This window comes from Muntiacus reevesi, chromosome 7, assembly GCF_963930625.1.
Source record: "Muntiacus reevesi chromosome 7, mMunRee1.1, whole genome shotgun sequence".
Lineage (NCBI taxonomy): Eukaryota > Metazoa > Chordata > Mammalia > Artiodactyla > Cervidae > Muntiacus > Muntiacus reevesi.
Window position 1 is genome coordinate 49,171,256 of NC_089255.1, and position 144,179 is coordinate 49,315,434.

The window sequence follows — 144,179 nt, forward strand, 5'->3', positions numbered from 1 at the left end:
TTCTTCCATCACAAAGATTTTCATGGCACTGGAGGAGAAGCATACCTGAATTCAAGCCAGACCATGTGTAAACCAGAATGAATTCCCCATACCTCACTGGGTGAATATTTCTCCCATTGCAAAGATCCTCATGGCACTGCAGAAGCACATCCAAATTCAAGTCAAACCATGTATAAGCCAGAATGAATTCCCCATATCTTCAATGGGTTAACACTTCTTCCTTCACAAAGATCTTCATGGCACTGGAGGAGAAACACACGTATGATGGGGCAGAGCATGTAATGATCCCAGGTGCAATCTACTCCTTACACATTATGTCAGCGTGGCACCATTTGGAAAGACAGAAGCCTGCCTAGGATGTATATTTCATGCACAGAATTTACTACAGAGAATTGGTCATCCATGGTATGGAAACTGAGAGGCCAAAATAGGGAACAATGAGGCAATCAGAGATGATAAAAGTATGAAAAATTAAAAAGCTACTATTTAGCCAGAAGGCCAACTCATTAGTAGCTAGATGGGTATGGAATGCCCGAATTGTATAAAAATAAGAAGATATAGGTGAATTCTTCCCCTGGGTAGCTGCCTGGCTTCCCGCTTATTTCCATCAGGCCTTTGCATCTGAGCAAGGCCTTCCCTGGCCATCCTCTTTTAACTGGCACCTCCCTTCCTGGAACTCCCTATTCCCATCCCCTGCTTTATTTCCCTCCAAAGTGCTTACCATCAACCGACCAGCTTGGCATTCACTTGCCTGTTGTTTTTTTTCTCCCCAGCCTCACCACACACTAGGCTTGAAACTTTATAAATGCAGAATTTTTGGCCTTTCGCATTCACTGCCCCATCCCAGCCAGTGCAGAGTTGGCGCTGAGTCACCATTACGGTTACAGCTTGTCTACAGTAGTCACGTGTCCTCACCTGCAGAGCCTACTTCCAATTTCTCTGGTTTCCTGTTCTAGAAAATGAGCGCTGAGCTCAAGGATCTCCAAGGGCTCTTCCACAGAGGCATTCCTTGGTTCTGGGTTCTTCTGATTGGAACACATTCCCTACATGTGGAATCTAAAAAATAAAACAAACATGACTATAACAAAGCAGAAACAGACTTACAGATATAGAGAACAAAATAAGCAGCTACCAGTGGTGAGAGAGACCAGGGAATTCCCTGGTGGTCCAGCAGTTATGGCTCCATGTTTTCACTACTGAAGGCCCAGGTTCAATCCCTGGTCAAGGAACTAAGATGGGCTTCCCTGATAGCTCAATTGGTAAAGAATCCGCCTATAATGCAGGAGACTCTGGTTCAATTCCTGGGTTGGGAAGATCTGCTAGACAAGGGATAGGCTACCCACTTCAGTATTCTTAGGCTTCCCTTGTGGTTCAGCTGGTAAAGAATCTGCCTGCAATGCAGGAGACCTGGGTTCAATCCCTGGCTTGGGAAGATTCCCTGGAAAAGGGAAAGGCTGCCCACTCCAGTATTCTGGCCTGGAGAATTCCATGGACTGTATAGTCCATGGGGTTGCAAAGAGTCAGACATGACTGAGCAAGTTTCACTTTCATTTTCAGTGGGCAAAGGGGAAGGGCAAGATAGGGGTAGGGAATTAAGAGGTACAAACTACTATGTACAAAATAAATAAGCTACACGGATATATTGGACAGCAAGGGAATACAGCCAATGTTTTATAATAAACAAATGGAGTATAATCTTGAAACATTTTGAAACACTACGTGTACACTTGAAACTAATATTGTAAATAAACTATAGTGAAAGTGAAGTCGCTCAGTCGTGTCCGACTCCTTGCGATGGACTGTAGCTTACCAGGCTCCTCCGTCCATGGGATTTTCCAGGCAAGAGTACTGGAGTGGGTTGCCATATACTGCAATTTAAAAACAAAGTTTTCCAAAAGTTATTCTATTAGAAAAGACCATGACGCTAGGAAAGACTGAAGGCTAAAGAAGAAGGCAGCTGAGGATGAGATGGCTGGATAGCATTACTGACTCCATGGGCATGAGTTTGGGCAAACTCCAGGAGATAATGGAGGATGGAGGAGCCTGGCGTGTTGTAGTCCACAAGGTGGCAGAGTCAGACACAATTTATCAACTTATCAGCAACAAGAAGTTTCTATTCCTTCCACATGGAGGCAGCAAAGGACAGTGAAGGGCTGGCCAGGTGGTGAGCTCTCTCTTGGATGCCAGCAAGTAATGAGACAGAGCAAACATTTTCACCTCCTTCCATCCCGCTCCCCTAGGGCCTCCGGAGTCTCAGAAAGGAGTCAGAGCTTAGCTTTCTTTGTGTCCCCATCCTATCACCAAGGAAAGTGGGTCACAAGTTTAAAAATTAGACCAAGCATGACAATTAGGGATAAAAACAGACCAGAGCCCCCTAAAGCAATCAGACGAGCCTGAGATAAACTACTAACAATCATTGAGAAGTGAATTTAGCTACAAATTTCTAGACATCTGGGCAGGGCTGGGCTTAGGATGAGGTGAGTGAGGCCTCATCTCACTCACCAAATGTAAGGAGAAGAGCAGCCCAAAGATAATGTACTTTTGTGCAATATTTCTAAAAATAAAAATTAACCAAAAAAGAACAAAAACACCATGATGCACAAATGTAAAATATTTAAATAAAACTACATAAAACATGTATATGGGGCACATAATTTTCTTTCTGCCTTGGTTCCAAAATAGCTTCAGACAGCATGGCTTGAGGGGGCTTGATATTTTGTTCATTGTGCATTTTTTTGGCATTATTTTTGACTTTTAAAAAATATTGCGTTAACATACTATTTATCTTAATTACAGAGATTTTGGTTTCCCTTTATATTTTCCATTTTGGCTCACCCTAATTCCAGGCCTGCCAGGGGCTTCCCAGATAGTGCTAGTGGTAAGAACTAGCCTGCCATGCAGGAGATGTAAAGAGATGCAGGTTCCATCACTGGGTCAGGAAGATCCCCTGGAGAAGGAAATGGCAACCCACCCCAGTATTCTTGCCTGGGAAATCTCACGGACAGAGGAGCCTGGAGGGCTACAGTCCACGGGGTCACAAAGAGTTGCAAACGACTGGAGCGACTTAGCATGCATGCAGGTAAGCGAGGCCTGCCAGGGCTGTCTCCCTAGGGGGCATCAGAGTCACTCAAGCCTCCTGGCTGGCAACTCTTGCAGCGCATCCTCCATGCCTGGGATGTCCTGGTGAGGACCTGTCAGAGGCGCAGCACCCAGATGGCAGCCCTGTCCGTTGGCTCACTTGCCTTGGCTCTTCCCCTAGAGTCCAGCATCAGCCTCTGGATCCTTCTTGACTCAGTCCAGGCAGCAGTATCTACTGATCAGAATGGCCAGATGAGACAAAACCTTATAAGGACCCGGGAAATCATCTCTATCAGGGACAACTGACATAACGTTGTAAAGATGAGGCTGGAGGAAAGTTCCAGATCCAAAGCTCATTTCAGGATGACCAATGAAGGTACAGAGTTGTGGACAGAGATGTCAGTTGAAAAGATGAGGAAATTATTGCTGTAGATCAGGGCTGTCTGATAAAACTTTCTGTGACATTATAAATATTCTATATCTGCACAGGACAATACTATAGCCACTAACCAGAGGCGATTACTGAGCATGTAAAATAGGGCAAGGGGAACTGAACAATTGAGTTTTTAAATTTATTTAATTTGGACTAATTTATACTTAAATTTGGGCTTCCCTGGTGGCTCAGCAGTAAACAATCCACCTGCCAATGCAGGACACTTGGGTTCAATTCCTGGGTCAGGAAGATCCCCTGGGAGAAGAAAATGGCAACTCACTCCAGTATTCTTGTCTGGAGAATCCCATGGACAGTGGAGCCTGGTGGGCTACAGTTCATGGGGTCACAAAAGAGGTGCACACAACTTAGCAACTAAACAACAACATATTTAAATTTAAATGGTTGACGTGACTAATGGCTATTGTATTACAGTGCAGTTCTAGAGCAGCGATCCTCAAACTTCACTTGCTTGGGATCTTCTGCAGGACTTCAGTTAAAGTAGACTGCTGAGTCCATCTCAGAGTTTCTGATGCAGTAGGAGGTCTGGGGTGGGGCGCCAGAGGTTACATTTCTAACAACTTTCCAGGTGATGCCAGGTGATGCTGCTAGTCTGGAGACACATTGAGCCCACAGATCCAGAGAGAATTATGATTCCAATAAGCTATGGGATTATTAAACCAATCACATTATGTTGTGGGTGTTGGCTTGCACATGTGCATGCTAACTCGCTTCAGTTCAGTCGCTCAGTCATGTCCGACTCTTTGCGACCCCATGGACTGCAGCACACCAGGCCTCCCTGTTCATCATCAATTCCCAGAGTTTACCCAAACTCATGTCCAATAATGGAGAAGGCAATGGCAACCCACTCTAGTACTCTTGCCTGGAAAATCCCATGGATGGAGGAGCCTGGTAGGCTGCAGTCCATGGGGTCGCTAAGAGTTGGATATGACTGAGCAACTTCACTTTCACTTTTCACTTTCATGCATTGGGGAAGGAAATGGCAACCCACTCCAGTGTTCTTGCCTGGAGAATCCCAGAGATGGGAGAGCCTGGTGGGCTGCCTTCTATGGGGTCGCACAGAGTCAGACACGACTGAAGCGACTTAGCAGCAGCAGCAGCAGCATGTCCAATAAGTCGGTCATGCCATCCAACCATATCATCTCCTGCTGTCCCCTTCTCCTCCTGCCTTCAATCTTTCCCAGCATCAGGGTCTTTTCCAATGAGTCAGTTCTTCGCATCAGGTGGCCTAAGTATTGGAGTTTCAGCTTCAGCATCAGTCCTTCCAATGAATATTCAGGACTGATTTTCTTTAGGATGGACTGGTTGGATCTCTTTGCAGTCCAAGGGACTCTCAAGAGTCGCTTCAGTCATGTCCAATTCTTTTCAACGTATGGACTGTAGCCCACCCGGCTCCTCTGTCCATGGGATTCTCCAGGCAAGAATACTACAGTGGGTTGCCATTTCCTCCTCCAGGGGATCTTCCTGATCCAGGAATCAAACCTGTGTCTCTTATGTCTCCTGCACTGGCAAGCGGGTTATTTACCACTAGGGCCATCTTGGAAGCCTTGGAGCAAAATGGCAGCCTGGACTTTGGCGAAAGATAAGACTCAAATCCCTGCTCCTGCTCTAATTAGCTGTATGACCTTCCATAATCGCTCCATCACAAATAGAAATAACAGTACATACCTAATAGGGTAATTACAAAGATTAAACACGATAAGGTATATATGTCATTTGAAGTTTTCAAGGTCATTCCCTGCTCTGAGAGATACTAACAAGATTATATATGTGGACAATGTAATTTGTAACATAATTTGTGCCATTTCCACAAAATAATTCTGTCAAGATTTCCGAGTGTTGTTAATTATTGTGTAAAACAAATTACCCTAAAATGCAGTGACTTCAAAAAGCACATATTTATTACCTGGTAGTTTCTGTAGGTCAAAAACTCGGATGTGGTTTAGTTGGGTATTTCTGACTCACTGTCCCCCTTGAGACTGTAATAAAACTGCTAGGGTTGAACTCTTACCTGAAGTCTTTATTCAGTGGTTGAGGAATCCATTTTTTAAAAAAATATTCTTGTGGTAACTATACATAAAATTTACTGTTTTAATCAGCTTTAAGGGTACTGTTCTGTGTCATTAAATACATTCACATTGCTGTGTGACCATCACCACCATCCAACTCCAGAACTTTTTCATCTTCCCTACCTGAGGCTCTGTACAGATTAGATATTAACTCTGTTTTCTCCACCGCACCCCTCCGCCCCTGGCAACTATGATGCTACTCTCTGTCCCTTTGACTTTGACTTCTCTAGGTGGCTCAGTGGTAAAGAATCCGCCTGCCAACGCAAGAGATACAGGAGACACAGTTTCAATCCCTGGGTCGGGAAGATCCCCTGGAGAAGGAAATGGCAACCCACTCCAGTATTCTTGCTTGGAGAATCCCCATGGACAAAGGAGCCTGGTGGGCTACAGTCCATGGGGTCACAAAGAGTCAGACATGGCTGAGCATGTACACAGGTACCTCACAAGTGGGATCATAGGATATTAGCCCTTTTGTGACTGGCTTATTGCAGTTAGCATAATGTCCATGTGGTAGCATGTATCAGAACTGTCTCCCTTCTTATGGCTGAATAGTATTTCATTGTCTGCAAACACCAGGTTTTACTTATCCATTCAACGGTCAGTGGACACTTGGGCTGATACAATCTATATACAAACAAGTCTCAAATGCCAACCAGCCATCTGGGCGCAGCCTCGCCTGTTCTGCTTCTCAATTCCCAACTAGAACTCTGGGCTCTGCACCCTCAGCCTCCCTATCTACCTTCACCCTTCCTCACCTGGAGTGTGTCGTTCCCAAGCTCTGATCCATGGGTAAGACCAACTAACTTAAGGATCTGCCCAGCCCTTCCCTACATTTAGAGATTGTCCCTATGCTGATCCTGGGTACTTAACATCTTCACCCTGGTTGTACTGTTCTTTCCTGCCTCAGGCTAGGATATCACTTTCTTTGGAGATTAATCACTGCCCATACAGTCCCCACAGATAATAGGACACTTTGGACCAAACAGGGACCCCCATATATTTCCTGTCTCACCACCAATATTAATCCCCCAGGCCCATTCTTCACCACTTGATACCCAATGTTGCATAAATTATTTCAGTATTTTCAAAGTGATAAACCAGCTCCTTCTTTTAAATTATTATAATGCCCACTCTACAGATAAGAAAAATGAGGCTCAGTGAGGTTAAGAGACCTGCCCAAGGTCACACAGCAGTAATAGAAAAACTCCACACAGTTACTACTGAGTTTCCAGGATGTTCTGAGTGGTATGTGATCTTTTTTTTTTTTTTCCAGGCTGAAAGCCTACTGGGATGACCACAATTTACAGGGATCTGTCTTTCTTACTCTGCTCTGTACTCACCCAATACAACCCATCCCCAAAGGCACAAAGCCACTACCTAGGACAGCTAAAGACAGGAGATGAAATGCCTGTGATACTATAGTCCTGTGGCATCAACTACCCCACCTTCACTGAAACAACCAGAGGAAGATATCTGACCAAGCAAAGGTAGTAAGACTGCCTCTCTTGTGGGCTCTGCTCTCTGAATCTGTGACCCCATGGACTGGGGCCCACCAGGCTACTCTGTCCATAGAAATTTTCTAGGTAAGAATATTGGAACAGGTTGCCATTTCCTGCTCTACAGGACCTTCCCAACCCAGGGATCAAACCTGCATCTCTTCCATCTCCTGCATTGGCAGGTGGATTCTTTATCACTGCGCCACCTGGGAAGCCCTTGGAATTGGAGCATTAAAATGCAAAAGGACTCAGATGGCAGAACTGTAAGGTTACGCAGAGATGGGGTTGGTGTTAGCGATTTGGCAAGTCCAAGTTATGTGGGAAGCAAGGTCGTATCTTGATAGAGGTAGGGGAGTACACTAGTTAGGTAACCAGACTGGAAGTAAGCTGCCTGGTTTGGATCATGGCTCCCACTTACCAGCTGCAGGATTTAGGAGAGGTAGCTTCGCCTTTACATGACTCAGTTTTCTCATCTGTAAAATGGGGAAACAAACAGTATTCAAATCCATGCACTGTTGTTATAATGAAATGAACGAATACCCACCAAGGTCGCAACGTGGGCACACCACACACGCTGGGAATGGCCCACTGCCATTAGTCCAGAGCTGAGATGGCACCCAGAACTCCGGAGACCCAAGGATGGAGCAGCTCCCTGCAACTTTCCAGGTCCCAGCAGGTCTGCCAGGACTCAGAGCACTTTATTTCAACCACCAAAATGCTTCCCCAGAAAGCAAGAGATTTCCTACCGTATTTTACCTAATTTACCTCCCACAAAAGGGCTTTTAAGAATCATACACCACATTGATTTGGAAGTTTTATTCTTTTTATTGCAAATTTCTGGTAAAGGAAAGTACAGGGAAGCTGATTCTCATTTAAACTTTGGTGAAGAGAGGACATGGAGCTTGGGGACTCAACACATGAGTCACCTGGGGGCCTCTGACACGTGAGGCTGCCTGCATCCCCTTCCAGAGGTTCTGACTTAGTTGGTCTGGGGGAGCAGCCCAGGCACTGGTCGCTTTTTGAAGTGCCCAGGTGATTTCAGTCAGCCAGAGGGGAGACTCCCTGCCGAACTCCCGACATAGGGGGACAGAAGCATCACCCAGTCACGTCACCCCTTGACCTTAGTCCTGCCAGTTCCCCTCCTCCCAGATGTGACATGTGCCCCCAGAGGAGAGAGATGCTTGAGGAGCCGTGGCTGTCTGTGCTGTGGTCTGTGCTTAAACCAGGAGAACCATATAAACACGGCTACTCGATCACAAAGAGAAATTCGCTTTCTGATTGCAAGAGAGCATTAACCTTTTTGTTTTCTCATTGTTAAGTGGAAGCAGTCTTCCTGAATAGAGATGGGGAGATTTGTGACAAAATAAGGAAATATATGTTGGATGACATATTCTTTGTATGACTTCTCAGGTACAAATTAAAAAAAAATTTTGTCAAGCCAATGAGGGTAAACTATTATGTACTTTAGCAGCATAATTTATATGGGTAAACAGTAATAGCCAGTTACAGATTTCATTTACAATTTATTCTAAAATAGAAAATGCTTTAATTTTCCTGAGTCCTTGGCAGACAAAAAAAAGTTTTTAAAATTTTCAAAGTATTCCTGTTTCCTTCTTCTTGGGCACCCTCACAGTTTGGAACGGCATGTGTCTCACTGTTAGTTTTTACATATATAGGTGAACAGATACCACTGGTGCCAATTTCCAATGACTAATCAAATGTGGCGATTGAAAATAAAACACCCATCATCTACGAAATTGCTCAAAATGAACATTTCTTGACATCATTATAAATGCAGTATCAATTTGATTTTCTGGACATACAAAAGTATGAATTTCTATTCCATTAATGATACTGAATGATTAACATCTTAACAGTGATAAAATTTTTAAAACATTTAAAAAATACATAGGATCCCGTTTTTACATCATAATTCTGATGTACTATTGTGCCTTCTATTTTGTCTGCAAAATTTCTATAGGGTACAGTGCACTGATATAATAAAACCAAGGCACAAGAATACAGTTACAATAATTATATATAAACCTTTAGCACTCTGTGCCAATTTTGGAAAAATTTAGAGAGGAGATCAAAAAGCTTGAAAAATTTTCATATCCCATGTGATTAATGAACAATCAATTACATAATAAACAAGCTATTACCACCATTCCATTATTGAATATATGGCTATCACTATATAGGCTGTGGATAATTGAAAAAAGCTTTCAGTATTAAAACCTGGTATAACTAGGTGGTTGATACAGATAATTGTGCCTTGCATTATCTAGATAACTGTCTTAAGTTTCCATTTTAATTTGTAATCTATATGGCAGTTATCAATTTTTAAACTATTTTCACTGCATAAGTGGTAGATTCTTTTCCCAAATGTTAAATCCCCTCCCTCTACAAAAGACAAAAGATTTACAAGAAGAGAACCAATATAAGAAATGCACAGACAACAATAATAAAATCCAAATATGGACTCAAAGGTTGAATTCTAATCCATCAAAACATTCTCTTAATTTAGAGTGAGGAGCAACACATTCCCAAGATGATTCATTAGTTTCTTAATTTAAAAAAATCACCATGACATTTTCAAGAGTAAAGTCTTGGCTAGAGAGCATCACGAATCAAAGGGAAACTGTTAAGTCTCTTCATTCATAAAATGAAGGGGATAAAAGCCTTTTAAAATCCAGGGAGGGGAGGCTATTTGCTTGAATTTAGGTAAGTGGAATAAAGTGGTAAAACTGTATGTAACACTTTTAAAGAAGAGTGTTTTCAAGACTCAAGGTAAACATTTAGACCCATGAAAACACATTTCTTGGCACATGCACTCCATGAACGGAACAATCCTGAATGTAGTGACAGCCTGGCTACAGAGGTATCCAGCTTCTGGCCCCACTGGCAAAACCACCTTTGAAGTCCATGTCCCGAGTCCCTTCACATGGGAGCTTCTGGCTTCTGCATCTGTTGGATTTGCTTCTGTAGCTGGTCCTTGTCCAGCTTCATCTTGGCTTCGAGAACTTGCCTGAGGGATCCTATGCTTTCATAGATGGCGGTAAACCCTTTAAGAAAGGGTAAATTTCACAAGAGTTAATATTAAAGAAAAAACAAAAAACGCTGTATCACATCCTATAGCAGATAGCACTGCTTGATTTGGGCAAAAATTATCAATAGATTCTCAAAGTACTGGAATAAAGGTTAATAGGAAACAGGATAGTTACATAGTTTCACAGTGTCTCTTTACAGATACAAAGGGAAACATGAAATATTACCATAAAGAAATATGACAGACACCACTTTAACCAAGGGTCAAAGCTATCTTCACCAACACTGGGAGGATCCAACATTATGTACCCCCGATGAGAAAACCCCAGGAAGAAGCCTGGGCTCTGCACGCTAAGACAGATCACTTCAGCACTGTCTGCACATAAGTGCTCTCTGACCCAAGAAGCTAAATTCTGTGACTCCATTAGTAGGATGTTCATGGTTTTCTTTCTTCACACTGATTTTGGAGGAGGGATTTCAGTACTACCTCATGACATCATTACTGGAAGTAGTCCTTCAGTTTCAATCTGCTAAAAGATCAAGTCCTGAGCCTCTGGAGTGGGAGCACTGACTCTAAGACCCTAGACTATCAGAGAACTCCTAACCCTAGGGAGTATCAAATAGTGAGAACGCCCACAAAGGAAACCACTTGAACACAAGACCTGACATCGCCCAACCACCAGTAGCACCCTGTGCAGGACGCCTCATCCAAACAACACACAAGACAAAAATACAAACCCAATCATCAGTAGACAAGATTACCACCTCACTCAGCCCTGCCCATCACAGAGGGAAAAAAAAAAAAAACTCAGCACAAATCTCACCCTATGTGAAGCTTATACAAAACACTGGACCAAACTTAGGAGGGGAGAAACAAAAAGGAAGAAAGAATTCAACCTTAAAACCTAGGAAAAAGAGACCTCAAACAATAAGTTTTAAAAAAAAAATAATGAAAAGCAGAGAAATACCACACAATTGAAGGAACAAACATGAAACATAGAAGTCCAAATAAATGAAGAGGAAATAAGCAAACTCCCTGAAAAAGAATTCAGAATAACGATAGTAAAGATGATCAGAAACCTTGAAAACAGAAAGGAGAAAATGCAAGAATCAGTTAACAAAGACCTAGAAGAATTAAAGAACAAGCATACAGAGACAAACAACACAATTACTGAAATTAAAAATTCTCTAGAAGGAATCACTAGCAGAATATCTGAAGCAGAAGGATGGATCAGTGAGCTGGAAGATAAAATGGTGGAAATAACTGCTGAAGAGCAGAATAAAGTAAAAAGAATGAAAAGAGCTAAGGATAGTCTCAGAGACCTCTGGTAAGATATTAAAGGCACCAATATTCAAATTATAGGGGTCTCAGAAGAAGAAGAGAATAAGAAATTGTATCAGAAAATTTTTGAAGAGATTATAGTTGAAAATTTTCTCAGCATGGAAAAGGAAATAGTCAATCAAGTCCAAAAAGCGAAAGAGTCCCATACAGGATAAACCCAAGGAGAAACACGCCAAAACACATACTAGTCAAACTAACAAAGGTCAAACACAAAGAAAGAATATTAAAAGCATCAAGGGAAAAGCAACAAGTAACATACAAGGGAAACCCCATACACTTAACAGCTGATCTTTCAGCAGAAACCCTGCAGGCCAGAAGGGAGAGGCAGGATATAATTAAAGTACTGAAAGAAAAAACCCTGGGAAGGACACATCACTTCTGCAGCATGTCTGTCCAAAACACACAACCTGAATCGAATTAAAAAGAAGCAAAAAGACCCAAACGGTGGGACGTTTCACAAAACACTGGCCTGTGTTCTTTAATGATGACAACCTTACTGTGAAACTGGTCCAGGTTAAAAGAGACTAAATAAGAAACATGGTAACTAAATATGATGCAAGTGATTCTGGATGAGAACCTGGACTGGGGATGGCTTGCTATAAAGGAAACATGGTGAAATTTGAAAATTGAATATTGAAAAAGGTTTCATAAATAGTACATTGTACTATACTTGTTTAGGGCTTCCCCTAGTGGCTCAGTGGTAAAGAATCTGCCTGGCAATGCAGGAGATGAAAGTTCCATCCCAGTGTTGGGAAGATCCACTGAAGAAGGAAATGGAAACCCACTCCCGTATTCTTGCCTGAGAAATCCCATGGACAGAGAAAACTGGCAGACTACAGTCCATGGAGTCAGAAAAGAGTCGGATACAACTTAGTGACTGAACAACAACATAGTTGTTTAAGAGAATGTCCTTGGCTGATTTATGTTGATGTATGGCAAAAACCACCACAATACTGCAGAGTAATTATCCCCCAATTAAAATAAATAAATAAACTTTTTTAAAAAGAGAATGTCCTTGTTCTGAGGGTATATACTTTGAAATAGCAAAGGGGTAAAAAGGTATTCTGGCTTCTGCAACTTACTCACAAATGATTCAGGGAAAATTATATGCATTCACATTCACACATACATATACATTAAGCAAATTTCAAAATGTTAACAATTGCTGAATCTCCCACTCCAGTGGGAGTGCAACCCACTCCAGTATTCTTGCCTGGAAAATCCCATGGACTGAGGAGCCTGGTAGGCTACAGTCCATGGGGTCGCAAAGAGCTGAGCTACTTCACTTCACTTTACTACGGTTTTTATAAATTTGAAATTACTTCAAAATTAAAAGCAAAATAGAAAAAAAATTCTCAATAAAATTTATATTATTCTGTATTTCTATTGGTTTTTAACATCTTATTTACCAGAGAGGTATTAATATGTCTTTTGTTACCTAAATATTACAGACTGAAGACATATTAATATTCACTTACATAACAAATCACCAGCCACAAATCACTAAAATTCACATTGTTAGTTTCTGCAAAACACTCCTGGTCAATAATATGTTAAAATAAATGTCAAAATTATCTTGTCTTCCTTAGCAAATTTAGAATTTTCTCTCAGAAAATTTTCTTTATGCAACAATTCAAGAAAAAGAAATATAAAAATTACTTATTAAATATTCCCTAGCAGACCCGTAGTTAGGACTGGACACTTTCACTGCAGAGGGTCCCAGATTAATCCCTGGTAGGAGAATTAAGGTACCCCAAGTCATGTGGCACAGCCAAAGTTATATATGTATCCTATATGTATAGAAAGATAACATACATAAAAAAGACTTCTGGATAATAGAAGGGATTTTTAAAATACATTTTGTGTTTTAAGATTTTCCACTAAGAAATCTGTTTTCATAACAAGAAAATGTTTTTAATTTTTAAAAGGCTCATATGAATTTCTTATCACCATCTCATTAACCACCAATGAAATAGTCAAATATCATATCCTACTAGCCCAAAATACCAAGAAAGAAAATTCACTTTTATCTCCACAAAGTTCTAAAATTCATAAATTTAATGGCAGCTTCTCCTTAAATAAAATAATTAACTTGCAATGGTTAAATAAGTATTAGCCGTTTAGTTGTGCCCAACTCTTTGAGACCCCGTGGTGGTTACAACAAAATTATTCTTGGGATGGGGCTACTTTTCTTCTTATGGGGCCAAAATAGAACAACTCCATGAAGAAAATTCACAGAACCAGAAGGACAGGAAGGAATCAGGAGATAATTTAGCTCCCCTTCCCACACTACCCGACTGTCTTCTCTTTCCTGACCATGGTCAAATGGCCTTCACTTAAATACTTTCAGTAAAGAACTCCCAGGCTCACAAAGCACCCGTGTCTTTCTAAGACTTCTAACGGTAGATACTTCTGCTTCATAATATGTCTTCAGGTAACTTCCGATTATTGGTCCCAGTTCTGTATTCTAGAGTTCAGAGTATAAATCTAATCCCTCTTGGGACCTCCCTGATGGTGCAGTGGCTAAGACTCCGAACTCCCAATGCAGGTGGCCTGGGTTCAATTCCTTGTCAGGGAACTGTATGCCACAACTAAAAGACACTGCAAGCTGCCACCAAGACTTAGGGCAGCCAAATAAATAAATATTTAAAATGTAAATCTAATCCCTCCTTTATCTGGCAGCACTTTAGAACTTGAAATCAGCTCTGACACTGTCTTCCAAACAAGTGTGAAGAATGAGCCCTGTGGGCTTCTAAGCAGAGGAACACCATTCACTGCCATGGTGGGATACTGCCAGCAGTATAAAATAAGCCTTCAAAGGCCTCTCAAAGATATATGCTTGTTTCTGAGGCATAATGACCTTGGTTATGATCAGAAAAGAATCTGCGGATGGTACTAAAGCTATGTATGCAAGCTAAGTGATTTTAGGTTTGTTCGCCTGTCTCTCGAGGTCTATCTGTCTTCATGTCCTTGAAGTTGAAGCAACATTTTAGTTCTACTTGGAAAATTACCTAAGGACATTCCATTATCCAGGTCTGTAGGTAATTATAGGAGGAATACTAATTAGTTGACTTTTAGATCATACAGAAAATGAAGCACGAGAGCTGTTTTCTTATTGACCTACCCGCATCAACTTCGGCTTTCATTTCCTTCAGGTCTTCGGTCATCTGTAACTCAAGCTTGCTGATTCGCCCATGCACCTTCTCCTCCTCTTGTTTTGTCCTCTGTACCTCCATATTTTTCTTCTGACTCTCTTCTATTTTGTCCAGTCTGGCTGACATCTGGCTGAGCTTTTTCTCCATGTCCCTTTCACTGGCTCCCTGAGATCCATGATAAGAATGGCACGTGATTACTCCAAAGAGTCTGTATTGCATTCACATCAGTCATAATATCATTTAAGAGCAATCTGCAGAGAACAGAATCAAAAAGGTTGCTTGATGCTCACCCCAATATCCACTCTCCCCTTTTTCCATAACAGATCTCCAGTTTTCTGCTGGGTATAAGGTTACTCAGAATAAAGATTACCTTTTCTATTGTCTCTTGAGTTTGGTGTAGCCATATGATTAAGCTATGGGTAATGAGATATAAGTATAAACATATGTGGCAACTTCTAGGAAAAGTTAAAAAAAACAAAAATAGCTGAGACATAAATAAAAAACCTCTTTCTTTCTTCTGTTCCTGGAATTCAGATGTAATGGCTGGAGCTCTAGCAGCCATCTTGAACTATGTATGCAAGGGTCACTCTCTAGGACTGGTAGAGACTTAAGCCAGAAAGATCATGGGTCACTGAGGATTGATGAGCTACCATAACAGCCCTGAAATCCCTGTATCCAGATTTCTTCTATGTGAAAGATAAATAAGTTTCTATCATATTAAAGTCACCATTATCCTGGAGTTTGTTAGTTATTAAGCCAACTCAGAAGTAAAAATAGTGAACCAAAGACACAGAAGACTACAAATCAATCAGTAGATCTGATAAAAATATGGAGACATGTAAAGAAATAGTTGAAATGGAACATTTTCTTTCCTTTTCTCTCCATCATGCTTGGCTCTTATGAGAATCTGGGTCTGCAGGCAAGCTTTAGAGGCCAGGACTACAAACACCAAGCTGTAAGTGGGCTAAAGCATAACAAAACTCTCATGATGCGCCCAGTGAAGTCTGCAATTCAACAGCTCGGCATCAAGAGACAGCAGAGCCAGAGATACAATCTACACCAGTCACTTATGCTCCATCCAAGTCCAAGGGAGAGGAAGCAGTGCAAGAAAAGAGAAGGAGAGTGAGGTCAGGCTAGATAACCAAAACAAAAAAATTTGCTTTCCAAGTACTGATACTGAATACTATAAATGCAAGGCTTTCTTGGTATGGTTTTTGAGTACTTCTGCAAATCTTAGGCCTACAGGAGAGTGGGGTGAAATGAGAAGGAACACAGAAAAGAAAACTGGATTCTGCTTAGATATTGCCCTGTGACACCTCATGCTGGGTTTATTGTGTGATGGAGGGGCCTGGAGGGAGAAATCTAGTCAAAGTGACTTTTACCAGACCATGAAATTAAAACTAAGATGAAGTATGTAATTGATATTTTTATTTAGAAATGCAGCTGGACAATTTGGTTCTTTAACATCTTGATTTGGATTTGTCTTAGTTGAAAGTACTGAAATTTTCTATTATTTTTCTTTGTTAACCAAACCAAGTCAAAGTGCTCTGTCTCTTTATAACAAAGAATCAGTATGAACCATGGAAAGAGATTATAAGGCAAGAAACAACCATTAACAGCTTAATGTAATGCTAAATAAATCAAATATAAGTTACAGGGTATTATTCAAACATTGCAGGTCTCACCGAATAACTTAACTATGTTATGGTTGAACATCAACACCTACACTGTTTTCCTTAACAACCAAGGAAAGCTGATCGATTTTCTGCAAAAGTTCTTTTTCTATCCGTTCTTGTTCCTGTTGCAACCAATTCCGTGCAGATAAAATCTGGTTACTGAGTTCCTCGACTGTACCTTTAAATCTAAAATAAGAAAAATTAGCTGTTAGATATAAAACAACTTTAAAATGACATCAAACAACCTCAGTCTCTATCAAATCTCTTGAAAATATGTAAGCATTAAATTCAGTTCACTCAGAATTACATATTTACCTTTTTCATAGAATTGCACTTGGCACTAAATTGAGAAGGAAGGAGAAGAGGAGGATATAACAGAAAAGCACCTGGTAATATCCCCACCTATATGGACCTGGTAGCGTGAGTGCCAAGGGATCACATACAGAGCCACTCCGAATGCTGACGTTTGCAGTTTGAAAGGTCCAGGCTACTCCTGGCTCAAAGGAAACAGTAGCCTGGCTCTCTTCTAGGCTCCTCCTTGCCCAGGACTCTTCCTCCTTCTCCGTCTTTTCTCCCAGGACTGGAGTCTGGATCCCTTTCTCTCTTATGTTCTGCAAATTGCTCTTGTCCCATACAGATATTTCTTAGTTTAAATCAAACAGAAAAATTTTTTAAAACTCAAATTTCCATTTCTATAGTCCTCTCCCTTTCCAAATACCTTAAAATAACATCCCACACTTGCTGCCTCCCCATTTGAATCATTTTTATTATGAAAACAATAAAAGTACACAAGAATATATGTGACTTAACAATAAAAATAATAAAATGTACCCCCCCCCCATGGTTCAGTTCAGTTCAGTTCAGTCACTCAGTCATGTCCGACTCTTTGCGACCCCATGAATCGCAGCACGCCAGGCCTCCCTGTCCATCACAAACTCCTGGAGTTTACTCAAACTCATGCCCATCAAGTCGGTGATGCCATCCAGCCATCTCATCCTCTGTCATCCCCTTCTCCTCCTGCCCCCAATCCCTCACAGCATCAGGGTCTTTTCCAATGAGTCAGCTCTTCGCATGAGGTGGTCAAAGTACTGGAGTTTCAGCTTCAGCATCAGTCCTTCCAATGAACACCCAGGACTGATCTCCTTTAGGATGGACTGGCTGAATCTCCCTGCAGTCTAAGGGACTCTCAAGAGTCTTCTCCAACATCACAGTTCAAAAGCATCAATTTTTCGGCGCTCAGTTTTCTTCACAGTCCAACTCTCACATCCATACATGATCACTGGAAAAACCATAGCCTTGACCAGACGGACCTTTGTTGGCAAAGTAATGTCTCTGCTTCTTTTTTTTATGTCTCTGCTTTTTAATATGCTATCTAGGTTGGTCATAACTTTCCTTCCAAGGAGTAAGCGTCTTTTAATTTCATGGCTGTAGTCACCATCTGCAGTGACTATGGTATTAGTCCCCAATTCTCTGCAATATCTGTTCTCCTCTTCTTCCCTACTAAGAAACCCTCAAATGTGATCTGAGTCTGCAACTACCTAGTTAAGACTACACTTAGTCCTCCTGGCAGCTGTGTGTGGCCAAATGACTAAGTCAGGCAATGGAACATGCATTGGAGTGATAAGTACACTTCCTAGTCATATCATCAAAAACAAAGCTTCTCAGTCTTACATGGGCAGGAAGTCAGCCAGCAGCCCTGCCCACCTGACCTGGGGGCCCGACCATGGAGCACAGCAGCTTTTATGAATTCATTTATTCTAACAGTTCTTTGAGGGAGTCTTTAGAGTTTTCTCTATAATCTCTGCAAGCAGGTATTCGCTTCTTTTTTTGTTTTGAATGTCTTTCATTTCTTTTTCTTGCTTAGTTGCTCTGGCCAGGACTTCCAGCTCTATGTTGAACAGAAGTGCTGACAATGGGTATCCTTGTCTTCTGATATTAGAGGAATAACTTTCAGAATATCATCACTGAGTATTATATTAGTTGTGGGCTTGTCATATGTGCCTTCATTACGTTGAGATACATTCTTTCTATTAATATACTCAAATTGTTGAGAGTCTTTATTATGGTGTTGAATTTTGTCAAATGCTTCTTTTGCATCTGAGATGATATCATTTTTATCCTTCATTCTGTTAATGTGATGTCACACTGATTGACTTGTATACATTGAAACATCCTTGCATCTCAGGAATAAATTCCACTTGATCACGGTGTATGATTCTTTTAAAATGCTGTTGAATTGGTTTGTTAGCATTTGCATCTATGTTCATCAGAGATATTGGTCAGTAATTTTCTTTTCTTGTAGTATCTATCTGGTTTTGTTATCAGAATAATGCTCCTCATAAAATGAGTTTGGAAGTGTTTTCTTCAACTTTTTGGAAGAGTTTGAGAATGATTGGTATTAATTCTTCTTTAAATGTTTGACAGAATTCACTCATGAAGCTATCCAGTCCTCGACTTTTTCTTTGTTGAGAGGTTTTAGATTGTTGATTTAATCTCCTTACTCATCATTGGTCTGTTCAGATTTTCTATTTCTTCATGATTCAGTCTTAGAAGGTTGTTTCAGAAGTTTATTCATTTCTTCTAAGTTATTCAGTTTGTTGACATACAATTGTTCATAGCAGTCTCTTATGATCCTCTGTATTTCTGTGTTGTCTGTTGTAGTAGTTCCTTTTTCATTTATAATTGTATTTATTTGAACCCTCTTTTTGTTTTGGTTAGTCTAGAGAAAGTTTTGTCTGTTTGGCTTGATAGTTACTTTTTTTTATTTTCCCCCAATTTTTTTTCTGTTGTTTACTATTCTCTCATTTATTTCTGGTCTATCTTAACCATTTCCTTCTTTCAGCTATCTTGGGTTTAATTTGTTCTTCTTTTTCTAAAATTCCTTGAGGTATAAAGTCAGGTTGTTTATTCAAAGTCTTTCTTTTTTCTTAATGTAAGGATTTAACACTTGCAGATTTCCTCACAGAACTGACTCTGTGGCATCCCATAAGTTTTGGTGGACTTCCCTGGTAGCTCAGATGTCTGCAACACAGGAGACCTGGATTCAATCCTGGAGTTGGGAAGATCCCCTGGAGGAGGGAATGGCAACCCACTCCAGTATTCTTGCCTGGAGAATTCCACAGACAGAGAAGCCTGGTGGGCTACAGTCTATATATGCTGTGTTTCCATTTTCATTTGTCTCAAGATTTTTTAAAATCTCCCTTTTGATCTTCTTTGACTCACTAGTTGTTCAGGAATGTGTTGTTTAATTCCACATACTTGTGAGTTTTTCAAATTTACTCCTGTCATTAATTTTGAGTTTCATACCACTTTAGTTTGAAAAGCTACTTGACATGATTTCAATCTAATTTCTTAAGACTTGTTTTGTTGCCTAATATATGATCTATCCTGGGAATGTTCTATGTGTACTCCAGAAGAATATGTATTCTGCTGCTGTTGGATGAGATGTTGTATACCTGTCTGTTAGGTCTCTAGCTGGGCAGGGCTACTGCCCATGCTCTGAAGTACAGGTGGAAGGAGACTGTTGGCTGGGCTCAATGGTCAAGTGCTTCTACTGGCTGGACTCCGAGGGTAGGCAGGGCTGCTGGCTGGGTTGCACAGTCAAATGGAGCCACTAACTGGACTCTGCCATTCCCTCTGGTCAGGTGGGGTCACTGTGTTCCCTGGTAGGGTGGTTGGACCCCCATGATAGGGCTTCAGGCTCCACAATTAGGCAGCCTGCTAGCTGTGCACCACTGGTAAGGAAGGTCACTGGCCAGAATCCCTGGTCAGGCAGGGCCACCAGCTGTCCTGTCAAGTCAAGTGAATCTGGAGGCTGTGCTTGTGGTCGAGTGGGATTGCTATCTGGGCTCCCTAGTCAGGCAGGGTCAGAGGGTATGTTCTGCTTTTAGGACGTGTTGTTTGTTGGGTTCCTTGCTAGGGCAAGGCCAAAGGCTCTGCTAAGCAATAAAGTGGGGTAATAGGCTAGGTTCCACTTCTAGGTAGAGTTGTAGGCTGGACTCCAAGGCACCTGGGTCACTGTTAGGCTCCCTGGTCAGGGAAGTTACATTTTATTTTCAATGACTATATTTTCTAGAAGCCCAATTTGGCTGTTTGTCAATTCTGACTTTTTATTTTTTGAACACACCATGTGGCTTGTGGGATTTTAGTTCCCCAACTAGAGATTGAACCCAGGCCCTCAGCAACAAGAGCACAGAGCCCTAAACACTGGGCTACCAAGAAATTCCCCTGACTGTTCATTTTTGGTAAGCTCTTATTCCTTAGCCATATTTTCAAAAAGTGTGTGTGTGAATACTCACACATACACATACATACATATATACACACACATCCATTTCATCCTATAATTCCTATATATGCAGTATTTAGGAGTCTGATTCTGCTTATTGTTGCTTCTTCTCACTCTATTACTTATGTGATTTTTTTTCCTTCTGTTGGTCTATAATTTCTGATTTACATTTATATTTCTTAGAACTTAATCTGCCTGTGGGGAGCCTTGAAGACTGCATATTTGTATTTGCTTCTGCCAGGCATCTTAGGATACTACCAAATAGAGATCATTCTAAGATAAAATATCTATTCTGGTTTCTTCAAGGTGGTTGGGTAATGTGAATTCCAAGTCTAAATCCACATAAAGGTTGTACTGTAGTTTAGAATTTTTTAGAAATATCTTTTACACTTCTACTCAGAATCAAGACTAAGACAGGTAAACTTCTTTATGAATTCTCTGCATAATGTTTTTTTCCCCTAGTTCATCTAACTAGGGTTCTATCTTTGGGTCTCTAATCTGTCTTTCTCCCCCACAAAGGCCCCAGGCTTAGTAACCTTTCCTCTGTGAACAGCCTTTGTGTCTAGACTTCTGGACTTTAAATTGTAAGAAAAAAAATTAAGATGTTCATGTCTGCTGACTAGTAATATCTGCTAAGGAGAAAATTCACAGAAAAAAAAAACACTAATATGTTTATTTTCTTCCTGTACGAAGGAAGGAAGGGGACGGGAGATCTTTCTGCACTTGGGAAGCTTGTAGGATCTATGAGAAAGAGTGACATAACTCAGGAGTGATATAAATACAGATAATTAGAGGAAAGGAAACATGGTTTCTGTAAGGGAATTCCTATTAAATCATCAATGGCCTTGAAGTAGTATTAAGCATGGAGATAATGAGATAGAAGAACCAGAAGAATGATTAATTTAAAATTTCCAGAGACTTTCCCTGGCAGTGCAGTGGTTAAGACTCTGAGCTTCCACTGCAGACGTAATAGGTTCGACCCCTGGTCAGGGAACTAAGGTACCACATATGCTGCATGGTGTGGCCATAAAAATAATAATGATAATTAAAAATGGTCACAAATCTCTAACAAAGTCATCTTCTAAAAACTGTAATAGTCAAATACAATCACACACAAATAAACATATATGGTCACTAGGGGCTCTGCTTTGGCAGGAAATTTGCCAAGCTTATGAAGAATCGTGACAGGGAAAAGTTTATGGTTCTATGATTGAGCAGAAGAGCAGCACATGAGTTTCGCTGGGGGCAAATCCAGTTTAAAGTGTCACTGAAACACAATGCAAAGTATAACACCATACAGTGTCCTAACTAGACAGCTCAGCTTCCCCCAGCACAGACCTCTCTCATCTAAATGCCTACAGTGCCCCCAATCCACAACTCGGCTTCAGCCCTTGTGATCCATCTTCCAACTACAATCAAGACCATTTTAAAAAATAACATAAATTTGACTATATCACCCTACCTGCTTAAAATCCTTCAATGGCTTCTTGTTGCTCTAGAGAAAGAAACAGGAAGTCCTGACTGTGTGAAGTCCTGTATGCTGACCTGCCTCCCCTCTGGCCGCATTCCCCACCCTCAGGCTCTGTCCCAGCCCCCTCTGCACTGTGCATATCCCACACGTCACACTTCTCCCACCACAGGCTCTTCCGTCTCCTGGGTCCTCACTGCACTGTTCACTTTGTTGTTCAGTCACTAAGTCAAACCCAACTCTTAGCGAAGCTATGGACTGCAGCATGCCAGGCTCCTCTGTCCTCCACCGTCTCCTGGAGTTTGCTTAAACTCTGTCCATTGAACTGGTGATGCTATCTAACCATCTCCTCCTCTGCCGCCCCCTTCTCCTTTTGCCTTCAATCCTTCCCAGCATCAGGGTCTTTTCCAGTGAACTGGCTCTTCACTTCAGGTGGCCAACTACTGGAGCTTCAGCTTCAGCATCAGTCCTTACAATGAATATTCAGGATTGACTTCCTTTAGGATTGACAGGCTTGATCTTGCAGTCCAAGGGCTAGTGAATGCCATTCATTCTTCAGCTCTCACTCAGAACACCACCTCCTCAGGAAGGCCCTACAACCAGGCCTCTGTCACTCACCCCAGCAGCACTACTGTATTCGTTTCCCCCAGCTGCTGTGACAAATCACCACACACTTGGTGACTTAAAACAACACATTTATTCCCTTTTGGTTCTGAAGGCCAGAAGTCTAAATTCAGTCTCACTGGACTAACGTTGGGGTGTGAGCAGAGGAGGTCCCTTCTGAAGGCTCTGAGAGAAGAATCATTCCCTTGCTTTTTTTAGCTGCTAGTGACTGCCTGTCTTCCATGGCTTGTGGCCCCCTCCCCCATCTTCAAAGTACATCACACTACAATCTCCGCTTTCATTGTCACATGGCCTTCTCTCCTGATTCTGACCCTCCTGCCTCCCTCTTATAGGGATTCTAGAGTTACATCAATAATGATGATATAGATAACATTGTATCATCTACTCATTTTAAGACCCTTAATCACATTTGCAAAGTTCCCATTTGCCATTTAATGTGCCATAATTCAGCAGTGGCCACAGGACTGGAAAAGGTCAGTTTTCATTCCATTCCCAAAGAAGGGCAATGGCAAAGAATGTACACAATTGCACTCATTTCACATACCAGCAAAATAATGCTCCAAGCTAGGCTTGGGAAAAATTCTCCAAGCTAGGCTTCATCAGTATGTGAACTGAGAATTTCCAGATGTTCAAGCTGGACGTAGAAAAGGCAGAAGAACCAGAGATCAAATTGCCAACATCTGCTGGATCATAGAAAAAGCAAGAGAATTCCAGAAAAACATCTACTTCTGCTTCATTGGTAATGCTAAAGTCTTTGACTGTGTGATTCACAACAAACTGTGGAAAATTCTTAAAGAGATGGGAATACGAGACCACCTGACCTGCCTCTTGAGAAATCTGTATGCAGGTCAGGAAGCAACAATTAGAACTGGACATGTAACAAAAGACAAGTTCCAAATCGGGAAAGGAGTACATCAAGGCTATACATTGTCACCCTGACTATTGAACTTATATGCAGAGTATATCATGAAAAATGCTGGACTGGATGAAGCACAAGCTGGAATCAAGATCGTGGGAGAAATATCAATAACCTCAGCTATGCAGATGGTACCACCCTTATGGCAGACAGTGAAGAAGAACTAAAGAGCCTCTTGATGAAAGTGAAAGAGGAGCGTGAAAAAGCTGGCTTAAAACTCAACATTTAAAAAATAAAGATCATGGCACCTAATCCATCACTTCACAGCAAATAGATGGGAAACAAAGGAAACAGTGACAGACCTGATTTTCTTAGGCTCCAAAATCACTGCAGACGGTGACTGCAGCCATGAAATTAAAAGAAACTTGCTCCTTGGAAGAAAAGCTACAACAAAACCAGACAGCATATTAAAAAGCAGAGACATTACTTGCTGACAAAGGTCTGTATAGACAAAGCTATGATTTTTCCAGTAGTTATGTATGGATGTGAGAGCTGGACCATAAAGAAGCTGATGGCAAAGAATTGATGCTTTCAAACTGTGGTGTTGGAGAAGACTCTTGAGAGTCCCTACAACTGCAAGGAGATCAAATCAGTCAATCCTAAAGGAAACCAATCTTGAATATTCACTGGAAGGACTGATGCTAAAACTGAAGTTTCAATACTTTGGCACCTGATGTGAAGAACTGACTCATTGGAAAAGACCCTGATGCAGGGAAAGATTGAAGGCAGGAGAAGGGGACAACAAAGGATGAGATGGTTGAATGACATCACCGACTCAATAGACATGAGTTTGAGCAAGCTCTTGGAGATGGTAAAGAACAGGGAAGCCTGGCGTGCTGCAGTCCATGGGGTCACAAAGAGTTCGAACAGTTGAGTGATGGAACAACAACAATGCCATAACATATTCACAGGAATTAGAACACGGTGATATTTACAGGAACCATTAACCAGCCTGCCGCAACCATGTACCTTTCCTTTAAAGCATGTATCACTGTTTAGTAATAACATAGCATGCACTCATTTAAGTGATTACTCCATAGCTGCTGCTACTGCTAAGTCGCTTCAGTTGTGTCCAATTCTGTGCGACCCCATAGACGGCAGCCTACCCGGCTCCCCCATCCCTGGGATTCTCCAGGCAAGAACACTGGAGTGGGTTGCCATTTCCTTCTCCTGATTATTCCATTAACAATCATCAACTCCCTAGACTATCAGCTCCACAAGGGTAAGAACAAAGCCTGTTCTTCAGATTCTCAGCACCCAGGCCATGTTCATCTAGGCCCAGAAATATTTATTGGATTAATAGATGGATTATTATCCAGTCACTAAAAACAATAGTTAGGAAAGTAAAGTGGTAACAGGCTACAGAAATTTTCCTTGTGAACTTCCATTATGGTTTTCACTTTGTACAATAAATAAAAACCAAAAGGGAGAAACTATAGTAAAAAGAACATCAACCAAAACAGGTTTTTCTGGGTTGATTACTCACTTAGTATCCAAAAGCTGAAGTTGGTGGTTACTATCTCTGTGGGACATCTTCAGTTTGGTGCTTTGCTCTGATATTGACAAGTCCACTCTGTTTAAAAGCTGAGAGATCTGGAAAAGAAACTTCGCTTGTAAATACCACATCCAGCCTTTTCAGAGGTAATTTCAGAAAACATTAGTGACGTGTATTCTCATCCATGGCATTAAATTCAATCTAATGTGATAAATTCATTTAGGAGTCCACCTAATCTCACCACTTCCATTTCTTTATACAAACCCATCAAAAATCAAAACCAGGGGAGTTCCCTGGTGGCCTAGTGGTTAAGATTCTGGGCTTTCACTGCTGTGGTCCAGGTTCACTCTTTGGTCAGGCAACTGAGATCCAAACAAGCTGTAGGGCACAGCCAAAAAAAAAAAAAAAAAAAAAATCAAGACCAGAAGCACTGCCAAACTATTCATCATGCAGTGAGCACTCAACTACAGGTCTCTGTCGAGCAAGCCCAGCTCCTGCCCAGGACCAATACTTCCACCTGCTGGCACAAAATAGAAGTCATTTTTACCTTGGAATTTCTATCATTAGTGTGGTTACTAGTCATAGAGGATGGAATTCTTATCACTTACAAAACCCATTAGGTCTCAGATTTACCTCCAGATGCAGGCTAAGTTATCAGGAAACATAATTTTTCAGCTTCCCAGGTGGGGCTAGTGGTAAAGAACCCACCTGCCAATGTTGCTGGCATTGGCATGTAAGAGATGCAGGTTCAATCCCTGAGTCGGAAAGATCCCCCGGAGGAGGGCATGGCAAACCACTCCAACATTCTTGCCTGCAGAATCCCCATGGACAGAGAAGCCTGGTGGGCTACAGTCCATGGGGTTGCAAAAAGTCAGACATGATTGAGTGACTTTTTCTTTTTCTTCATTCTAATAAAAGGGGGTACCTAGTCAATTTATTGGATTAGACATATTTGTGTCCTAGCTGCCTCCAATAAGGATCCAAAGCTGTTTCTGTAAAAAAATTAATTATTATAAAACTATGAAGTGGAATTCTCCAGGCAAGAATACTGGAGTGGTCTTTCTTTAAATGAAGAGCAGCAAGTAAAACAGACATTGTAGAGAAAGTCCTAGAAGACAGGCCTCATTATGGCGAAGGAAAACTTCTAAGTAGCCAAAAAGCAAACTGTGAAATGCCAAGAGTTTTGCTTTAAGAAATTAACCTGTGAATTGCAAGGTGGAATACTCTGAAATTTATTAGCTAGCCAATCCTCTAGCTTTGTTCTAATCTTTTCCCGTATACAAACTATGTGATGAGGCAGCCCATAAATCCTATGAATAAACTATTTCCTGAATCCAAAATTGGGATTAGTGGCCTGTAAAAGCCTGTAAAACAACACTTCTATCACTTACCTGTCTAAGACATGGTTTTGGAGATATAAGTTAGAATTTCTGGAACATATTGTTTGAAGAATAAGGGAAAAGAATACTTAAAATTAGGAGTGTACTGACAAATCTTGGCATTTTGGTTGCATTCTTACAAAAGGCCACTCCAGTGAAATAGGAGGAGGAAGAAGAAGAGGGATGCTTATGCTGAGTGCCCTGACTAGTTTCTCCTGCAGGAAATAATTAAACCCATGTTATTCTTAGATAAGAACAAATACCCACTTTCAAAAAGCTACCTAAAAAAAAAGCTACCTGAAACAGGTCATACCTGTCCCTCTGCGTCTTTGATTTTTGTTTCCAAGATAAGTTTGGCAGCTTGCTGCTCTTTGTTCAAGTGCTGGAGGCCCTCATAGGTCGTTTTGTGCTCGGCAGAGAGTCTGGCTATGCTGGCGTCACATCTATCCAGATAAACAACAAAGGAAATTCTTATCAAAGTTTTAAAACATGTGTTGAAGCTTCCTTGCATACTATAAAGTGTATGACCCCACTGAGAGAAACTACACTATGAATCATCCCTTTTAACAGAGATTTGGATGAATTCAGAGAGCTGCTCACATTATGGTTTTTAAGTTAAACCACAGGGATGTTGCTCAATAAGACCGGAGATGTAACCACTAACACAACAAAGGCTTTACGATGCTCATCAGTACAAAATTGAATATGCAGTGAAAGCCCAGTAACAAAAAGCTTACAGAGTGAGCCAGATGTGGTCTGTCACTCTATAAAGCCACCTCCACCTCTCAAGTTCGGGGTCTCTGGATTTTGGAGGCAACTTCTACCACATCTGAAAGTACTATTCCCATTTTACCAAACCACCTAAAAGGCTGTGTGCTTTGAGTGTGCTCCAGAGCATGGGAAAGTTCTGCAGCTGGTCCCAGGTGCTCTGCCCTTGAGCCTATGACTTGGCAGTTCTAAAGGTATGCAAGGTATCTGTGGAAGATAATCTAGGCTATGAAGCCTCCGTCAAGCCCTAATAGGGGAGTCACAGAATGACCTCCTAGGAATTGAGAGCAAAGTCATGTCCTGTTCCAACACAATCATTCCTGCTTTGAGAAAGACCTGCCAGCTTGCTACTGGGCTCCAGTAGATACGACACGCCTAAGTAGGGGTCACTGGGGGACCAGGCAATCTGGGCAGCCCATTACGAACACCAAGCCACAGACGTGGGCACATGGGCAGGACGCTATCTTGGAGGGGAAGGGATATGTAGACATCAAGCCTAATGGTCCTAAAGGCAGAAGTAAATTACATGAGCCTGGACTCCTGTGGCTTCTATTCTTACTACTGCCAGTTTTCCTTCAACTCACATGTATGGCCTCGGACCAAATGACCTTAAAATATATACATGTTAGGTACTCAAAAATGAAAAATAGATTAACATCCATCAAGAGAACTCTATTTTTTTTAAGTAGAGATAAAAAAAGAACAAGGGGTTAAGAGAAAAAAATTAGAAATCCTAAAAATAAGTTAAAATTTTCTTAGTAGACCTGACAAACTCTAGACTAAACATGATTGAAGATAAAATCAGCGAATTATAAGAAAGTAGCAAGGAGCCTGCTCAGAATGCACCAAAGCCAGACAGAGATGCAAAACATGAAAAAATAGTGAAGAAAGATAGAGGAAAAGCAAAGAGATGCTAACATAAGTCAAAGGGAGGTTGAAGAATTTCAAAAGAAAAAATGGAGAGAATGGCAAAGAAGCAATATTTCAGGTGTGAGCGCTGTAGATTTTCTAAGACTGAAGAAAGACATGAGTTTTAAAGTATTCAATGAATACCAAGGAGAATAAGTAAAACCAAACAGACTATGGTGAAATTCATATAACCCAAGATAAAGATAAAATCTTAAAAGCTACCAGGTACCAAAGACAAAATGATTTTTTTGACTGACTATAAGATTGACAGCACACAATAGACAGCAGAAGACAATAAATATCAGAAGATATCGGAGAAACAGGTTCTAAGGATTGAGGGGAACAAATCTATCATCCAAGAATAAGTGCAAAATAAAGACACTTCAAACATACAAAGATTAAGAAATGTATCACCCACACATTCATATTGAAAAAGTCATTAAGTAATATACTTCAGTAAGAAGAAAAGAACACCCAGAGAGAAGGAGTAGGACGCAAGAAACAACAAACTGAGAAAATTTCTGGAAAATTTAATTTTTTGTAGACTCTGAAAAAAGTAAGCTACCAACTCAATTACTTCAAACTTGTTGAGATTTTACTTGGTACTGACTCACATTTTCTCCAAGGTGAACAGCCTGTTCAGTAATCATTTGACTAAAATGCTATAATCCTCTTTGGAAATAACAGAAAATGTATTAGGATAAAAAATTTTTAATATTGATGAAAATATTTCTAATATTTTGAAACACAATCTGAAAAACTGCAAATATACATGTGTAAATTTCAATATTCATAATAACACACACACAAAGCAGCAATCATGTCACTATCCTTCTATACTGGAAATATTTTTCACATTTACTGCCCAACATCGGAGTTTGTAGAATCAAGCTACATCACAGATTGCAGCTGGAATAGTGAATTTTACAAGCTTTCTTGAGGGCAACTTGGCAGCATATACTCCAAATCTTGAAACATGAATATATTTCAATCTACCTTGTAATCTAGGTATTAACCCCAAAGAAACAAAAGCGTGAGCAAAGAAAAATCAAACTAAATTCTGTATAAACTCCGTGTACAATTTCCTGCTATTCTAGGATAAAACCAAAATCCTTTAAAATGCCTAGAAAGAGTCGGTCCCAAGCCACCTACCTCTCTGCATCATCTTACATATTCTGTCCCTTTTTCCCTCTGTACTCAGCCACACCACTACACTGCAGACCTTTGAACTTACTTCACTCCTTCCCCACTTTAAGGCCTTGACCCAGGCTGTTCTCTCTGGATGACATCTTCTTCCTTGACCTTGTCACCTGACTAGGCACTATACATCCCTCAAGCTAAGCACAGTAGTCACTTCCTTACGGAACCCTTCCTGGCATCAGGTATAGCACTTAAACACTTTCCAGATACCCCACATTTTTCTTTTGCTGAACTGCTTATAACTAAAATGTATTACTATTACTACCACTGTTATTATCATTTTCTACTTGCTGTTGTTGTCCAGTCATTCAGTTGTGTCTGTCTCTTTGCAACCCCATGAACTGCACCACGCCAGGCTTCCCTGTCCTCCACCAACTCCCATAGCTTGCTCAAACTCATGTCCATTGAGTCCGTGATGCCATCCAACCATCTTATCCTCTGTCATCCCCTTCTCCTCCTACCTTCAATCTTTTCCAGCATCAGAGTCTTTTCTAACAAGTCGGCTGTTCACATCAGATGGCCAAAGTATTGGAGTTTCAGCTTAAGCATCAGCCCTGCCAATGAATATTCAGGACTGGCTTCCTTTAGGATTGACTGGTTTGATCTCCTTACAGTTCAACGGACTCTCAACAGTCTTCTCCAACACCACAGTTCAAAAACATCAATTCTTCAGTGCTCAGATTTCTTTATGGTCCAACTCTCACATCCATACATGACTACTGGAAAAAACATAGCTTTGACAAGATAGACTTTTGTCAGCAAAGTAATGTCTCTGCTTTTTAATATGCTGTCTAGGTTGGTCATAGCTTTTCTTCCAAGAAGCAAGTGTCTTTTAATTTCATGGCTGCAGTCACCATTCGTGGTGATTTTGGAGCCCAAGAAAATCAAGTCTATCACTGTTTCCTTTGTTTCCCCATCTATTTGCCATGAAGTGATGGGATCAGATGCCATGATCTTTGTTTTTTAAATGTTGAGTTTTAAGCCAGCTTGTTCACTCTCCTCTTTCACCTTCATCAAGAGGATCTTTAGTTCCTATTCACTTTCTACCATGAGGGTGGTGTCATCTGCATATCTAAGGTTATAGATATTTCTCCCAGCAATCTTGATTCCAGCTTGTGCTTCATCCAGCCCAGCATTTCCCAAGATGTACTCTGCGTATAAGTTAAAGAAGCAGGGTGACAATATACAGCCTTGATGTACTCCTTTCCCAACTTGGAACCAGTCCATTGTTCCACGTCTGGTTCTAACTGTTGCTTCTTGACCTGCATACGGGTTTCACAGGAGGAAGGTAAGGTCGTCTGGTATTCCCATCTCTTAAAGAATTACTATATTATCATTTATTTCTAATTCCTGTTTCATGACATGCACTTATCATTGGCCCATGTATGGCTCACTTTCAGTTCAGTTCAGTTGCTCAGCCGTGTCCAACTCTGCAACCCCATGGACTGCAACATATCAGACCTCCCTGTTCATCAGCAACTCCCGGAGTTTACTCAAATTCATGTCCATTGAGTTGGTGATGCCATCCAACCATCTCATCTTCTGTCGTCCCCTTCTCATCCTGCCCTCAATGTTTCCCAGCATCAGGGTGTTTTCAAAAGAGTCAGTTTTTTGCATGAGGTGGCCAAAGTATTGTAGTTTCAGCTTTAGCATCAGTCCTTCCAATGAATACTCAGGACTGATTTCCTTTAGGATGGACTGGCTGGATCTCCTTGCAGTTCAAGGGACTCTCAAGAGTCTTCTCCAACACCACAGTACAAAAGCATCAGTTCTTCAGCACTCAGTTTTCTTTATAGTTCAACTCTCACATCCATACATGACTACTAGAAAAATCAAAGCTTTGACTAGACAGATCTTTGTTGGCAAAGTAATGTCTCTGATTTTTAAGATGCTGTCTAGGTTGGTCATAACTTTTCTTCCAAGGAGCAAGCATCTTTTAATTTCAAGGCCACAATCACCATCTGCAGCTCACTTTATTCATGGCTCACTTTATTCAGTTAATTATTTTTAAATAACTACTCCTATTTTAAATCCTGTATCATCATTCCCTTGTTCTCCTTTTAAGACTGTATTGCACACACATATACATGTCTATGTATCAATATATATACACATATATATTTCTTAAAAGTATGTGTATGTATGTATTAGTTGAATTCAACTGTTACAAAAGCCTTTATGTCATATGTAATATTTTGATACTTATTGTTTTCACTTATTGCTGAGCTTCAACTATATTGTTAAACACTACAGTAGTTACTCATTTTAACTACAAAATAACATTCTATTGTTTGTTACAATTTATTTTCCAAACTTCCACTAATGGGCACTTTGGGTTATTGCAAGACTGCTATTTTTTGAACAATGCTGCTATGAACATACCCTCCTGGGGTACAAGTTCAACAATTTATCTTGGGCATAAACTGATGGGTCTCAAAGTATGTGGATGTTCAGCACTGAGAGGTATTATCAGACCTCACTAGTTTATACTCCCACTAACAACAGGTAAGAGATCTTGGGCACCTACACCCTCTCTAATGCTCGGCATTTTCAGATATTTTAGACGCCAATCTACTGGGAGTGAGAAAGCATATATTGCTGCTTTTTAAAATTTTTATTTCAATATCAACCAATGACACTGAATCTCCTCACATGTTTATTGGCCATATCTGTTTCTTCTTTGATGTCAATTCAAATCTCTTACCCATTGTTACATTGGATTGTTTACATTATTCTTAACTTGAACATATATTCTTGATACAACTTTTTACGATACAATGTCTTCCTCCATTTGTAACTTCTCATTTTCTTACTTCAGAATGATGAGCAACACTTTAAATTTTAACATAATCAAACTTCTGAATGCCTTTTATATAAAGAACAAATCCTCCCCTACCAAAAGGTCTAAAAGATATTTCTCTATATGTTTCTATTAAAAGCTTTAAGTCTTATGTCTAGCATTTAAGTCCTTTAATCATCTGGAGGTGATTTTATATCTGGTATGAGATAGGGAAAAAAATGAATCTTTTTTGAAATGGTTAATAAATTTTCTAGCTCCATTTACTTAACAGTCTCTCCTTTCTCCACGGATCTGCTACGCCATCTATGACATGTATCAAAGTCCCATACATGTTTGGTTCAATTCCTGGACTTTCTATCCTATTCCATTGTTCAATTTCTCTATCCCTAAGCCACCACCATAATATCTTAATAACTACAGTTTCATAACAAGTCTTGGTATCTAGCAGGGCAATTCTCCCCTCTTTAGTCAGCTTCATAAGTATCTTGAATGTTTCTGACTCTTAACTCTGATCACAAACATTAGGATCATCTTATCAAGTTTCTCCATAACACTCTGGAATCTAATTGGAATTTCATTGATTCTAAAGATTAATTTGTGAAAACTGATATTTTTAAATATATTAAAGACTTTCTAACCTTGAATATAATACCTATTTCTATTTACTTATGTTTTCTTCTTATTTCTTAACCAATTTTTTTTTAATTTTCAAGAAGTCTTCAAAAATTTTTGTTAGATAAATGCCTAGTTATTATACATTCTCTGATTTTATTTTAAATAATATCTTCATCTTAAGTATGTTTTCTAGTTGTTTCCTATTGGTTTATAGTAAGGAAACTGATCTTTGTACTTTAATATAAGTAACCACCTTACTAAATTTACATTAACAGATTAAGAGAGAAAAATAATCTGTGATTTGAACAGATGCAAAAACATTTGAGAAAACTCAATACAAATTATAAAGATTCTTAGTAAATCTGCAGTGCAAGAAAACTTCCTGAATCTGATGAATCCATGATTAATCATCATCCAAAAAATGGAAAAACTCTGGGAGTATTCTCATTAAAGTTGAAAACAAGAGAAAGATGCCTATTGTTACAATTTCTAATTAACTGTACGGAAGATTTTACCTAGTACAAGATGACAAAAAAAAGAGACTAAGGATATGAGGATCAGAAAAGAAGAAATTAAACTGCCAATATATGCAGATGATATGATTATTTCTATAGAAACACCCCCAAAATCTACAAACCAGAATCATAAGTGAAATAAATAATTATTTTGCAACAATTTGCTTAATGTCTATCTCTCCTATTAGAAGGAATATAAACTACATTTAAAGAAGAAGGGCAACGGCCTTTTCTATCATTAAAACCCTAGTGCCAAGCACATTGCCTTGCTTGTAGTAGGGGCTCAATAAATACTTGCCAATGAATGACTATAAGGAATATTTACTATGTACCATGCACTGTCCAAGATGCATAATATTATGCATGAATTAAACATGAATTTATGCATGAACTAAATATTAGTTCATTTAGTCCTCAAAATCATCCCCACTCACAAATGATGCTTAAAAATAATATCAAATACAGACACCTCTTTTTAATTTTGAGCTCAAAATTTTTAAGCAAAACATTATCTAAATTATATTTGGGGAAATCTGAAGTTTTAAATTATCATGAAATAAAAAAATGTTATTTTCCAATTCAAATAGCAGCTTATTGGATGGAAATTCATCAGATTGGAAATCTGTCACATGGAAATTTACATACCAGTTCATCATCTTCACAAAGCAGTTCAAGGGACAGACTCTGTTTAAAGAAGTTACTTGAAAAGGTCTCAAAATGATCCTAAAGCCTACGGCTCACAGATTTGCACTAGCTTTAGCTTGGCTTCCATATTTTGTCTCACTTGAAAACACAAACACTACAACATTGTTGTTGTTCAGTCACTCCGTCATGTCCGACTCTTTGCAACCCCACGGACTACAGCACACCAGGCTTCCCTGTCCATCATATCCTGGGGCTTGCTCAAACTCATGTCCATTGAGTCGATGATGCCATCTAACCATCTCATCCTCTGTCTCTCCTTCTCCTGCCCTCAATCTTTCCCAGCATCAGGATCTTTTCCAATGAGTCAGCTCTTCACATCAGGTGGTCAAAGTATCGGAGCTACAACATACATTTCCATTAATACAGGAGTGGCTAAATATATTAAATTATGATACATACATGGAACAGAATACCCCATATCTAATTAAAAAGTAAGTCAGATCCATGTGCATACTGGAAAGAGGCCCATAATATACTGTCATGAAGAAACAAGTGACAGAATAGTATGTAAAAGTGCAGGCGCAGTAGTTGTGGCACATGAGCTTAGTTGCATGTGGGATCTTCCTGAACCAGGGATCAAACCTGTGTCCCCTGCATTGGCAGGCAGACTCTTAACCAATGGACCACCAGGGAAGCCCCCTTCCTTTCTTTTCAAAAAACACACATCATTAAAGGCAGCCTTGGGGCTCGCATGTAGCTATTGGCACGACTCAATAGACTTAGTTAAACAACAACCTGCACTCAATTCCAACCAGTTGTCCTGTTTTATCTTGATGTAATAATATAGATGAACTGCTAATGTATTCATTCCAAAATTTTCCTTTTCGGGTCTTTGAGCAGCTGTCTTCCAGGTACAGTTCTTGGTTGTGGCAGTTAGGTGGCAGAATGACTCTATCTCTTGGCTGTCTGATCAATGATGGCAAGGAGGTGGTTAAAAGTCCAGAACAGGGTCCCAAATGTCTAACCACAGACATGACTTGAGTTTCATGCTTAGGCAGATCTTCTCTTACAGCTTGTGACATGGCAGCATATGGCATTTAAGAAGCGGTGACACAGAATTCCTATGTCATTTTACTTCATCTCTTCGCATAGGCATTTTATAATCTCACAACCTTGCAAAGGTTAATACACTACAATAAGATATTCTGAGAGAGAGACCACATTCACATAATCTTTTTTACATTAAACTCTTATTATTAGAATTATTATTATTCTATTATTAATTATTGTAAATCTCTTATTTTGCCTAAGTTATAAATTAAACTTTCTCACAGGGATAAGTATATAAGAAAAAACATGGTATATATATATAGGGAGGCTTCAGTGCTATCCCCAGTTTCAGGAATGCACTGGGAGTCTTGAGGTGTATTCCCCTGGGACTACTGTATCATAATCTAAGCTTCTAATATGGGTGTTATGGCCTAACAAAATATTGGCATTCTCAAGAGGTCTTATGATATATATGTATGGCTGAGTCCCTTCACTGCTCACCTGAATCTATCACAACATTAACAGGCTGTGTGCATGCTCAGTCACTTCAGTCATGTCCAGCTCTGTGACCCTGTGGACTGCAGCCAGGCTCCCCCATCCATGGGATTCTCCAGGCAAGAATACTGGAGTGGGTTACCACGCCCTCCTCCAGAGGACCTTCCTGACCCAGGGATTGAACCGCATCTCTTGCACTGCAGGCAGGTTCTCTAATGCTGAGCCACTGAGGAAGCCCTTTACTCAGCTATATGCCAATACAAAATAAAAAGTTTAAAAAAAGAAAAAGGAGGTGAGAGACAGGAGTAGAAAAAGAGAGAAGCACCCTATATCATCCTAAGACCTTATTATTGCTCTACAACTTCTTTGTCCCCTTTGTGTAAACTTTGGTCTGTTCCCATGTTTTCACTGCATTTTGTAAGAGAGCCTTGGGACATATCTATATTAGAAAATAACTCAATATTAATAAAAAGCGGTTCATGATATAGGAGCACCTCAATACATAAGACAAATACTAATAGTCATAAAAAGAGAAATTAACAGTAACATAATAATAGTAGGAGACTTTAACACCCTACTTACACCAATGGACAGATCATCAAAACAGAAAATTAATAAGGAAACACAAGTCTTAAATGACACATTAGATGAGATGGATCTCATTGATATCTTCATGACATTCTATCCAAATGCAGAAAAATACACCTTCTTCTCAAGTGCACATGGAACATTCTCCAGATAGACCACATCTTAGGTCACAAATCAAACCTCAGTAAATTTAAGAAAATTGAAATCATGTCAAGCATCTTCACTGACCACAATGCTATGAGACTAGGTACCAATTACAAGAAAAAAACTGTAAGAAACACAAATACATGAAGATTAAACAATATGTTGCTAAATAACCAACAGGTTGCTGAAGAAATGAAAAGGGAAATCAAAAAATTTCTAGAAACAAATGACAATGAAAACACGACAATTCAAAACCTATGGGATGCAGCAAAAGCAGTTCTAAGAAGGATTTTTATAGCAATATAATCCTACCTCAAGAAACAAGAAAAATGACTAGACAACCTAACTTTACACCTAAAACAACGGGAAAAAAAGAACAAAAAAAACCCACCAAAATTAGTAGAAGGAAAGAAATCATAAAGAGCAGAGCAGAAATAAATGAAAAATAAATGAAAGAAACAATAGTAAACATTAACAAAACCAAAAGCTGGTTCTTTGGGAAGATAAAAAAAATTGACAAACCTTTATCCAGACTCATCAAGAAAAAAGAGAGAAGAATCAAATAAACAAAATTAGAAATGAAACAGGAGAGGTTACAACAGACAATGCAGAAATACAAAGGATTATAAGAGACTAGTATGAGAAACTATATGGCAATAAAATGGATAACCTGGAAGAAATGGACAGATTCTTAGAAAAGTTCAATCTTTCAAGACTGAATCAGGAAGAAACAGAAATTATGAACAATCCAATTATAAGCACTAATTGAAACTGTGATAAAAAATCTCCCCAAAAACAGAAGTCCAGGACCAGATGGCTTCTCAAGAGAAATCTATCAAGCATTTAGAGAAGAGCTAATGCCTATCCTTCTAAAACTCTTTCAAAAAACTGCAGAGAAAGGAACACTTCCAAACTCATTCTAAGAGGCCACCATCACCTGATATGAAAACCAAAGACAACACAAAAAAAGAAAACTACAGACCAATATCATTGATGAAAATAGATGCAAAAATCCTCAACAAAACTTTAGCTAACAGAATTCAGCAACACATCAAAAAGCTCACCATGAACAAGCTGGGTTTATTCCAGGGATGATTGGATTCTTCAATATACACAAATCAATCACTATGATACATCATATTAACAAATTGAAAGATAAAAACCATATGATCATCTCAATAAATGCAGAAAAAGCCTTTGACAAAATTCAGTACCCATTTATGATTAAAACTCTTCAAAAAAAGGACATAGAAGGAACCTACCTCAACACAGTAAAGGGCATATATTATAAACCTACAGCAAACATTATTCTCAATGGTGAAAAACTGAAAGCATTCCCCCTAAGATCAGGAACAAGACAAGGGTGTCCACTTTCACCACTATTATTCAACATAGTTCCAGAAGTCCTAGATACAGCAATCAGAGAAATAAAAGGAATCAAAGAAATAAAAGGAATCCAGATCAGAAAAGAAGTAAAGCTCTCACTGTTAGCAGATGACATGATACTGTACATAGAAAACCCTAAAGATAGTATCAGAAAATTACTAGAGCTAATTAATGAACTTAAAAAAGTTGCAGGATATAAAATCAATATACAGAAATCACTTGTATTTCTATATACTATTTTTCTATATGAAAAATCAGAAAGAGAAATTAAGGAATCAATCCCATTCACCACTGCAACAAAAAGAATTAAATATCTAGGAATAAACTTACCTAAGGAGACAAAAGAATTGTACACAGAAAATTATGACACTAATGAAACCTTTCCAGTGGTCACATATGGATGTGAGAGTTGGACTGTGAAGAAAGCTGAGAGCCGAAAAATTGATGCTTTTGAACTGTGGTGTTGGAGAAGGCTCTTGAGAGTCCCTTGAACTGCAAGGAGATCCAACCAGTCCATCCTAAAGGAGATCAGTCCTGGGTGTTCATTGGAAGGACTGACACTGAAGCTGAAACTGCAATACTTTGGCCACTTCATGCGAAGAGTTGACTCCTTGGAAAAGACCCTGATGCTGGAAGGGATTGGGGGCAGGAGAAGAAGGGGACGACAGAGGATGAGATGGCTGGATGGCCTCACCGACTCGATGGGCATGAGTTTGAGTAAACTCTGGGAGTTGGTGATGGACAGGGAGGCCTGGTGTGCTGAGATTCATGGGGTCTCAAAGAGTCGGACATGACTGAGCAACTAAACTGAACTGAACTGAATGAAAGAAATCAAAGATGACATAAATGGATGGAGAGATATTCTATGTTCCTGGGTAGGAAGAATCAATACTGTGAAAATGACTATACTACCAACAACAATCTACAGATTCAATGCGATCCCTATCAAATTACCAATGACATTTTTCACAGAACTTAGAACAAAAACATTCACTATTCATATGGAAACACCAAAGACCCCGAATAACCAAAGCAGTCCTGAGAAAGAAGAATGGAGCTGGAGGAATCAAGCTTCCTGACTTCAGATAATACTACAAAGCTACAGTCATCAAGACAGTATGGTACTAAAACAAAAACAGAAATACAGACCAATAGAACAAGATAGAAAGCCCAGAAACAAACCCACACACCTATGGGTCCTTTATTTTTGACAAAGGAGGCAAGAATATACAGTGGGGCAAAGACAGCCTCTTCAATAAATGGTGCTGGGAAAACTGGACAGCTACATGTAAAAGAATGAAATTAGAACACTTCCTAACACCACATACAAAGATAAACTCAAAATGGATTAAAGAGCTAAATATATAAGACCAGAAACTAAAAAACTCTTAGAGGAAAACATAGGCAGAACACTTGATGACATAAATCAAAAAAAGATCCTCTATGACCCACCTCCTAGAGTAACGGAAATAAAAACAAAAGTAAACAAGTGGGACCTGATTAAACTTAAAAGCTTTTGCACAGCAAAGGAAACACCAAGCAAGGTGAAAAGACAACCCTCAGAATGGGAGAAAATAATAGCACATGAAACAACTGACAAAGGATTAATTCCCAAAATATACAAGCAGTTCATACAACTCAATACCAGAAAAACAAACAACCCAATCAAAAAGTGGGAAAAAGACCTAAACAGACATTTCTCCAAAGAAGACATACAGATGGCTAAACACATGAAACAATGTTCAACATCACTCATTATTAGAGAAATGCAAATCAAAACTACAATGAGAAATCACCTCACACCGGTCAGAATGGCCATTATCAAAAATAAATGCTACAAACAATAAATGCTGGAGAGGATGTGGAGAAAAGGGAACACTCTTGCACTGTTGGAGGGAATGTAAACTGATACAGCCACTATGGAAGACAGTATGGCGATTCCTTAAAAAATTAGGAATAAAACCACCATATGAGCCAGCAATCTCACCCCTAGGCAGATACCTTGAGGAAACCAAAACTGAAAAAGACACATGTATCCCATTGTTCACTGCAGCACTATTTACAATAGCTAGATGTCCATGGAAGCACGCTAGATGTCCATCAACATGTGAATGGATAAAGAAGTTGTAGTACATATACACAATGGAATATTACTCAGCCATAAAAATGGATGCATTTGAGTCAGTTCTAATGAGGTGGATGAACCTAAAACCTAATATACAGAATGAAGTAAGTCAGAAAGAAAAAGATAAATACTGTATTCTAATGCATATATATGGAATCTAGAGAAATGGTACTGAAGAATTTATTTACAGGGCAGCAGTAGAGAAACAGACATAGAGAATAGACTTATGGACATGGGGAGAGGAGAGGAGAGGGTGAGATGTATGGAAAGAGTAACATGGAAACTTACATTACCACATGTAAAACAGATAGCCAATGGGAATTTGCTGTGTGTCTCAGGAAACTCAAACAGGGGCTCTGTATCAACCTAGAGGGGTGGGATGGGGAGGGAGATGGAGGGAGGTTCAAAGAGGAGGGGACATAGGTATACCTAAGGCTGATTCATGTTGAGATTTGAGAGAAAACAACAAAATTCTGTAAAGCAATTATCCTTCAATTAAAAAAACAAATAAATTTTTTTAAAGTAAAAATAAAAGGGGTTTCATGATATAAAAACACATCATATGACTATTATCAACTTAAATTCCCAGGTGCCCGTGAATGCATACATACTGATAGAGTGCTTTCGGTTTTGAGGTTTGGTTTTGCTTTCTGCTAGTTATTAAATTGCAGTGAAAGGCATTTGCATGAGCTCTAGTTCCAGTTTGATCTCTTTCAATCAACAGCAATAAAGCTAATGTCAAGTTGAAAAAAACAAAGGCAATGAAACTTAAAACATTGATTTCCCATCATGCATGTTATGGTAATTATTATATATAATTATTATATGTATACATCATTAGCCATTAAATACTGCTGATGATTTAACTGAATCAGACTATACAGCAATTTACATCTTAGGACATATTCAAAAACAGTACAGCATAATGGATACATACTACTATATATAAATAGGGCTCCCCTGGGGACTCAGGTGGTAAAGAAACTGCCTGCCTATGCAGGAGACTCAAGAGATGCAGGTTCGATCCCTGGGTAGGGAAGATCCCCTGGAGAAGGAAATGGCAACTTATTCCAATATTCTTGCCTGGGAAATTCTATGGACAGAGGAGCCTGGCAGGCTATATATAGTCCATGGGGGTCACAAAGAATCCCACATGACTGAGCACACATGCACCAAGATATATAAAATAGATAACCAACAAGACCTACTGTATAGCACAGGGAACTATACTCAATATTTTGTAATAATCTATAAGGGAAAATAATCTGAAAAATATACATATATATATACACATATATGTATAACTGAATCACTGTGCTATACATTTGAAACTAGCATAATATTATAAATCAATTACACTACAACTTAAAAAAGAAATATATTGGGGATACTAGGTTGTATAATAACACAATAAAAGCAATTTTTAAAATGATTAAATTGCAAAGAAGAAAAAAGTAAGCAAACAGGAGAGAAAAAAACAGAGCAATCTGCAAGGAATCAGTGGAGCCTAAGATTTGGGTGTGTCACCAACAGAGGCAGGCAGCTTAAATAAAATGTGAAGGAAAGAGACAGTCACAGAGAGTCTTGCGAAAACTGCTATCATCACAGGCTGACTGCAGCCTCTGAGGATCGGCATCAATCCTGACGTGAGAGGCTTCATGTTGTGGGAGAAACAGACATCACTAACATAGTGCAGCTAAGTCACTTAACCAAACAAACAAAAACAAGCCCAAGGGCATCACCTTCCAGGACTGCTACAATATACTACCTAAACACCCAGTTTTTAATAAAAGTTATAATATATACAAAGCATATTACTCAACAGCTATACTCCTAGGTATACACATCCAAGAGAAATGAAAACATACAACCACACAACCTCATATGTGAATGTGCATAACAGCATTATTTATAACAGCCAAGAAATTTTAACTTGATAATGTCCAATCTGTTTTTTTTTTCTTTGCACCTGAACTTAATCTGAGGGAACCTGCATGCCTGCCTCCGTACACAGGTGTTTTTCCTCTAAAACTCTGATACCATGCAAACAGATCTCAGAGAAGAAAGTGGAGGGAGTCACTGAATCTTGGATAAATAAAGATGGCAAGCCAAAAAATGGACCAAATGTCCCAGTAGGAACAGAAAAACTAGACTCCAGGCTTTGGGTTAGGGAAGAATGGGAAACTCTGAGAGAGTCCTGTTCAGGTGTGTTCTGCTTAGTGAAGTAAGGGTGTCTATCATTTCTGTAGAGAATTATCTTTGCTCTTTCCTGTTGGCTTCCAGGGAGGTATCAGGGCCTGTTTCATATCAATTACTTCACCAGTGGATCCATGAATACTATAGACTAAAACCTGAAATAATACTGCAGCCTGGTAATCCAAGACTATCACTTAAAAGAGTTCATATCCTTTCAACACCATGACACAATTAATGCAAGAAAGTTAAAACTTTCCCAAGGAATTATTTCACACAAGTTTGTTTCAACAATCAAAGTCTCATTAGCATTCCAGAAGAAAGATGAATAGAGCCACAAAATAAAGCAAAAATATGTGGTGCTCACAACACATTATTTTGACTGTTTCAGAGTAAAAGCATTTGTTACAGAGAAGGAACAAGCTGGGTAGAGACGTTAATAAGAAACTGCAGAGGAAAAATGTAAAATTCCTGAAAGTATTTCAAAACAATTTCTCCATTTTGTAATTAGAACCAGTGTTGCAAGGAAAATTTCATGGCCGCTGCCCCTGAGACAATAACAGGTCCTATCTGCTCTATATTCACTCCATCTCACGTACACACTAAGCCTCTTCCATATATCACCTCACTCAATCCTCACCCGCAACTCAAGTGACTAGGAAAATTTCTAGAGTTCTGAAGTTCCTACTCAGCCTTGCAGCTCTGAAGCTCTTTAGATCCTCCCAATTCTGAGAGGTGTAACTGAGCTGGGGTTTCCTTTCAGCTGATCTCCACAAAAAAAAGCTTCAAGTCCAGTTAACAGTGATTTTCTAAATCTTTAATTCATCCAAATAAACATTTATTGAGTATTTACTGTCTTCCAGAGACTGTTCTATGCACTGAGGTTACAAAAAGATGAAGTACTCCACCCCAAGGCAACAGAGAGACTCAACAGCACAGAGAGTGGTAGGTAAGTTCAGGAGAAAGGGATCTGGGAAAACTTCCTGGAGGAGGTAAAACTTAAGCTGAACTTTACAGGCTGACTCGAAATTAGAAAAGAAGGGGAGAGGGCAGGTATAAGAACAGCAAGCACAAAGGCACAGATGTAGGAGAGCCTGATCCAATCAGGGAATAACAAGCAGTTGATTACTGCTGAAAAATACAGTGCAAGGGGGGAGAGATATAAGGCGGTCAAGGGGGTGTCTGTCACCAAGGGCCTTACAGAGACTGGAGTTCACCCAGATGAGGAGAGAGATCACACAGAAGTGGCAACCAGGAGCCCTCTGCTATGAGACTGACGTTCATCCAGCAAACCTGAATTCACAGGCCCAATATTCAGAGTCCTTTAAGTTTTGTTGGCACAAATACCCCTAAAACCCTGTCTGGTCCAAAGAGACCTTGGATCCTTTCCTCCCCACTCTGCAAACCACCCTCACTTTCATGGCAAACTGATTCAAATTGCCTGTTAACTCCACGGTTCCCGTGTACACTCATGCTTGACTCTTAATATCAGCAGAGGGCAGAAGAGGCCCGAGAATGCTTCAGAGATTGTGCATTTCTGACAAGCTCCGGTGACAGGGACGCTGCTGGTCAGTCCATGGGGCACTTTTTCAGTAGTGAGTCCCTGGAACAGCACTCTTCCTACTACCCTAGAGGAAACGTCTCTTTTTCAAGTGTACGATCTACCATGGACCAACACTTTCAGAAAAGGTAGTAAAAAAGAATAATGAAAAGATTAAAAAATTTTATTTATTTTTTATTGAAGGATAATTGCTTTACAATATTGTGTTGATTTCTGCCATACCTCAGAGAAAGTGAAATTTTAAAAAGACACACCAACTACTGTAAAGCAACTACAGTCCAATAAAAATTAATTTAAAATAAGAAAAAATAGATGCTAGATTTACTTTATTAATAAAAATTTTAAAATCAGCTAGTCCTGATCGTCTTAGCTAATAAATGAGATATGTAAAATGCCCCCCTCCAAAAATAGACACACAAACTATAAGCTCCAACACTGTATTATTGGGCTCAATAAATATAACATTAATCTAGCAAATAACACAGGTCAACTGAGCCCTCCGCTCATCACCTCCCATACACACAGCTCCAACTACAGAAGTATAGTTGAATCAGGGCTACTCAAAACAAGGTCTAACTTCCACCAGTAGATTTTAAGGGCAAAGGAGACAATGTATTAGAAGACAAAGACTGCTTTGGCACTTCATAAATATATTCCCCATTAAAATGAAGTTGATGAAAAATCACTCTTGACACACAGAGATACAAATACCTGACTACCCACCTGGCCACTCTTCCCCGGAGATCTCCCAGGCCAGAGAGCTGCCTCATCTCCAGGGTCTTTAAGGCAGAATTAGTTCCGTAGCTAATGTTGTCCCGGGCACGGATCTGCTCCTGGAGTACCTGGGCAACACACAAAAACACCAACGAGGTCAGCCGGGAACTCACAAGGTACCACAGACGCATTGGACACTCCTGGCAAAAATAAGAATGTTTAACTCCTTTCAGAAGAGGCTCCTGGTAAGCATCACCTGATGTACACATCCACAGAGAACCAGGGGCTTAGAAAGAGACCTCAGAGATGTCACTCAGACCAAGGTCCTGCAATTACCAGTAAAAACACTGAGACTCAGATGTCAGGTGACTGGATGGATCTCCCACCATAGGCAGAAGCAAAGCTGAGACTAGGAGCCTGGACTAGTGGAAGGTGGTACAGAGGTCTTACCCCACTCCAGTGTGCTTTTTGATTGTCGTTGTTTTAGGCAAACAATCGTAAATCTGAGAAGTAATAAATCAAGAAAAAGGGGCAAACAGTAACAGCAGACAAAGACGTTCAAATGTCAGTCCCTCTAGCTGTGTAATCCTGAGCAAGTGTCTAGAGCTTTCTGAGCTTCCTTTTCCTCATCTGTTGATAGTAACGGTGACTATACTCTTAAGGCCACTTTATGGGAAATTACATAAGATAATGCATATAAAGCACTTAGCACAATGCTTACTACATGGTAAATACAACAAAAGCTAATGATTCTTTCTAGTACCTATTCGGTAACAATATTTATACTGGAATGGTAGAATGCATCTCAGAGAAAAGACATTAAATGAAAGCAGAACTGCTGAAAGATGGAGTGCCCCAGCACAAAAGCATGACTTCAAGGAGCATGCATCCCGGGAAATCTGCAAAGGAATGATGGCGATGAAGAGGACACCCCTGAAGTTTATTGAGCACGTCCTGGGAGGAGCCTGGGGCTGCACTACATGCTGATATGCACAAATCCACACAGAATTATGAGGGAGGTACCCTCAGGATCCCCGTGCTACCCACCAGGAAGTGAGGCACCAACGGGTGAACTGATACATCTGGAGAGCAAGTGGCTAGCTGGGACTGGCCCAGGCCTCCTGGCTCCAGAATCCATGCTCCCAACCATGCTGCGATGCTGTCTGCCAAACCAGCAAAGAATCTGAGACTGAAGCACTAAAGAGAGACAGGCAAGAAAACTTGGATCCGAGGGAACAGGAGATCCCTCAAAAGCAAAAGTCTCTATCAGATGTTTCTCTGAACATTTCGTTATCCTTTTGCTCATCCTTTTCTTTCCCTTCCCTCCTCCACTCTCCACATTCTGTCCTCCACACTCCCTGCCCCACTAACCACTCTCTTTCTGTCTTTCCAGAGAAAGCTTTTGACTTCTCAGAGTATCCTTCCCCTTTCAGTCATTTTTTTAAAAATTTCCGATTTGTCTGATGTCAGCCTAAGTATTTATGAATTCTCTTTAGCTTTCTTTTTTAACTTTTGGTTTCAAATTTTAAAAGATGAGCACCACGTTCCTTTAACTATTTCTTCCCTAATAACGAAGATATTTTCCCTTTAGCATAGCATTTGCTGTGTGCATAGTTTGGGTGTAAAGTGTTTTTACTCTTTTAATTTCAGTTTTGAATTCCTCTTTGGTCTAAGGATATCTAAGTACCTTTAGAATTACTTAGAATTTCTTCATTTTCAAGTTTTCTTTTCGTCACTTTTATCATTTGCTTCTAATTGTATTAGTTTATGATCAAAATTATGGTCTGTAATATAACTAATTTTTTAATGTATTAAAATTTTCTTTGTCACATATAACTGATTTTTCAAAAGTTCTAGGCAAAAAAAACTACTCGAAGAACAAAAGTTTCAATATTGCATATTAGACTGAGTTTCCTGATTCCATTACTCATTTTCTTTTCTTGTTTTAAAGTTTTTATTTATGTGGCTGCACCTGGTCTTTGCTGCAGCATGTGAACTTTTGGTTGCATGTGGGATCTGATTCCTTGATCAGGGATGGAACCCAGGCCCCCTGCACTGGGAGCATGGAGTAGTCTTAGCCAGTGGACCACCAAGAAAGTACTCATTATTCATTTTCTCTAAATCTTACCTATTTTTGCCTACTAGATCTTGAATTCTCTCACTGTAAAATGTCTTCCTCAAGTTCTCCTTTCATTTGTAATGCCGTTTACTTTATTTAGCTGCCATTTTATTTGGCACATACAGATTTAAGATCAAAGTGGCCATGGCCATTATATAATAACCTTCCTAATCTGACTTAGGTATGTAATATTGCTTCATCTTACCTAATATTAAAATTGCTACTCTACTTGATAAATAATAAAGCAAATACTTGCTTGGTCTAATTACACTAGGCACTGTTCTAAGTGCTGTAGGTATGTTAACTCGTTTAATCTTCACAACACCCTAGGAAGGAGGAACTGTTATTATTCTCATTTCACAGATGATGAAATCTCTAAGTGGTCAAGTAACTTGCCCAAAGCCACAGTCAATACATGAGAGAGCTGGGATTGGCACCAGGAGTCTGGCTCCACTGACTGTGCTCTCAATCATGACGTTACGCTGCTTTCAGTTTTTGTTTGTCCCTCCATCTCACTTAAAAAAAAAAATTGTAGTTGATTTACAATGTTACATTAATTTCTGTTGCACAGCAAAGTGACTCAGTTATACAAACACACATATATACATATTTATACATACTAATACATACACACACATATATATAACGTGTTCATACTCTTTTCCATTATGGCTTATCATAGGATATTGAATATAGTTCCCTGTGCTATACAGCAGGACCTTATCGTTACATCTCACTTTATATTTACAATTTACGTTGCTTTTTGTTGTTCTTTCCTTTCTCCTTTCCCCTGTTTGGCCTGGTTTAATCAAGTTACCACGCATTACCTTTTCTCCCCTTGTTATCTGGGGAGTGTCCCTGGCCATCGATGGTCATGAATGGCTCAGCTCGCCTTTCCCAACCTTTGTAACCATATCTGTACCTACTCCTGGCTCCTTCCCTGCACAACACTGCTCTCCTCCACATAAGGCACACCCACCCTCCTTCACCCTTTACCCAGGATGACTTACGTGGAAGGATTCTTACTTTTGTCCCCTCTTGTTCTTCCCCACACCAACCATTCTTTGCTAAAATAATTCAGTACTTCTAGTTGCGATACAATTAGAATTTTGCTTGAATGGCCCTTCTTTATTATCTTTTTTTTTCTTCTTCTTTCTCCTTTTAAGGTTTCTGTTAAATTTATCGATATCCACTTACATGAAATGATATGGGTTTGGGGTTTTTTTGAGTATAGTTGCTTTACAATGTTAGTTTCGGCTATATAGCAAGATGAATCGGCCACACCACACAGCATTGAGTAGAGTTCCCTGTGCTATACATTTAGTTCTCATTAGAAATGATAAGTCTTTTTCTAAAGATCACCAATTATCTTTTGTGTTTCTCCTTTTCTTTTCCCCCATCTTAGGATCTCTGGGCACCATCACTGTGTTTTGGTTAGAGTCCTTCCTCCAGCATTTTCCTCAGACCAGACACTTGGATGAAAGACCCTCTGGATCCCTGCTGTGTCTGTTCTCTTCCTCCCTCATGGGGAAGGATGGGTGATAAACTGAAAGGGTATGAAATTCTTGACATAAATGCCTTTTCTCCTGGTGAACTGTGAAGCTGACAGGAAGTCTAATGCTTCTTTCCCTAAAAGTACCTTGGCTCCTTATGCCTAGATGCTCATTTTTCATCTTCGGAGTTGAGGATTTTTATCAGGAAAAAAACTGTGGATTTTTTTAAAAATTCATTTCTACCTAGAACTCATTGAACATTTCAGTCTGTAGTCTCAGATTTACCTTCAACTCAGGTAAACATTCTTCTATTATTGTTTTTTCTCCCTCTGCTTTTTGTCTCATTCTGCAATTCCTATTATTCACATGCTGGCTGTCCTGGATCCATCCTCCAAGTCTTATATCTTCCCCCTCATGATTTCTCTCTCTTTGTGTCTGGCGCTGATTTTTCAGCACTTCATCTACTTTTCCTCGTAGGCAACTAATTCAATTCATAAAAGCAATATCTGTGTCTCTACTTTAAGTTCAAGGAAGAAATTTTATGTTGTATTCAGATCTCCTTAATCTCTGTCTTCTTACTCAATTGGGGCTGTTATAACAAAATACCTTATAAATAATAAACAGACTGAGTAACTTATAAATAAACAATAAATATTTATTTTTTTGCAATTCTGAAGACTAGGAAGTCTGAGATCTGGGTGCCAGCATGTACTATGAGGGCTCTCTTCCTGGCTTCCTGACAGTTACCTTCTCACTGGGTCCTCACATGCCAGAAAAACGGAGCTCTACTTCTCCTTATAAGAGCACTAATCCCATAAGGGCCCCACACTCATGATCTCATCTTAAACCCAGTTACTGCTCAAAGGCCCCACCTCTAAATACCATCACACTGAGGATTAGAGCTTCAAACATGAATTTGGTGGGGGCGGGGGTGGGGGCCACAAACATTCAGTCCACAACATGCCCTAATTATTTTTCACTCAAGATCCACCTGTTTCCTACTTCATTTAGGTCTGTTCTAATGACTATGTTTATTCTTCCTCCCTCTGGGTGCTGGGCCCCCTTAAGTGTGACATCTCTTTTTGCTCTCCACTCACTGGAGTAAGGTTAGTGCAAGGGTATGGTGGAAGAAGCTGAAGAGCTAGAGGTGCAGCCAGGGCCCTCACAGAGCCAGCATCCAGGTGAGGAGACAGGAGGAAGCATCTCTGCACCCTCCTCTCCAAAGCCTGCCTAGCCTGTGAGGGCAGAAGACCAGCTCAATCACAGGGTGCACAAGCCCAGGGAGACTGGCCTTCTCTCTGACTCCTAAACCGCTGTGTCCAGGACCTCACTCTCACGCTCTCTCAGGCCAGGTCTCTGCTGGCTCCCCCAGGCCTTCCTGCCTGCCCATCCCAGCTGTTCAGGAAGGTGGCCCTAAAATTGGGGATAGGAAAGAAGGCACACCAAGTCACTGACCTTCCTATTACCTCCTGCACCAATCTAGATATTTAAAGATACATTCATGTGTAACTACTTGGTTGCTACCATTTCTGGAAATTTGATGATTTCTGGTATCCTGACAATTTGCAGTTCAATTTGCAAATAAACAGGCAAGCTTCATTAGAAAGTATGTTTATGCCTTGCATAAACTGCTTCTGTGCTCCCTTCTATCAACTATTTTTTAAATTTAATTTATTTATTTATTGGCCACACCATGAGGTATGGGAGATCTTAGTTCCCCAACCAGGGATCAAACCTGTGCTCCCTGCAGTGGAAGCACAGAGTTTAGCCACTGGACTACCAGGGAAGTCCCACTATCAACTATTTTTCAAGTATAACATATATGCAGAAAAGTATACTTACATACATGTTTTTAAGGATTTTCAAACTTCCTTGTAAAAAACAGAAATAAGGAATATAAGGATTCTGCATTTTCTTTATTGGAAATCTGGCTGAAGTCACTATAGACTGAGTAACACCGATAGTGACAGTAAAAAAATTTTCACTGAAAGGAATTTGGAACTGCTAGACCTATCTTATTTCCTGTAGTTTCCAGCTTTTTCTGAATGAACCTGCTCAACAGAATAGAAGAATGCAAACCCAGTTACAATCACCTGTGAATAATAAAATGTTAGTCATCAGAACACAGTCTTGCAAGAAAACTTGAGATCTGACTAATCTGGATCTGACACTCTCCCACTGATGAGAATGTGCTGGTGAGCTCTTTCTCGTTTAATAGGAAATAATGCTTATTGTTACAGTTAATAGAAAGTTAATACTTATTTTTTGGTACATAATGCTTCAAATCTTTGCTTCTAATAAGGCTTATGACTATGGATTCTCAGCCATCTTTGGGGTGTGTAAGGATGCCCACGTGGCCTGTTAAACACACAGGTTTCTGAACCCCCACTCCCAGGAAACCAAAGCAAGGGCCCAGAAATGTAGAAGGTCATGGTTCAGAGGCCGCTCCTGGAGAAACACTGCTTTAGACACTGTACAAATGACAAAGGTTCCAACCAATAATTTTATTTATTTCTCAATCAAAAAAGTTACCAAGCAGGGCTTCCCTGGTGGTCCAGTGGTTAAGAATCTGCCTTGCAATGCAAGAGACACAGGTTCAGTCCCTTGTCTGGGAAGATCCCACATGTCACAGAGCAACTAAGCCGCTGTGCCACAACTACTGAAGCCTGTGCTCCACAACAAGAGAAGCCACCGCAAGGAGAAACCTCCACCCCACAATGAAGAGTAGCCCCCGCTAGCCAAAATTAAAGAAAGCCTGCATGCAGCAAGGAAGACCCAGCACAGCCAAAAAATAAAACACACAAATAAATCTTTTTTAAAAAATCACTAAGCAAAGAACATGAGTGCAGTTCACAAAACAGGTGCTAAAAATAAATGACTTTTTTTTTAAACGTCCAGTCTTTCCATAAGCAAAGAAACAGGAAATAAAACCATACCATTATCATGCACCACTATGCTGCAGATAAGGACAGTGCAGGAGGCTGTGCTTATGTGGGGACGGGGGTATGTAAGTCAGAACTCTGCACTTTCTGCTCAAGTTTGCTGTGAACCTAAAGTGGCTCTAAAAAGTGATACCTATTTAAAAGTAAAAAAAATTTAAATCATACCATTTCCATCTATTAAAGAGGTAAATACTTTAGTAAATTTATAATTTTCAAATGTATATCAAAAATTGAAAATGCACAGTTGGCCCTCATGCTACAACTTTTCCAGAGCACAGTCCTTCAAAAATATATTCATAATGTTCATAATCTTTGACCAGTTCTTGAAATAAATCTTAAAACAAACAATAAGTATTATGACAAAAATGAATGCACAAAGATGTCTTTATAGTGTGATGCATAGATCAAGTATTTTACAAGGTATCTACACGGTATATTATTATGTAACCAGTAAGAGGTTCATGGAGTGCTCTTAGAAACCAGAGAAAATGTGTACAATTTACTATTAAGCAAAAAGAAAGAGTATAAATAAATACACGGCATGATTCCTGCTGTGTATAAGGTGCATAAAAAATAATACTAGAATATTAACAGCTCGCTTATCTCTAGGGTTAGATTATGGTTGATTTCTTTTTTTGTATTTTCCACAATGTGCTTACATTATGTTTATAATCAGAAAAAAAGTGAGTGTATGTGTGTGGGTGTTAATGCTTAGAGTATATGTGTGTGTGCTTTAATGCTTAGAAAAGCCCATTTAACTTTCAGAATTCTTATGCAGATGAATGAGATATCACATTAGAAGTGTTTTCTTTGAATTTTACAGAGAAGAATTATGTCTGAAATTAACACAATATTCACATTACTGAAAAGTTAAGTGAAAACAGAAGACATTCGAGAGCTTATTACTTAAAAAAATTCTATGATGAAGTCTAAGAGTCAGACATGACTGAGCAACTGAGCACCCACACATGATGAAGCCTTAGAAAAACAATCCTTCTGTAAAGCCATAAACGTTCCCTAATTTGTCATTTGGGGACAATATATCATCATGATATGTTTACTTTAAAAAGCATATCATCAACTCTCCATTATTGCCAATTCAATTCAAGAAACTCTTTTCTGCAGGCCTACTATGTGCTGAGCACCAAGCCTGTCTTCAGGAAGCTCAGTTGTGGCAAGCAAGACTACAGGTGGGAAATGCATGGCCTAAATCCGCATGAGTAGAGAGAAGAGGCCAGTCACCTGGAAAAAGTGATGTCCTGAGTCTTCATGTATTTTTTCTAATATGTGGCCTATCTTTAAGGATGATCCCTTGCCAGAGGCAGTAGGAAAGGGCCCGCCCTCACAGCATTCTATCATGCCTTTTATGCAAAGGAGATACAGACCCCTGGCCAGGGATCTCACCACAGACGGGCTAGGGGTGCCTAGGAATGACCAAGAAGAACAGCCCTCCATGTTTTTCTTTCTTCAACTCTCCTCAGATTTGTGACGACCTGGAAATGAAAATATAACTCCAAAATCCCATGAAGAAGGACCCAATTACAGTAGTACAGAGCCTTATCAGACAGCATCTCCTGACAATGGCTCTTTAATTTTCACACTAGGACTTAAATATCCCCAGAGTTCCAGCCTCCTATATCAACTGCCTTCTTGGCACGTCCACCCAGATATCTGATGCGTGTGTGCTCAGTTGCTCAGTCATGTCTGATTCTTTGTGACCCCCATGGACTGCAGCCCTCTAGGCCTCTCTGTCCATTCTCCAGGCAAGAATACTGGAGTAGGTGCCATTTCCTCCTCCAGGGGATCTTCCCGACCCAGGACTGAACCTTCATCTCCTGTGACTCCTGCATTGCAGGCGGCTTCTTTACCACTGAGCCACAGGGGAAGCCCTGACGGACCCCTAAAACTTGCCAAGTCCTAAGCAGAAGTCTTTCGAACTCTAAAGTACAGGAAGTCCTATCAGCGCCACTTCCAAGACAGATACAGCACCCATCCACTTCTCTCCATCTCTACCCTGACTCCCTAATCCAAGCCACTCTGGATGCCTCCTGCCCCCATTCTAGCTTCCCTACATTCCCTTCTCCAGGCAGCAGTCAGAGTGATCTTTCTGAAACACAAATCAGTCTATAAGCAACACGAGGGCAAGGGTTTTTCATCTGTTTTATTCACTAGTGTGTCCTCAGTACCAAACATATGAATGATTTCTCTAAATTCTTTTGTTTAAAATTAAATAACGGTTTCCCATCGCCCACTTCCTCCCACCCCCCGCCCATGACACTCCAGTCCCATTGGTCCTCTTTCTTTGCTCCTCTAACATGCCAAGCTTCTTACACCTTATGCCTTGGAACCTGCAGCGCCTCCTCTCTGGAATGTCCTCCTCTGTGTGTGTCTCCTCCCCCCACCCCACCACCTTGGCTGGGCTGGCCCTCCTGTCAGTCCAGCCTCAGTTCACATGTCACCTCATACCCCCACCTAAAACAGCCCCACCATCACTCTCCCTCAAGTTACCTTTTCAGAGCCCCAGACTCAGGCTGAAATTCCCTTGGCGACTTAGGATTTACACCTGTAAACCCCACTAGAATGTGCAGCAGGCCTAAAAGCAGGGGTCTAGTATGCCTGGGTCACAGCTTTAGCCCTTGTGCCTCACATAAGGCCTGGCTTCCAGTAGATGGCTGAGTAATTTATTATTTTACCTCCATGTTCCAGGATTTGATCATCTACACTGAAGGCTCAAAGACTCTATCTAGCTTGTGCCTGGAGCTGATCAGGCCCTCAAAGATGGAGACAGACAAGCTAAAATGTATTACAGACAGGGCAGACACCAAAACACCAATTTGATAATTTACATGGAAAATCCCTATCATATATTCAGAACTAAACAAATATTCAAACTCCATTCACTATCTTCTCCCCCTAGAGTCAAGCCACATGACAAGCCAAGTCTAGTGGGTAGAGTTAAAAAAAAAAAAAAAAAGAATTTGGATAATGTGATAGTTAATTATGTCAGCTTAACTAGGCCAAGGGATGCCCAGATAGCTGGATAAACATTATTTCTGGGTGTGTCTGTGAGTGTGTTTCCAGAAGAGATTAGGATTTGGATTGGTGAAGTCAGTAAAACAGAAGGTCTTCCCCAACTTGGGGAGGCATTATCCAATCCACTGAGTGTCATAATACAAAAAAAAGGAGAAGGAAGGTGGAATTTGCTTTCTGCCTAACTGAGCTGGGATACTGACCTGCCTTCAGCACTGCTGTCAGGTCTTCAGACCGGGACTGAAGTGAATCCACACTACTGTCTCTCTGGCTCCCGAGCCTTGGAATTACACCACCATCTTTCCCGCACCCCAGCTTACAGATGGCAGATTGGTGGAGCCTCTCAGTCTCCATAATCATGACAGCCAATACCTCATTGTAAATATATGCTACTGGTTCTGTTTCTTTGGAGGTCACAGACTAATACACATGACAATCATCAATGTTATTCTACTAATATGTCTGTTCCAATGGGACAAGAAGATAGAGCTACAAACTGAAATTCCCTTTTTAGGCAACTATATGAGGTTCAATGGCCAAGGTTCTCTCCTAGTGAGGAGGTACACTAGTGAGGAGACGGCACACTAGATTCACGATGAACCAAGTTCCTGTCTGTTCATCCAACTATACGTTAACATCATTTGTCCACACCTCTGCTGTGACATGCTAATAAGGGCCCCTATGCACTCATCACTTGACTTTAGCAAACTCTTCAACAGCCCATTTGCAAATTATTAAGACAGAAAATTATGTATCATCTAGTGAATTAAATGAGGGTTTGATACACTTTCCCATTTCCCAACTCAGTCAAAGAGAAACACTCCAAGTCAGCAGGACATTATGAAACCTGAGCACATGGTAACCAGGAGAAGTTCTTCAGATTCTAACCAGCTGGGTAGCAGACCCCACTGCTTGGCTCCCCAAAGACCAAAGACATGATGAAAGCCCCAAGGGGACACAGGGATCCCAAATACTTCCCTAAGCCATCAAATCAGCAGGAAAGGGAAAGCTCACCCTCCCCTCCCAAAAAAAGGCCCACGGACTGCTTACCAGAACCTGGCTCCCAGGGACTGATATGAGCTTAAATCAAAAACAGTATAGATAATCCAGACATGTATAATTCATAGTTGACTACATTACCTCTTCTGAATTTATGATGATGATAATTTGTGGAAAGTTTCTGAGGAATACATAATTGATAACATACTCCATATAGCAATGCAAACTGCCAATGGAGACAATGAGTCAGGATGTATTAAAACAATAGATCCTTTTAGTCAATATTTATCAGGCACCCACTAGATACTAGCCCACAGGAGTCATCTGTTTTGATATTGGTATCTGCTGAAAGAAAATGGGCAATAACTATAGGGTTCTCAAAGAACCAAGGACCCCAGAGCCTTTGATTATGAAAGATTTCTTGAGCTCCTACAATGTGCTAGACACTATAGAGGTGCTAAAAATAAATGAAGATTTATTTCTAGTTTTTGAGGATCACATAGGCCAGTGGTTTAACAATATATTTTACTTTTCTTCTTGTATATAACTGTGTACAGAGCCACATGATAATCATAAAGACTTATTGAGCCAAACTTACCAAGATAGAGTATTTTCTTAATATTTATTTATTTCTTGGGTTGTACTGGGTCTTGGCTGCAAAACACAGAATCTCAGATCTGCATTGCAGCATGTAGGATCTTTAGTTGTGACATGTGGGATCTAATTTCCTGACCAGGGCCTCCTGCATTGGGAGCACACAGTTATAGCCACTGACCACCAGGGAAGTCCCAGAAGGCAGTATTAACATATCTCAATTCAACTAGTTCCATCAGGAGCCTGAAGTGAGCTGTACACGTTGAGAATGGTTTCAGCTTTAGTTTTCTAATACAAAATCACTCTGTGGGACATATTTTTACAAAAGAAATACCCAGTAGATTTTACTGAGTGAACTGGGAAACCAGTGTGAACCAGTGATGAAAATAACCTAAAAAGCAGGCAAGGACTTCCCTGGTAGTCCAGTGGCTAAGAATCTGCCTTCCAATACAGTGGTGGTTGTTGTTAGTCACTAAGTCATGTCCGACTCTTTTGTGACCCCATGGATTGTAGCCCACCAGGCTCTTCTGTCCAAAGGATTTCCCAGGCAAGAACACCGGAGTGGGTTGCCAAGCCCTCCTCCAGGGGATCTTCCTGACCCAGGGATCAAACCTGTGCCTCCTGCTTGGCAGGCAGATTCTTCAACACTGCGCCACAGGGGACATGGGTTCAATCCTTGGCCCAGGAAGATCCCACATGCTGGGGGTCAACTAAGCCCATGTGCCACAACTACTGAGTCCATGCTCTAGAGCCTAAGCTCTGTAAACAAGAGAAGCAACCACAGTGAGAAGCCCGTGCAACACAACTCGAGATCTTATAGCCCCTGTCTGCCACAACTAGAGAAAACCCACACACAGCAACGAAGACCCAGGGAAGCCAAAAGAGTATTTTTTAAAAAGGCAATTTACAGAACAAATTCATTAAGGATCTACAGACAAAAAATATACCTTTCATATCATTTAAATACAATTTGAGTATCTTCACATCTCTGTGCTTTAAACGTGCATATCGCCTTTACATAGCCTCCATGCTTCCAATTTTATGTTGCTTATAAATAAAGACTTACTTTTAGTACTTTAAAAATTTTAATCTACACTATGATTTCATTTTAACAGAGTTTGGCTACAATGTGGCAATTCTGATGTCTCATTAAGCATCTTAATTTTAGTTATGTTTGGGTAAACATGCTTAGGCTCACAATATATAAAAACTATGTAATTAGTGTTTCATATAAAAGTCTATTAAATTTCCAAACTATCTTCTGTTACTTCATAATGATATACAGTTATTACTAGTTATAAAAAAGTAAGTGCTCATATATGCAAAGTAAAATTTTTTTCCAGAAATAGATTTTCTTCAGACTTCCCTCTCTAAAATGGAAATCATCTATTCATTTGCAAACTACACACTCCAAAAATATATGTAAATGGAAGAGTGCTGTCTGGTTAAGGAAAGAATAATCATTACTCAAAATGTGTTTCAGATGGAAAAAACAGAAGAACTGAAATTACCATAAACCCCCATTGTAAATTATTTAAAAAATCATCTTAAATACACATTAAAGAAAAATCGTGTTAAAAACATATCTTAAAGAAAAATAATTAGCAAAAGCCTAAATGATTGATGATTTTGGATTTCTAGGTATGCTTGCTATTAACTCTAGTTATCTAAGCAGTTCAATGAACTCACACCAAAGAAAGAGAGGGTAGGGTATAACTCAGTGAGAACTTCATCTTTAATTACTTAGATTTATGAAGAAATTCTTCCTGGGGGTGGGAGGGGGAGCCAAGGGTAGAAATACTCAGAAACCAAAAAATGACTGAATAGCACTGCCTGTCACATTTGCGAGTTAGGTACCTAAGATCAGAGTTTTAGAGGAGCTTTCAAGAGGCAAAGTAGAGAAGTGAAAGGAGTTCATCTTTAGAGTTTAACAGTCTGGGTTTAGATCCTGAGATCTAAGAGAAAGAAAGGCAGAGGAACCAGAGACCAAATTGCCAACATCTGCTGGATTATAGAGAAAGCAAGGGGATTCCAGAAAACATCGACCTCTGTTTCATTGACTACACTAAGGCCTTTGACAGTGTGGATCATGACAAACTGTGGAAAACTCTTGGAGAGATGGGAATACCAGACCATCTTACCTGTCTTCTGAGAAACCTGTATGTGGGTCAAGAAGCAACATAGAACCTTATATGAAACAACTGACTGGTTCAAAATTGAGAAAGCAGTACAACAAGGTTGTTTACTGTCACCCTGCTTACTTAACTTATACAGAGCACATCATGAGAAATGTCAGGCTGGCTGACTTACGAGCTGGAATCAAGGTTTCCAGGAAAAATATCAACAACCTCAGATATGCAGATGATACCACTTTAACAGCAAAAAGCGAAGAGGAACTAAAGAACCTCTTGATGAGGGTGAAACAGGAGAATGAGAAAGCCGGCTTAAAACTCAATATTAAAAAAACTAAGATAATGGCATCCAGTCCCATCAGTTCAGTTCAGTTCAGTCACTCAGTAGTGTCCGACTCTTTGTGACCCCATGAACCACAGCACACCAGGCCTCCCTATCCATCACCAACTGCCGGAGTTTACCCAAACCCATGTCCATTGAGTCGGTGATGCCATCCAACCATCTCATCTTCTGTCTTCCCCTTCTCCTCCTGCCCTCAATCTTTCCCAACATTAGGGTCTTCTCAAATAAGTCATCTCTTCACATCAGATGGCCAAAGTATTGCAGTTTCAGCTTCAACATCCAGTCCCATCACCTCACGGCAAATACAAGGGGAAAAGGTGGAAGCAGTGACAGATTTCCTCTTCCTGGGCTCTTAAATCACTGTGGATTGTGGTTGCAGCCATGAAATTAGAAGATGATTGCTTCTTGGCAGGAAAGCTATGACAAACCTAAACAGTGTATTAAAAAGCAAAGACACCACTTTGCCAACAAAGGTCCATAAAGTAAAGGCTGTGGTCTTTTCAGTAGTCATGTATGGATATGAGAGCTGGATCATAAAGAAGGCAGAGTGCTAAAGAATTGATGCTTTCAAACTCTTGAGAGTCCCTTGGACAACAGGGAGATCAAACCAGTCAGTCTTAAAGGAAATCAACCCTGAACACTTAATGGAAGGACTAATGCTGAAGGTCCAATACTTTGGCCGACTGGTTAGAAAAGACCCTGATGCTGGGAAAGATTGAGGGCAGGAGGAGACGGGGGGTGACAGAGGATGTGATGGTTGGATGGCATCACCAATTCAATGGACATGAACTTGGGCAAACTCTGAGAGATGGTGAGGGACAGCGAGGCCTGGCGTGCTGCAGTCCATGGGGTCACAAGAGTCGGACATGACTTGGCAACTAAACAACAACAGAGATCTCAGAGAAGTCTCTTCACTTCTCAGGGCCTTGGATGCATCATTTGAAAAGGACACAGTTTGCACAAAGGACCTCAGGGTCTCTTCTAGTTCTTTTTTGCTACCAGAAGATCTGCAATGGGCTTCCATCTGAACTGGGCATTTATTCACTTAAAAAGCATTCATGGCATTTTGTTCCAAACATTGTGCTGGACAATGTAAAGATGAGAAAGACAAAGTTCCTTTCTTTTTGAAGGGCTCCCACTCTATCAAGGGATATAGACATGCAAAGAAACAAGGCCAGACTTATTCAGTAAATGCTGTGATAACAGTGCCAAGTGCTGCATGCCCAGGGTAAATTAAGGGAATAAGAATCGAGGCCAGGGAGGTAACTGGTGGTGAAGGCTTCCTAGAATGAAGGAACTATTAAACAGCACCAGGGGCTCAGCTGAGGTTGGAAATTACATATTTGAAATGGTTCTGATTGTTGGATTAGTACACAGCGGCTACCAAAGGGGAAGTTATCCCCCAGATATCCCATAGCTGCAGCTTAAGTACTATCACCTCTTTTGCAGACAGAAAAAATTCTAATGGTAGAGTTACACTCTCTGCTTTTACCTGAGGATAGTACTGCAGAACGGATGGTTTCCAGTCTCTGGTCTGTCCATCACCCACATAAGCAAAGAGAACCAAGCAAAGTACCCACAGCAAAATGAGGGGTATGGGAAGAATGGGGAGGTCATACCATCTTCTAACATGAAACATGAGGGTTTGCAATTTTTTGCGACACATTTCTCACCACTGGTAGAAGGATCAGGGATCTGAGCATCATTGTTTCTCCCCAATCACTTTGATTTTATCCATCACCCTTTATAGAATGGAATACAGCAGGGCAATCAGCCTCCTAATATATCTCTCTTTTCAAAATGGAAATGTTTAAGTTGGGGTTCTTCAATCTTGAGAAGATGCCAACTTGGGCCTGCCAAATTATTCAGTCTCAGGGATAAAACTGCTTTAGCACTCAAATATAATACTGGAAAGATCATTCTAAATATAGACACCACTTTCTGAAAACAAGTAAATTATCTGCAGCAATCTCTTACATGTTCTATGCCTCTTGGATACCATTAGAGTTCTTTGGCTGCCAGCAACTGAACCTGATTCTGGCTTAGGTGAAAAATCTGGAATTTACTGGAAGGCCATAGGGGAGAAGTGCATACAATCAACAGGGCAGCTGGGGATCCAGACTGAGAAAAAGACACAAAAGGCAACTCCTAGGGTCCAGGCAGTAGCATCCCACAGGTACAGCTGCTGGAAAGATACTCATGTCCTTGGAACACTGTTCAGGTTTCAGACTCCAGGAAGTGAGAGTCTCAATGCTCTGGTCTATGTTATGGACTCCAGTCCTCATTTTCTAAAAATGTGATAAGGCACTCTGATTAACAGCCATCTCAGCCTGTATCCAATGGAATAAAGGTAAACTCCAAAGGGAAAATAAAATGCTATGATCCAAAGAAATTGAAATGGATGCCATCAGTCACCAAAGCAACAAAGATCAACTCCATCCCCTTATAAAAAAAAAACACATGGTCCTTTTCTTTAAACATCAAAACAAGCAAAGACCAGAAATTTTAGAACCCGAAGACAAATGTGCTCCAATAGGATACAACTCTGAGTAAACCTCTGTCTTTAGTAAAGGTGTGCTGTAATCTGCAAAGACAGTGAAAATTGTTAATCATGTGGTACTCTAGGTTCTCCTTTGGGTATAAGCTGAGTGAGACGTCTCAAAAAAGGAAATCAACTATGCACACAATAGTCATAAAGAGCTGGAACAGCTATATTAATTTCAGACAAAAGAGACTTGAAGACAAGAAATATTGCTAGAGATAAAGAGAGACATCTTATAATGACAGAAGAATCACTGTATCAGGAAAATGTACACATTATAAATGTATGCACATATAACAACAAAGCCCTGAAATTCCTGAAGCAAAACTGACAGAACTGAAAGGAGTAATAGGCAATTCAACAATAAAAACTGGAAAAAAGTCTCAGGACTTCCCTGGTGGCCCAGTGGCTAAGACTTCACCTTTCAACGCAGGGGGTGCAGGTTTGATCCCAAGTCAGGGAGCTAAGATCTCACATGCCTTGTAGCCAAAAAATGCAAAACATAAAACAGAAGCAATATTGTAACAAATTCAATAAAGACTTTAAAAAAAAGAAGATGCACATCAAAAAAATCTCTAAAAAAAAGCCTAAATAAATTTAAAGAGATTAAAGATATACAAAGTTGTTCTCTGCCCACATTAAATTAGAAATCCACAAAATATCCACTAAATATAGGGAAACCCCAAACATTTAGAAATTAAATAACATACTTCTAAGTAACACATGTACTAAAAAAAGAAATCACAAGGTAAATTTTACGATACTTTAAATTGAATGAAACCAAAACCACAAAATACCAAAACTCATGGAAGCAGCCAAATCAGTGCTCAGAGGCCACATTATGGCTTTCAACACCATTATCAGAAAAGAAAGATCTCAAACCAATTCTCTAAGCTTCTACCTGAAGAAACTAGAAAAGCAAACTAACCTAAAATAAGCAGAGAAAAATGAAATAACCTAGAGTTGAAAGCAATGAAATAGAAAACAAAAAAGCAAATATGAAAAAAATAAAACCAAGAGCTGAGGCTTTGAAACATTGAAGACAATATTAACACAGCAATTCTCCCCAAACCGATCTATACATTCAAAGCAATCTCTGTCAAAGTCTCGGCAGTTTTTAATGGAGCTAATCCTAAAATTTATAAGGAAATACAAAGGACCTACAATAACTGAGACAATTTTGACAAGAGCAAAGTTGGAGGGCTTACACTGCATGATTTCAAAATGTACTCTCAAGCTAAAAATTAAGGCAATGTGGTATTGGCATAGGAAAGCCATACAAATCAATGGCATTCAGAAATTACCTTTAAATTTTATGATCCATTCATTTTTGACAAAGGGGCAAACAGGAAAATGATCGATTTTCCTTGGATATTCATGTAAAAAAAAAATTAACTTAGATCTTTAACCTCACTTCATACATGAAAATTAATTCAAAGTAACCCACAGACCTGAAAGTAAAAACTAAAATTAACTTTTGAAGAAAACAGAGCACAAAAGGCTTATGACCTTGGGTTAAGCAAACAGTTCTCAAGACACACCACCAAAAACATAGACCTTTTTTAAAAAAAACTTGTAAGTTGGACTTCATTAAAATTTGTGCTTCAAAAGACACCATTGGGAGAATGAAAATAGAAGCCACAGAATGGGAGAAAATATTTTGCAAATCTCCTATCTGATATGGGACCTGTATCTATAATATACAAAGAAATCTTACAATTCAATAATAAAACAAATAACCTAATTTAAAAATGGGTTCTGACAAATGTTACAACATGGATAAACCTGGAAATCATTATGATAAGTGAAATGACCGAGACCAAAAGGACAAATACTGTATGACTGCACTTATGTGATATACCTAGAAAAGGGACAGAAAGCAGAATAGAAGTTACCCAGGGCTGAGGTGAAAGTGCAGTGGAGAGTTACTGTTTACTGGGAACAGAGTTTCTGTTTGGGATAATCAAAAAGTCTTGAAAATCGACAGAGGTCATGGTTTGCATATAACATTGTGAATGTAATTAATGTCAACAAACTGCACACTTTAAAATGGTTAAAACAATAAAAATCTTACCACAATAAAAACTAATTTTAAAAAATGGGCAGAAGACTTGGGTAGACACTTCACCAAAGAAGACGCACAAATGACTAATAAGGACATGAAAACATCATTAGTTATTAGGGAAACGCAAATTAATAGCACAATGAAATACCACTACACGGCCACCATAAAGACTATAATCAAAAAGAGAGACGATAGCAAGTGCTGAGGATGAAGTAGGGAAACTGGAATCCTCACACATTCCCAGCGGGATTGTAAAATGGCAGAGCCACTTTGGAAAATTGTTTGGCTACATTTTAAAAAGTTAAACATAAGCTTACTGCAAGCAAGACTCAGCAATTCCACACCTAGTCATCTACTGAAGAAAAATTAAAATATATCTCCATACAAAGACATGTTCACAAGTTCACAGTACCTTTAGTCACAACAGCTAAAAACTGGAAACAATCCAAATGTCCATCAGCTGATAAGTGGAAAACAGAAAGCTGTATATCCATATAATAGGATATTATTAGGTAGGTTTAGTCACTAAGTCATTTCCGACTCTTGTAACTCCACAGACTGTAGCCCGCCAAGCTCTTCTGTCCATGGGATTTCCCAGGCAAGAATACTGGAGTGGGTTGCCATTTCCTTCTCCAGAGGATCTTCCTGACCCAGGGATCGAACCCAGAGATCAAACCCAGGTCTCCCACATTGAAGGCAGACTCTTTACCATTGAGCCACCAGGGAAGTTCAATAGGATACCACTCAGACATAAAGAGAAATGAAATATATCAGTATTTCAGATACATGTTAGAACATGGTTGCACCTCAAAAAGATAATGCTAAGTGAAAGAAGCTGGATGCAAAAGACTTCATATTGTAAGATTCCATTCATATGAAAAGTCCAGAAAAGACAAATTATCTATAGAGACAGAAAGCACACTAGTGGTTGCCTGGGTCTGGGGTAGAAGGAAGGATTACCCGCGAACAGACTGATAGAAATCCGGAGAGTGATTGAAATGTTCTATAACTGAACTGTGTTGATGGTTGCACAATTCTATTAATTTACTACAAATCATTGAGTTGTACACTTACAATGGGTAGACTTCTGTGGCTTTTAAATTGTACTTCAGTAAAGCTCTTAAAATAAATAAATACAAATCTGAAACTGAAAAAAAAATCTTGATTTCAGGAAGCATAATTAAAATACTATCTCCATGACAAAAGACAAAGGTTTTCCTTAATCTAGCCATATAACTTTTATTCATATATTTTCAAACTACATGTGTAAGATACTGACATTGTTCAGTGATGTTAGCCCGGGCCCTAAATGATCTTAAGCTATCTGAATTAAATTCTGTGGTCCCTGTGATTGCTCAATAAACAGCAGTAAATTTACAAACTCTAAAAATAGACAATACTGGCCTTTTCTTGGGCTCATTTCAGAGAAAAATAGAGCAATAAAAGCAAGCCTGAGAAGCAATTCAAATCCCCAGATTGTCTGAGTAATCAACTGCATTATATATAATTATTATGACCTAGAAACATTTCATCTGAAGCAGCAAAGGCTGACCTAGTAATTGATTTAATAGCTGTCTTCAACGACATGAAGGGTTTTACAGGGAAACTATCTGAGGAGTTCTCCTCTCTCCATTGAGAGCCAAACAAAACAAAGTGATTTAGTAATCAGCAAGGTACACAGAGATTAAACACAAATAACACTGACAGTAACTGCTACCAGATACTGGAATATATTTGTTCAAGCTGTTTCCTTGGCAATCATTAAGACTGGACAAGACAGATGGCTGTGGTGTGATGGCAGAAATGCCTGTGAGGGGTCATCAGGTGTGGGGCAGATCTGTCTGTGGGAATGCACCACACTCCCGCATGCCATACCTCGATATCCCGATTCAGTTGCTTCACTATGGCAGTGATGTTTCTGATGTGCTCCTCCAAGAAAAGCCTGGCCAAGCGGTCGCCTCCCCCTTTGTTCTGCATCTTCTGCAAGCTGCTGACAATGTCGTCTTTGATCCGGAAGGCGTGCTCCACGAGCGCGGCCGTGGTTTTCTCGTGGCAGAGGATCCTGTCTTCCAGTTGCTCCACTAGGCTTACGGATGAGTAAGGTGCCATGGTCAGGGACTGGCTGTGTCGGGGCATCGTTCGAACTCGCCTACAGAAGGGAGCCCCACATTACTAGGTTGTCAGTTGGGAAAAAAGTCATTTTTAAAGCCAGATTCAAGACTTCCCAGGAAAGGCAGATTATCTATCCTTTCAAACTAAATTTGCAGCAGAGTTTCTGCCCTAAAGAGTTTTCTTTGTGAGACAGGGAGCATCTTTAATCAACAGTCCACAGAGAGTCAAGTGTGCTGGCAGCAGGTTCCATGCCCTCCCAAAGCAAGAGGCTGCAGAATCGAAGCTTATTAACAAAATTACTGGACCTGCTTTCCTTTCCCCTTCCCCTAAAGCAGTGGCTACAAACTCAAATGCCTACAAGGGTCAAGCTGTGGCTATAAATGAGTGAAGCATACCACACAGGATACACTACGGCATGGCAGGGACTTTGGAAAATTGAAAGGGGCATTCTTCACCTAAGGGAGCCACAATTCTGTTCCACCTATGAATAACCATTTGGGAATGCAGATTCATTCTTCCAGATCATCTGATATTTCAAGAAGAACAAGGAAATTTGGGCTTGTATGTGAAGTCACCTGATTTTTATTTTATTTATGTATTTTTGGCCACACCACAAGGCATGTGGGATCTTAGTTCCCTGATCAGAGATCGAACCCATGCCCCCTGCATCGGAAGCATGGAGTCTTAACCACTGGACCACAGGGAAGTCCCCACCTGATTTTTAAAATGTTAACAACTCATTTAAAAAGTATTTAAGATGATCCAGGCCAAAAAATGTATTACTTCTATGAGCCAGTTTTGGCCTATAGACACCCAATTTGCAACTTCTCATTTAAAAGTTTTAGTGGAGATATCAGCCCATAAGCCTCCAGAGGTTCATTTTATTGTTAATCAGAAATACGACTGTAATGCCGGGCTACCGTGAAATCTCCACCGGTCACAATCACTGAATGGTCCACAGTGTCCTACAAGTCAGAAGCTGGAGAGGGGACACAACAGTACTACTCTTGCCCTTAAGAAAACTCATTCTTGGATATAAAAGAAGCTGCAAGGATTCTTTTATAATGACCATCACGCCCACTAGCAGCCCTCATGGAATTGGTGGAAAGAAAAAGTATACCTTAGATGCATATTTTCCATATATTATACCTTTCCTCGGTGACAAGAGAAGGAAATACAGTGCTCCGTTGGGCCATTTTCTTTTTAATAATTCACATCTGTTGAAAAAATAAGCATTAAATTATTTAACAGTTTATATTTAGAACATAAATGACCTTGGAGATTTCCCTGGTGGCTCAGACAATAAAGAATCTGCCTGCAGTGCTGGAGACCCAGGTTCAGTTCTTGGGTGGGGAAGATTCCCTGGAGAAGGGAATGACAACCCACTTGCCTGGAGGTATTCTTTCCTGGAGAATTCCATGGACAAAGGAGCCTGGTGGGCTATAGTCCATGGGGTAGCAAAGTGTCAGACATGACTACGTGACTAACACATACATACACACAAATCTTATTATTAAGTTACCAAAGGGATCAAAAATTATGCTGACATGCTGATCAATTATATTATTATATATCTTACATATGATAGAAGCAGAAGATGTCCCAAAATAAGGAGAAAAGAATCAAGAATCAAAATGCTTTTAAACTTAATACCATAAGCCCTGCTGGACAGATCAACATGCATGCATACATGCTAAGTCAAGTTTTCTAGAGTTCTCTCACCCCATATCTGCATCTCAAGTTTGAAAATCCACTTTTTTTGTTTGTTTGTTTTTGTTTTTTTTTTTTTAAATATTATTTTATTAGTTGGAGGCCAATCACTTTACAACATTTCAGTGGGTTTTGTCATACATTGACATGAATCAGCCATATAGTTACACGTATTCCCCATCCCGATGAAAATCCACTTTTATAGATACAAGATAGTTTCTTCAACAGACTTAAGTCAATCTTGTACTTCTCCATAGAACTATACAGAAAACTATCTTAGGAAATTTCTCTCAGCAAATTTAGTAAATTCCATAGCAAATTAAGAGCATTATTTAAAAAAATAATCTTAATAGAATAATGCATGATCAATGGGGTCTAATTTGGGTGAATTTATCTATCTACTAAGAGAATGAAATGATACTCTTCATTAAAACTTTAAAGCTGTTATAAGATATGATCATTCACATTACATCAGGGGTATATAAGGAACATTTGATCATCACAATGCATTAGAAATCTGAAAAAATTAGAGGTTTTAAAAATATTTCACTACTTAGGTTTCTCAATACTGCTGTTAATTGCCTTAAAACAGTGAAAGTCTAGTAACTATGATAAGATTCAGTAATTAGTTCTCATTTAGATGCTGGATTGAGAAATGCTTTTCTGATTAAAACCATTGTTTGGCATCATCTACCCAGTATGTTATTTTTAGAGATCCAAAATGTGAACTTTTCCCTTTCCTAGACAAATAACTTTGAATTTAAACAAATTACATATAAGAAAAAAAAGTGTTCAATGCCAAACAAGCTATGATGCCAAAAGAGCTCTTCAGTATTAAAGAAAATAATTTGTCATTTAAACTACAAAAATCAGGCCAGTGTGAAATATGTAGAATCACAGAATCTTTACAATTTTAAAGTTGTAAAATATCTTAGTTGAGATATTAATCTAAAGAATAACCCAACCTAAGAGACATTCATTGGAAGGACTGATGCTGAAGCTCCAATACTCTGGCCACCTGATACGAAGAATGAACTCACTGGAAAAGACCTTGATGCTGGGAAAGACTGAAGGCAGGAGAAGGGGATGAAAGATGGTTAAATGGCATCACTGACTCAATGGACACGAGTTTGAGCAAGCTCCAGGAAATGGTGAAGGACAGGGAAGCCTGATGTGCTGTGGTCCATGGGGTCGCAAAGAGTCACACAAGACTGAGCCACTGAACAACAACAACAAAGAGACATTTGGCATCTACTATATAGCCAACTAACCTAGATAGAAACAACAAAAATCCCCTCCCTGAAGGGCTGTCTAGGCTACAGAAACAGTAGACATCTAAAGCAACGTGGAAACAAAGAAGTAAGTGGCCAACTAACCACATGAACAAAAAAGCACAGGTAGAAAACACTAACTCATAACATTATATTCAGCGACTTCCCAGGTGGTCTAGTGGTTATGAATCTGCCTGCCAATGCAGGGGACGTTGGTCAATCCCTGGTCTGGGAAGATCCCACATGCCTTGAGGCAACTAAGTCCATGCAATACAACTACTGAAGCCCATGCACTCTAGGGCCCACAGGGTGCAACTATTAAGCCTGTGCACACTAGAGCCTATACTCTACAACAAGAGAAACCACTGCAATGAGAAAACCACACACCACAACTAGATAGTAGCCCCCGCTCAATACAACTAGAGAAAACCCCCGCAAAGAAGATTCAGCATGACTATGAATAAATACATAAACAAATATTTTTAAGTTATAATCACCGTCATGTTCAGTTCAGTTCAGCTGCTCAGTCGTGTCCGATTCTGCAACCCCATGAACCGCAGCATACCAGGCCTCCCTGTCCATCACCAACGCCCAGAATTTACCCAAATTCATGTCCATTGAGTCAGTGATGCCATCCAATATCTCATTCTCTGTCCTCCCCTTCTCCTCCTGCCCTCAAATCTTTCCCAGCATCAGGGTCTTTTACAAGGAGTCAGTTTTTCGCATCAGGTGGCCAAAGTATTGGAGTTTCAGCTTCAACATCAGTCCTTCCAATGAACACCCAAGACTGATCTCCTTTAGGATGGACTGGTTGGATCTCCTTGCAGTCCAAGGGACTCTCAAGAGTCTTCTCCAACACCATAGTTCAAAAGCATCAATTCTTTGGTGCTCAGCTTTCTTTATAGTCCAACTTTCACATCCATACGTGACTACTGGAAAAACCATAGCCTTGACTAGACTGACCTTAATTGACAAAGTAATGTCTCTGCTTTTTAATATGCTGTCTAGGTTGGTCATAACTTTCCTCCCAAGGAGTAAGCGTCTTTTAATTTCAAGGCTGCAATCAGCATCTACAGTGATTTTGGAGCCCAGAAAAATAAAGTCTGACACTGTTTCCACTATTTCCCCATCTATTTGCCATGAAGTGATGGGACCAGATGCCATGATCTTAGTTTTCTGAATGTTGAGCTTTAAGCTCACTTAAGAGGCTCTTTAGTTCTTCTTCACTTTCTGCCATAGGGTGGTGTCATCTGCATATCTGAGGTTATTGATATTTCTCCCAGCAATCTTGATTCCAGCTTGTGCTTCTTTCAGCCCAGCGTTTCTCATGATGTACTCTGCATATAAGTTAAATAAGCAGGGTGACAATTTACAGCCTTGTCATACTTCTTTTCCTATTTGGAACCAGTCCGTTGTCCCATGTCCAGTTCTAACTGTTGCTTCCTGACCTGCAAACAGGTTTCTCAAGAGGCAGGTCAGGTGGTCTGGTTTCCCATCTCTTTCAGAATTTGCCACAGTTTATTGTGATCCACACAGTCAAAGGCTTTGGCATAGTCAATAAAGCAGAAATAGATGCTTTTCTGAAACTCTCTTGCTTTTTTGATGATCCAGCAGATGTGGGCAATTGGATCTCTAGTTCCTCTGCCTTTTCTAAAACCAGCTTGAACATCTGGAAGTTCATGGTTCACATATTGTTGAAACCTGGCTTGGAGAATTTTGAGCATTACTTTACTAGCGTGTGAGATGAGTGTAATTGTGTGGTAGTTTGAACATTCTTTGGCATTGTTTTTCTTTCGAATTGGAATGAAAACTGACCTTTTCCAGTCCTGTGGCCACCTCTGAGTTTTCCGAATTTGATGGCATATTGAATGCAGCACTTTCACAGCCTAATCTTTCAGGATTTGAAATAGCTCAACTGTAATTCCATCACCTCCACTAGCTTTGTTCATAGTGATGCTTCCTAAGGCCCACCTGACTTCACATTCCAGGATGTCCGGCTCTAGGTGAGTGGGAGTGATGACACCTTCGTGATTATCTGGGTCGTGAAGATCTTTTTTGTACAGTTCTTCTGTGTATTCTTGCCACCTCTTCTTAATATCTTCTGCTTCTGTTAGGTCCATACCATTTCTGTCCTTTATTGAGCCCATCTTTGCATGAAATGTTCCCTTGATATCTCTAATTTTCTTGAAGAGATCTCTAGTCTTTCCCATTCTATTGTTTTCCTCTATTTCTTTGCATTGATCACTGAGGAAGACTTTCTTATTTCTCCTTGCTATTCTTTGGAAGTCTCATTCAAATGGGTAAATCTTTCCTTTTCTCCTTTGCTCTTTGCTTCTTTTCACGGCTATTTGTAAGGCCTCCTCAGACAGCCTATTTGCTTTTTTCCATTTCTTTTTCTTGGGGATGGTCTTGATTCCTGTCTCCTGTACACTGCAGTATTACTTAAAATAATGAAGATATGGACACTACCTAAGTGTGATTAATAAAGAAAATGTGAAATACACACACACACACACACACACACACACATATGTATGTGCAGTGAAATACTATTTGGCCAGAAAAAAGGATAAAATCTTCCCATTTGCAACAACACAGATGGACCGTGAGGGCATTAAGCTAAGAAATAAGTCAGAAGGTGAAAGACAAAAACCGTATGTTCTTCTTTAAATATTAAAAAAGAAAACACATAAAAATCACACCAAACTTACAGATACAGAAAACGGAATGATGGTTGCCAGAGGTAGGCACTTGCGAGCAGGCAAAATGGATGAAAGGGTCTAAAGGGTCAAACTTTCAGCTATAAAATAAATAAGTCATAGGAATGTAATGTTAGTGTGGTGACTGCAGTTAATAATACCGTACTGCATATCTGAATGATCCTAACAAAGTAAATCTTAAAAGTTCTCATCACATACATACAAAACTTTGTAACTATGTGTGTTGATACATAAGATTTATTATGGTGATCATTTTGCAATATATACAAATACCAAATCATTTTATTATGTACCTGAAGTTAATATAATGCTCTATGCCAATAAAACCTCAATTTACAAGTTTTTAATATTAAAAAAAAAAAAAGAAAAACATGGGGAGGAAAAAAGGGAGAGCTCTTTGTTTTCTTCCTGGGTAGCAGCCAGGTCAGCAAAGAACTGATGAGAATGGATAGGATTTCCCAAAGGAGAGAACAGAGAGACTGTGCCACACTTTCTCTCCTCCACATTCCAGCATTATCTCTATGTCCTTTACTGTCAACATACTCTGGCCTAACTCCTTCTTCAGCCTCATCCTAGGCCACTTCATACCATAGTCGTCTCCTCCAGCCAACTCTAACCTTCTGCATGGCCACACTCCCCACCACTGTCCTTTAGCATGTAATGCACTTCACTACCACCATAACTTTTTCTGTGTGCTCTATCAGAAATGCCCTTCCCATCCCTGCCTGCCTAGAAAACTCACTCCCATCCTGAAAGATCCCACCTGCCCTTCCAGTCATAAAATGGCTTGTCTGTATTCTTCAGCTCTTTATCCTATGAGTTTTATGTTTTATTATTTTCAGCTGTTTAGCAGTCTGTCTCCCCCTAACTTATATGCAACTTATGGACATGTATCAAACGCTTTTTTCTCTTTTAAAGATCGTTTGGATGCAGACCATTTTTAAAGTCTTTATTGAATTTTTTGCAATATTGTTTCTGCTTTATGTTTTGGTTTTCTGGCCATAACGCATGTGGGACCTTAGCTCTCCGACCAGAGATCGAACCTGAATCCCCTGCATCAGAAGGTTAAGTCTTAACCACTGGACCACCATCAGAAGGTTAAGTAGCTGACCTACAAGAATCTACACAAAGAGAGCGTGACTAGCACTCCAGTATCAGAAACTGCAGCAAGTAAGGCATCAGAGTGGAGGTGATGGCAACCCACTCTAGTATTCTTGCATGGAGAATTCCATGGACAAATAAACCTGGCAAGCTACAGTCCATAAGGTCGCACAGAGTCAAACAGGACTACAGCAACTTAGCACACATGCACGCACTCAAGGCATTAAAGAATATGGTTTAGTTAAACGTACAGTTGGCTTCTCTGGTGGCTCAGTGGTAAAGAATCTGCCTGCAATGCAGGAGACCTGGGTTCAAACCCTGGGTCAGGAAGATCCCCTGGAGAAGGAAATGGCAACCCACCCCAGTATTCTTGCCTGGAGAATTCCAAGGACAGAGGACCCTCACAGGCCTTAGTCCACGGGGTCACAATGAGTTGGACATGACTGAGCGACTAAAACATAACACACACCGTCCTCAGGACTCCCCTGGTGGTCCACTGGAAGTTCCCTTCCAATGCAATGGACTCAGGTTTGTTCCCTGGTTAGGAAACTAAGACTCCACGTGCCATGGAGCAACTAAGCCCACTCACCACAACTACGAAGCCCACGCACCACAATGAGGAACCCGAATGCCTCAGTGAAAATCCCGTGTGCCGCGGCCAAATATTTTTTTAAAAAAAGAATCGTTCTCTATTAAGACTCCACCCCCAACATTAGCCACTCAGTATATTACCTGTGAATGAATGGAGACCTTTGCAACGCCCTTTTCCGAAGGTCATTTCATTCACCTGAAATTATCCTGCCTGAGCAGACCTCGTCCATCATACACCCTTTCCAAAAAACAAGTCTATCCACCCCTCATTGCCTGAGATTGCTTTTCAATAACACACCTCCCTGCAACAACCCAAGCACTGTGCACTCTCCATGACAGAAAATGTCACGAGGCATGAGCCTACAACACATACTGGGGTCTGTTCAGAACTGGGGCCCCTTTCATGAGTGTGGCAGATATGTTTATCTGTCAGGTCTCTTGGTTGGTTAGTGTTCTTTTTGGAACAATGCGATCTGTATTGCCAATAAGTAAGGATTCAAAATAAACACTGGATTTTGAATTGGATTCAAAGTCATTGGATTAAGTGACATCTCAAATATTCTTCCCAGATCTTCCCACTGTCAGTTCTGCCCACTGCCTGAAGTTTTCAGCTCCTGTGCATTTTATAAATCTGCCCTCTGGCACCACGAGTGGAGAACAGGCAGGTCTACGTGGTACATTGTTTTGATTGTGCCATGTTTCATTGTTACAGTATCAAACTCCAGTTTATGAGGTTAGAAACTTGAGAAAATTTAGGGAAGGGACAGGTAGGTGAAGCAAGGACAGGAGAATTAAAAGAAATAAGAAAAAAACAAATCTCAATGCAATATATCAATAGAATTTGGAGGTTCACATAAGAGTAAAGGAAAATGCTGTTACCTAAACCAAAACACTTGTGGTTAGGAAGATTCTGGGTATATACATATGTGTATATAGTCTCAGATACATATATATGATATTTTAAGGACAAAAGGAGACATTAATGCCAAGCAATGGTTCTATTTTTCTAAGATGACACTAGAGCATTATATTAATGCAAAATGATACATGAACAAAAATGACATTTTTACAGAAAAATTAAAATTTAGTTTTTCAGTTTACTATTAAAATACAGCACTGATATGTTCTACCAAGTGTCAGAATTTAAAAAAAAAAGAAAAGGGCAAAGCATTTATGAATAAAGTGGTTGTAACGCGGTGGTGGGGAAAAAAAAAACCTGATTTTCTTATAGTTAAAAATAGTGAAAGGATAGAGGGCGGAGAACAGTGGAAGACATGTCTAGGAAGACAGGTGGGAGTATTCCCTAACTGATCTCAGAGGCCAGGCTCAGGCATGGACTCTGTCCTGGTGCAGCGAGGAGTGATCAGGGATGGAAGACTCAAGGGTGGTGAATGGCCAGCTGCGAGAGCATCTCAGAATAGGGGAGAGGTCACAGTGGTAGATGCTGTACCAGAATCCAGACTAGGAGGCATGGGATGGGGCCAGGGAGGGAGCAGGGATGGAGGGTCCCCCCAGAGCCCCTTTCCTCCTTTCTCCCCTCTCACTGCCTCCTGTCCTTTGATTTTCTTTCTCTTTTTTCCCACTCATCCCTCTCCCTTCATCTTCCTTGTTTCTCTTTCCCCCTTCTTCACTTCCCCTTTCCAGGGGCCATTTTCCTCCCCTCCATGTCTCTCCTCTCCCCTCTCCCTTCCCACAGCTACAGTCTGACATACCTTTCCATCACGGAAGACAACAGTGATGGGGTCAGGATGGTCCTTACTTGAAGCCTGGCTCCCCCAATAACTATATGGTCCTAGCAGGCTGGCCTCGGCTTATCGGCTTGGGGACACAGAACAGCTGCTCCCTTTTTGGGGTGTTGATCCCTAGTCAGGCACTCAAGCAGCGTGTTTATGGGCATTAATGGAATTCACCCTCACAATCATTCGTGAACGGACTGATCTTATCACCTTCATTTAGCCAGAGGGAACTGAGACCTACAAATGTTCAGCAACTGGCTTGACGTCACAGGAAGGAAGACAGCAGGGATCTGGGCCTAAGGCCCCCGCCTCTTCATCAGCAGGCATCATGCACAAGGAGGTGGCGAGGTGGCAGGGTGTCAGGAACAGTCTGGCCTCAGGGCACTTGATATGCTTCCAGAAAGGGCTCTTCCTTTCTTTTCCATAGTTAACATCCCTTCATCACATCTGATAGAAAACATATCTACCTTTAAAACTAAAACATATAAAAAGTTCAGCAAATAGTATTCATATGCCTAAAGTAATGCTGTTTATTTTGGGGAGATTGTGGGGGAAATCATCAGGTACTTGCTATCACTCTTTCATTTGGCCAAAGCTGTTTCTCCTGGCACAAATATATGCTGAGGTTACAGCTGGACAGACACCACACCACCATCACTTGTATTTTCAAAACCAGACCAATACACACACACACAATGCCATGCAACACACATACTTTCTGTGAAGAAATTTGGATAATTTTAAAGAACACCTTTCCTTAAAGTGAAAAAATGCTTTTCAGGATTAATAAAATAATTTTAAAATTTCAGTTCAGTTCAGTCACTCAGTTGTGTTCGACTCTTTGCGACTCTATGAACCACAGTATGCCAGGCCTCCTTGTCCATCACCAACTCCCGGAGTCCACCCAAACCCATGTCCATTGTGTCAGTGATGCCATCCAATATCTCATTCTCTGTCATCCCCTTCTCCTCCTGCCCTCAATCTTTCCCAGCATCAGGGTTTTTTTCAAGGAGTCAGCTCTCCACATCAGATGGCCATAGTATTGGAGTTTCAGCTTCAGTATCAGTCCTTCCAATCAAGATTCAGGACTGATTTCCTTTAGGATGGACTGGTTGGATCTCCTTGCAGTCCAAGGGACTCTCAAGAGTCTTCTCCAACACCATAGTTCAAAAGCATCAATTCTTCGGCGCTCAGCTTTCTTTACAGTCCAACTGTCACATCCATACATGACTACTAGAAAAACCATAGCCTTGACTAGATGGAACTTGTTGGCAAAGTAATATCTCTGCTTTTTAATATGCTGTCTAGGTTGGTCATAACTTCCAAGGAGCAAGCGTCTTTTAATTTCATGGCTGCAACCACCATCTACAGTGATTTTGGAGCCCAGAAAAATAAAGTCTGACACTGTTTCCACTGTTTCCCCATCTATTTGCCATGAAGTACTGGAACCAGATGCCATGATCTTGGTTTTCTGAATGTTGAGCTTTAAGCCACCTTTTTCACTCTCCTCTTTCACTTTCATTAAGAGGCTCTTTAGTTCTTCACTTTCTGCCATAAGGGTGGTGTCATCTGCATATCTGAGGTTAGATATTTCTCCTGGCAATCTTGATTCCAGCTTGTGCTTCTTCCAGCCCAGCGTTTCTCATGATGTATTCTGCATATAAGTTAAATAAGCATGGTGACAATATACAGCCTTGACGTACTCCTTTTCCTATTTGGACCAGTCTGTTCTTCCATGTCCAGTTCTAACTGTTGCTTCCTGACCTGCATACAGGTTTCTCAAGAGGCAGGTCAGGTGATCTGGTATTCCCATCTCTTTCAGAATCTTCCAGTTTATTGTGATCCACACAGTCAAAGGCTTTGGCATAGTCAATAAAGCAGAAATAGATGTTTTTCTGAAACTCTCTTGCTTTTTCGATGATCCAGTGGATGTTGGCAGTTTGATCTCTGGTTCCTCTGCCTTTTCTAAAACCAGCTTGAACATATGTAAGTTCACGGTTCACATATTGCTGAAGCCTGGCTTGGAGAATTTTGAGCATTACTTTACTAGCGTGTGAGATGAGCGCAACTGTGCGGTAGTTTGAGCATTCTTTGGCATTCCCTTTCTTTGGAATTGGAATGAAAACTGACCTTTTCCAGCCCTGTGGCCACTGCTGAGTTTTCCGAATTTGCTGGCGTATTGAGTGCAACACTTTCCCAGCATCATCTTTCAGGATTTGAAATAGCTCAACTGGAATTCCATTGCCTCCACTAGGTTTGTTCATAGTGATGCTTCCTAAGGCCCACCTGACTTCACATTCCAGGATGTCCAGCTCTAGGTGAGTCGGAGTGATGACACTTTCGTGATTATCTGGGTCGTGAAGATCTTTTTTGTACAGTTCTTCTGTGTATTCTTGCCACCTCTTCTTAATATCTTCTGCTTCTGTTAGGTCCATACCATTTCTGTCCTTTATTGAGCCCATCTTTGCATGAAATGATCCCTTGGTATCTCTAATTTTCTTGAAGAGATCTCTAGTCTTTCCCATTCTATTGTTTTCCTCTATTTCTTTGCATTGATCGCTGAGGAAGGCTTTCTTATCTCTCCTTGCTATTCTTTGGAACTCTGCATTCAAATGGGTATATCTTTCCTTTTCTCTTTTGCTTTTCACTTCTCTCCTTTTCACAGCTATATGTAAGGCCTCCTCAGACAGCCATTTTGTTCTGCATTTCTTTTTCTTGGGGATGGTCTTGCTCCCTGTCTCTTGTACAATGTCACGAACCTCCGTCCATAGTTCATCAGGCACTCTGTCTATCAGGTCTAGTCCCTTAAATCTATTTCTCACTTCCACTGTATAGTCATAAGGGATTTGATTTAGGTCATACCTGAATGGTTTAGTGGTTTTCCCCACTTTCTTTAATCTAAGTCTGAATTTGGCAATAAGGAGTTCATGATCTGAACTACATAATGTATGAAGTTACATAAATGCATGAAGAACAAATTGAAAATCACCACTCAGTAACTGCTGATGATTATATCAGCTTACCTTTTTTTGAGATCTATTTTCAGGATATATGTAATTTTTCCTTTTTGAAAAAAATGACATCCTACTCTATAAGTACCCTGCATTTCCTAAATGATACTATATCCTGAACATTTTTGTATCAATGTAAGAAGATACATATCAAAATTTCTAATGCCTGCATAATATTCCATTAAATGGACATACTGTCATTGTGAGGCAGCTCCTGACTGATGGATATTTACACTGAAATACTATTTCTAATTAGGGTTTGGTTCAACTTTTTGGTCTCTTATTTTCCCTTGTTCTATGAAATAACACAGGTAGTATTAAAAAGTCAGTGGGGCAAATTGCAAGCTACTTCCAAAACTGAAGTTTAGATGAGACTCTGACCATGAAACCTGAAGAATCAAGAAGGGATGAAGTCAGCAGATCTGTCGGAACAACCCAAGATCCTGCCAATGATTACAAGTGAAACATGGCAAACAGTCACCACACCTGTGATCACTGGCTCACTGTCAGTCTTCGGCTCTATGCTGTGAGCTCCATGGGAAGCTGTACTGTCCACAGCTCAATCCCCAGCACCCGGCGCGTAGCTGATCAATAAGTGTTTGCCCGGTGAATGAATCTCAAGGATAGAGGACTAAAACGAAGTCATTTCAAAATGCTGAATTTAATCAATTGAATTATATTCTGACAAAAGAAGGAATGTGCAACCAGAAAGGGAGATGGTACACACAGCGTGTCTAGGAAAAGCAGAGTACAGAGGCAAAACTGATCAGTGTTTCCAAGAACCTGGGGCAGCAGGAAGAACCCTCTTATGGAGAGGGATGCATTAAGCTCTCAGGGCTCAGTGACATGGACCACTAAGATCCTGCTCACTCCTCCCGCCCTGAGCCCACACTCATCAAGCACATCATTTAGTTTCCAGTGTGGACATGCATAAAAGGAGAAGACACAGGAATCAGCAAACTCGAGGCCCAGGCTAACAGCCAACTCCTCTTATCATGAATTAATACTCTGACATGACACCTTTGATGAGACTTGGATTTGGGTAAGTCAGTCTTCTGAAATCTGAATGTCTCTGACTGCCCTAACAGGGCTGAATATTTAAACCATGATGCTGAAACATGCTGATCACAACACGGTACCTATTGTGAAAGCCAGGCTTCTATGAAGGTGGCCCCCATGCTCCTCACTTTCAGGAATTCATACCAGTGTAAACCCTCCCCTGAGTGTGGAGGAAGCTGGGATTTGCTCTTAACCAACAGAATACAGCAGAGACCAGCTGAGTGGCAATTACCTGGTCTCCACCAGCAGGTGTAGTCACCTGGGATTATGACACCAAATTATATAGGGTGTGGTTCTGCTTACTGGGAAGAGAATAACTATGTCATAATCTAACATTTAAGTCTGTTAATAGATAGCTAAATGGTTTCCTTGCTTAGAAAAATCTCAAAAGGATACTGTAGAAAGAATAAGAATTTTAACAGGTTTTTTCCCTACCATTGGCTCTGTTGTGGCCAGTAGAAGCAAATTATGAAATAAATCTAGTTTGCTGCAAGAGATGAAAACCCAAGAAATACCAATTTATCCCATCAGATTGGCAGGTGAAGTGCAAACAGGAACACATGGGACACACTAGGGACAACGGGAACACCAGGTGGGAATGTGAGTCAGTACCATGACTTTGGAAAGTAATCTTCAAGATCTAGGAAAGCTGAAGATACACAAGCCTCATGGTCCAACAATTTCACTGCTAAGAATTGCCCCCAAAAGCTTCTCACACACGACCACAGGAGACCTTTAGAAGAATACTTAAGGCAGCACTGTCTTCTAAAAGCAAAAAAGTGGGCAGAGAGGGGAGCTGAACACCCATCATTAGGCAAATGGATGGATAAACTGTGATAGTCATGGAATGAAAGAACTAGTAGTTGTGGAAAAACTGGATTACAATGACAAGTCCAAAATGAGTGAATCTCACAAACATATTAAAAAAAGCAAGCTGAAGAAGGATATTGACACGATGATGACATTTTAAAGGCTGACATATATGACATCATAAAGGTTTAAAATGTGCCAATTAACCTGCCAAATCTATAATATCTAAAGATGAACAAGGAAATGACCAACACCAAATCAGGGTCATATTCATCTCTGAGTGGGAGACAGAGGACTACAGGAGGCTTCAACTCAATGTATAACATTTTACTTCTTCAATTTATTTGTCATTATATCATTGAAAAAGAAAGTACTTCCTCCTGCCCCCTCCTTAAAAAAACACAAATCTGTAAAAATCATGAGCTTGAAGGGAGTCAAACTGTTAGTCCTTCAAGGACATGCACAGAACTCAAACTTGCCCTATACATTCTGGGGAGCACCAGATTAGAATTATAAGGCAATAGTATCTAATCTCCATCAAATCTCTACCCTTCATGCCTTTTTCCATACTTAATATGTGATCTTATCTAGACGTTAACATTTCTATAAACACCTATAGGTTAAATGTCCACCAATAAAAGAGTAGTAAATTAAAAATGAACTGTGGTGTTGGAGAATACTCTTGAGAGTCACTTGGACTGCAAGGAGATCCAACCAGTCAATCCTAAAGGAAATCAGTCCTGAATATTCATTGGAAGGACTGATGCTGAAGCTGAAGCTCCAATACTTTACCCACCTGATGGGAAGAACTGACTCACTGAAAAAGACCCTGATGCTGGGAAAGACTGAAGGCAGGAGAAGGGGATGACAGAGGATGAGATGGTTGGATGGCATCACCGACTCGATGGACATGAGTTTGAGCAAGCTCTGGGAGCTGGTGATGGACAGGGAAACCTGGAGTGCTGCAGTCCATGGGGTCGCAAAGAGTCAGACACAACTGAGCAACTGAACTGAAATGAAAATTAAAATATGGCACATCCACTCAAAAGGATATCTATAGCTATTTAAAATAATGGTTACAAAGAGTATGAAGTAACATGGAAAAGATTTACTACCTATCATGTTAGGGGTTTTTTTTTTTTTTAAAGAACAAGATTTGAAAATGGATTTTCAGTACTATATAAAACCATAACCAGGGCCTAGAAACCGAGCTTTACTCCATGGCACCACAATTTAGGTGGTGCAAACAGTTTATTTAGAGGACCCCATAAATTTGTAAGTTCTACCCTTGCCACCTCCCTCTCCTCTACCTCCCCAAAGTGGGGCACTTGCCCAACCTGGGGCCAGCAGAGGTGGATGAGTCATCAAGGACAAGACACCTACTGGCCCTCCCGTGCACAGGCCACCCTCACCTGCCTCCATCCCTCTCCCATCGGACACCCCTGGCCCCTCTCTGCATGCCTGCATGCTCCTGTGACTTGGGGCTGCTTTCCCAACCCACACCTGTGGCCACCCTGTGCCACATCACTAATACTGTTCTGTGGTGTGAAGAGCCCGTATCTGAGCAAATGAAGTGTTTTCAGTAAAAGGAAGAGGAAGAGGGCTGTGCAACTGAGGCCAGAGATGATAACTTTCAAAGCCAAAGTATCCAGATTGATAAGAAGGTCAAAGAGCTTTCCATAAATTAAGACAGGGTGCAGACTGGGGGAATGTCTCTGAATTATGTGCATAAATAAGTACCCCCTGTCTCCTACTTAAAGACAGGCAGTTTCCCTCTCCCAACACCTGGCCAGAATTTTGGAGAAGAAATGAGCATCTTTACTAAAATATACTGGGTTGGCATACTTTAGGGGGTAGATGCAATATGGTTTTGAGGTGGATCTGGGGGAAATCTGGGTAAGTCACAAAGGATGGAATGTTGTAAGGCTTTGCATGTGTGCATGCTAAGTCACTTCAGTGGTGTCTGACTCTTTGCAACCCTGTGGACTATAGCTCACCAGGCTCCTCTGTCCAAGGATTCTCCAGGCAAGAATACTGGAGTGGGTTGCCATACCCTCCTCCAGGGAACTTCCCGACCAGGGATCGAACCTGTGTCTCCAGCACCTCCTGCATTGGCTTCTGGGTTCTTTACACTAGTGCCACATGGGAAGCCCATCCGAAAGCCTTACACAGCCTCTAGGATGCTGGGCATCCTCATACCAAAACGTCCCTCTTTGGACACATTAGGTCAATGGCAAACGAAGCTTACCTTACACAGCCTAACATTTTTTTCAATAGCACATTACCCCAGCAACCCAGAAATCCCTCAGCCATTCTGGAGACTGTGGCAGGGGTTCCAGTTAGAAGTTCTATTGCAATAATGTTTTTTTTTTTAATAGTGGAAAGAAATAAATCAATATATAAACAATGGCACTGGGTACATTTCTATTCTACTTTTCCTTCTTTTCAAAATACTTCAATGAGTATGCTATTTTCAAGACAAAACTTTAAGTAAAAATTTGTTGCACAAAAGAATGAACCAATGAGAAGACACAGACAAAAACTGCAGAAATTGCCCATTTCCAGCTATCAAAACCAAGGAAACATACCTGATCCTGGATTTAAAAGACAAAATGAAAAAAAAAAAGAAAAAATGGTTTAGTTAAAGTAAGTTTACTGTTAAATTTTTATTGTGGTTAAAAACATATTAAAAAATTTACCTTAAATATTTGTAAGTTTACAGCACAGTGTTAACTATTCACACAGTGCTATACAACAAATCTCTAGAACTTTTTCATCTTCTAAAACTGAAATTCTATATCAACTGAATAACTTCCAGTTTGCTAATTTGTACCCATTCCCTGTGGGCCAGTGCAGGAGACTTAAGAGACTTGGCTCAATTCCTGGGTTGGGAAGATCCCCTTGGAGAAGGAAATGGCAATCTACTCCAGTATTCTTGTCTGGAGAATCCCACGAGAGGAGCCTGGCAGGCTACAGTCCATGGGTCACAACTGAAGTGACTTAGCACACACCTGTGGGCACCAAATGAGACTTGAGTCCAGGACCCTCATTGAGCCCCTGATCACCCGTATTTCAGGCTTTGGGTTGCCCAGGGAGAACCACCAGCACAGGATTCCAAATGCATTAGGCTCCAGGGAGAGGGTGAGATTTCCTTCCTACCTAACTCTGCCACAGGGTCCCAAGGCAGATATTTCCAATTGCTTTTGTGCAAAAGGCCTTGATTCCACTTTGCAAGAATTCTTCCTTTCCCCTCCACGCTAGTGCATTCACCAGAATTCTGTTGAGAGTGGAAAGGTGAAACATGGCTGTATTTCTGACCCCTGCAAAAACGAACTTCAAAATGTTCAAAGCATTTACAGTGGCCTTCTGGTCAAGGCAGGGACCACTGCATAACTGATGGGATCCCGTAAATATGCAGCACACATGTGACCTCTGGCAGGTCCAGTGGGGATTATGAGTGGAAACTGAAATCACCCGGCCCCCTGGAACCCAAGGAATGGCCATAACGCTGCTCTAATCCACTCTGCACAGCTTAAAATGATGCTAACAATTTTAGGAGATCCCCTGCAAAAACAGATTGGTTTCTGTTCCCATCTATTAATAACAGCTATTTTGAAATGCTATTTAAATCTTCTATTGTTATTTGAACTTCTCCTGGATTCTGGCTCCCCAGCTGAGCTGCTGGGGGGCAGCAAAGACTACATACCCTGTAAGTCTGTAACCCCCGGAAGTCCAGTACAGTGTCCCTACACAGACACTGATAAACATGTCTTCATTTGCTGGTTCTTCCTTTGTAAAGCCCGTCGTTCTACTTAGCCAGTGGCCCTGCCCAAGTGACATATCGATTGCTGACTCAAGATCCCTTCCAGCTGTGAGCTCGGCAGGCTGCTCAGGGTGCCCTGCAATGAGGACGGGCTCTCACCCATGCCCACACCCACACCACAAGTGCGTTCATATTACCTTTCAGGTGTTTTAGTATGATCAACAGCTATATTTGGCAACTTTTCTTTCTAGCATTAGAGAAGGCATTAGAGAAGACACATTACCAAGTGTTAAAAAGGGAATCTGCCAAATGTACTAGCTAGAACAGAAAAAGTATTATTAAAACCCAGCGTAAACTCCCTCCCTCCTAAACCACCTCCTCCTCCAATGCATCCAGGATCGAACAGAAGAAGGGAAGGCATCATGACTCTATACTCACGCAGACACAATGCTAGTCGTGACTCCGGGGTTCTACCCGACACGAATCTCTGGCTGAAGAGCTAAGGATTGGGGATGGGAAGAAAGATCCAGCCTCCGGTCTCTGCCCTTTTCCTCACACACAGCGGGAAGGGGCTGGACTTCTCTGCTGAACACAGGGGTCTGAGAGAGAGACTTTTATTTTGAGGAATGACTTGAGTTCAGCATATTAATATTATAACTATTTTAGAGAGAGCATGGGAGGCCTCCTGAGCTCTTCTAGAGATAATTAAAACCAGGGGGGGAAAGAAATCTGAAATAAACAAAAAACGAGCTGAAGGCACCAGGGGTTTCTGAATACCATCTTCCTGGTAAAACAATTTTAAGAATTTCATAGTGCAAAAGCAACCCTATTCATTCTCTCCCACATAAACACGCCTGCTATTCCAGCCCCACTCAGCCAAGCCGCAGGATCTCTTGCCTTCACTTCTGTAGCTACTCTGTCCAAAGACGATGTCATCCACACAAAAGCATTCTTAGGACAGAAAAAAGGCTGACCGCAGCCAGCCAGTGAGGCACACCACAGGGAGGAATCCTGTGGTTCCAGCAACCTCGACAACTCACCATCCTGCAATCAGATTGTTAAGCACAAATCCCAATTTTGCCTTAACAGAGACTGAAAACTTCAGGTCTTTCGATGTTTATCAACCAGTATGTTCCCGGTAATTTTCTTGCTGTAGCAGAAAGATAATCAAATAAATCATTTTTAGGACTTTCCTGGCAGTCCAGTGGTTAAGACTCTGTGCTTCCACTTCAAGGGCACAGGTCTGATTCTTGTTGGGGGAACTAAGATCCCACATACTGTGTGGCAAAGAAAAACCAAAATTTCATTATCACTGATAACTACATTTTCAAATACCAAGAACTACCGACGCTGGGGGGTGTGTGTGTGCTCAATCACGTCCAACTCTGTGACCCCATGGACTGTAGCCTGCCAGGCTCCTCTGTCCATGGGATTTCCCAGGCAAGAGTACTGGACTGAGGGGCCATTTCCTGTTCCTCAGGATCTCCCGGGAAGAACCCGGTCTCCTGCATTGGCAGGTGGATTCTTTACCACTGTGCCACCTGGGAAGCCTGACCCTTGGAGGGGAGGGGATTAAAAAAAAAAAAAAACCCACTGAAGTACAAAGCCATTGTTTTATCCTTTTTCACCTGTTTTTATGTTAAAAACCCACGGAATGTCAAACGGTATCCAAGAAGTCAAAAAATAAAATCATCAAACTAGGGAAGAACACAGAAGATTTATTAAGAGATAGGAACAGGCAGAAAGAGTGAAATAAGAAAGAGGAGACAGTGAAGGGAGTGTGGAGGGAGAAAGGCAGTGCTGGCGGGAGCAGGGGAGAAGAGTCAGCCAGACAATGGGGAGGAGAGAACAGGTGGTTCCAGGGCTTGAGGGAGGATGTGAGCCTGAGAAACTGCTCCTCACACATTCCGCTGCTCACTTGGGGTGTGAAGAAATAGATGGGCCATTTTTAATATGCTGGTAGGTTTCTCTCCTCTTTTTCAAGCCAATCTGCCCTCTGTTTGTCTTGACACATAGATGCAAAGTTAAGATGTCATTGGGAGAGAATCATTTACTCCACTTACAACATGGAAATACCTTTCTGAATTACGTAGCATTTTGCAAAGAGGCCTTATTTTGAGCCCACACCCACCTGACTCCTGGAGTAAAGCAGAGGTTTCACACCCACCACCGTGTACCACATGGCAGATAACTCTAAGGTCAGCCTGCGCCTTTGCTAAATGATTTTAATCAAGTCAGTTAGTCCAGTCAACAAATACTCATTGAGCCTCTGCCGTGATGAATAAGACACAGCCCCCGCACGCAAGAGCTTCGCTTCAACAGGGAACTAGAACAGACAAGCCACCGTGCAGGAGTGAAGAGGCTCCTACTAGCTGAGGGGTGGGGCTGCCTCCAGGCAAGAGGCAGGATGGGTTTGAACTGGGCCAGCCAGAAATGCATTTGAGAATCAGGCAGGTGAGTGGAATATTCAAAGGGGTGGGTCAAGTGAAGGCAGGACAGGCTGAGAAAGGGTGGAGGGAGGAAAGAGCAGAAGAAGTACTGCCTGGTGAAAACTACCACGGACCTGGGCTCCTGGGGGTAAGCCAAGCTAAATGGTCACCACAACCACATACAGAGGCCTTGACTCCACAACAGGATGGAAAAGAGGAATGGAAAGGAGGGGACACACGGAGGGAGATGCTGCAGGGAGGACTGCAACACTCAACAACCGGCTGGATGTAGAGGTGTGAAGAGCAGAAAAGTCAGAATAACCCAAGAGAGCAAAAGCAGGTCACAGAGAGCGTGATGACAGCACGGAAATCATGTCAGTGCCCCAAGAGGGAGATGGTAAATCCCTCTAGGATGCTTCCCTGATGATGGATAACCTGGATCTACCCCCAAGGGAACTACAAACCCAAGTTTAAGGATATTCTACAAAACCACCAGCCTTGCCCTTCCAAAGTGCCGAGATCACGAAAGACAAGAGAATGACTGAGGAACTGTCCAGAATAAAGGCAGTGAACAAGGCAAGACAACTAGAAAAGCACAGGGTCCTAAAATGGATCCTGGACAAGTAGAAGGCTTTTTTTTTTTTTTTAAGATTTTTTCCCCTTCTTTTGCTCTAAAACATGTTATTAGGACTTTTGGTGACACTTGAATAAGGTCTATAGAATAGACAATAGTACCAATAGAATCAATGTTAATGTACTAATTCTGATGCTTGTTATGTCAGAAAATGTCTCTCTTAAGGAACTATACACTGACATATTGGAGAGGGACGTAAAGGGGCATCATGTCTATAACTTAGTTTCAGGGAAAATGACAAATATGTATGTGTGAGTCTGTGCATGATGTGCGTGTGTATGTGTGTAGAGAGAGAGTGATTGAGAAAGAAAAAGCAAGGGTGGTAAATAGTTACATTTATAGAATTTTGGATGAAAAGTATACAGGAATTATTTAAATCTTTCTTGCGACTTTTCTGTAAATCTGAATTATTTCAAAATAAAAAGTTAAAAAAGGAAAAAAGATTAAGGAAGCTAGGAGGAAGATCTCTTTACAGACAAAATAGCTGGGTTTCTGGGTATTATATTCTGAATGGGGCTTCCCTGGCAGCTCAGTGGTAAAGAATCCACCCGCCAATACAGGAGACACGGGTTCCATCCCTGATCTGGGAAGACTCCAGATGCCGCGGGCAACTAAGATTGTGAATCACAACTACTGAGCCCGTGCTCTAGAGTCTGAGAGCCACAACTACTGAAGTCCGCACGCCCTAGAGCCTGTTGCTCCACAACAAGAGAAGCCACCCCGATGAGAAGCCCATGCACCGCAACTAGAGAGTAGCCCTTGATCTCCGCAACCTGGGAAAAGATCGTGCAGCGATGAAGAACCAGCACAGCTAAAAATAAATAAATAAAATCCTTTTTAAAAAATTCTGAATGAAATTCAGAAGGCAGGGCTGGAAACGGAAGTCTGAAGGCATCTGGGGGAGCTGAGCAAAACCTGGCTAAAAGTGGAGCTCGAAGGCTGGGACTGAGTAAGGAGGGGCCAAAGAAATTAGAGAAAGGGAATAATAAATGGACCAAGTTTCCAAAAGAGGCAAGAAGGAATGGGGAAAATCCAGAGGATGGAGCATGCAGAGTACACAAGTTAATCGTGGGTAAGGGACTGATAGACATTTTCTTCCTCGGATGAAGAAAATAAAGAAGGTCAAAGAAGAATTAAGAAAGAATGCTTAAGGACTTCCCCGGTGGTCCAGCGGCTAACACTTCACACTTTCAGTGCAGGGGGCTCAGCTAAGGGAACTAAATCCCGCATGCTTCACTAAGACCTGATGCAGCCAAATAAATAACTAATATATATATATTTAAAAAAAGAATGCTTGGGGTAGTGAAGAGGGTACAGTGGAAACTTAAATTAAAGCAGAGGGCAGTTAGCTCCAATGTAAACATCCTTAATCTCATCAATGAAAAAAAAAAGGAAGGAAACTGACTGGATGTTTAAGGAATGGAAAAGTCTGGCATCACCTCTAAAGAAATGCAGCTGGGATTTCATAAGAGATGGATTTCTTTTTTAGCAGAAAAGTAAGACCTAGGTGAAATTAGAGCTAGCATAAATCTGCAGTGGAACCAGTGCAAAGGTCTTTGTGATAACTTGGCAGATAACATGGCAGACTGGGAGAAGAAAAAGCAGACGATGAGGGTGATTTTGGACTGACGACTGGAATATGAGAAGCCCAACATGTTAAGAGAAAGGATTTGGGATTCCAGACAAAACCAAAATGGCTGGAAAGTATATCCTCCAAATAGAGAAACAGAGCCATTAAGGATTGGAACAGCAAGTGGCCAAGGGACCAGAGTCCTCAGTGATGGTTAGTCTGGTGTAGTAGGTGGGAAAAAACAGCCAAGAAAACTGACATCCAAGTTCCAGATCTTGAAGGTGGAAAAAATTCCCATGACTACACAAGTCCAAGAAGTGAGCCATTGATGTGGAAATGAAAGCCACAGGAGTTGATATGAATGACCTTCAGGAACTCAGTGAATTAACAGAACCTCAACATAAACACCAGAATCACCGGCAAGAGACAAGGTAGAAAAGAGAATCAAGTAATTAATCATGTTTGTTTGTTAATTTTTTTATAGCATCAAGTGAAATGATTCTGTCGACTTAGAAAAAATGTACAATGCGAGAGTTTCGAGTTGAGTTTTATTTGACACAGAAAGAGGACAGCCCGGGAGACAGTACTTCAGATAGCTTTGAGAAACTATTCCAAAGAGGTAGTGGGAGAAGGTCAATATATGTGACTTTGGTGAAGTTTTCCTGGTGGTTCAGAAGGTAAAGGATCTGCCTGCAATGTGGGAAACCTGGGTTCGATCCCTAGGTCGGGAAGATCCCCTGGAGAAGGAAATAACAACCCCACTCCAGTATTCTTGCTTGAAGAATCCCATGAACAGAGGAGCTTTGCAGGCTACAGTCCATGGGGTCACAAAGAGTTGGACCCGACTGATCAACTGGCACATCAGTTCACTTTTTGGTAAAGGAGGAGTTCACACAAACAAAAACTTAGCTTTGCAAAGGTTTTCTGCTAGTCACAAAGAGTTGATGTCACCATGAAGGGATTAAGTGCTTTTCTAAATATGAGGAGATGTAAGGTTCATAAAATCAGTTCCTGAAAATGTCTAACTATCTGAAGACCTGTTCTGCCAGTTTTCCCAAAGCACAGTGCCTCATTCCTGTTCTCCACCAACCCCCCCCCCCCCCCAACTCCCTTTAGGGCATGTCGAAGGTCACATCGTTGCAGCAGCACTGGTTTCAATCCCTACAGGGGCCGATGGCAAGTGCCCTTGGCAACCACCAACTTGTAGTTAATTCCCAAACTCGGATGTATATCAGAATCACCTGGGGAGATTTCTTTTCCCCTTCCCATCTCTCCTCCCCCTCCTCTCCCTTCTTTTAAGGTTTGTTTTTAAAAATAAAATGTTTAGGTCCTCCCAAGCTTGATGATTCTAAGGCGGTATGTTTGGGACAGTCTGCAGTGCCATGTTTTTCAAAGTGCTCCAGGTGATCCTGAAGAGCCACTAGGCTGGGCAAGCGCTGACCCAGACAAGGAGGAGGGTATGGAGCACAAGCAGATGGCAGAACTGTAGACAGAAGACTGTCAGGGATGGGTTAATGGTTTGGAGGCGGCACTGGGAAGCAAGAAAAAACCCAATCCCTGCCCCAGTGAGATGAGAGAGGGATGTTCTGAGGGTAGTTGTTCACTCAGCCTCTGGAGCTAGGGAAAGGACAGGAAATGGACTCAGCTGCAGCAAAATGACCACAAAGGCAGGTGGCTGCAGGAGGTACAAAAACAAGAGACTGAAAGGCAGGCTGGAGACACACAGGCTAGCAGCCTCAGGACAGGAGGCTGAATAGTTTGTTACTAAGGGATCCAAGGGTAATGAGGTGTGATTCATTTAAGGATTCCTAGGGCTTAGTGGCAGGATTTTTGGGCAATAATGATTTGGTATCTGAATGCTATCAGATTTCTAATATGTAAACCATTGAAGATTACTAAATCTTCGGGTAAACAAGCTCGCAGAAGCTTATTCATTAACACTGAAAAATCTGTCTTCCCAAACCACATTTTTATCCAGTGTGATGAAATCACACTGGAAGGAATATCAAGGTTTGCTTTGGAGCAGAAAGCCAGACAGGGCATTGCCTCCCTTCCCTCTCCCAGGAAGAGAGAAATTCAAGAACTGAGAATATAGAAAGGGGCCCCAGCCAACGTCAAGGACAGAAGATGTGATACAACTGACTGAGTCTCGGGAGCGCTACTACCCACCCACCCCCCACATACCCCGGTGGGCAAATGCTAGGGAGGTTTCTCAGTAAGAGCCTAGTTACCTTCACAAACCCCTCATTAAAAGAACAAGCAGCAAACATTCACCCCTGCTTCTCAGAGAGCTGCACTTTTGTGGATTCAAATCATTCCAGCATTATTTCTGCTTACTCCTATGAAATAATTTCTAACACTGACACACAGACTTTAAGATGAGGGCGTGAGCGCAGCCACACAAGCACGCGCGCGCACACACACAACCTCGTGCATACTGAAGAAATGACTCACTTAATTTGCTGCTGCCTGCCACTATTGGGTTTTGATTCTACCTGTTCAAATACAAACTTTCCTATTAGATTAACTACAGGAAACAAGAACTCAGGAGCTTTAACCTTGCTTTTCTTCACGACTTTAGAGCACCCAAGAGGCTCTACCCGGGCATCATGAGAAGCCACTCTCTAATCAAGCCACTGCTTTCTCTCCACAATCTTCCACAAAACGATAACGTATCTTACCACTTTGAGAGCAAATTAATGGAAACTCCTGGTAGAATTAGCGTGGCTAACGCTTGTATGTCCGGCACCTGCGGTACTTGGGGGACCCTTCTCAGCTCACAGTACCATGGCAGCACCCCGGAACTGCAAAGAACCCGAGCCCCTCCTTTTAAAGATGAGAGAAGGGTGGGGAGGGGGCAGAGAGATGAAGCCACTGAAGGTCACTCAGCTCTGAGTAGCGGGACAGCTGACTGGGAACACTGCCCCCGGCGATGTGTGCTCCACCCCAGCGCCCCCAGACAGTCCCTCGGGGCTTCTGCTGGTGTGCCAGCATGCAACCTCCCCCGGCCCCCGCAAAAATGCAATGCCAGTCGCGCCCGGTGCCCAACTTCATCCATTCGCGTCAGCATGCAGTTAACCCTCTCGCCGGCAGTAGGTCACATGGGCCACGCTCAGCTCTCTCTCGCCCAAGCCTGGCCCACCTCACCCCCGGGGCCGTCCCAAGGTCACCGGCGGGCCCCGGGCGCTCCCGCCACGGGGGACGGGAGGCGGCCGGGCGGCGGTCCGCGACGCCGCACTCACCGGCGCGGGGGGCGGGCGCGCCGCGGCTGCCCATGTCCTCGCCGGCGCGGCTGGGTGCGGCGGCCGCTGGCGCGGGCTGAGCGGGGCGCCCGGCTGCGGGCCCGCGCCGCGGGGAGCGCCGTCCAATCAGCGCGCGCCTGCCGCCTGGCCCGGCGCGCGGCCCGGCCGGGTTCGCGGCTCCCGGGGGGCGCGAGCCGCCGCGCGCCGCCCGAGCGGCTTCCGGGCGCGTTGCCTGGACGCGGTTGCCGTGGCAGCCCGAGCTGGAGGCTTTCCCCGCGCCCGCGCCCGGCCCCGCGGCGCCGCCCCTCCTCCCTCCGCGTTCCCACACCCAAAATAGCCTCTCCTCCGGCTGCTGTTTCCCACCCAGCTCGCAGCCCAGCGACTCCGAGTCGGCGGGCGGGGATTTCGCTTATTGGAAAATAAATCCTGTTGTAGGGCTGCTTGACTTGAAGGCAGAGGTGTTGAAATGGTGCCTGATTAAGATAATAGCCGTGGTGACTGCAGTGTAATTCTCCTCAGAGCCCTCACGTCCCTTCTTTACCAAACCTCTTTCCCACAAACAGCGTTATTATCTCCCCCCACCCTCTTTCTTCCACATCGGGGAGAAGTTATTTTATGAGGCCACTGTCTGGGAAACAGCTTGTGCTGGCGCTGACTCCCCACCTGTACAGGGGAGCTAAGTAACCCTCGAGGCGGCCAAGTGACATCTTAATGAATCACCCAGACACTCGCCACTGGGACCAGGGATGGTGTCTCATTGCAGCAGACGCGAACGCAAGAAAGATCTGTCACCGCCCGTCTTCTTCACCTCCCTTCCTTCTCCCTTCTACCTCATCCCCTTCCCAGGGCGTCCTAACTCTTTCCACCTTCCTCTCATTGTGGATTCTAAGCAGGATGCACAAGCTGGTCCACTCAGAATTTTGCTTCCTGTCCGTGGGCGGGATGTAGCGGAGTTGGGGACCCCCACCTATGCCTGCCTCGCCACCTCCGGTTCACCTCTTTCGCGTCGCTAGTATTTACCTAGTACGGGTGTTCCTATCCGTCTACCCCACCAGTCGCAGCCTCTTCAATCCAGAGAAAGGAGTAGGACTTGGTAGACAGACCCTGGGCTGTGGAGTCAGGCTGGGCTATTCTGGAATCCTCTCTCCAGCAGTGATTTCTGTGTGGTCTTGGATATTCCGTTTCCGTACGTATAAAAAGGAATAATGTCCCCATAAAGGGTTAATGCATCCATAACATTCAGGGAACAATGTTTATAGGATGCTTGTCAAATGCTGGAAACTGTGCTTAGTTAGCCCTGATACATAATGGTGAAGAAGAAAAAGAGAAACAGATTTGTGTTCTCATAGAGCCTATAGCAAGAGACACATCAGTCAAATAACAACAGACACCCTTGAAACTGCTGTTGCCATAAGGAGAGTGCATGACCGTGAGACCTGTGGTGTGGAGATCTGACCTAGGAGAATTCTTTTAGCTCAGTGATTCCTCTTTCCTTTTTTCCCTTTGATTCCCACTACCTGGCACATGGTATGCACTCAGTAAATACATATGGAATTCAATGCTATGTCATAGTGATAATAACAGTATCACGCAGTTTCACACTACGTTTTTGCCACTGAAAATATATTTGAAACATACATAACTGGCTGCTATGTCTGGAAAGATGTGCAGGTCTTATCGGAAAGGACTCATTCAAACCCAGAACCCATCATGAAGAGTCTCAAGAAAGGTTCAAAGTGTTTCTCGCCTGTCCACCTGGGGTTACCGTAGTAAGGTGTGCATCTCAGATGGGCACATGAAAGTCCTCTTTGCCTCATCCCCCGCCCCTTACTATTCCACTCTCTGCCCTGGTCCCAGCTCCATTCTACCACTTCCCTTTGATACAGAGCTGCAAACACCCATTCCTGACTTCCTAGGAGAGCAGCTGCATCCTTAAAATCCTCAGAGTAGAGCATCTATAAAACAGAGAAAACTCTCTCCTGTACTTCTGCTGCCTTTGAAGCGTAACTGTGTTTTGTATTTGCCACAAGACTCCATCACTCTAAAGGGTAGAGAAGAGGACCTGGTAAGTGAGGGCCCTTGCTACATATATACACCATTTTATTCTGACTTTTTAAAAATCATATCAATTAGCATTAATAGAATCCAAAATTTTAAAAGATTCATTAGTAAGAAGACACTTAATTGTAGCTCTTTCAAACTCTGAATTCCTCAGTAGGAATCCTGAAGTTTCATAGTAGCCTTGAATTAGCACCACGACTTCCCACTTCTGACCTTTTTTCACCCCTGTTCAGGTGACATGTTTTGAATCCTGAGGAGACACAGTGCACAATGATTTAAGCCTACCTTATTTTTTTTCCAGCTCAAACTATTTCTGTAGGATAAATTTCAAAGAACTATCTGTTTTTCCAGAATTGTTTGATTGTGACTCACTACAGGTAATGGATTTTTTGCATTAAAAAGCTGTGTATTACAAATTATTTAATACTGGCAAAGATTACCAAAAATAATTTCATCAAAGAGAATAATTTTATAAACTTCATGGCTAGTGTACTGTTCACCAAACAGTTATTAAATACAAATAACAAGTGCAATATATTTTGCTAGATGCTGTGGAGATTTTTTTTAAGTGATTTATGACTCATGGGATCTGAGTTCCCTGACCAGTGATTAAACCCATGTCCCCAGAAATGGAAGCGTGGAGTCCTAAACACTGGACCACCAAGGAATTCTTACAACTGAGTTCTGGTCCTACCTGTGCTTTAGCACCCAAAAAAATCATGAAGATACAATATAAGGGGCTTCTCTGAGGTCAGTGAACAGGCTCATCCAGGGACAAGTCAAGGGATTGTATAGGTCAAAATTGGTATTTGTAAAAAGGCTGGAAAATAGGCCAAGTATATGGTGAGCCCTGCAGGGTGATTAACACTTTTATCTTCTAGGCAGCAATTCTCAACTAAGGCTTATAACTCAGTGGGGGTGACAAGATCCATTGTGAGGTGTGTCACACAGTGTTCTTCACCAATAATAAAGTGCCAAAGGATTTACCCACAAGCAATGGTCATATGTAGGAACCAGAAAGTGGACGAGGGTTCCCACAAAAAGAACAATGAGGAAGAATAAGAGACATTAGGGATGATCTCAGAGAGGCTCTGGGGGGAAAGGTTCAAGGTGACAAGTCCCACAGAAGTCAAGAAAATTTAGGGACTAGAAGGTCACTGATGACCTTTATGGGTATTTTTGAGTTATCAGACTGCTGTGGGTTAAGAAAAGGCTGGCTGCTAGAAAAATGCAGGAGCAGGTGTGGGTCACACTTTAGAGAAATTTGAAGTGCAGGGAGGGTGAGAAATAGGTCAGGAGAAGGGTTTTTGGTGCTAAGTGAACATTTTCAAGATAGGAAAAAATAGTCTTTGCATATATGTATTGTTGGACTCATGAAGAAATAGAGAGCACAATACATCGTTTTGCACTAACTCAATCTAAATTCTGCCACTAACTTCATCATCACCATATCCATTTCCTTGTTAAAAATTTTTCATCAAATAAGAAAAATCTTACATTGAACAAAGGTGGGGTTCAGACCTTGGGACATTATTCTGTTAATAACCAGTTAATAAAATATGTGTTATTCCTGATGGCTTTTCTTTGGTGGCTTTCCTTGTTGATAATAATAATACCTTAGAATTAAGGAAATCCCTTGTTTTCCTCTTTTATATGTAAAAATAATGGATTTTTTATATGCTTTGAGTAAATTATAACTGACTTATCTTTTTTTTTGGTAACTGACTTATCTTTTTTTTTTTTTTTGTAACTGACTTATCTTTATTGCTAATAACTTCCCTTCATATGTTGGCTAATTCTCTCAAATATTATGTTTTGCTTCTGAATTCGTTGGTACCTATCCATCTCATAAGGGTTTTTAAAGTAATTATAATTAGAGTACAACCAGCAAGGAAGCATAAAATATTGGAAGATTCTTCCTAATAGTGTTAACTTAGGAGATATCATCTTTGTCTTAACTTAGGTAATTGCTGGTGTACATAGAAGGGCAAAGGCAGCCTGGATTGTGTTGAAATAGCAAACAACTGAGCTTTAACATGATACTAACTCACTAGAAAGTGAAATCTGGAATAAAGGAAAATTTATCTAAAGAATTTATGGCCAGAAGCTCTATAATAATTCTATAATTAAACTGATTCATCCCAAACTCACTTCAGTGGCAAAGAGAGTCCTATAGAAAATTCCATTGCAAGGACTTCCCTGGTAGTCCAGTGGTTAAGAATCTGCCCTGGCAAAGGAGACACAGACATAGAGAATAGATTTATGGACACTGGGGCCAGGGGTGAGGAGGAGAGGGATGAGTAGGGAGGAGAGGGTGGCACAAATGGAGAAAGTAGCATAGCAACATACACACTACCACATGTAAAATAGATAGCCAGTGGGAATTTGCTGCGTGACTCAGGGAACTCAAACTGGGGCTCGCTGATAACCTACAGGGGTGGGATAGGGTGGGAGGTGGGAGGGATGCTCAAGAGTGAGGGGACATATGTATACCTATGGCTGACTCATGTTGACTGTATGACAGACACCAACACAATATTGCAATTATCCTTCAATTAAAAATAAAGAAAACAAACAAACAAAAAAGAATCCACCCTGCAGTAGAGGAGACACAGGTTCAATCCCTGGTCAGGGAACTAAGGTCTCACATGCTATGAAGCAACTGAGCCCACACGCTACAGCTACTGAGCCTGGGTACCAGACATGAAAATCCAACACGATGCGGTGAAGACCCCACAAGCCACAACTCAGACCTGACGCAGCCCGATAAATAAATCAGTTAGGTTCAGTCACTCAATCATGTCCGACTCTTTGCAACCCCATGGGTTGCAGCAGGCCAGGCCTCCCTGTCCATCACCAAGTCCCAGAGCTTGCTCAAACTCATGTCTATCAAGTCAGTAATGCCATCCAACCATCTCATCCTCTGTTGTCCCCTTCTCCTCCTGCCATCAATCTTTCCCAGTATCAGGATCTTTTCCAATGAGTCAGTTCTTCACATCAGGTGGCCAAAGTATTGGAGTTTCAGCTTCAGCATCAATCCTTCCAATGAATATTCAGGACTGATCTCCTTTAGGATGGACTGGTTGGATCTCCCTGCAGTCCAAGGGACTCTCAAGAGTCTTCTCCAACACCACAATTCAGAAGCATCAATTCTTCAGTGCTCAGATTTCTTTATGGTCCAACTGTCACATCCATACATGACTACTGGAAAAATCATAGCTTTGACTAGACAGACCTTTGTTGGCAAAGTAATGTCTCTGCTTTTTAATATGCTGTCTGGGTTGGTCAGAGCTTTTCTTCCAAGGAGCAAACATCTTTAAATTTCATGGCTGCAGTCACCATCTGCAGTGATTTTGGAGCCCAAGAAAATCAAGTCTCTCACCATTTCTGTTGTTTCCCCATCTATTTGCCATGAAGTGATGTGACCCGATGCCATGGTCTTTGTTTTTTGAATGTCCAGTTTTAAGCCAGCTTTTTCACTCTCCTCTTTCACCTTCATCAAGAGGTTCTTCAGTTCCTCTTTGCTTTCTGCCATAAGGATGGTGTCATCTGCATATCTGAGGTTATTGGTATTTCTCCTGGCAATCTTGATTCCAGCTTGTGCTTCATCCAGCCTGGCATTTCACATGATGTATTCTGCATATAAGTTAAATAAGCAAGGTGACAGTATACAGCCTTGATGTACTCCTTTCCCATGGGAGGGTGGTTCAGGATGAGAGGAAACATGCATATCTATGGCCGATTCATGTTGATGTATGCCAAAAGCCATCACAATATTGCAAAGTAATTATCCTCCAATTAAAATAAATAAACTTTTTTAAAAATAAAATTTAAAAAAAGAAAATTCCATAGCACATTGATTTTGGAAAAGTTTTCCTTAAAGCAATTTTCAGAAAATAGACATGTATATATACACACACATATATATACACACACACACACACACTATAATCTTTAAGCTTTTCTGAAGTTTCATGTCACGATGGTTCAGTTTAGTATAGCTGAGCAAACATGTTTATTTACTGTGTATTAACCAGTCAGGACAGCATAGTTTAGAAAATGGAACTCCACATAAGCTGACACTTGTTTCAGCTTCTCTGCCAAGTAGTACATTACTAGACAGTGATCCTCACAGGTAGGAGAATTAAGAGACAACTTTCGGTTCTGTTCAACAACAAAAAAGAAATGACAATACCTACTACTCCATAACAATGCACACCACATACATGATACATTATACATACCAGGCTAAGCCACATTGAAGTGAGGCAAAAGAAAAATCAAGACTACCAATCCTATACTTGTTGAAATTTTTGATATTTTGTTCATCACTGATTTTTGGTGTTAATTGTCAATTTTCAAGCTATTGCATTAAAATTTTATTTATCTTCATTACTGAGTGTTTTGGGCATCCCCTTAAATTTCACACTTAAGTGCCTTACCTCACCTGGACCCTATCTAGCTCTGATGCTCTAATAGCCAGTGTTTATGTATCGGGCCCTAGGCTAAATGCTTTACCTATAGTATTTAATTTATTCCTTGTAACAATCCATGAATAAAACTGAGACTTAAATACATTACTAAGTCTTGTCCAAGTCCCAAAGCTGTTTAGCACTAGGAAGAACAAATACACAGAAAAAGAATACGGAGGCTCTGTTTGCATGTAAGTTTCAGATAATTCATCTGTAGCTCATGGGCAGATGGGAGTCATGGCTGAAAAGGTAGTTACTGTGTCTGATGTTTAGAGTATAACTAGAAAGACTCCTGTTGGGATTTGCAATATTAGGCAGATTTCTAACAGTGGAAATTTCATCATGATAAGATATTTGACAGGGCTCGTAGATCAATAAATTAATTGGCAATAATCGTGATTCGTGGGTGGGATTTTCAGATGTTGGTAACTGATGTTCCTGTATTTGAAATACAATGACAATTTTTCATGTTATTGACCATAGTCAGATTTCATGTAAAAATAGTGATAGAGAAAACTAAATAGATACAGTATAAATTTTAAGTACTATTTGTGTGGAATTTGAAGTAATATATGGTGGAATTTGAACCTGGGCCCTTCTGATGCCATGGCGTGTTCTTTAACCAAATTCTGGATGGCCTCCCAATGACCACATCAGTCTGGGAGGTAACAATGCATCACAAACTTCAGTACATAAAGCGTGTGGAAAAGTGAATCGTGAATAAATGCTGTTTTTGTTCCCCTTTTCTTCCCCCAAGGATTGCACATATTAGAGAATATGAAGAGTAACATATACAAAATTGTATTTGGGGGAGAACAAATTAATTTTAACACTCTAATTTCTTACACCTTCACCCAGGTCTACGCTGGAAAAGAATGAAGATTTAGTGTCATTTTCCAAATGAACCTGATAAAAGAATCTTTAGTTTGATATACAAAGAACCAAAAGCATTTTGGGATTTGAGCACCTTCTTAAATAATGAAACTGAACCAAGAGCTTTATGAGTGCATGCTTGCTAGAAAAAGGTACATAGGGTGATTTTTTTTAAGTCCTAATTGATAGACAATACACATTCTGTACTTTAATATTATCCGATTGCTCTTAAAAGAGAAATATTAAGTATAGTCCTCTTTGTTTCCTCTCTAGCATTTAGATACTTTGTTTTCATGTACATATAGCAGATTTCCCAAGGTAACATAAATGAGTTTTAGGATTTTCTAACAAAAGCTGTAGCTCCCCCCACTCCACATAGTCATGTAGCAGGTTTTCATCACTACAGACTCAGGAAGCAACTTTCTATTCCCCTTAGAATCATAAATTGTAAACTTAACACTTTTTTTTCTTTAGGAGGATTCATGCTGTGAACTTCCTGAACACTATTGGTATGTGTTTAGACTAGTTACTTAACCTTTCTTTGACTCAGTTGCATCATCTGTAAAATGGGGGTAATGTAGTGCTTACTTCATTGGGTTCTAATTGAGATCAAAAGCACTAATTTATGTAAAAAAATTTAGAACATTTAAGTTACTATTTTAGTGTTGTTTATTATACTTAATATCATACAAGTTTTATTATTACTATTTTTTCCAAGGACCCAGTCAGAAGAGTGGAAGTCTAATTAATATTGGCCCAACTATTTTATCTTACATATGCAGACAGAAGTTGGTAATTAATCTGGTTGACTCACACCCCACACTGTTTTCTGATGTTGCTTGTCTTGGAACAATTCTAAGTTATCCTTCTAGTGTCAGCCATATCCCAAACCATCTCTTTCCCTTGCATGAAACTATCAAGTCCTAGTCAAGTGGATGGACAGTTCTAACATCCTAGATCATTTTTGGCTGCACCTAACACAAATGCCAAGGTCTCCTCTAAGAACAATGAGTGAGATTGTCACAGTACAGTTTCTGCCTTATTTATCTGAATCCTTCCTGCCCCACCTATATGATTCAACAAATTAAGCACACACCCAGGCCCTTGAAAATGGAAAGAGGCCTATGTATTTGGTGCCATGGGAAAAGTACAAATGGCATCACTAGTCCATCCTCTTTCCTCCCACTGCAAATTGAAATCATTCTGCTCACAATGGACATCTCTGAGGCTGAATGTAGCCAGCAATGACTGAGGAGTTGACAAATACAAATTTCTTGCTAATTCATTATAAGTTTAAGATACAAGCATACATAGTACCTGATTTTTTTTTTTTTTTTTTTTTTTTAGTGCTCCCAGTTTATTACTACCAACCCATCTCCCTCCACCCCCACGCATGCATGTTCAGTCATGTAACCCCATGGACTGCAGCCCACCAGGCTCCTCTGTCCATGGACTTTTCCAGGTAAGAATACTGAAGTGGGTTGCCATTTCCTTCTCAACATTGTACCTAATCTTAATATAATAAGTTTGACATTTCTTTTTCCAAAGAAGAGCTTACTCTCTTTCCAAGGGGAGGAAATAATAATGGTATCTGTAGAAAATTTTTCACAAGAAATATCAGCTCTCCTTTTATTAAATTGAAAGAGAGAAAATTATAAGTAAAGCTTTAAAAAAAACTTCAACACAGGCATTTTTATGACCAATATTGGATGACAGGCCAACCAATCAGATATCCCATAGCAAGCCCTTTAAAGTTGCAGAAATTACACAAGAAAACGTCTTATAACTGAAGGACATGATCATCTAGATGAAAAGAGTCACCAAGTGCCTTCAAGGGCTTCCCTTGTGGCTCAACTGGTAAAGAATCTTCCTGCAATGCAGGAGACCTGGATTCCATCCCTGGGTTGGGAAAATCCTCTGGAGAAGGGAAAGGCTACCCACTCCAGTATTCTGGCCTGGAGAATTCCATGGACTATATTTAGTCCATGGGATCGCAAGGAGTTGGACATAACTGAGCAACTTTCACTTTCACCAAATCCCTGGGACAGTGAGTAAAAAAAGACTCATATCAAGGCAATTCATTGTGAAATATCAGGCCACCAAAGATAAAGAGAAGATCCTAAAATCTTCCAGGCTGTAAGAACCACATACAAAGAATCAGAAGTCAGAAGCACATCTTGGTAGTAATATTACCAAGTCCAAGCTCATTCTGCTCACCACATGACAGGCCAATAAATTGGGAGACTCTGTTATTGGAACAAGGAATAACGACTTTAATTAGAAAGCTAGCAGATGGAGAAGATGGCAGACAGCAGCTCAGAAAACCATTTTCCCTCAGTCCGAATTCAGGCAACTTTTACAAACAAGAGGGGAAAGGGCGGGGCCCACTACGGCACCAACCAATGGCTGAGCAGGACCGCTAACGGTCACTTGTTGACAGTTGCTCACTAACTGTCGCTTACTTGGGGGAGGGGCCCACTGTGGCACCAACCAGTTGCTGAGTGAGGCCGCTATAATAGCTGCCTCATTGCCTCTGCAGGACAAGCAGAAAGGTGCAACTCCAGAAAGCAGCTGGTCTGAAGGAAACTGCTGTTGCAGAACGTCCTCCTCCCGCCCTCCATGGAGAGAGGCGTGCAAGCGGCAGAGACCACAGTGACCATGCAGAGGCAGTTGACATGCTTGTTAGCGAGGATCAGTGTCTGAAGCTGCAGGTGTCGTGGGATCAGCTCACCAGTGGCTCAGCGGTCAGCTTGTGCCAACGAGGAGGCCTGGAAGCTGGTGCCCTGGAGCAGAGCTCCCACCTGCCCGTTTGCATAGTGAGTGGGTGGTGGGAGCAGGTTGGCCTAGTGGGCTAGGTGGAGCCTAGGGTCAGCAGCCCCTGCCTCAACAGAGCACTGAGAGTGGCACCAGGGAGGGAGGAGGGAAGGGCCGTCACATCTGGGTTCAGGCTGAGGAAGCCACCGCTACAGTAACACTGGAAGCAAGATCAGTACCTGTAAAATTCTGAGAGATGTATATTTCCATTCTAGAATTCTACATCCAGATAAACTATCCATTGAGTCTGCGAGCAAGACAAAGACATTGTCATACATGCTTCTTCCCACAAATGTACCCCATCTGCACACTTTCTAAGGAATATACTTAGAAACATAAACCATGTGAGAAAGTAAACCAAAAATTCACACTATGTATAAAATAACAGGGATTTACTGTAGAGCACAGAGAACTGTATTCAATATTTTGTATTAACTTATATGGGAAAGGGATCTAAAATATATATATATACATATATACACACACATACACACATATATATAACTGAATCACTTCATTGTGCACCTAAAAAATTACTTAAGTAAAAATAATTTTAAAAGAAAGTAAACCAAAAAGAAATAGAAATGGGCCCAAGAAGTGGAAAATCCACTCCAAAATAAAATTCTTAGGATTATAACAAAAGTCATCCCAGGACTGATGTCCACTTGGTCTTATGGTGAGCAATTAGTGCAGACTGAAACAAGAAGTAGAACACCACAGGGAAGATATTCCCAAGAAAATGAAAGAGAGCTAGAGAGAATGTGTGAGAGAAAGACAAAACAGATTACCTAGTATGTTTGTACCACAGTGAAAGGACTTATAATTCTATCAAAAAGTTTATAGATGAATTAGTGACAAGTGCAAAAAGAACTAAAGCAATGGCCAAAGAAGGCAATTATTAATATGAAGAGAAGAAAAAAAGTTGTACAACCATACATAGCTCAGCTGTGAACAACAGACATAATGTAAACTTTGATTACCAGTTTAACCAAAACCTGGTACATTGCCAAATTGGGAAGATTGGAGGAAAAGCATATGTGGCAGAAAGTCCATAGACAATACCTAACTGTGAATAACCAAGAAACATCATATAAGCAACTTTTAAAAATTATTTTTATTGGAGTATAGTTGATTTACAATGTTGTGGTAGTTTCAGGTGGACAGCAAAGTGAATCAGTTATGCATATACATATATCCCCTCTTCTTTAAATTCTTTTCCTATATATGTCATTATAGAGTATTGAATAGCGTTCCCTGTGGTATACAGTAGGTCCTTATTATATATTTTATATATAGTAGTATGTATACACCAATCCCAATCTCCCAATTTATCCCTCTCTTCCTTCCCCTCCTGGTAACCAAAAGATTGTTTTCTACATCTGTGACTCTGTTCTGTTATGTAAATAAGTTCATCTGTACCATTTTTAAAGATTCCATATATAAGCAATATCATCCAGACTGACAATCTCCAGGTCCATTTATGTTGCTGAAGCATCGTTGACTTCATAAACTAAGTACATATATTTCTTTGATGCAAAAAAGTTAAAGGAAAAAATCCAGAGTTATGAGAAGAAAATTATATGGTATTTTAAAAATACATGTACCTATTATTTCGAAAATCTTCAGGTTATTTATTTAAGAGTCTTATTACCGCCTTTCTTCCTAGGACATAATTTCTGTATTTCTATTTCAGACACTTTCAAAATGTGTGGTTAGCAAACCACAATTCTCCCCTTTAAGAATGGCATTATGAAACCTTTTTCAGAGGACATAAGACACTAATTTAAAAGCCAATTTTGTTCAAAAGAACATAAACCCATTGACTGAATAGTAAATTGTTTCAAATTTATTTTAATAACTTTCTGACAAAAAAATCAGTATATGGCTTTTCCTATAAGTTTTAGCCCATTAAAAATAGGATAGTCAAGGTAAGACCTATTTTATTAACACAAAAACATTTTCCAGATACATAAGAGTATTCATTTAAGGTGTGTGTGTGTGTGTGTGTGTGTGTGAATATAATAATGTTTTACAGCAAAGAAAAAGAAAAAACTTATTTTAGTTAGCTTTTCATAAGCTTTACAAATAACAAAAAGCTAGGGGGCTTTTTTCCATTACTCAGATAATGAAAATAATTGCGTTCTGAATGTATATTACATGCATTATCATGTAATAGAAGGGTTCCAGAGTTCCATGTGAAAGACTTGGGTTCAAATTTTGGCTTCATCTCTTACTCACTGTATGATTTTGGACTCACCATTTAATTTTTTTGAGCCTTAATTGCTTCATCTGTTGAGAACCTAGACTGTAATAGGTACTATTTTAAGCATGGGAGTATAGTAGTCATGTGTAGTCTATGCCGTCATGAAGTTTATATTTTAAATGGGGAAGATACTAAGCAAGCAAAGCAATTTTAGAGTAATGAGGCTCCTGGAGAAAATCAAAAGAGCCATAGGGGGACCTCCCTGGAAGTCCAGTGTCTAAAACTCTGCACTCCCAATGTAGGTCAGGGAACTAGATCCCACATACCTCAACTGAAAAAAAAAGATTCCACATGCCACAACTAAAAATCCCACATACTAAAAATCCCACATACAGCAACTAAGACCTTGTGCACGCAAATATATAGATTTTTTTTTTTAAGACCCACAGGATAGTGACTGCTGTAAAACAATGTCAGCCAATTTAAAAAGGAGGGCTAGCATGGCCTTCTCTGAGGAGCTGGTATTTGACACCTGGATGATCCAAAGTCGTGATTTCAAATCCTGAAAGACGATGCTGTGAAAGTGCTGCACTCAATATGCCAGCAAATATGGAAAACTCAGCAGTGGCCACAGGACTGGAAAAAGTCAGTTTTCATTCCAATCCCAAAGAAAGGAAATGCCAAAAAATGCTGACACTACCGCACAATTGCACTCATCTCACATGCTAGTAAAGTAATGCTCAAAATTCTCTAAGTCAGTCTTCAGCAATATGTGAATCGTGAACTTCCAGATGTTCAAGGTGGTTTTAGAAAAGGCAGAGGAACTAGAGATCAAATTGCCAACATCCACTGGATCATCGAAAAAGCAAGAGAGTTCCAGAAAAACATCTATTTCTGCTTTTTTGACTATGCCAAAGCCTTTGGCTGTGTGGATCACAATAAACTGTGGAAAATTATGAAAGAGATGGGAATACCAGACCACCTGACCTGCCTCTTGAGAAATCTGTATGCACGTCAGGACGCAACAGTTAAAATTGGACATGGAACAACGGACTGCTTCCAAATAGGAAAATGAGTATATCAAGGCTGTATATTGTCACCCTGCTTATTTAACTTATGTGCAGAGTACATCATGAGAAACGCTAGGCTGGAGGAAGCACAAGCTGGAATCAAGATTGCTGGGAGAAATATCAGTAACTTCAGATATGCAGATGACACCACCCTTACGGCAGAAATTGAAGAAGAACTAAAGAGCCTCTTGATGAAAGTGAAAGAGGAGAGTGAAAAAGTTGGCTTAAAGCTCAACATTCAGAAAACCAAGATCATGGCATCTGGTCCCATCACTTCATGGCAAATAGATGGGGAAGCAGTGGAAACAGTGGCCGATTTTATTTTTCTGGACTCCAAAATCAACCAGTTCATCCTAAAGGAGATCAGTCCTGGGTGTTCATTGGAGGGACTGATGTTAAAGCTGAAACTCCAATCCTTTGGCTACCTGACGTGAAGAGCTGACTCCTTGGAAAAGACCCTGATGCTGGGAAAGATTGAGGGCTGGAGGAGAAGGGGACGACAGAGGATGAGATTGTTGGATGGCATCACCGACTCGATGGACATGAGTTTGAGTAAACTCCGGGAGTTGGTGATGGCCAGGGAGGCCTGGCGTGCTGCGGTTCATGGGGTCGCAAGGAGTCGGACATGACTGAGCGATTGAACTGAACTGAACTGAACTGATCCAAAGTCAGTTATGTGAAGATCTAGGGGAAGAGAATTCTAGGCAGAAGGAACAGCCATTCAAGAAGGGGCTTGGCAAGCTTGAGGCTAAAAGAAAGCTGGAGTGGCTTAAACACAGAATGGGGGTAGGGGGGCAGGGAGGGTTGTTTACTGAATGAATTCAGACGGCATTGTGTGCAGGAGCTTGAAAGTCACAGGAAAGAGTTTGAGTTTTATCTGAGAAGAGAAACAAAGGACAGTTTTAAGTAGGGGAATAACCTGATATGATTTGCTCTGATGGCTGTTCTGAAAATGAATTACAGGAGGGCATAAAAGAAAGCAGAGAAACTATTTTAACCTATTGTGTGTATTGTAATGAGGTAGGATGATGGGTGGAATACAGGGGAGATGGAGATAGGATTGTACTGATTTGGAATATAATGTAAAGATAGAGTTAAACTTATCATGAATTAGGGAGGAAGGAAAGAAAAATTCAGTTCAGTAACTCAGTCATGTCTGACTCTTTGCGACCTCATAGACTGGAGCACGCCAGGCCTCCCTGTCCATAACCAACTCCCAGAGCTTGCTCAAACTCATGTCCATCAAGTCAGTGATGCCATCCAACCATCTCATCCTCTGTCGTCCCCTTCTCCTCCTGCCTTCAATCTTTCCCAGCATCAGGGTCATTTCCAATGAGTCAGTTCTTCACATCAGGTGGCCAAAGTATTGGAGCTTTAGCTTCAGCATCAATCCTTCCAATGAATATTCAGGACTGATTTCCTTTAGGATGGACTGGTTGGATCTCCTTGCAGTCCAAGGGACTCTTGAGAGTCTTCTCCAACACCACAGTTCAAAAGCATCAGTTCTTCAGTGCTCAACTTTCTTTATGGTCCAACTGTCACATCCATACATGACTACTGGAAAAACCATAGCTGTGACTAGATGGACCTTTGTTGGCAAAATAATGTCTCTGCTTTTTAATAGGTTGGTCATAGCTTTTCTTCCAAAGAGCAAGCATCTTTTAATTCTGAAGGAAAAAAAATTAAGGTTTTTTTTTTCCCAAATCTGAGCAGATGGGTAAATTTTGATGCCATTTATAAGATGGATATCTCTGTGGGAGGATTAAGTTTAGGGGTAGAAATCAAGAGTTCAGTTTTAGTCATGTTAAGTATGACAAGCCTATTAGATCTCCAAGAAAGAACTATGCTGTAACTATGAGTTTCAACTCTGGGGGAGAGTTTGAGCAGAACATATAATTGTATTAGGATTAGCATATGGGAGGTACTCACAGTCAAGGGACCAGATAAGATCATATAGGGAATACTGACAGGAAGATGAGGAATTGTCTGTGTTCTGGAACCAAGCCCTGAGACAGAGAAAAACAAACTATATGCTGGAATCAACAACCAAGAATCCAGAAAGGAGACTCAGAAGGAGGAGCCTGTGTAGACGAGAGTCAGGGAAGTATGGTGATGCAGAAGGCAAAGAGGAGTTTCAAGGAGGGTGTTGACCCTGCAATCAGCAGGGTCAAAGGCTGCCAAAAAGTTTCAGAAGGCTCCAAAAGAGAATGATGGGTTTGGCAACATGGAGGTCAAAGGAGAGAGACCTTGATGAGGGCTGTTTCAATGGAGTCATGGGGATGGAATCTATTTGAGCAGGTTGACGAAAAGATGGGAGATGATTGAAGGAGTGACCACAGACAATGCTTTCAAAGGAGGCTTGCAGCGAAGAGGAGAAGAAAAACAGGAAAGTAACCAGAATGACTTTTTATTTTGTTTTTTAAAACAGAAGACATTAGAACAAGTTCCCTTTCTGATAGTGGTGATCCAGGAAAAGATCACCTGGATGATGCAAGAGAATCATGATTTTAAAATCCTGACAGGACTTCCCTGGTAGTCCAGCTTAACCATTTCCCAACACAGTGAGAGTGGAATCAATCCCTGGTTGGGGAATTAAGATCCCACATGCTGTGGGGTACAACCAAAGAAAAGTTAAAAAGAAAAAAAGACTCCTAACAGTTGAATAATTAAATAGAAGTCCAATAAATTGTGTGAAAAACCTCCAGCAAAACTCCCTTTGAACAGTTCCATGAAGATTTCTGGGGCTTCCCTGATGTCTTACTGGGTAAAGAATTCCTGCAATGCAGGAGACACAGGAGACTCGGGTTTGATCTCTGGATTGGGAAGATCTCCTGGAGGAAGATATGGAAATCCACTCCAGTACTTGCCTGAAAATTCCCACAGACAGAGGAGCCTGGAGGGCTACAGTCCAAAAGGGTGGCAAAGAGTCAGACATGACTGAGTAATCACATGCACACAAGAAGATTTCTGGTGTTTTGTTAGCTTTTTCTCATTCCTTGTTTTTAAGCATTTAAACTTGAGTTTACATGTATGTAGTTTTTTGCTTTCTGAGAGATTTAACTTTCTTTATAATCCATACTTGTCACAGATAATAAGTCTGTGTCCACATGAGGTATTATTTTGTTGTGATTAAGAGATCGAGTCCTGGAGTGAGATTGGCTTGGATTAAGCCTCAGCTCCGCCACTTGGTAGGAGGAGCCTGGCCGGCTACAGTGCATGGGGTCACAAAGAGTCGGACAGAACTGACCAGCTAAGCACAGCACAGCGCTGGACTGGGTTAGCTGTGTGGCCTTGACACGCGTTAACTAAAATCTCTGAGCTTCAGGGGTATTTTCTATCACTAATAATAATACCTAGTTCATTAGGTTATTCTGAGCTTAAATAAGAAACTATATGAAAGGTGTCTGGCATGTAGTACGCATTCCATAAATAATAGCTAATATTATCATTACCACCTAGGCAAATAAAAAACAAAATGAAAAAGCATTCATCTAGTTAAAATGTTTACAATCTTCAGAGTTAATAATTTGCCTAATGAATTCAGTGAATGACAGGAATTTCTTCTGAATCACCCAAGTAATCTTTACTTTCACACAGCTCTCAAAAGGTAAGTGTTAATTGTTTTGGGGACTAGACAGAGGTGGTTTCACCAAGCATGAGTGTACACATATATTGTACACTTTAATACATGAATCACACACTTCCAAATGCTTGATTTTACTTTCGCGAATTTTACCTCAATGTTTTTAAGAGTGTGCAGTGAATACCTGCTATGTGCAAAGCACATACTGTGTGCCTCTATTTTATTTTGTTTATGAAAATATAGCCACAATGTGGGCTTCCCTGGTGGTGGCTCAGATGGTAAAGAATCTGCCTGCAATGCGGGAGACCCAGGTTTGATCCCTGGGTCGGGAAGATCCCCTGGAGAAGCCACAATGAACTTTCTTTTCCTTTCTTGGTCAAGAACATCAAATTAAAGCAGAGATGGATGATATATAGGTGGATGGATGAATAGATGGATAGATAGGTAGAAGATAGACAAGAGACAGACAAATGATCAGGGTTTAATGGTTTAGAGTCTATCCCCAAGGAAAGAGCTGAAAGACCTCAATATTTTTTTCCCAGGCAGGACCAAAGGCTCCAGATGTTAGCTAGAAATAAACATGAAGGATAGTCAAGAATCAAAGTCCAAGAAGGGCACATTTTCAAACAAGGATTTAGATTGATGTTTTGGATAAGAGCTGAAATTCAGGAAGGGATCCTTCAAGGAAAGGAGACTTGGGAAAAGTCTCAAGCAGCACCAGGGAGAGCTCCCAGCCAGTAGGCATTTCTGCCTACTTAAGAAAAAGCTACCCGTTTTCCTTCAGAAACTCAGGTCTTCCTCAGCTTGCTCTGCTTTCAGTACAGGGCTATCCTTAAATGCGAAGGAAATCCAAGGAAGAGGGAATATATGTATAAGTATGACTGATTACTTTGCTATATAGCAGAAAGTGACACAGCAGTGTAGAACAGCTATACTCCTTTTTTTTTTTTTTAATGGCAATTAAAAAAAAAACAAAAAAACTGGGTCACCTAAAACTTAAGGAAGGACCTTTCTGACCTCCAGTCATAGGGACCACATCTGCTTGCGCACAAGAAACTTCAATCAAGCTTTCAAGGACCTGCCTCTCCACAGAGACCTAACTCTATTTAGAACATTGCTTCCACGGTGTGGTCTGTGGACCAGGAGCACCAGCACCATTTCTGTGTTAGAATGGAGACCCACACGCCGATGAAACTGAATCTGCATCTTAACAAGATTCCCAGTTGATTCACATGTTATCTCAAACACTGAGAAGCATTTGTCTGGCAAACATGACTCCAGCAGAATCAGGTAGACTCTTGAAGACCTTTGCTTTTTTCACTGGATAAGAAACAGTGGTTCAAGAGGCAGGAACCCTGGTCATTGGAACCACTGGAAAAAAATCTAGAATTTTGTGTTCAAAAAGAATCCTAGTGATGTCTTGCCATTTGGAATTTATAAGGAATATTTATTTGATTATATAATAACTCATATAAACAACCAGGAAGACGTGTGATTAAAAGGAAGAAACAAATGGGAAAATTCTCTCTAGGCTGATATTCAGCATGCAACAATATGCAACAGATATTCAGTACGAAACATGTTTATTTTTCCATTAAACTCAGCTGTACTAATTTAAGAGACTCTCCAAAAATATCAGTTGCTATTTAGCCTCCCTTGGTTAAGAGTTGTTTAATTTTTCTTATAGACAATGGAATTGATTCTCATCACCACAGAAGGGAGAACAGAGAGTCATAAAGTCACAGAAGGATGTCCCCACTTACACACGGTTACAGTGCTGTGAATACGGGACACTGTGACTAAAGGCATGTTCTGGTCATATAAACTTAGAGGGATGTGATGGGGATTGCCAGAATCTGAACCAGAAGCTGTATAAAGTGATGTGTTTGCTGCTTGTGTTTGCTTTTTGCATTTCAGTTTCCCAGCAGGAGCATTTTTGTCCTGTTTCTTAGATGCCAGTCCCCAAGGAGTGATTCTCCATTTTTATCTTGCAATGGATTTTCTAGGTCATCATTTCAGAGAAACTCTCTGTGAATCAATCAAATATGCACTAGGCACTTGCTCTGAATCCAGTTCCAGGCTGAGGAGTGTGAAGGGATCTGGGGAGTGAGACCCAAAGTGTATTTGAGTTCCACGATTCCTAGCCTTGACAGGTTTCTTGTCTTGCTGGGTTGAGTTAAAATAAAAAAGATACACACACACGCACACACACACACACACACACACACACACACACACAAATGACACACACAAACAAAAAAACCCAGAAACCACTGGGAAGAAACGGAAGAGTAATACAGTACTAAATTACATGGTTCACACTTTGAGTGCTAGAGAAGGTCAGAAAAGATGGAGTTCTTTTCTTCTGAAAAGGGAAAAAGAAAGCTTAAAGTGGGCTCTGATGAATGCATGGCATTTTAGTGTATAGAAGTGGGATTAGAGAAGTTCCTAGAGAGAAAAAAGGAGAGTAAAAATGAGCTATTTAATATCTCTCCATCTGCCTTTTCACTTCCGTAAATGGGAAAAAAAAATGATAGTATTCGTTTTGATTGATTCTTAGGTTTTTATGTGAATTAAATGAGATTATGCTTATAAATGTTTACATCCAAATAGTTAATCAAACAGATGAGATTATTTCAGTAACTAAATTATCAGTGGTGATTTGAAACCAGAATATCAATTTCTCATGACTAACTAGAGAAAAAATAATCCGAAGACTTGTATCAGTTAGGTTTTTGCCTGCAGTCAGTCTATCCAGAAATCAAATTACAAATCAAAAGGAGAGTGATGATCCTGATAATATTGACCACCATTTATTGTGTCCCAATGTCTCTTTGTCCTCATGACCTTGCTGCTTCATCACAGCAGTTCTGTGAGGAGGAAGTGTCACCACTACTCCTCACTGGCCAAGTTTCACAGTTTGTAAGTGATGGTCCAGTGGTTAAGGCTCTGCACTCCCAAGGCAGGGGGCCTGGGTTCAATTCCTGGTCACTGAACTAGATTCCACGTGCCACAACTAAGAGTTCATATGCCACAACTAGGACCCAGCACAGCCAAATAAGTAAATGAAATAATTTTTGAAAGGAATCATTGAAAGAAATGGACTTTCCTGGTAGCTCAGCTGGTAAAGAATCTGCCTGCAATGCAGGAAACCCCAGATCAATTCCTGGGTCAGGAAGATGCCCTGGAGAAGGGATATGGTACCCACTCCAGTATTTTTGGGCTTCCCTGGTGGCTCAGCTGGTAAAGAATCTGCCTGCAATGCAGGAGACCTGGATTTGATCCCGGGGTTGGGAGGATCCCCTGGAGAAGGGAACAGTTACTGACTCCAGTATTCTGGCCTGGAGAATTCCATGGACTGTTTATTCCATGGAGTCGCAAAGAGTCAGACACAACTGAGAGACTTTCACTGTATTTCATAGAGCAAGAAACATTATTTATTAAAGTTTTCCCTACCTTGCTTCTTGTTAGCATAAACAACATTTGGAGAAAAAATAGCTGAAAAAGTGAAGTGGTCCTTATACCAGTCTTGAGAAGCACTTTTGCAACTTATGAGCTATCAATCAGACCACATTCTAACAACCTGTTTCAGCTTTCTTAACTCACTCTTGGCAAGACTAGATTCCAGAGAGATCGCAGAACTACCATGCTTATCCCCCTGAAGTAGAGAATATTGTTTTCTAAAAGAGGAAACATTAAGTTACAGCTCATGAATTTGATGGATTGTGAAAATCAGTTTGGGTAAGTTACCAGGCACCTTTTTCCTGCATCAGGGAGGTTTTCTGTTGCCACTGTTCACTGCCTCACCTCTGCAACTAGTCCATCAGCCCAGTCTTAGAACTACCTCCAAGCTCGTATTGTATCCTCAATGTATCATGAAGTTTATAATAGAATGTTCATTTGGTTCCCTAGAAGAGAAAGGCTTAATGCCTTTCTGGTAAAGCAGAATGAGTTTTTGGCTTTTTTTTTCTTCCTATAGCTAGGTTGATCACAGAATAAATTTAACACTCAGAACTTGAAGAGATGATATTTAGAAAATCAAGTAAATACGAAAGGGGAGATGAGGGAATTCTCTAGTGGTTCATCAGTTGGGACTCCAAGCTTCCACTGCAGGTGGCACGGGTTTGGTCCCTGGGTCGGGGAACTAAGAGCCTGCATGCTGCACTGCTTGGCCAAAAAAAAGTGGAGAGGGAGATGACAAGTTGAGATGACAATGGAGCCACTAACTCAGCATCCACAGAATTTGGGGGATGGGAAACTACTGAATCGAGATGCTGGAGATTTCAGCATTCATCCATTTGGAACTGCAGTGAGCTCCACTCATGTTTTCAACCTATAAAGTCTCCAGTTTTGATTTTCCTTTAAGTTATTTCCCAAGATTCTTCAAGGGTAATGACAGAAGCTCCTCTAGCTGCTTCACTACACACTCCCCACCCCACCCCCCCATCAACTCTTTCAGTGGTTCTGGGCACATCACTTGGGAAGACACACATGCAGAAGTATAGGACAGTGGTTTACAGGCTCTTCAACTGCTTAAAAAAATTTTTGAAAAACTACAAACCCCCACATACATTTTAAAGTTGACATCTCAAAATTTTCACCATAAATTCAAATAGTTGCTAAAGATATAATTTCTGGCACAATAACATTTTAGAACTGAACTGTTCCAACACACTTTGGAATGATTCCAATATCCTCTAAGCACTAAAGCTGTTTGCAATGTAGCCGATAGGGTCATTATAAAGACTCAAGGACTTAAGAGATGACAGTGCCCTGGACATGATGAATACTATGCATTTGCTATGTGTATGTGGGTGTGGAGAGAGGTGGAGAGGGGTGGCAAGATGTTAGCTGTTAGTCTTAGGAGGGGTTGTAGCAGGTAATATCGATGTTTCACACCACATCTCAGCCCATGTTTGAGTTCACGCACTCCTGTGGGACACAGTGTGCTGTGCTGAAGACTTTCATCTCTCACATGGTACACAGCTCTGCTTCACTACCAGAAAGCTCTTTCCAGCTCAAAGGAGTTTGCCAAACTGATGCTTAGAACAACCTGCAACCTGAGGCTGTTGACTTCCTCGGAGACAACATTCAACCAATGGGAGACAGGAAGCAGTGGAACAAAGCCCCAGCCCCCCCTCCATTCTCTGATGAGACAACTGTGAAATGTGTTGTACAATATCCCAGATGGTCCCCCAGCAGGACTGAGCCCAAGTGGCCCACTGTCTTATTAAAACACACATTATTGCTGTTTTTCCTTTCCTGTCTTTTCAAAGTAAATAAATAGATTTTTTTTTAATGTTTTAGAAAAGCAGCCCCATGGTATGGTTGGGCATTGTTCCTGGCTGTATGCTCTCTAGCCTGTTCTATGGCCCTCCCAGAGTTTCTGTAAGCTACAGAATGTCTGTTTATAAATCTATTTCTGCTTAAAGAGAAATCTGTATGTAGTAACAAGAGGTACAGAAGAATGGTTCTGAAGGAGTAATCATTCTGTCATTTAAGGATACCTCCTCTTTCCACCATTAAAAAATTACCATGAATTTGGTGTCTTATCATGACACAGATTATTATGTCCCAATTCTATAGGTAAGAGGTCCTATATAGATTTCACAAATGGAGGTGTTGACAGAGCTGCATTCCTTTCTGGAGTCTTCAGAAAAGGCTCCCTTCCATTGTCCTTTCCAGCTTCTAGGGGCTGCCCACACTCCTCGGCATGTGGCCACTTCCTCTACTTTCAAAACCAGCAACAAATGGGTTGAGTCTTTTTCACATGACACCTCTCTGGTTCTCTCTCTGCCTCCCTCCTTCACTTTGAGTAACTCCTATGACTAGATTGGCCCCATCTCAAGATTAACTGACTAGCAATCTTAACTGCACCTGCAACCTTAATTCTCTTTTGCCATGTAACACATTTTAAAGTTCTGGGATCAAGAACATCTTTGGACATCTTTGAGAGCACCATTGTTCTACTTATCAGAGCCTCAAGACAGCTTGATCCCCATCTCCCTAAGAATGAGAGGATCACCTGGGAGGAAGCTGTGGCTTTCCAAACCGATGAGTTTCCAGGTCTTTTCCTGCAAAATGAGCATAACCATCTACCTGTGACCTAAGTAAGAACTCCTGCATGCAAATAAGGAAGAGCAGGTAATGGCTTAGAACTCTTCAAATTTAGGCTTAGGTAGAGAGATTTTGGGGTCTTCTCAGGTAACTCATTGGTTAAGAATCTGCCTGCAATGCAGGAGACCCAGGTTTGACCGCTGGGTAGGGAAGATCCCCTGGAAGAGGGCATGGCAACCGACTCCAGTATTCTTGCCTGGAGAATCCCATGGACAGAAGAGTCTGGAAGGCTACAGTCCATAGGGTCGCAACTAACGTGTTCACTTCTTTCACTTCAGAGAGACTTTTGTATGTTTCCAGGTTTATATGTCCCCTAAAATAAGGAAATGAAGCTTGCATCCTTAGGTTCATAAAGTGTACTATGGTTTATTCAAATACTGACGACTCAGTTTTGAGGGCCTGGCTACAGTTCAGTCACCTCCTCTCTCTGAGCAGTCAATTAAGTCCACACCCCACCACTTCCCTTATCAGGTGTTCACACTCCAAGCTGCTATGTACCATACTAGTCACTCCAGGGCCATGTACCAGACAATCAGGGACAGCCCCTGTGCCCCAGAACCTGCTGAAATTACTCAAGTCAGCCAATGTTAACCTCGCTTGCTCCTTCTCACAGAATCCACAATAAGGTGCTTGCACATGGTTCTGCTTTCCTCTGTCTGTGGCTGGCCCCAGTATTTCCCCGAGCGGCCCTGGAACGGCTTCTCATTTCTCCCCAGGGACCTGTGAGTGCAGCAAAACTGTAACACTCTTTCCAGTTGCTCTCATGATCCGTGTCTGGCTTCACTCAAGGTAAAACAAGGGGTAAGTGTGTTTAATTGATTTTCATCACTTTAAATTTTGATTGGGTCTTCCTTGGAAATCCAATGCAGAGGGCACAGGTTCATCCCTGATGGGGGAACTAAGATCCCACATGCTGCATGGCTGAACCAAAAAAAAAATTTTTTAATTGATTTTTCTCTCCACAAAACGTTCAGAAAAGATCTTTCTCACTGGGTTCAAGGCAAATTTTAATACCAAAAAAGGGAAGTCCAGAAAGCCTCAGCAGCTCTGCTGAAGGCACCCCTCTGTTCTCTCACCCCTGATGCTAGGAGATCTGCTCAGGCCACTCCATAGCAGATGGCAGGAAAGAAAGTGCAGGCAAGGATACTGACTGCAAAGCGGTTCTTTGGAACTAGCTTTTGATTGGTCCACAAATCAGCCTTCAGGGTAGGAACAGGAATTCTGACTGGAAGAAATGGCTCCTCTTCACAAAGAACCCAGACTGCTTCTCAGATCCACGATACTCCAGCAAGTCTTTCCAGCAAAACTCCTACAGTTCCTTCCCCATCACAAATGCTGTACCATCTGCCCCAAACTTCTAACCTTTCCTCTTGACCTTGCATATCACAGTCCTCTTTCCACTCAGGAGCCCTAACTCTCTCCAACATGATCTCCACACTCAGGGGGCAGCAGAAAGCTAAATCTGTGTACACGTCTAGGCAACCAGGCCATGAATTCAAAGCCCTCCCCCTGATTGCTCCCCTCCTATCTCACTCTGTCCCATTCTCCTCCTTCCTCTTCCTCAGTGTAGTCTCTTCTCTCTCTCTCTTCTCTCTCATTTTTCTCCTACCCACTCAAGCAAGGGCAGCAGCAGATTCCACCCAGAGGCAGGGACCCAGGAGGGACACAGACAAAGCACTTGATTCCTCTGGTGGAGAGAAGTAGAGAGATGGTCACTTTTCCTACACTTGTGTCTCTCTCTGAAGGAGACGTGGTGCAGTTGTGACAAATCTGTTATGTCTGAGGACTGCTATAGACATTCCCTAAGGGACTTACCTGGTGGTCCAGTGGCTAAGACTCCCAAGGCAGGGAGTTAGGGTTTGATCCTTGGTCAGGGAACTAGATGCCACATGCTGCAACTAAAGATCTCACAGGCCACAAGAGACATGGTAGATCCCACGTGCTGCAACTAAAACCTGTCAGAGCCAAACAAATAAACAAATATTTTTAAAACAAGAAATTATCATTAATACTTGGAGTAATTTTCCTCCCCTAGTCTTGCTTCCAGCTGAATTCTTACTGGGAATGCTAGTGTTCTCTATGGGAAGATACATACATAACACCATTTCTGCTGAGGACCTAGGTTCATTCTGCTTCTTCCAGGCCTCCAAATCCAGCTCTGGGCTCCCCACAACCTCACAGCTCCAGACACCCCTCGCTCCCGTGTGTCCCCTGCCCCAGTTACCCTTCCCAAAGCAAATCCCAGCCATGTTCTGTGCTCTGTCCACGCCCCTCCCTACCTGTGGGACTGACATTTGTGTTCATTCATACAGCAGAACTCATTTCTAACTTTCAAGATGGTTTCTTTCTTCCCAACACAGGATGTGGGAACATTTCCCAGGTTAATTAGTTACCTATTTCACTGCAGGTCCTGGGTTACCAGAAAATACCTGAAATTCTTTCTCCTTCAGCTACTGTGATGGATTCTCAAAGTTCCATCTCAGATCCTCCTTCCCCTGTGCACATTCATCCCCTGCCCTGGGCGGGGGAAGCTGGAGGTGTGGAGAGTATTGCCTCACCCTGCTTGTTTAACTTATATGCAGAGTACATCATGAGAAACGCTGGGCTGGATGAAGCACAGGCTGGAATCAAGATTGCCAGGAGAAATACCAATAACCTCAGATATGCAGATGACACCACCCTTATGGCAGAAAGTGAAGAAGAACTAAAGAGCCTCTTGATGAAAGTGAAAGAGGAGAATGAAAAGGTTGGCTTAAAGCTCAACATTCAGAAAACTAAGATCATGGCATCTGGTCCCATCACTTCATGGCAAATAGATGGGGAAACAGTGGAACAGTGGCTGACTTTATTTTTCTTGGCTCCAAAATCACTGCAGATGGTAACTGCAGCCATGAAATTAAAAGACGTTTACTCCTTGGAAGGAAAGTTATGACCAACCTAGATAGCATATTAAAAAGCAGAGACATTACTTTGTCAACAAAGGTCCATCTAGTCAAAGCTGTGGTTTTTCCAGTGATCATGTAAGGATGTGAGAGTTGGATTATAAAGAAAACTGAGAGCTGAAGAATTGATACTTTTGAACTGTGGTGTTGGAGAAGGCTCCCTTGGAGTGCAAGGAGATCCAACCAGTCCATCCTAAAGGAGATCAGTCCTGGGTGTTCATTGGGAGGACTGATGTTGAAGCTGAACTCCAATACTTTAGCCACCTGATGCGAAGAACTGACTCATTTGAAAAGCACCTGATGCTGGGAAAGATTGAGGGCAGGAGGAGAAAGGGACGACAAAGGATGAGATTGTTGGATGGCATCACCATCTCAATGGATATGAATTTGAGTAAACTCCAGGAGTTGGTGAAGGACGGGGAGGCCTGGTGTGCTGCGGTTCATGGGGTTGCAAAGAGTTGGACATGACTGAGCAATTGCACTGACCTGAACTGAAGAGCTGAGCAGGTTCAGCTAGTTCCATTGCCAACTCTGTAACCCTAGATCAGTTCACTTAACCTTTCTGAGCCCCACTTTCCCAAAAAATGGGGCCAGTGATAATAGTACTGATACTATTTTCTGTACTAATAACAGTATGATATTGTTTTTGTAATAATTTATGTCCTACAGTAATAGTATTTTTTCATACTGTGTGACTTGTGTGATCTTAGTTCCCCAAACAGGGGTCACAGCAGTGAAGGTACTGAGTCCTAACCAGAGGACTGCCAGGGAATTCCCCCACTACAGTAACAGTGAATAATTTCTGTACTATAGTAATAGGACTGATAGTATTTTCTGTACTAAGAATTTCTACTCTTTCAGATATAATTAAAAGCTGCACTACTATTAATTTAATAAAAATAATTCTGTATAACTTCTATGCTAATAATATCTGTATTAATAATACTGTTTTCAGTAGAGTGGGGCTAATAATACTACTGATTTTATACAGTTATTCTGAGCATTATATGAGATATACAGAGCATGACAGAGTGATGCTTAATAAATGCCAGCTATTATTATTGCTGTTGTTGTTAGGCTTCTAGTCAGCCTCCCTGCAGTTCCTGCACTAGAGAAGTTTATGAATAAAACTTAAAACTGGCTTGTTCATTTGAGCAACATGGATGGGCCTAGAGATTATCAAACTAAGCTAAATGAGTCAGATAGAGAACACAAATATCACATGACCTTACATATATAGAGCCTCAAAAAATAATACAAATGAACTTATTTACAAAGCAGAAAGTCTCACAGACTTAGAAAACAAACTAATGGTTACCAGAAGGGGAATGAGGGGGAGAAACAGTCAGGGAGGAATGAGGGAAGGAATGAGGAGGAAATACAGATAACAAATAATAAATATTTGTTATTTGGGGTTAACAAATACACAGTACTCTATATAAGATAGATAAACAGCAAGGACCTACTGTATAGCACAGAGAATTATATTCAACATCTTATGATAACCTATAATGGAAAAGAATATATTCTTTTTAGAGTCATTCCATTATAGTTTATTATTAAGACATTGCATATAGTGTGTGTGTATATATATGTGTGTGAAGTGAAGTGAAGTTGCTCACTCATGTCCGACTCTTTGCGACCCCATGGACTGTAGCCTACCAGGATCCTTCGTCCACGGGATTTTCCAGGCAAGAATACTGGAGGGGGTTGCCATTTCCTTCTCCAGGGGATCGTCCCAACACAGGGATGAAACCCGGGTCTCCCACATTGTAGGCAGACGCTTTACCATCTGAGCTACCAGGGAAGCCCATATATGTGTGTGTGTGTATATATATATATATATATATATATATATATATATATATATATGTATTATGTATTTAGTCATGTCCAACTCTTCACAACCCCATGGACAGTAGCCCACTAGGCTCCTCTGTCCATGGGATTCTCCAGGAAAGAATACTGGAGTGAGTTGCCGTTTCCTGCTCCAGGGGATCTTCTTGACCCAGGGATTGAAGCTGGATCTCCTTCGTCTTCTGTTTTGGCAGGTGGATTCTTTACCACTCAGTTCAGTTCAGTTGCTCAGTCATGTCTGATTCTTTGCAACCCCATGGACTGCATGGACTGCACGCCAGGCTTCTCTGTCCATCACTAACTCCCAGAGTTTGCTCAAACTCATGTCCATCAAGTTGATGATGCCATCCAACCATCTCATCCTCTGTCATCCACTTCTCCTCCTGCCTTCAATCTTTCCCAGCATCAGGGTCTTTTCTAAGGAGTCAGTTTTTTACATTATGTGGCCAAAGTATTGGATCTTCAGTTTCAGCATCAGTCCTTCCAATGAATATTCAGGACTGATTTCCTTTAGGATTGACTGGTTGGATCTCCTTGCAGTCCAAGGGACTCTCAAGAGTCTTCTCCAACACCACAGTTCAAACGCATCAATTCTTCAGTGCTCAGCTTTCTTTATGATCCAACTCTCACATCCATACATGACTATTGGAAAAACCATAACTTTGACTAGACAGACCTTTGTTAGCAAAGTAATGTCTCTGCTTTTTAATATGCTATCTAGGTTGGTCATAGCTTTTCTTCCAAGGAGCAAGCATCTTTTAATTTCATGGTTGCAGTCACCATCTGCGTGATTCTGGAGCCCAAAAAAATAAACTCTCTCACTGTTTCTACTGTTTCCCCATCTATTTGCCATGAAGTGATGGGACCAGATGCCATGATCTTAGTTTTCTGAATGCTGAGCTTTAAGCCAACTTTTTCACTCTCCTCTTTCACTTTCACCAAGAGGCTCTTTAGTTCTTCTTCACTTTCTGCCATAAGGGTGGTGTCATCTGCATATCTGAGGTTATTGATATTTCTCCCGGCAATCTTGATTCCAGTGTGTACTTCATCTAGCTCAGCATTTCACATGATGTACTCTGCATATTGGAGAAGGAAATGGCAACCCACTCCAGTATTCTGGCTGGAGAATTCCATTGACAGAGGAGCCTGACAGGCTCCAGTCCTTGGGGTTGCAAAGAGTTGAATATGACTGAGCGACTTTCACTTACTCACTCACTCTGCATATAAGTTAAATAAGCAGTGTGACAATACACAGCCTTGACATGCTCCTTTCCCAAATTGGAACCAGTCTGTAGTTCCATGTCTGGTTCTAACTGTTGCTTCTTGACCTCATACATATTTCTCAGGAGTCAGGTAAGGTGATCTGGTATTCCCATCTCTTGAAGAATTTTCCACAGTTTGTTGTGATCCACACAGTCAAAGGCTTTAGCATAGTCAATAAAGCAAAAGTAGATTTTTTCTGGAATTCTCTTGCTTTTTTGATGACCCAACAGATGTTGGCAATTTGATCTCTGGTTCCTCTGCCTTTTCTAAAACCAGTTTGAACATCTGGAAGTTCACGGTTCATGTACTATTGACGCCTGGCTTAGAGAATTTTGAGCATTACTTTACTAGCGTGTGAGATGAGTGCAATTGTGCGGTAGTCTGAACATTCTTTGGGACTGGAATGAAAATTGACCTTTTCCAGTCCTGTGGCCACTGCTGAGTTTTCCAAATTTGCTGGCATATTGAGTGCAGCACTTTCACAGCATCATCTTTCAGGATTTGAAATAGCTCCACTGGAATTCCATCACCTCCACTAGCTTTGTTCGTAGTGATGCTTTCTAAGGCCCCCTTGACTTCGCATTCCAGGATGTCTGGCTCTAGGTGAGTAATCACACCATCGTGGTTATCTGGGTCATGAAGATCTTTTTTGTATAGTTCTTCCAGGTATTCTTGCCACCTCTTCTTAATATCTTCTGCTTCTGTTAGGTCCAAACCATTTCTGTCATTTATTGTGCCCAACTTTGCATGAAATGTTCCCTTGGTATCTCTAATTTTCTTGAAGAGATCTCTAGTCTTTCCCATTCTATTGTTTTCCTCTAGTTCTTTGCATTGATCAGTGAGGAAGACTTTCTTATCTCTCCTTGCTATTCTTTGGAACTCTAAATTCAAATGGGTATATTTTCCTTTCCTCCTTTGCCTTTAGCTTCTCTTCTTTTCTGTCTTTTTAGCTTCTCTCTTTTTTGTGAGGCCTTCTCAGACAACCATTTTGCCTTTTTGCATTTCTTTTTCTTGGGGATGGTCTTGATCATTGCCTCCTGTACAATGTCACGAACCTCCATCCATAGTTCTTTAGGCATTCTATCAGATCTAATCCCTTGAATCTATTTGTCACTTTCCCTGTATAATTGTAAGGGATTTGATTGTAAGGGATTGCAGTCATACCTGAATGGTCTAGTGGTTTTCCCTGTTTTCTTCAATTTATAATTCTGAATTTGGCAATAAGGAGTTCATTATCTGAGCCACAGTCTGCTCCCGGTCGTATTTTTGCTGACTGTATAGAGCTTCTCCATCTTTGGCTGTAAAGAATATAATCAGTCTGATTTCAGTATTGACCATCTGGTGATGCCCATGTGTAGTTTTCTCTTGTGTTGTTGGAAAAGGGTATTTGCTATGACCAGTTCGTTCTCTTGGCAAAACTCTGTTAGCCTTTGCTTTCTTCATTTTATACTCCAAGGCCCACCTAATCACTTTTCTGTATACCTGAAATTTTGTAAATCAATTATATTTCAAAAAAACTGGCTTGTTTTCAGGTCTTGGTAAAGAAAGGAACACCTCTGAGAGATGTGGGAAGAGGAGAGCATCACCTTGCCCTGAGGGCTTCATGAACTCACTTACTGCCTTTCCACCTCTGGAGAGAATTCATTCTTGGAGAGAGAAGTGGATATGAGAGGGAGTCGGAAATGACTAAGTGGTCATTGGCAGGGGTTTTGTTCTCTCCCTGGGGGGAATGGAAGTTTCATTCAGAGGAACAGGGATGGTGTTGGGAGGAAGGAAAGGATTCAGCTCCCTCATTTATCTCTCCACCTAGGAAAGGAATTTAGGTCTTCCCCCCAGAGAAAGACGTCTCAGGAGTAACGGAGGGTCTGGAAGCAGTGGAGCAAGATCCCTAGTGAGACCTTAGGTCTGGAGTAGAAATAAATGTTAGAAGTGTTTATGGCCATAGTGGGTGGGAATCGGGGAGAGAGTCAGAGGAATTGACTCTTTGCTATTGTCTTTCATGCTTCCGCTTCCAGGGAGGAGCTTCCTTACTGGGTACAAGCTTGGCTGGTGCACTGTAGGTTGGTCCCCTGGATTATGTTTTTTCAATAAGATTTGTAGGGCTTCATTTCACTCTCTGCATTTTATTTAAAATGGAAACTTTCCTGAAACTGTTTCGAGTAGAATTTCATGAATTAAGATCAATGATTCCACTTGTTTGAAGAAATAAGAAAACAGAAAAATCAACACATATGATTCCCCTACTTTGATTTTCTGCTCCCAGCCTGGCAGCACCCAGGTCTGCCTCCTTAGAAGCCAGGACCAGTTAAGAAACACACACTTCCCCTCCAGGCCTGCTGCAGAGGTACCATGCCTTCCTTCTTGGGTTTATCCTCAGCACACCTCTGAACTGAATGTTGAGAAATGATAACCAGTCTTAACAAAACAAGTGTGTTTTTTCGTAAAAGATAATGCAGGATGATATCATTTATACAAAGTATCTAGAGAAGCAAATTTGTAGAGATGAAAAACAGATCAGTGGTTGCCCAGTGCAGAGGGTGGGAGGGGGATTACCTGCAAATAGGGATGAGGAAACATTTGGGGCAGTGGAAACATTCTGAAACTGCGGTATGGTGATGGCTGCATTCAACTGCCAACTTACAGTGGGTGAATTTTATGATATGTAAATTTTGCCTCAATAAAGCTGTTTTTAAAATAGTGTAGGTAACCGATTTAAATTAATGTACCAAATAACAGTGGTTAGTTAGTATCCATATTATGGTCCTGACTACTTGCAAACCATGTGAGTTGGAGAAAAGTAGTTCACATCCCTCAACTTCAAGCTCCCCACAGGTAACACGGAAGGTGACAATGCATATCTCTTAAACAGAACAGCAATTAAATGGGATAATTTGCAGAAAACATTTAGTTCTGCAGCTGGCACAAAGCTACTGCTTTTTTTTTTTAACCTTTTATTTTGTATTGTTGCTGTTGTTCAGGTGCTAAGTCACGTCCAACTCCGAGACCCCACGGACTGCAGCATGGCAATCTTGCTTGTCTTTCACCATCTCCCGGAGTTTTCTCAAACTCATGTCCGTTGAGTCAGTGATGCCATCCAACCACCTCATCCTCTGTCATCCCTTTCTGCTCCTGCCGTCAATCTTTCCCACCACCATGGCCTTTTTTTGTATTGGGGTATGGCTGATTCACAATATTGTGATAGTTTCAGGCGAACAGCAAAAGATCTCAGCCATACATATACATGTATCCATTCTCCCCCAAACTCCCCTCCCATCTAGACTGCCACATAACACTGAGCATAATTCCGTGTGCTATATAGTAGGTCCTTGTTGGTTGCCCATTTTAAATATAGAAGCCACTGCTTCTTGAATATTATATGTTATCCAGAACTAGAAAGGTAGGGAATGCCCTACAGGTAAGTGTGAATATTAATCTCTTCTTGACTTGAAAGGGAAGTTCATTCTGGATATTTTAATGAGAATGATCTAGAAAGATCTACCATAGCATTGTCTCCAGTCTCTTAGGCCCACCAATGCCTCTGTGTCCAATGGTTCCACAGTTCCACCCTCCCTTTCCAGGAGTACCTGGACATTCTTTCACTTCGTCGTGGGTCACGTTGTGAAGGGGACAGGAACAAGATTTGTGACCAGGCACGCAGAGAGAGCAGATGCTCTAGGTTCCTTGCTGACTATCCCAAGCTGATTGCCCTACCAGATGCTCTGAGGGAGATGAGATTGAGGCAACGAGATGTGCGCAGAGTCCTTATCTCCTGAGAGATGCCTAAAGGAGCCCAGAAAAGTCATATCTGATTTGACTGCTGAGCTCAAAATAGGATAACTGGAGGTTGCCTCTAGAAGAGGCAGTGCAGGAGGAAAGTGGGTGGTCCCAAGACCAGTTGGGAGGGCTTGTTCTCTCCTTGTGTGTGGAGGACACTTTTTCCTAAAGTTCTTAGGGACAATGAACAGAATGAAGCAGCAGACATTCTTGGGCAAAAGAGGCATATGGTTGCATCACGCACACCTTCACGTTTCTCGTTCCCACTCTGCAGCTACAGTGGAGTAAGAGGAAGGCATGGTGACGGGAGATGAGTTTGGGGCAGTGGTCAGGGCCCAGACCGGTTGGCCTCATTGGCCACAGGAAACATGAATTTCATTCACGGTATGATGGGAAGCCATTTGAAGGAGTGTTTTGGGGGCAGGGGAGACAAGTGATGTGACGTATAGAAGCTCATTCTGGCTATGGAGAGAACAGACTTCTAGGTGCCGGGATATGCTCACTGAACTACTAGTACAGAATTCCACACCAGAATGGACAGCCCCTTCTACCAAGAAACCCTAGTGACTCTCTCTGAGTGGGGAAGAAATATGAACCATGGGTCTCACATTGCTGGAATAATGAGATCTCTCCTGCTTTCTTGTACCAATGGGTCTTCCATTTCCTATTTAGGTTCTCCAATGGATGTGTCTCTCACCTCCTCTCCAGCCTCAAGAATAAATGGGTTATTTGTTGTAAAGATTTACCTTTAGAAACAATCTAATCCCCATTAATTCTCTGGTATTGAGTCTTGAAGAAATTGAAGAAAACTTTTATTATGATTTGGAGTAAATTTACCATATAAAATGTTTTAACATGGAAAGAATTAATTTCTTCCCCAAGTGCCATGCATGCTAAATCTTTCCTTTTTTTTTTTTTTTTGGAAACATCTCTACAACTCTAACCAGATCTCCATTGCTGGACTAAAAGAAGACCGTGGGTAAGGTTTCCTGTGGATGTGTGCTAAGTCACTTCTGTCATATCTGATTCTTTGCAACCCCATGGACTGTAGCCACCAGGCTCCTCTGTTCATGGGATTCTCCAGGCAAGAATACTGGAGTGGGTAGCCATTTCCTTTCCAGGGGATCTTTCTGACCCAAGGATTGAACCCTAGTTTCTTTTGTCCCCTGCACTGGTAAGTGGATACTTTATCACTAGCACCTCTGGGAAGCCCAGGGCTTTCTAGCCAGATGCATTTGTCCACAAAATAACCCAGAGAAAGGTGCCTGTCAGTTTGCTAGGGCAGCCATAACAAAATACCACAAACTGTGTGGCTTTAACAACAGAAATTTCTTTGTTCGCAGTTCTAGAGGCTGGCAGTCCAAGATCAAGTTGCCAGCATGGTTGGGTTCTGGTAAGACCTGTCCCTTCGCTTGCAGATGGCCGCTTCTTGCCATGTCTTCACATGGTCTTTTTTCCTATGTACAAGCATAGAGGGGGAGCTCTGGTATCTCACCTGGGGACCCTATGTCTGTGGCCTCCGATTTTCAACCACATTTTCATCTAACCCAAGGCCACATGCCTCACACTTGAGAAGTCCTCATGTTGTCAATGCCACCTCCATGAGGGTCTCAAACTCAGTGTTTCCAAGGGAACAGATGACCATACACATCAACAGAAGTGAACTTTATAAGCCAAAAAACATTCAAATACATTTAACATTTTCAAATGGTAAAAAATTTTGAACATCCTTTTAGCCAAACAAAACACTTTTAAAGTACCAGTGCGGACCGTAGGCCACTAATTTGTAACCTCTGATGGGCATAATGGATGTGAAGCTTGTTTCCAAGTGTAGGCTGTTGGAACAGAAGAATTCAAGCAAACCCGTTTTCCTGAAGGTGGCTCTCCATGGGCAGCTCACCTGAGACCCTCAACCCTCAAATCCCTGCTGGAGCTTGAGGCAGAAATGTTCTGGGTCTGCAAAGCAGTTAAGAGATATTAAGATAACAGCACTACTGTTGATGTTTAGTTGCTAAGTCGTGTCTGACTCCTTTGTGACTCCATGGACTGTAGCGTCCTGAAGACCCAAGAGACTCCAGCACAAAAGCTTTTATTGCCTGACTAGAGTTAGGGGTTCAGATGAAAAACTGGTCTGAAGTCCCTTCCTGCTTGTCTTCCTCAAAAGAAGCAGACTTCTTTATGTTCTGGGGATTTATCTCTGTCTTTATAATATTAAATTCCCCCTAGTGCCTCCCTAGCATTTCCATTGCTCATTGTGGCCACATATTGAGACACAGAGTAAACTAGTTAATGAAAAGGTAAAATCAGGAAAAACTCCCCCAGTCTTAGGGTTTCATAATAAACAGAACCAGATACTTTATCACATTATATTTGACCAGTAGTACAGAGCACAGTTTTGAGTACTACTTTCCTTGTCATGATTTGATGCTTGTGCTTCTGGTTCTAGAGCAGGGGTGGACTTGTGGACCCCTATGGGTGACCCAGCTGGGGAGACTGTTGATGGAACAGCAGCAAGTGTGAAATCACAAGGTAACACATGTATAAAGGGAAAAAATATGGGAAGATGGTTCTTAGCAGACTGAGAGTTTAGGAACAACCTCCCCAAGACAGCCACCAGAGCAGAGAAGGGAAAGATGACGGGCATCCACCGGGAGAAAGCAGGAGCACGCAGCTTGCAGGAAAGCGCTGAGACAGGAGGCAGGGCAGAGGGTTGTCCAACCCAATTATTGACCTAAGTGGCTGGACTGAAGGGAGATGGGAGGGAATGGCTCTTGGGTGGTGGGAGTGGTGTGGACTTGAGAACCCAGCGCTGCACTGAACACAGGAAGAAAACCCCAGCAGGGACAAAAGTGGCGAGGAAGGGGGACTATGATCACTTCATGCTGTGAATGATGACAGTGCCTGTGACATGTTCAGATAGTAGAGGGTCCAAGTAGGCTCAGGGCAACCAGATTGATAAGCACTGCAGTAAGTCAGGAGCACTTGGCAGTAACCTGGACTAGCCTGGGGCAGTGAAGCTGGAGAGGACGCAGATGTGAGAGTTATGGGGTGGGTGAGCTGTTGGATGTGAGGGGCAGGCAAAAGTGGGGAGCTCAAGTAACTCTCCATTTTCTCACAGAGAAACGGAGTATCTCAAGTGAGGAGACACTTCGAAAGTACATTCCTGGATATAGGAGACATTGAAGAGGAGTGAACTTGGGCAGAAAAAGCATGAGTCTTGGACAAGTTGACTGGTAAGTGGCTTTGCATCCCTCAGTGACCCCTCGTCACCCAGTTCACAGATCCTGTTGGTCACGGTTGTGACAGTAATGGAAGGAGGTTATCTCCTAGGCGTGGAGGGGCAGACCAGAGCCTCTTGGGGAGCTCTCTCCCTCAACCCCTCACACACTCTGGAGCCTTGTCAAGGAGTCCACTGAGGACTCATTTCTCATTCTTAATTTTTCTGTTCTGAGGGGAAAACAAAAGTCCTTCACAAAGATATTGTGCTTTGTCTGCTCTTCCCTTTCCTGCCCTGGATAGGATGGCCACTCAAGGCAAACTTGGAGAATCAGACAAAGCAGGAGACATGGGAGAAAGCCAGGCCTCTGGGAACATCACTGGAGAATGAGGACAGGCCTGGGGATGGAGTGTCTTTCAGTACCTCCAACATGACCAGCTTCCTCTCCCTTATAGCCTTTTACATTCAGTCCCCTCCTCTGAAACACTCTTCCCTTCCTCCTCTCCTACATCCCTTTTGTCTGGAAGAGTCCCTAATCATATTTCATTCACTCTGTGCTCAGACATCCTCTTTTTCAGAAGGCCTTTTTTGATGTCCATGGTTCAGTGTCTGTGGCCAAGACTGCTAATAGTATCACCCAGTATCCATTCTCTTCTTTCTTTCTTGGTCCCCAAGCCCCTAATTTTTAAGTATAGGGTACTTGGGCTAAAGACTGTATTTCCCAGCATCGTTTTGCAGTTAGATGTGGCCACCTGGCTAAGTTTTGGCCATGGACATGAAGGTGGAAATGTTTGCAACTTCCCAAACGTAATCTTATAGAAAGGGAATATGCCTTTCTTCTCCTCCCTCCATTTGATGGAGGGTATGATGGCTGATTCTGTAGCCACCGAACTGTACCATGAAGACAAGTAAGCCAGGCTTACTTATCCAAACACAATGCTGAGAACCACTTCAAAGGTGGCTTTCCAGTCTTGGGTTCACAGCACCTAAGTGAGGTACTGATTAAGACTAGGTCCATTTCTCCTCTAGTGCAATTTCTCTCTCATAATATCTGCCTGCAATGCAGGAGACATAGGAGGAGTGGGCTTGATCCCTGGGTTGGGAAGATCCCCTGGAGGAGGGCATGGAAACCCACTCCAGTATTCTTGCCTAAGAATCCCACGGACAGAGAAGCCTGGTGGGCAACGGTCCGTGGGGTCACAAAGAGTCAGGCAGGATTGAAGCAATTGTGCACACACAGCACACCACCAATAAACCCACAGACCCCAAGGGAAAAAGTGCACACACAAATGTCACTATAACTGACATCTCCTACTCTACATGTCCTGATGTAGTATCTGGCAGATCAAAAATAATTTTTAAAACTGATGGTTTGGCATTTGGGACATCGAAAGCAATCTGGAAAATCCTGGTAGTGTTTGTGTCTCCATCACTAGCTTCAGAAACAGATTGTCAGGATGGTTTTCAGTTAAGATCAGAGGAGTGAGTGTCTCCAGCTAGATCAGCTCAGTGGTAGCAGCGTTAATGAGAGTTTGGTGATACACTCTTTCTCAGACTCTAGCAATAAGTCTATGCTGAAAATTCAGCTTTTTCCCGCAGAGCCTTTCAGTGGTCAAATACGATGTAATGGTGTTTCACACCCTTACACCAAGGGTTTGTGCTTTAATTGGCTCACTTGCTATTGATGAAGGCTTCAAAGCATAAGCAAAAGTAGTAATGTCCAAGACCTAGATAGAAGCACTAAACCTGGAGACTATCTTAGAAATCTGAAAAATAATTGCACATTATCAACAGAATAATGCCCAAATGTCTAGACAAATCTGATAATCTTAAAGGTTGAGGTCCCAATTATGCTGCATTTTGGGGCTTTCCTGAGCCAGCAGAAGCTTCAATAATAACTCTTATCAGAGGACAAATGTTTATTAGCTTAAATGACTAGTTAACTCAACATGTAATAGCCCATCTGATTCTCCTTTTCCAGCTCCAAAACCACAGTCACATGCCACGGCTTGGAACAAGCATCTCTTGTTTATAGCTCTGGCCAAAGGACTCACTAGTAGCCTCACTCCCCAGAGTATGGCCACGAGAATTTTGCAAGTTTATCCTCAAGCCCAAGGGTCAGAGAGTCCAACTTGGCAATATCTACTGATACACAGTCATCAGAAAATTCAAGTTAAAAAAAAAAGAAAGAAAGGCAAAATAATAATGCTGCAGGAACCCAAATAAAATGACTTATCTCCCTTACATTGCATGAAATCTTCCTTTCCCCAGCAATGGATTGTGCTCGTATTACTCTGGTTAACAACCTCTGCCTACCTGGCTCCAGAGATCACCCTGTAACCATTGCGACCCGGCTCTCCTTTTCCCATAGCTGATAAAGAGAAAATGGGAGGGTAGAAGTTTTGTGCTCATTCCTCCATTTATCTCTCCAACCTTGAATTTGCAGTGAGGCAGTGGGGCAGGTGCTCCTCTCTGTGAGGGATCTATGGCTTCAGCACCACTGAGCAGAAACTAGATTCACCATAGTGGTACAAAGGCCAGACTTGCCTATTTGACTGGCTAGAAGTCTCTCTTAGACTATGCTCAGCAAGAATCAAGTGTTTCCTGGAGGTAAGATTGAGATAGTTTTGGCTAAAGCTGTTTCTCTGGTTACATGTCAGCTCCTGGGAGTAATTTGCATGAAACTTGTAAAAAGTGCATTTTCAAGCCCTGAAAACACAATATTTGCCAGATTTAAGGTAAGGACTTTGGTCAACAAGACATCTGCCTGCTAAGGCTTTACCACACATCACCTTCTAAGAACCAATAAGCCAACTCCAAGGTTAACATTTCAGAAGAAGCTGGGTCTACAAATGCATTCAGCAACCTATGCTAGGAGGACTGGGAATGGGATGTCAGGACCCATGGGGTGGAGAGGTAAGATCGAAGGAGGCATTGGCTAACTAGAGAGTCAGTGTTCTGGAGTCAGCAGACCGAAGGTGAATGAGTTTCTTCATCTTTAAAATGGAGTTAATGAGAGTACCAATCAGAAAAAGTGATTGTGATAGCTGAATGGGGTAATGAATACAGCTCAATCTGCATATTGGCTGGCATACAGTATATTCTTGACAAATGTTAACTGTCTTCATCATCACCATCTTTATTGTCATGGTCATCACAGTCATCTTGGCTTTTCTGCTTATTATGTATGTGACCTGGAAAAAATTTATTAATATCTCTAAGATTCAGATTTTTCATCTTTACATTAAAGCTAAAAAATATTTATCTTCAAAGATACAATGAGGGTAAAACTAGATGATGATGCACATAAAGCATATAACACAATGCTTGGCACATATTAGGTGTTCATAGAGTGGGCACTATTACCTAACTGGCTGTAAGATTTTTTAATATTATTTTTATTTATTTATTTATGTGGCTGCACTGGGTCTTAACTTCTGTAATCTTGATTTTCAATCTCCGTTGTAGCATGTGGTATCTTTAGTTGCAGCATTGGAACGCTTAGTTGTAGCAAGTGGGATCTAGTTCTCTGACCAGGATTGAATCAGGGTCCCCTGCATTGGGAGCTCAGAGTCTTAGCCACTGGACCAACAGGGAAGTCTCAAAACACTTCGTTTTTTTCTTGCCATGCCTCTCGCAGCTTGTGGGAACTTAGTTTCCTGACCACGGGTCGAACCTGGAACCCGGGCAATGAAAGTGCTGAGTCCTAACCACTGAACCACCAGGAACTCCCAAGGTATTTCCTGTTTTGATTGGTAGTGAAGAACAGGGATTCTGACACAGATGTGTCAGGAAGACACCAAAGTCGGCCCAGTGGGAAAGTTCTACTGGAAGAAACATTCTAGTTTTCAATGAGAGTCTTTTATATTATCTCTGGCACAATGTGACATCTCTCTAAGGCTTCAGACATCCTTGAGTGCTGTCTCACACACTATGGAGATTTTGTTTTTGAAGAAATCAAAGAAGATTGAAGATCTGAGGACTCATGGATATAGGGTGGCCAGGTTTAGCAGATTTTTTTTTAAGTGTCCTAGGGACTTCCCTGGCAGTCTAGTGGTTAAGACTTCACCTTCCAATGTAGGGAGTGTGGGTTCAATCCCTTGTCAGGGAGCTAAGATCTCACATGCCTTGCAGTCAAAAAGTCAAAACATAAAACAGAAGTAATATTGTAGCAAATTCAATAAAGACTTTAAAAATGTTTTTTAAAAAGTGTTTTCTATTTTATCTGGCAGTCCTACATGGATGTCAATTTATCTTCTTGTAAAATCCAACCTAGAGGTTGACATACATTTTGTGACTTTCTGTGATGTCAGAAAATTCATATTCCAAATCTTTTCAGAGAGACAAAGATTCTATAGAACTTGCATTTGATTTCTCAGGGTTCATGACTATCAGGGGGCTCATTTACCATGAATCATGTTAGACATGGTTGGAAAAGACCCTGATGCTAGGAAAGATTGAAGGCAAAAGAAGAGGGTGACAGAGGATGAGATGGTTAGGTAGCATCACTGACTCAATGGACATGAGTTTGAGCAAATTCCGGGAGATAGAGAAGGACAGGGAAGCCTGGCATGATGCAGTCCTTTGGGTTGTAAAGAGCTGGACATGACTTAGTGATTGAACAACAAAATGTTGGGCACACGTAGAGGCAAAATGGACCCTGGAGGTTATACTCCAGTACAAAGGTCCTGAGATAATTTCTTCAAGATTTCTCTTCATTACTATTTCTTGTTATTATCAATCAGTCAGTTCAGTTCAGTTCAGTTCAGTCACTCAGTCGTGTCTGACCCTTTGCGACCCCATGAATCGCAGCACACCAGGCCTCCTTGTCCATCACCAACTCCCGGAGTTTACTCAAACTCATGCCCATTGAGTCGGTGATGCCATCCAGCCATCTCATCCTCTGTCATCCCCTTCTCCTCCTGCCCCCAATGCTTCCCAGCATCAGGGTCTTTTCCAATGAATCAGCTCTTTGCATGAGGTGGCCAAAGTATTGGAGTTTCAGCTTCAGTATCAGTCCTTCCAATGAACACCCAGGACTGATCTCCTTTAGGATGGACTGGTTGGATCTCCTTGCAGTCCAAGGGACTCTCAAGAATCTTCTCCAACACCATAGTTCAAAAGCATCAATTCTTCAGCGCTCAGCTTTGTTTATAGTCCAACTCTCACATCGATACATGATCACTGGAAAACCCATAGCCTTGACTAGATGAACCTTTGTTGGCAAAGTAATATCTCTGCTTTTTAATATGCTATCTAGGTTGGTCATAACTTTCCTTCCAAGGAGTAAGCGTCTTTTACTTTCATGGCTGCAATCACCATCTGCAGTGATGTTGGAGCCCAAAAACCTAAAGTCTGACACTGTTTCCACTGTTTCCCCTGTTTCCCCATCTATTTGCCATGAAGTGATGGGACCGGATGCCATGATCTTAGTTTTCTGAATGTTGAGCTTTAAGCCAACCTTTTCACCCTCCTCTTTCACTTTCATCAAGAGGCTTTTTAGTTCCTCTTCAATTTCTGCCATAAAGGTGGTGTCATCTGCATATCTGAGGTTATTGAATTTCTCCTGGCAATCTTGATTCCAGCTTGTGCTTCTTCCAGCCCAGCGTTTCTGATGATGTATTCTGCATATAAGTTAAATAAGTATGGTGACAATATACAGCCTTGACGCACTCCTTTTCCTATTTGGACCAGTCTGTTGTTCCATGTCCAGTTCTAACTGTTGCTTCCTGACCTGCATACACATTTCTCAAGAGGCAGGTCAGATGGTCTGCTATCCCCATCTCTTTCAGAATTTTCCAGTTTATTGTGATCCACACAGTCAAAGGCTTTGGCATAGTCAATAAAGCAGAAATAGATATTTTTCTGGAATTCTCTTGCTTTTTTGATGATCTATCGGATGTTAGCAATTTGATCTCTGGTTCCTCTGCCTTTTCTAAAACCAGCTTGAACATCTGGAAGTTCACGGTTCATGTGTTGCTGAAGCCTTTCTTGGAGAATTTTGAGCATTACTTTACTAGCGTGTGAGATGAGTGCAACTGTGCGGTAGCTTCAACATGCTTTGGCATTGCCTTTCTTTGGGATTGGAATGAAAACAACCTTTTCCAGTCCTGTGGCCACTGCTGAGTTTTCCATATTTGTTGGCATATTGAGTGCATCACTTTCACAGCATCATCTTTCAGGATTTGAAATAGCTCAACTGGAAGTCCGTCACCTCCACTAGCCTTGTTCATAGTGATGCTTCCTAAGGACCCTTGACTTCGCATTCCAGGATGTCTGGTTCTAGGTGAGTGATCACACCATCGTGATTATCTGGGTTGTGAAGATCTTTTTTGTACAGTTCTTCTGTGTATTCTTGCCACCTCTTCTTAATATCTTCTGCTTCTGTTAGGTCCCTACCATTTCTGTCCTTTGAGTAACTACCAAATTAATGCTATTCAGCTCAAAATCAGGATAGTATACTGACTTCCAAGTGTTGTTTTTGGTGGAGATGACAGGAATAGACTTAAGAGAAGGGTAAATATTATGGACTTTCCATCTCACCAACTGCTGTACCCTAAAACATTGTCTTCTTCAGAGTAGGTCTTGATGTAATGCCTTAGTATTTATGAATATCTCTCTAGAATTTTTGTGCCCAGTCCTTATACCATTCCTGGCTGAGATCACATGACTGGCCTTCACAACAGTCTTTCAGAGCCTAGTAGCTAAAATGACAGTTTGACAATCCTTATTTTCAGAATAGCATATGGGAATTCTCTGTCCAAACATCCCCAAGCTAGCTTTTAGGCTCAGAGCAGGCCTTTTCCAGGTCAGTCAGTCCTTCCAATGGTGACCCCAAGCCCAGTATGTACACAACAGGCTTAAGGAGTTTTAACAAAGAGTAGGTGTCGAGGGCAGTGAAGAAAATTGGGTACATGGGTTGAGGAGTCCATATGAGTATGCAAGGGATCCCTGCTGATGTGAGGAAGGTTGGAGCAGAGAGTGGGAAGAGAAAGGGAAGCAGGAAGAGGACTGAAGCAAGGTCTGGCTCTCCCTATGCCACCATGTTCTGGCAACAAACTCTGAGGAGTCCAAAAATTCTAAATTCAAATTTGGACTTCCAGGTTGTCCTGAGGTATTTTTGTCAAGGTAGGAGGACAGAACATATTTTATTTGTTAGCTTGCTTTATAATATTTAGACATATGTTTTGTGAGCCTCCATTTGTGCTCTTGTCTTAGGGCCTACCACACCCCTATACCCTTCTAGAAAAGCCTTCACAGCCCACACAGCTCAGTGGTCCAGCTGAACCCACATGCTGAATAGCCTCGCATCTGTCTTACTTTTCAGACTGCCTTATTTTAGCTCCTAAGAGTGGTTAGCTCATACAGGCCTTTGAGTTAAGGATTCATCCTTATGGCCACATTTTTTTCTTTTTCAGTTCTATCAGTTTATTGCTACCAACCCATCTCCCTCCACCCTCGTTCACATGTTCTCAGTCATGTAACCCCACAGACTGCAGCCTGCCAGGCTCCTCTGTCCGTGGACTTTTCCAGGCAAGAATACTGGAGTGGGTTGCCATTTCCTTCTCCTGACCACATGTTTTGTACAAACCCTGTAATAATTTCCATGTCTGTGTCACTTAGGACATTAAGAGTATAAGGTTTATCTGGCTTCCAGGGACCATTATATTAATTCAATTGAACTAGGAGCCTTGAAAGGGGCTTCCCAGGTGGTGCAGTGGTAAAGAATCCGCCTGCCAATGCAGGAAATGAAATAAGTCAGAAGGATCCCTTGGAATAGGAAATGGCAACCCACTCCAGACCGGAGAGCCTGGTGGGCTACAGTCCATGGGACTGAGCAAACACGCACCCAGGAGCCTTGAAGACAGGCCTGAAGAAGATGAGGCAGTTCATATTTGGCTGACAACCTGATTTTCTTTTTACTCGGCAGTGTTGTGCTGGCTGAAGAAGAGAACAATGTCTGGCACAACAGGCCCCAGGAGGCAATTTGAGGGGGAAAGAGGATGAAGCCACTGCTAGGAGAGAGAATTTTGTTTTTTGGCCAAGCCAGGTAGCATGAGGAATCTTGGTTCCCAGATCAGGGATCAAACCTGAGCCTCCTGAAGGGGAAGCCCAGAATCGTAACCACTCTCCTTAAGAAAGAGATTCTGAAGAAAAATTAGAAGTACACACAGGTATTTTTAGGGAAATTTTCTATATGTTCTGAGGAACTTGCTGAACTTTTCTAAGAAAAGTCAGTGAACTCTTTCCACTATTCAAGACAGTTTATGGATTTGGATTTGTTGTTTTGGAGAAGGCGACTGAAGGATGGGATCTGGTGCTGAGTATAGTGTGAAGATGATCTTGGAATGACAACAGAAGCTGCAAAGGGCCCATTCGGGTTAAATAAGTAAAAGGAATATTGACCATTAGTTTCTCTTTCCCCAGAGCTGATTGTGTGAAGGCTTTAAAGGACCTATGTGATGACCACATAGCTGAGATTGAACCCAGGGGCAGTGGCCACAGGCTTACCCCGGGCTTCCTGGAAGCTGAACTAAGAGCAGGATGAGCAGTGTGCTTGGCCTTTGTCCACCACATTCTCTGCTTTTAAATATGTGCTTTGGTTGTTTTCTGTTTTCCCTATAAAAGTAGTTCAGGGTCATGAAAAAAATTGGGAAATATAGAAAAAGTTAAAGGAAAATAAAAATCATCCATGGTCCTGCCATCTGAATCCCATCAATGTAAACATTTATTATATTTCCTTCAAGGCTTTTTTTCTTCTTTGTAAAGATGGTGTGTGTATGTGAGAGAGAGAGAGAGAGAGAGAGAGGAAGAGAGACTGATTTTAATATAATTGGATTCAGTTCCCTAAAGCACTGTTTTCAAGGCAACTGGATTAATATGATTAATGTAAGTTCTAAAATGAGTCATTTTAGGATTACTGAGCAACTTCATGAGGTTTGGTGAAAACAAAGTTGATTTTCCTTTATCTTGTCATCAAGAATCACCTATTCTAATCTTCAGCTGCTTTTTCATGGTCCAAGTTCAGTAAAACATGAACATGGATACAAATTAAGAGATGTAACGGTGAGAAATACAACTGAGGCATGATGAGCTGTTATGACTTTAACACTGAGCAAATTATTACACAAATCCGAGCCCCTTACTCACAAGAGACCTATTTATGATTAAGGTTAAAGGGGTTAAAAATCAGGTTTAATCATTTGAGTTTTCTGCTAAGTCTTGCCACAAAATGGATCAGGATTAGATTTTTGTGGCATAAGTTGCTCCATATTTCTTGGTGAGTTTTCTCCAAGATGAGCAGTAGATGAGATCTGACAAACCTGAGAATGGAATATCAGTAGTATATAAGAAGCTGCATTTTATATTGAGCACAAACTGAGAAATCAAATTCATTTTGCCATAGTTTCTAAGAGACAAAAATGGACTCTCAGCTCATTTTCTCAGAGAGTGTGAGAAAATGTCCTGGGGAGAAACACTGCCAGTCAACTCTATTAGCTTTCATACCCCTAGGCTTTTGCTTGTGTGTGTGTGTGTGTGTGTGTGTGTTCTCAGTCGTGTCCAACTCTTTGTGACCCCATGGGCTATAGCCTACCAGGCTCCTCTGTCCATGGGATTTTTCAGGCAAGAATACTGGATTGGGTTGTCATTTCCTTCTCCAGGAGATCTTCCTAGTCCAGGGATCAAACCCGAGTCTCTTGTATCTCCTGCATTGGCAGGCAGATTCTTTACCACTGTGCCACATCCTAAAACCTAGAAGATCTGTGCTAATGCACCATCTTTCTAAATCAACACTTAAGGCCAGCCAGCTCAAATGCCAACACTCCAGGAAGCCCTTCTATATTTTCAAAATCTTTTGTTTCTATGACCCCTATTTAACCTTTGTATTATTCTGCCATATGGAACGATGTATTTTGCTTGATGATATTTTAAAACATTTCTGAGTAATATGTTTACAGTGGTTCAAAAAACAAACCACATAGGTCATCACTTTATGGCTGATTCATATCAATGTATGACAAAACCCACTGAAAAATAATAAATAAATAAATAAATAAATTTTAAAAAAATTAAAAAAATAAAAAGTCTACAAATAATAACTTCGGAGAGGGTGAGGAGAAAAGGGAATCCTCTTACACTGTTGGTGGGGACTGTAAATTGGTGCAGCCATTATGAAATCCAGTATGGCAGTTCCTCAAAAAAACTAAAACTAGAGTTGCCATATGATCCAGCAGTCCCTCTCCTGGCCATATACTCAGACAAAACTATAATTTGACAAGATATATGCACCCCAATGTTTATAGCAGCATTGTTTACAATAGCCAAAACATGGAAACATTGAGAGTTTGGCGTTAGTAGATGCAAACTAGTATATATAGGATGGATAAACAACAAGGTCCTACTGAATAACACATGGAACTATATTCGGTATCCTGTGATAAACCACAGTGAAAAAATATGAAAGAGATTATATATGTATAACTGATTTATTTTGTTGTACAGCAGAACTTAACACAGCATTGTAAATCCACTACATGTCAATAAAATAAAATAAAATAAAATGTACCCCTCCCCCAAACAAAAAATCAAGTAATATGAAACATATCCAGCATACAGTCTTTTCCCTGCCCCTGGTCCCACATCTCACGAACACGTCTGTAAGTTTCTCGTGTCTACTCCACATTTTCTTCACGTGAATCACATTTTCTTCATGCAAACATGAACACAAACCTATTATTTCCCCATCCCTGTTTTCTTACACAAGAGGTAGCTTGATAGACATCCTATTCTTGTTATATTAATACATTCTATTCTTAGATATACATAGATTCTTTAGATATACATACTATTCTGTACTTTGCTCTTTTCATTTTAACTTATCAGTGCATCTCGGAAATTATTCCATATCAATTCAGAAAGAAATTCCTCTTTCGGTTTAAAAAGCCTTTTATTTATTTTATTTATTTATGTCTGTGCTGTCCTGTGCTTAGTCACTCAGTCGTGTCTGACCCTTTGCAACCCCTTGGACTGTAGCCCTGCCAGGCTTCCCTGTCCATGGGGATTCTTCAGGCAAGAATACTGGAGTGGGTTGCCACGCCCTCCTGCAGGGGATTTTGCCATGCCCTCCTCCAGAGGATCTTCCCAACCTAGGGATCAAACCCAAGTTTCCCGTGTCGTGGGCAGATTCCTTACTGTTTGAGCTACAAGGGAAGCCAAAAATACTGGAGTGGGTAGCCTATACCTTCTCCAGGGGATCTTCCCAACCCAGGAATTGAATCGGGGTCTCCTGCATTGCAGGTGGATTCTTTACCAGCTGAGCTACCGGGGAAACCCTATTTTTGTTTGCACTGGGTCTTTGTTGTTGCAATGGTTTTTTCTAGTTGCGATGACCACGCTTTTCATTGTGGTGGCTTCTCTTGTTCCAGAACATGGTCTCTAGAACACTTGGGTTCAGTAGTTGTGGCAAATAGGCTCAGTCACCTGGAGGCATGTGGGATCTTCCTGAACCAGGGATCAAACCCATGTCCCCTGCATTACAAGGTGGATTCTTAACAAATGGGTCATCAGGGAAGTCCTTTAAAGGCTTTTAAAATTTTAAAAATTCTATTATATATGTCTCCTAATATATTTCACCAGTACCACGAATGATGGACAATTTGGGTTGTTTCCAATCTTTGGTACACCAGTGATGCTTTGAAGACATATGCTAATTTGCACTGTGTATGTACATCTTTGGATAAATTCCCCAAAGCAGAATGGCTAGGTCAAAGATTGTACAGTTTTGTAATGTTGCCAGATAGTGCCAAATTGCTCTCCATAGGGTTTCTACCTATTTATACTCTCCTCAAAAAAATAGAAGAAACCTGTTTTTCCACTGCCTTGCCAACAGAGAGACAAGGAAGGAGAGAAGGTTTAGGAAAGAATGGTTTGGTATCGAAAACAAGAAGACAATTAGATGAAGACTGCAAGGGCACAATGTCAGACCTGACCTCTCCTCTGAGGTTCAGCCCATCTCTCTCAGAGATACCTGGCAATGTCCAGCTGAGCATGTCTAACTTGGAATTCATTAAAACTGAAGCTTCCTCTTGTCTACCAATGGACTCACCATTTTCTCATATTTAAAACTTTGTAGGAGGAGAGGGTATGGGTGACTAGGCTTTCACTTTTTCCTTTAGAAATTCTGAATTCATATGCTTTATTTTATAATGTGAAGCATGTATTTCTTTTGTAATTTAAAACCAGTGATAACGTACTGTGAACAAAATTATGAGTCTAGTTATCTTTTAGTCTTTATTTATCTATTCAACCACTTTTTATTCTGTCAGCTGTTTTTTTCCCCTTTTTCTTTTCTTGCTGGGTGCTTATGGTTTTAACTAGCTTTACAAGGCAACTGGCTTCCCAGGTAGCATTAGTGGTAAAGAAACTGCCTGCCAATGCAGGAGACATAAGAGACCCAGATTTGATCCCTAGGTCAGGATGATCCCCTGGAGGAGCACATGGCAACCCACTCCAGTATTCTTGCCTGGAGAATCCCCTGGACAGAGGAGCCTTGGTGGGCTACAGTCCATGGGGTTGGAAGAGTCAGATAAGACTGAAGTGATTTAGCAAGCACGCATAAGGAAATTAATCAAGAAAAAAACCATTATTCCTACTTTGTAAGTATTTCTAAGCATCCTCTTCCCTGGCACCACTTTCATACCCACTCCCAGTTTTTAAACTGAAGAGAAATTAAGAAAAAAATCTCTTAATGATGTGTTTAAATAATAGTTATTAGAACTGGGATACTATTTTAGGGCAAATTTATAAAGTTAGAATTTATAATAGCTACATGGTATTTTAATGTGCTATAATACCCTGTGGACTGTAGCCTGCCAGGCTCCTCTGTCCATGTGGATTCTGCAGGAGTGGGTTGCCATGCCCTCCTCCAGAGGATCTTCCCTACCCAGGGATTAAACTCATGGCTCTTATGTCTCCTGCATTGGCGAGGGGGTTCTTTACCAGTAGTGCCACCTGGGAAGCTCATAATATATATTAATACTTTTCAATCCACTGAGGTCCTTTAGGTAACAAAGGTGCACATTCATATCCATTCTATACCATTTGAAGCAAAATTGTACTTACTATCTTAAATTATAGAAACTTAAAACTGTCACATTCTTGGTCAAATATATAATTCATTTGTTATCAATGTCGTTATTAAAACATCTTTAGATGGAAAGCTATCATCAGCTTTTATCATGTCTGGCTTTATTTTGGGATTTCCAAAGATTTAATATAGTAAAAGGGAAAGTCCATTTCCTAGTGCCCTTGATCTTTGTACATTCACTTTTGTACAGATAAGGACACCGTACATTAATGTAGCTGACCCACGTTTCCTATATGGCACCAGGCGACAAGCCAGGTAACAAAGGAACATGTTGATGGATCTCACATGGTTGCTTCCCGCTAGCTCAGCTCACAGTTGGGTTCCCTCTGTACCAACATCTTTATCAACCTTGTAGCCTTTATTCAACTGTGTTCCTACTAAGTTGCATTTAGCTGTGTTGCTTCATCAAAATGCGTGAAATATGAGGAAAATACAAATGCAAGCAGCAGTCAGTGGAAGTGCAGTTCTCATAAACTTAAAACAATTGAGATACAGAAGGAAATCAGGTGGTGAATCTTTAGCCTCAATAATGAGGACTCATACTGAGAACTCCCTACGCCTTAGTCACTATTCTAATCACTTCACATGACTTAATTCATTGATTCTCACAATATGTGGGATACAAATGATGGAGGCATTATCATTCCCTCTGTGTTTTCTTTTTGTTTATTTGGCCATATGGCATGTAGGATCTTATTTTCCTGACCAGGAATGGGACCTGGGGCCCCTGCAGTGGAAGCACAGTCTTAACCACTGGACCACCAGGTAAGTCCCGCATTCTCTCTGTTTTCACAGATAGGGAAATCTATCCACTATCCATAGGGAAGTAAACAGCCTGACCCAAATTGGAAAGCTGCCTTCCAGACTTTGATAGTCAGCTCCACTCAGCTGGGATGTGTGTTAGTCGCTCAGCTGTGTCCGACTATTTGCGACCCCATGGATCATAGCCCACCATGGGGATTCTCCAGGCAGGATATACTGGAGTGGGTTGCCATGCCCTCCTCCAGGGGATCTTCCCAATAGGGATCAAATCCAGGTCTCCTGAATTGCAGTGGATTCTTTACTAGCTGAGCTACCAGGGAAGCTGGGATGGAGAAACTTAAATTTAAAGAACATCCACTAAATTTTGGAATCACAGATCTAAGAGACAAGACACAACTAGGAATTTTAGACTATATTTTAGCTCTTTGGAAATGGAACTCTCTCCTTGAAAACCACAAACCTGTTTTTGAATTTGATACATCTAACACGGGTGTGTATTTTCTGGAGCACATTGTGTACTGAAGTAGGAAGCCCTTGTGGTGTTGTGTATGTTTTTGACGCAAGTGGAAAGATGTGAATCCCATGGGGACAGAGTATTTGTCTAACAGTTCTCCAGCACCTATAATGCTCAGCAAAAGTTTGTTGTGGTGGAGGGTGAACGGAGTAGTGGTTTGGAAACCATGCCACCAACATGCGGAACACCAACATCAAGAAGCACTCTACTGGGACTTCCCTGGTGATCCAGCAGCTAGGACTCCATGCTTCCACAGCAAGGGGCCAGGGTTCAATCCCTGGTCAGGGAACTAAATCTTGCACATCAGAACTCAAATATCCTGAGTGTCCCAACTAAGACCTGACTCAGTCAAATAAATAAGTAAATATTTAAATTTTAAAAAAGGACAAATTTTTTTTTTTAAAGAACCACTCTACTGAAGTAAATCCCCCTGTTGATAATGGGGGAAGCTATGCACATGTGGGGCAGGTGTATGGAAAATTTCTGTACTTTCCCCTCAATTTTGCTGTGACCCTAAAGCTTCTCTAAAAGATAGTCTATTTTTTAATCTTTTTAAGATAGTCCGTTTTAAAAAAATTAAATCCTCCCAAGTGTTTGTAACAATATCTTGAAAAATATGTTATCTTAAACACACACACATCTATGTGTATATACAAATAGTTATAAGCATACATAAACACAACTTATAAGTGCATGATAATAAAAGCAAAACATATGTCTCATCTTAAATATGTAACTACATTTATTTATAGGTCTATGACAACAAAGTTGAAATAATGGTTGTTGTAAAACCTACGCTTTTTTTTTTTTTTTTTGCCAGTTTCCTAAAGCTTGTGGAATCTTAGTCTCCTGACCAGGGATTGAACTCAAGCCCATGGCAGTAAAAGAACTGAGTCCTAAACACTGGACTATGAGGAAATTCCCTCTATGCATTTTTTTCTTTTGAAGAGGTGAGCAAAACTTCCCTCCTGGCTTCACTGAGACAACTGTGTATGAATTAAAGAAGCAGTCGGTTGTGGGTGGCAAACAGCTGCATGCCCCAGAATGGAGGTATTCTCTCCTTAGAGACTGTCCCCATTCACCATCTCCTCTTTTTTAATATATTTATTTACCTCTACTGGGTCTTAGTTACAGCACACGAAATCTTTTTAGTTGCAGCATGAGGGATCTAGTTCCCTAACCAGGGATCGAACCCAGGTCCCCTGCATTGGGAACGCACAGTCTTAACCACTGAACCACCATGGAAACCCTCACCATCTCTTTTTAATAGGGCATAGCTCCAGGGCACCTCCCTTGTGACACCACTTGCTTGGAATGTGATTGTACAGATACCTGGTCCAAGCGGAGCTTCCATAGGCTTTCCAGTGACCTATGGACAGGGTGGCGTGGTTTGAAAGGTTGAGCTGGTTGAGTTGGATTCTTTCTCTCCCTTGCTTTCTTTCCCTGGAACTTGAATCCAGAGACCAAGAGGGAAGTTTCCAGTCAGTTGTGGGCAATAGAGCTGAAAGGTGGTTTGGGGGCCTGAGCCAGGATTATGACAAACGAGAGACTCTTTGCAAGCTGAAATTATGGAAGGAGGAGCAACCACGAGTAAGTGGGAGAAGCTAGAAGAGACACAGAAGGACATCCATCCTTGCTGAGAAGCCAGGAAAGGACAGAGAGCATATACAGCCCTACCTTTCTTTGTGTTTTTTCCCAGACTCTGGGGCATATATACCTTTTTTTATTTGGCTGCCCCACAGTGTATGTAGGACCCCAGTTCCCTGACAAGGGATTGAACCCGCACCTCCTGCCTTGGAAGCCTGGAATCTTAGCCATTGGACTGCCAAGGACATCTGGAGCATATACACCTTTAAAATATTTTTCTCACAAAACAACCCGTGTCCCTTTTTTTTTTTTTTTTGCTCCTTGTTACTAGAGGAGACTAGATTGAAATAGCAGATAGCAGGAGAAAAAAGTCTCTGACATGGAGGGTATAAAATAAAAACTAAAAGACAGGATAACTATATAAGTACAGCAGTCCAGGGACATAAAGTATAGTGGCAAACAGTGGTTCCATTCAATAGTCCCCAAGGACCTCAGCTCAGTACAACCCTGTGAGATAATCAATATTTATAGTGATGACCTTGAGTCTTCAAGCACAGGCTGCTTCACATTCAGCATATTTTCAAAAGGCAATAAAGCATGTAGAAAAATTTTCCTTCAAGTTAAAAAAAAGTTTTGGGGCTTAAACAAGGCAACGCTCATGCAGTTATGTGTCATTTTTTAGTTTGTTAAAGGCATATACTTATTTACATATGCCTTGCCTTTTCCAGCAAAGATTAAAGATGACGTAAAAGAAAACACAAATTTCAACAAGATAGCATAAGTTGACAGTAAGGGGGAAGACGAAAGAAAACCAGGCTGTGGTCACATTGTTGATCCAGGAGATTCAGTTATCATCAAAGTTCCCTTCTGTGGATCACCTCACTCCTTGATAGATCATGGGACATCATAACTAGTATTACTCATCATTCAATCATTTAAAAATCTGGAGCAAGGTCAGGACCTACCTTCTGAATGTAAAAATCAAATTGAAACTTGGAGAGAGAAAAAGAGGAAAATATTGGCTTGTATCAAGATGAATACAAAGTGCAGATCCCCAGACAAATCCATTAGTGAAAGAAAAATCACTGCTCATGTATTTTAGAAAATAATTAGTAAGAAGATAATATAGGGCAATGAAATGAGTTTCATAAAAGAACATCAGAATGCGTTCACAACACAGAAAAAAATGTGTTAATGGGAAAATGAAGGCAGAATTCTTTAATAAGACGCTAATGAGAGGCTTGTGTCACATCAATGTGAGATCTCCTGGGAGATTTTCTCAGATCTCCTGAGAAAATAAAATCATAAATTTATATAAATGTGCATTTAGTAAGCTGTCAATTTAAATGTATGTTTAAGTAATTACTGTTCCTTTATTTTGGTAAAATAATTGTTATATTATAGTAAAAATTATATTAATCAGAAGTAGCATCATATTATCCCACTGTTGAAATTCTCTGCTATATCCTTTTCACAAATCAATACTAACATATCAGAAGAACAAAGAATGTTTGAGTTAAACTCTCTATATAAAGGTAATTCATATTCCCATAAAAAAGCAGGAATATTTTTAGAAAACAAATTTATGGTTACCAAAGGGGAGGAGAGGGGAAGGATCAATTAGGAGTTTGGGATGAACATATACACACACTACTATACATAAAATAAACAAGGACCTACTGTATAGCATAGGGAACTATATTAAACATCTT

The 144,179-nt window shown here is 41.1% G+C and overlaps 1 protein-coding gene across 4 annotated transcripts; it reads right to left on the reverse strand.

Annotated features, from left to right (window-relative positions):
• Positions 1–7,901: 7,901 nt before the first annotated feature.
• On the reverse strand, positions 7,902–90,359 carry FAM81A (family with sequence similarity 81 member A). Of its 4 annotated transcripts, none has more exons than XM_065940488.1 (9): positions 90,212–90,359; positions 65,714–65,781; positions 64,328–64,601; positions 44,203–44,321; positions 26,799–26,928; positions 25,098–25,204; positions 16,366–16,501; positions 14,609–14,804; positions 7,902–10,159 (listed from the first exon to the last, which is right to left on the reverse strand). In XM_065940488.1, exons 2-9 carry the CDS (start codon positions 65,758–65,760, stop codon positions 10,035–10,037), a joined length of 1,134 nt encoding a protein of 377 aa, XP_065796560.1. In that variant the 5' UTR covers positions 65,761–65,781; positions 90,212–90,359; the 3' UTR covers positions 7,902–10,034. The 4 variants fall into 4 exon arrangements, with proteins under 4 accessions (XP_065796560.1, XP_065796562.1, XP_065796563.1 ...); XM_065940490.1 differs by having other exon boundaries at positions 65,685–65,781; positions 90,212–90,309; XM_065940491.1 differs by lacking the exon at positions 90,212–90,359 and adding an exon at positions 82,775–82,793 and having other exon boundaries at positions 65,685–65,781.
• Positions 90,360–144,179: the final 53,820 nt, after the last annotated feature.

Excerpts from the sequence above, each read along its gene's own strand:
- FAM81A (XM_065940488.1), bottom strand. The coding sequence starts at position 65,760 with ATGGCCCAACGGAGCACTGTATTTCCTTCTCTTGTCACCGAGGAAAG. Across the intron at positions 44,322-64,327 it reads AACTGAATCGGGATATCGAG|GTACTCCAGGAGCAGATCCG; the intron begins GTATGGCATGCG and ends TGTGTTGCCCAG. Across the intron at positions 25,205-26,798 it reads TCAAAGACGCAGAGGGACAG|ATCTCTCAGCTTTTAAACAG; the intron begins GTATGACCTGTT and ends TTTCTTTTCCAG.